Source organism: Thamnophis elegans, chromosome 8 (assembly GCF_009769535.1).
Source record: "Thamnophis elegans isolate rThaEle1 chromosome 8, rThaEle1.pri, whole genome shotgun sequence".
Classification (NCBI taxonomy): domain Eukaryota; kingdom Metazoa; phylum Chordata; class Lepidosauria; order Squamata; family Colubridae; genus Thamnophis; species Thamnophis elegans.
The window spans coordinates 48,956,127-49,080,657 of record NC_045548.1 but is presented as its reverse complement, the minus strand read 5'-3'; the positions used below and the strand labels follow the sequence as shown (position 1 = coordinate 49,080,657).

Here is a 124,531-nt window from a genome sequence, read left to right as displayed (position 1 = left end):
AACACATCCAAAACACGAACACTTCCTGAGATATGGATTGGACTTTTTAAAACGAGTAGAACTACAGCTTTATTTCAAATCTAGGAGAATATAGCAGCAGGGGAAGAGTACATCTCTGAACAACATTTAATAATTGCTGCAGAGTAAAGGTTTTATTCTCCTTATATCAGTGAGAGTTTTTCTGGCCAAGAAATGCATTGGATTAGAGCTGATAATATTCTTTCAATCCAATAGAACGTAGAAAAGTAATTATATGAATGGGCTCTGGATTCTGTCTTTCAGCAGGAGAGCTCCTAGAAAATTGAACAGAGCCGGAACCAGGTGTGGCAACTAAGCCAAAGAAATGTTTGAAAAGTTTGTATTTGAAATGTTTGAAAAGTTTGTGTTGAGCCAGCTCCAGCACAGCAATGTAGAGAAAAACATTCCTTTTCACTGTCCTCTCCCTTTCCTTTTTTATTTAGAGGATCAAGTTATGGTGTGTATCATTTATTATTCTAATTATACACTTTATTATGATTTTGCTCACTTGACTGTTTGCTATTGTTAATCCCAGTGGTTAATATCAGGCAATGAAGCAGAAAACAATACCCTAATCAAGGAACTACCCAGGAGAAAACTACCCCATCAACACTGGCAGGACACATTATTGATAGCAACAGGAAGCAAACCTCACACTCACTAGCACTTATGATGTTGCCTTTTGTAGTCAGGTCATTAAATGTCTGCAAGCCAACAACTAAGCTCAGAGTGTACCAAGGACATTTTATCATTTATCAATATAAAACCACACAAACCAAGTTTGTGTTGCTGAGAAACCTCTGGTTTCTTTGTAAGGTAAAGATAAAGGTTCCCCTTGCACATGCGTGGTAGTCGTTCCCAACTCTAGGGGGCGGTGCTCATCTCCATTTCAAAGCTGAAGAGCCAGCGCTGCCTGAAGACGTCTCTGTGGTCATGTGGCCAGCATGATTAAACGCCGAAGGTGCATGGAACACTTCCCACCAAGATGGTCCCTATTTTTCTACTTGCATTTTACATGCTTTCTAACTGCTAGGTTGGCAGAAGCTGGAACAAGTAACGGGAGCTTACTCCGTTACACCGCACTAGGGATTCGAACTGCCAAACCGCCAACCTTTTTGATTGGTTCTCTTGTAGACAGAGATTAAGGCATAGCTGTTTCTAGCAGTGTCCATTTTCAGCTGAGGCCCTCTGCAGCAAACCTGAGACATAGCCAGAAGAGCAGCAGTTTGGAACAGACACAGGAGCTTCACCCAATTCATGTCACCAAGAATTGGGGACATAAAACATGGCAGGTTGCAAATAAATAAATAAAATCTCTCTGGAGGTCATTCTCTAGAGTAGACCTGAGGCTGGAAGGTAGGGGAGTGGAGGAGAGGAACAGAAGTCTCATAACAAATGTAGGATTTTGTCTACTATTCTTATTAGAATTTCTTTACAAACATTGAATCAAACTGTCTTATGCCTCACAAGCTGCTAAGAGACCCTGAATCGTACTACAGCATTGTGCTGAAACCAGCAGGAATACTTCAGGTATAAATCTGAATGAAATATCTGGTTTCTTTGCAACTTGCCCTTTAAATTAAAAGGCAGTGCAAATGCAGAGGGACGTGGAAGTGGCTATGGCAACAACTCTCTTGAGCTATCAAATTAGACACGGAAGAGAATGAACACTAGCCATGTATGTGGGATTTTTCTGCCCAGCCTTATTTCTAAGTACTGTGGATGTGTAAATATTAAATATTTATTGTACTTTTAAGCAGGGAAATAAATGAAATCTGATGTACTTGTACATTATGCATCATAATTTTATGAGCAACTTTTTGATGTGAAAAGAATAAGTAGACGGATTTATCTACAGATTAAGAACATCATTTCCTGACCTTATTTTTTTAACCTCTTACAATTAACCTCTTCTCAGGGGTCCATCTAACAACACAAACTTGATTTAACTGAACTAACCCTATATTGCAACTTAAGCAGAATTATTTAAAGAGCCGAAACAGATTAAGTAGTGACAAGAGAAAATTAAGAGCAGTAAATAAAAATAAATTTAAATAAATTATGTAAATACTGCTTCCCATTCTGTTTACGCAGAAAACTTGTTTCCACAGATCATATCAATTCGGTTCCACCACAAAACCGCGGATGACAAAATCGCGCTCGACGAAAGCGCGTACGTGACGTCATCACAGCGCGACGAAAACATCGCGCTGTGATCGATAAATGTAAAAATAAAGCGAAAACCTTACCCTAACCCCCCCAAACCTAACCCTAAACCTAACCCTAAACCTAACCCTTAACCTAACGCTAAACCTAACGCTAACCCTTAACCTAACACTAAACGTAACCCTAACGCTCTAAACCTAACCCTAACCCTTAACCTAACCCTAACCCTAACCCTAACCCTAACCCTAACCCTTACCTTTATGTGAATCGGCTTGCTTTAATTTTAATTTTATTTCAATTTTTAATTTTTTTCGTCACGCTGTGATGACGTCAAATGCGCGCTTTCGTCGAGCGTGCTTTTGTGGACCGCAGTTTTGACGGGTCACGATCAATTCATATATTATCTTTTAAACTTCTCCAATCCTTCAGAATCTCATCAACTCCATCCAATGACAATTAATCATTTCCCACACAATCCACTCTTTTCGTCTACATATTCATTTTGCAATTCAGCCTTCATTCATTCTTTATACACGGAGAGATTATTCAATGTATTCTTCCATTTATTCTTTAGAGATATCCCAGAATTTTTTTAGCTTTCTAGCAGAGTGGATTTGATTTAAATCAAGTCAATTTAAATCATAATTTTTAAAAAGCAACTGTTGTCTTTGTTCCATAGCGGCTCCTCGGACCCGCTGTTGACTCACCAACAGTCCCAATATTGCAGAATTCTACTCATGCTACACAACTAAGCTCCATTTTATTCTGAATAAACTAAATTATTAATGTATCTTAAACAGAAAACTATCTTTAGATAGAATTTTACTCCCAAAACATTCTATTAAAATACATTTTATAAAAATAAAAAAAATCTGATTTAAAATTTAAAAATCCATTTTTTTATTTTTTTAAAAAATAATAATCGATTTTTATCCACCCTGTTTTGTAGTCCAGAGAAGCAAAGAGGTAATCTAACTCTAGTGACTCAAGGGACATTGTCACTTAAGGGAACATTGAATGGATTGTATCAGTGAAACTGTTAAATAAAAATACACAGTTGCATTTGAATTTCTGCTGGCATAAAAGGAATGTACTTATATATATGTACTTTTGGGTCTTGCTGATTTTATTTTATTGCTTCAACTTCATGCTTGGATGAAAGCGCAAAGAGCTACTATAGAAAGTGTCAGGGGAAGGGAGTGGGAATGATGAAACCATCCATGCATCAGAAAAGAACTTCTATTTATAGAAACAGATTTTTGCATCCAAGCTTTTAAAACCTTCTAGAAGTGTTTAAATCCAGAAAATGTAGAGCAAACTACTAAGATATATCAGGGGAAAACTTGAACCCTTCAGATCTTTACCTTTAAATATTGTAGCTAAAGCTTCAAAATCTGTCTTAGATTTGACCACCCAAAAAACACCAAATTAATTCTTGTAATGCATTTGTATACGTTTACATTTCTTCAGATGAAGTTCAAAGGTTTTCCTGGCTTGTCATTAACAGAGAGAATAAAAACAAAAAGATCAAATCACAAACAAACATGAAATAAGACTGAATAAGTTAAGAAGTCATATTAGATGGTATTGATCTGCATACCATCAAGTTTAAAGACAATGAAATTATAAAATGGTACTGTATTTTGATGGGCGGGAAGGAAAGATGGATCACAAAGACAGCAAGACAAGAATCAATGAACAGGTTAGTGTCCTCTAGATTTAGATGTTCACTCTCTCTCAATCCAACTCACCACACAGAGTTGTTGTGGGGAAAATAGGAGGAGGAAGGACGACTACTGTATTAGGTATGTTTGCCACCTTGAGTTATTCATAAAAATAATAAAGCTCGGATACAAATAAATAAATAGAGGGAAAGACACAGGCTTTCTGGGTGTATCTATTTGTAATGGAGGAAAAAAAGCTGTGTATCACCTTTAAACAGCTCAAGACCCCAGTTAACATTATGCAGGAGCATGCAGGTGTGATAGGATTAAATCATGCAGATAGGTGGCTTGATTTTTGTTTTTCATACGTTTTTGTGAGAACATGCTTGCTTTAGATGTTATATGTTTACCATTTTTTCCATCTTAAAATGTTTTTAGAATGATACTGATTTTCATTGGATGGGTACTGGGACTGCAAAAAGCAGGTTTGGGAGTCAAATAAGGCCTCAGACTGCCTAGAGCTGAATCACTCTAAATTCCACTCTAATGGAGTCCTGGAGATACAGTAGACTTAACGCAGATCCAGAGTTTGTAGTCTAAAACTCATTGGAGAAATGAATTATGAAATTTAATACTGTAAAGAGGTAGATTGGATGTAAACAGTTCTACTTATAATTCAGAGTAATTTAAAACAGTGGAACAAATCCTTCTGAGCAAGTCTTTTTATGCATGCATTACAAATGTATATAAATGTAGGCTGAAAATATCATTCTTTTTCACTTTGGGTTCATTTTGGTCCTTTCCAATCGATCTTGACTCTTGGCAGCTGTCTGGACAAGTCTCTAGAGTTGGTTGGAAATATCCAGCAGCTACTTTCTAAACTAAAGCAGTGATGCCTAGATTCAGTTTACGCTGGAACTCTTCTTAGCTCCAATCATGGATAAGTAGGAAGCAACGTTTTGCACTGAAAAGTAGTTTCACACGTTCATTTTTTCCAAGCACCTTTACTTCTAGTATTGTTGATAGGGGCGGAGTCCTTGCACCCGCTGCCTTTCGCCACTTTTAATTGCTCCTGCTAGGGCAAGCCCTGTTAGGAGTCAGGCCCTCTCAAAGCGGATGTCAACAATGCCCGCGGCCTATTTTTCCCTTAGACTCTAACCTGGGCTCTCCCGCTTCCTCACCTGCCGCTGCGCACACCTTCCCACCGTGGGCTCAGGCGGGGCTGGTAGGTGGCTCTTCCGCCTCCCCGGCTGACGTGGACGCCAACGGGAATCCGCCCTATAACAGGCGCGGGCGGTTCGCGCGCGGCGAAGCGAAAGGCGAGAGCGGCGCGGCGCTGTGGGGCGTGTTGGCGGGCGGCTCCCAGGGTGGAAGGCTGCAGTTGGTGCCTCGACGTCGCCGCTCTCCGTTTTGGGCGCCACCGGAGGGAGGAAGAGTCCGCGAGAGGCCGACGGGGGGGATGGCCGCGGAGACGAATGCCGGCTGCCAGCAAGGTAAGGGGAACGGGGTATTTTTTTCCCCCTGGTCGCCGTTCCTTTCCGTTCAAACCCGCCTGCTCTTGTCTTTGGGCTCCCGCAGAGGGTCTTTCGTGGGGAAACCACCGTGCGCATTGGAAAGGTTTGGGTAGCCACTCCGCGTTACACTTGGGGAAGGGTTTGCCTCGGCGAGAGGAAACTCAGCTCCCACCATGCAGCTCGGAAAGCCGCCGCCGCCTGCTCTTCCCCACCCTGCGACCCCGGCCTTGGGCTCTCAACAGCCTTTCTGAGCGAGAGGCGTGGCGCGTGTTGGGTGCCTCTTTCGCCCGAGGCCCTTAAGCTGGTCCGCCCTTGGGGCGAAGCCGTTGTGACTGAAGCCCGAGGAACAGCTCGGCACAAGGCAGCAGTTACGGGACTGCGAGTTTTGGCGACCCACCCAGAGAGACCAGCAGCGGTGTGTTTGCTTTGCGAGCTCTCCGTGCCTTGGTTCGCTCCCGCACCTCCTCTTCCTCTTGCTTGTTGCATCCAGGAAGTGGGAACTGCCCGGTTTTTACGAGGTGCTACCAGAACGTGGTCTCCCGGGTGTTAAGTAGGCGGAAAGCGGTGTCCAAAACTTAGAGACGCTCCCTTCAAAAAAGAAAAAAGGGAAAAAAACACCACCCGAATTTAGAAATTGCACCTTGGAAAGCTTTAGGCTCCAGGGGCAGAACAGGAACAGCTGTCTTCCTTCTTACTACAGGGTGAGGACATTGCCAGAGGTGTGGCCACAGCCCTACAACCGCCAGGACTTAGTACAATAGACCTTTTCCTACTATTTATTATCAGGGTATCTTTTTTGAGGCTACCTCAGCTTTTGGTACACACAGCATATGGTAATAACACTGAAGCCTTCCATTTTTGTATACCGTTTCTTCCACCCTTTGTGTCTTGTGTCACACATACAGTATTGTTTTCTGAAAGTGCAAAGATAGGTAAAACCTACCCTGATATGTGGGGTTGGTCTTACCATTGCTTCTGCCAAATTTCAGATTGCAGCAAACTTGAGTCTTTTGGTAGTGGGCCCAAAGACCAGCATGAACATCTTTGCAAGAAGCTGAGATTACTATTGCTTCTGTCCCTTTCTCTCATCTGAACTGATCTTGGAAAACTTGCCAGTCAGCTGATTAATAAGGTGACTTAGACTGGATTTAGCTGGGGAAACCCACAGTCCTTTTTCTCCCAAAGAGAATCTTGCCTGTATGAATGAAAAATGAATAAAATTAGGCAGCTGGACTTATTGCTACTAAAGCAGCTCCAGGAGCAGTTTACTAAATGAAAAGAAATATTAATGCTTTTACTCTGTAGGATTTTTTTAAGAGGAAGAGAACCCAGGAATACTTAGAATTAGGACACCATATGAGTTGCTTCTTCCACCTGGCACATTATTAGGTGTATGGGTGTGCATTTCTGCATATACAGTGAACCTTTAATCCATCTTTTAGTATTAACCAAAACATATATTTGGGGAAAAAATCCAAAGGACCACACATTAAATTAATTGTCATGATTTAGTGAATTCTGATTGTTCTCAATCATAAACTAAGCATATTGAATGAAATTGTGCAATAGTCCTGATAACCCTCCGGAAGATTATAGAAATTGTAAGGTAACATATCTGAAAAGCAACAGTAATATGTAAATGTTACATTCAGATCTAGTGGTTGCTGTGGATTTGATTGCCATATAAAGTTACCAAGTGAGATAGGCAGCCATATAAATGTTAAGTAAATAAAGTATCTTACCTTTTTCAGATATAGTGCAGAAAACTGATAAAGGTTCACTTTGTATGGGTAAGACAGACTGCCATGCTCACTTTCTCTATGTGGATAAATTGAAATAAAGGATTATCCATCCTTTAATACCAGTATTCTATAGAATCATTTCTGTTTCAGAGCCTCGGAAGCTCTGTATGAAAGTGCAGCTGAAAATACAGCTGATTTGCTAGGTCCTTGACGTCTGAAAGGAAATAATGGTTTATTGTTTAAGACTTGGAATAACCCACAGTTCGCATGATGATCTAACTGCACATATTGGATTTGCACAGCAGGTTAACCTCAAATGTGGTTGCTTGCTTTATGGCTCTGTGTGTTGTGGAAATCGATAGTGGTTGGTTCTTAATGTTAATACATGAACTTTTTTAACAGCATGTGTGGTAGCTGTTTTGATGACTAATTTATTATTAGATTTCTATGTGCCATCAAGTTAGTTTTTTACTCAATGGCAACTCCATGGACTAGTCTCTGTGGTTTTCTTGGCAAAGATTTTTAGTAGTGATTTCCCTTGCTTCCTTCCTTGGAGCTGAAAGACACCCCCCCCCCCACACACACACATACTGAAAATAGTTATGACTTGGTCCTGATGGGGGGCTCATGGTCACATTACTGCATTTCAGGTACTTGATATCCACCTCACATTTATGGCCATTTGCAGCAATCTGTGGCCACATGATCACGATTTACAATGTTTTTGCCAAAAACCTGGGTTCTCAAAGTCACCTAATGATCATGGTGATTTGCTAAATGACCACTGCCTAAAAATTGGTTGGTTATGTGATGACTCACTTTATGACTATTATGACATGATCATAATGGGCAGGTTCTATTACAGTCACAAGTTGAGGACCATCTGTATAGCATCTCAGATCTGTAGCTTGAAGAAATTGGTTTGGTTTAATGAGATAATAATAAATATTGATTGGCAAATCTTTTATGTTTTGTTGCCAAGAAAACTGCACATGCCAACTTGGAATTTTTACTTTAGTAATAATTTAGCTGATCTGCAACTTCTCATAATATGTACTATACTAATAACCTGAAGGCTATTATTATTAACAGAATCCTCAGCATAGAATGCTTCCTGAAGTCTTTGTCTTCTATGCTGTTTTAATACCATATTTACCTCAAAGGAAATTGACCCTACATTAATGATGACACAGAGGAAGAGTAGACTAGAAGAGAAAAAGAAACATGGAAAAAGGTCTTGTGTAAATGTGTAATGTCCATTACACAATGGGGCTGAATAGTAACCACTGTGCTCAAGATTGAGTCATTTCAATATTTGTGCAATCTACAAACACCAACTTTTTAAAATTACCCTTTTTCAGTATTTTTCATGCAAAGAGGAAAGCAGTTCCTTCCATTCCTTTTTCATCTAAAATAATGTGTTTTTAATGTTTGCTTTTTTACTTTTTTTGTTATTAAGCCCTATTAAATATTTTAACTAGTTTTAAATGGTGAACATGCAATTTAAACTAGTTTCTTAATTCGAATGATCATTCTTTACAACAATGTTATGAAGAGGATTGGAAGATGTGCTTACAGGCTGGACGTGTTAAATGCTGTTTGTGAATTTAACTATGATTAAGGTTAAACAAGGTTCCAAGCTGGGCTTGTGTAAAAACAACAGGATTTGGGTTTTTCTTTCTAAACCTTACTTTTTAGTAGGTTGTTTAAAGAGAAAGGGATAACAATCACAGTAAACTACTATAAATGCTTATTTTAATTTCAAAGAGAATGAATTTCTCTTGTACCACTGCATTATTCTGACAGAATATGCTCCTAAAATGTACTATAGTTTTTCCAAATTTACAATAGAGCAAATCTTATCATTCAAAATAGTCTTTCAGAAGCTTATCTTTTCCAAAAAATTATATAAAGTACTGAGAATAGTATAAGTGGTGGCACAGCGGTTAGAATGCAATATTGCAGGCTACTTCTGTTGACTGAAGGCTGCCAGCAGTTCAGCAGTTCGAGTCTCACTGGCTCAAGGTTGACTCAGCCTTCCATCCCTCCGAGATGGATAAAATGAGGACCCAGATTGTTGGTGGCAATATGCTGACTCTGTAAACTGCTTAGATAGATAGATGTGAAGACTAAGACTAAGACTAAGTGCTATTGCTATAAGTGGGAAACTTTCTAGGGAATATTTGAACAAGTTTTGCTAGACAATGAACACTTAGTTTATGGGCATTTTTTAGGGAACAGACTTTAGCAATATATGAGACAAGTCACATTTCATTAGCTTGCTTAACAGCCCAGATTAAAACTTCCTGTTACAATTGTACAGCTAAGAATGGTTATTGCAGGACACTTCCCACTTATACTTGCACTGAATTTTTGTTTGCTTATGGATGGGACCACAAGTATACACAAAAGTAGCTTCCATAAAATTTTTGACTATAACTTGAGATGTTTATTAGCCATGCTTGTGGGGCAAATAGTCAAAGTCCAAGAATAGGTGAATGGCACAGAAGAGTTGTATTGCCTCATTTATGAAACTATATGGACATCCTATATGGACATAGCATTTTGAGTAAACAGGAAATGCCTGATGCTAAGGTCTATCATCTTATCAAACATTCCCTCCAGATTTGTTGGGAGCATTAATAGAAATTATAGCCAGCATGGATGGATTTGGTCTTAATACACCTAAAGGAGAAGGCCTGAATTGGTGCCGGTCATGGTTTCTTGGAGGTTTGACTTTTTAAACTCTTTTTAAGGATTCTAAGATAATGGATACAACTACCATATGTTTTATTTCTGATATCTGTTTTGCAGTGCATAATGATTTGAGAGAATATACTTATACAGGTAGTCATCCACTTACAACACTTTGTTTAGTGACTGTTTGAAGTTACAACAACACTGAAAAAATGATTTATGACCATTTTTCACACTTATGACCGTTGCAGCATTCCCCATGATCATGTGATCAAAATTCAGATGCTTGACAACCGTCATGTATTTATTTATACAGCTACAATGTCCTGGGGTTATATGATTACCTTTTGCGACCTTCTAACAAGTAAAGTCAATGGGGAAGCTAGATTCATTTAACAACCATATTGCCAAACGACTGTAGTGATTAACAACTGTGACAAGAAAGGGGCAAAATTCACTTACTATCTCACTTAGCAACAGAACCTTTGGGCCCAATTATGGTTATAAGTCGAGGACTACCTGTATTATGATGTAAATATGTACTCTAAAATAATTTACAGAAAGGAGTTCCATTCTTTTTCTATCCCAAGCAAAGAAATATATTGAAGTAGGTAACAATAAAAAAAATTTATTAAGACATTGATAATTTATTATTTATTTTCAATGAAGAACTTTAAAAATGACCATATTGTGTGAAAGTCTTTTTCTCCAGGTATCGTGAATGAGAAGCTGGCAATATAAAATTTCCAAAATAAATAAATAAAACTGAACCTTCCTACTGAATTAAGTTAAATAGCATATTTAACATAGCATTCCTATTGTGTATGCATCTTTTAGCCTTCATGATCAAGAAATCCAGAAATTGTTATGTTCTGGTAGCTTCAAAATACTAGGGATATAGCCAATGCCCACATTTCTAATAGATGTGTTCAAATCCAGTCCTCCACGCTTGTTGAACTTAATAATTAGGATGAGATTTCAAGTCTAATATATGTTGAGGACATCACATTGGGCTCTAAACTTTTGGCTATCTCTCTTCCTAGTAAAAATTAACTCCCTAATTCAATATATTCATTTTGAGCCAAAATGATGATCTACAGTTGTCACTAAAAATTGGAAAAATTTCAGAAAGATTGTGTTCATTTTGAACAATGCCATAATGAATACTTGCAAGCAGAATTAAATATTTTCTCCGGCTATGCCAACTCTACAAATAAAATTGCACAAATTTTTATATGAAGACACTTGAGGAAAATCATATAACACTTTTAGCATTAATATTTCAGAAATGTTGCATCATTCTTTGGGTGCACTTTTCTTGTCTCTTTGTGTGCTAACTTTTAGATTAATGTAGTGGTATGTGGAAATGATTTTGGGAGAAAGGGCAACGAGAACCGATAAAAGTAGGCAGCTTAGCCCACAATAGTAATATGGATAAGGCAAACAAGTGACTTCCTCTCCATGCCTCTGCTCTATTTTCACATATTGAAAACTTTTAAATTCTGGTTTCTGGCACGCATGTGTGGAACAAGACCAGCTGCCCAGTGCTCATGTGCATGCCGGAAATTGGAAGATCATCTTCCTGACATGTGCATGCACACTGGGTGGCTGCTCTTCCAGTTTCCACGTGGACTCTCCCATTTCGGCACTCGGTACCGAAAAAGTTCACCAACACTGTCATAGCATGTAGCTTCCTGATTAGTTCTCCTTTTGATAAGCTTATATTTCTAGCACACTCTTAATTGACCATCAGTCAATATCTGAAAATGTTTACATGCTGTGTATATACCATTATCCCATCAAACAACAATATCTGTCTATCTCAGTTTCTTGGGAAGCACTTGATAGGTGGCTATCAAGAGACCGCCTACTGCCAATCACCTCCACACGACCTATTAGATCTCATCGATTAGGCCTCCTCCGAGTTCCATCCGCTGGTCAATGCCGACTGGCAACCACGCGGAGGAGAGCCTTCTCGGTGGTAGCTCCGACCCAATGGAACGATCTCCCCGTGGAGATTCGTACCCTCACCACCCTCCAGACCTTCCGCACAGCCCTCAGAATCTGGCTATCCCGTCAGGCCTGGGGCTAAAGATTGTAACCCGCCCGAATGGTATGAATGTTGTGTTTTAATTATGTATTGTCTTATATGTAAAAGTCTGTTTTCCCCCCTTCCTTTGGATTTTGAGCCGCCCTGAGTCCCCCCCAGGGAAAAGGGCGGCATATAAATAAACCTTCTAATCTAATCTAATCTAATCTAAAATGCCGCCAGTCTAAACATCCGCTGATTATGCATCCATAATAACAATAAAAGACATTGTTGCAGGTGTACAAATTGGGAGAAGTGTAAAGTGGTTGTGGTTATAAAGAGTGAGCATCTGCATTGACAGCTCCTCTCAATGACAGTGTGTTCTGATTTTCTCAAATCTTCATTCCCATGTGATCACCTTTTGCAATCTTCTGACAAGCAAAATCAATAGGGAAACCACATTCATTTAACAACCATGTTACTAACTTTAACAACTGCAGTGATATGCTTAACTTTGCTAAGAAATATCATAAAACGGGACAAAACTCACTTAACAGCTATCTTGCTTAACAATGGAAATTTTGAGCCCAATTGGGGTCTTAAGTCAAGGACTACCTATAGTCAAAACAGAAGTTGCAGAGTAGTAGTTGATAGAGCAGCCATGGAGGTTTTGGAAAATATATTCAGATACTGTAATGTGTCTATAGCGAACCAATTTGATCTAGTGACTAAGGCACCAGGCTAGAAACAGGAGACTATGAGTTCGAATTCTCTTTTAATCCTCTTTGCTGCCATCTAGCAGATGCCTGGATTTTAGAAGACTAGATTTGATATCCTTATATTTCGATTGTAGGAAATAATATCTAATGAACCCAAGTTGCCACTTGTGGCTAATAACATTTGACTCAATATGTAAGTACAATAATTGACTTTAATAAAATAAAATAATAAAAATACTCAAGATTGAACAGCCAAGAAGCAGATGTAGAAAGAGATAAAGATCTTAGAGAGGAATATGGGAGACAAGTCAAAAAGAAAAAAAGCATAGCAATTAAAGTATTGAAGCGGACAAGAGATTATGAACAGATAATTATTCATTTTTGGTGTTGTTTTGATTTGCTTGTCTTTTCCTCTCTCTTTCCTTTCTTCTTTTGTGTAGGTAAGTGATGTGATTAGAAGTTAGGTAGGATAGAAAGAAAATGTTTTTTAACAAAGGATAACATGATTAAAAGTTAGAATAAAAGATAGAAATAAGAGAAAAGGGGAATATTAGTGTATACACTTTTATATAATAAAATAAGAGCAATAATAAGAGAAAATATGGAATAATTGAATAATGATAGATCACAACTTTATATAAATATGTATTGCTATTAGAAATATATGTTGGCTGAAAGTAATAACTATGATTAATGCTATTAGTTTTATTTGTATTAGAATGTATGACACCCAAGTGCCACACTTTTCACACATTGATATGTTTGTAAAAACAAAAACCTTAAAAACATTTTATAAAAACCAACAAAAAAAGACTAATAATATTGAAAAGAAAATCCATCTAGTTCAGTTCCAAGCTGGGAGAAAGACAATGGAAACAACATGGAGGCTGATTGGAAAGAAAGTTTATTGAACAGAACCACATCGATAGTGTGCAGTTCTGGGTCAGCTGAACAACTGGTTGAATGAATGGATGGATCTTTATTGGTTTCTGTGACTTTGAAGTTTGAATTGTTTTGGGGGTTGTTCAAGGAAGGGGCTTGTGTTCTGAAAGGGTATTGGGCAATTCCTATTGTGTCTAATGGCTTTCATCCTGTGTTGGATCTTGGGTGAGGGGCTGATTCCTAATCCCACCATTCTGCCTTTTTTTAATATTTCCCAAAATATTTCATTCTTCTGGGGGTAGGGTGGGGGCTTCCCACAGTAACTTCAAGTAAAGGGAACCAAATCAACTTTTATTAGTTATGAATCTTGAAAAGGATTATTAATTTTTTTAACTGCCCTCCCCCGCGAAGATGATATTTTTTCCATAACTCCTGACTTCAACAAGTAAGACTTGCATAATAGCAACAGGTTTTAGTGATAAAATAGTCTCTCTTTAAACAGTTCTCTATCCAAAGAACTGGAATTACAAACTTGAGAAGAAACTACTCTGATTCCCAGTAACAAGGAAGAATTACTGTTTTCAGAAAAAGCCCTTATAAAAGGGCTTGAATGAATCTGGGGAAGTAACAGCATTCATAAGATACCCAGGATGACAGACAGACAGACAAACAGATAAAACAAATTGATCAAGCATTCAACTGAAAAACAGAACAGGATTTTGAAGCAAATCCTATTCTTCTGATTTGAGAAACAAGCTAGATTTGTAAGCAGAAGTTTACTCATTCATGCTTGCACATATATTTAACATTCAATAATTCATTACTTTACCTTAGAATTTAAATGAGAATCTTACATCGATGCATAGATGCCATTTGCCAGGTCTTGGATGAAGTCTTCAGATTTTGTAGCCAAACTGTAATTTTTAGGATAATACATTATTGAAGCTGAGATAACACATTGGATAGTTTCATCTGAGGCCTTGGATCTTTTTCATCTCAGTCTATTTATTAAAACTTAGAATACGTAACAGCTTCATATCCAGTTAATGCTGGAAGTTGTAAGGGTGTGAATTAAGAAAGGCATTTTCTTTATTTTGTTCTAAGAAACAAATACTTTTCAAAGCTTATATGAGATACTAGGAAACAGAATGCAGTTCTTTTTTGTATAACTGCTAAATATGCATTCCTACAATGCAAGAAATAGATGTAACTTTTATTTTTTTGCAAGGATAATGGCTGCAAAACATGGCTAGTATTTTTGGGAGAAAAAAATTCTATTCCATTAATCAAGCATGAAGTCTTACACAGATGGCTGATAGAATAGATTATGTCTAGTAATCCTTTTGTGTCCTAGAAGATTAAGGATATTCTGGTGCAACAGCAGTCAGCTGACATTTAAAAAAAAAAAACCTAAAAATTCTTGGTATAATCCAGCAAGGGCTAAGGCTTTCCAGGATCATATGTATTTAATGTCTAAAGACCATTCTTGTCTATTGAGGGGGGCGTAAATCAGATATTTCTGGTTTGCTGCCCACATTAGTCCATGCAATAAAGAAGTATTTCTGCATTGACATTTCAATCTGGCAGCCTAAATCTTATGATCAGATCAGCTTCAGACATACTTCAGGGCAAAGGCACAGTGGTGCAAAGCGAGTAAGAAAGATGGATGTGTCACTAGGTACAGGAAAGAACGAGTGCTCATGCATTCGAAGAACCCTGTGATGGACTGGCGAGATATGGATCTCTGTGAAGATTACAAATCTCCTTTTGATTTTGACACTGGAGTTAATAAAAACTACCTTTATTTACTGCCCAGCATGACTTTCTCTCCTCCTGAATCTCCTGTACTGAAGAATTCTGGTAACTCTCTTGTGTTTTAATATCTGTAATGTTCTGAAAATGAGTACTATTGTAAGAGGAGATAACAGCTCAGCTTGCTTTTAGCATTTAATAAGGTTCTGAAAACACTCATACTGTAAAAAGATTCTCAATATTTAGAAACAAGCCTTTTTTGTACTGTAATCTTAGTGTGTACAGGAATATTACTGCTTAGATAGAAACTATTGAAAGCCTAGTTTAGAACATGAATAAATGAAATGGAATCTTGATATTTGATATTGTCACGCAACTTCTAAACCTGCCTTGAGTCTCTTAGGATTGTAGAACAGTTGGTTTCTGATTTATGGGAAATAGAAATGACTGTATACCCAAAATGTAATTATTGAAAACTAGCATTCCAAATGTATTAGATTTGAGTTCTCTTTTAGGGATTAAATAAAACTCATCTTAGATGATGGATGCAGCTGTTCAGGAAATTCATAACATACTATTTAGATAGCAAATTCATAATATACTATTTAGATAACAAATAACAAGTTGCACCATTATTTTAGAATTTTTTGTTAATAAAAGTGTTCAGGTATCATTCATTGTATTTTCCAATTTTTGCCTCTATATTTGATTAACAAGCAATAGTACTCTTCTAAGTGATTTTGAGGCCTTCTGATAGGTATATAATTTGATTTTCCTGTCTGTTTACAACAACTTCAAAGTAGTTGACAGCCTAGAGGTATAATTTGACTTCAGAGCAGGAAGTCGTAGATTTGATAGTTCATGACAAAATTCACAGTTTATTTCATCTGCCTCCTGCCCCTAAATCTTTACAATGATGTGAATTGTGCTTTAGATATTTCAAAGTATTATACAATAGGAGCATTTATAAACAGTGTTAAATAAACATTAATTAGCATTCATTTCTAAACCAGGAGCAAACATTCTAATGTTGCCCAGTGACAGTGCTTAAATAGTCTAAGACAATGGGGTCCATGGTGCAGAATGCTCAGAGCAGTAATTCAGCAACCCCTGGAGCACTCCACATTTTATATATCCTTACTACTTGTAGGCATTTTAATTTCTAAATGGATTGAGTGAAACTTTTGTAAATTTTAAATATTGGAAAATACTCATTATGAATTTGCAGGAGTTTGCTAATATTGCAGTAATGTTGTAAGCGGCCCAGAGTTGCCTGGCAATGAGATGGGCAGCAAACAAATTTAGTAAATCAATACTAATTATAAAAAGCATATTCCAGACAACTTGCAGTAAATTAGCATGTCAGGTTTGATAATATTTTGTCTTCCTACTCTTCTTCATGGTGAGAGGAAAAGGAATTTATGATTGGAAAATTCTACTACAACTTTTTTCAGCTACATATGATAAAGAATTTGCATATTATTCTTAATAAATAGTACCCCATTATTTTTAGTTACTGAAAAAATCTATATACTTTCTATTGCAACTTAAATTTTCCATGTTTGCACTAAGTGAATGATGTCAGATTTAAGTTTTCTGTAATTAATATAACATATAAAGTGTCTTAGAACTCAGTCTTTCTATCCATAAGCAGGATAAAATTTCAAAATCAATACCACATGATATCACAGGATAAAATTAAATTTGAAAATGAGGTAAATCTAGCCAAAAACTGCAAAGAGAAATATTTTGGTAAAAAATAATAATAATCGCTTAATACATCCCTGGAATAGCCTGTGAATTTCAACTTGGAATGTTGTAAAATTATATTCTAATACACCTTTCTGTTTCTGATGACATGACTTAATAGCAAACACATGTGGCTCATCTTTTGTTTCTCAGTGTACACATTCAAAGACATAGCATATTACTTTACTAAGAGTAATGTTGCCTCCTATGATTAATGCTTGTAAAGGAACTAGAGAGAATTCCAGAAGTCACTCAGTGTATGCTTTCAGTTTGCTGTAGCATCCCCAGAATATTGTCTCATATCTGTCTGCTATGTAGTGAAAAGATTTTTTTAAGATTTCATAGGGAATCCTGCACATGCAGACCTCTAACTTACAAAACGACCTGATGTTTTTAATCCCTTGTATATCACCTTTAGACATTTTGACTAGGTATCCCTATAAAGGAATAAATAGTATGCTATTTTTGTGGTGTTATCTTTATGATCTTTTCATAGCTCCTTCAGGCATGGAAGAACAGATTTTCTGGATCAGTCACCTGCTTAATCCGTACCTAGAAAAACTTTAAATTGCTATTGTTGGAATGTTCTGTCGTGTCCGACCATTGCGACCCCATGGACAATGTTCCTTCAGGCCTTCCTGCTCCTACCATTCTCTGGAGTCCATTTAAGCTCACATCGACTACTTTGGTGACTCCATCCATACACTCTATTGTCCCCTTCTTCTTTTGCCCTCAATCTTTCCCAGCATTACACTCTTCTGAGCTACAGAAGCCCCTTTGCCACAATGGCAGTAATCCATGAAGGGGTCTGTATGAATTACGGTGTCTTAATGTTGTTTTTATGCTCTTTGTTAATATTTAAGTATTTTCTTCAATAGTTTCAGATGATTCCAGGGAATTCTTGGATGTCCAGTCTTAAAAAAGACTCCAATTGTAGATCACTTTCTGCAAAAGCATCTTTTCTCATACCCTGTAATTCTTTCATTTTTGTTTGTTTGTTTGTTTGTGTCATTCATTCATTCATTCATTCAATGTAACTATACTCTAGGATTCAGTTTGGTCATAAACTCAATCCTACTGCAAATGGGTGGCATGCCATGCAGGTAATTTCTGACACTTTTCAAAAGACAGGGACTCTAATAAAATGGCCATGGTATTAATTTACTCAGGTCTGGAAACAAATAGCTTGGTGTGTCACTTCTTCATTGCTTTGTTACATTAAATGCCATTCCGGTAAAATGAGAACAGTAGAAAGAAATTTCTGTGACAAGAGTATGTTATGGGGAGAAGAGGAGGATGGGCATACTCTTTGCAGTATCTTGTGTCTGGAGATAAGTAAGTATGTACTCATTGTTGACAGTTACTGCAATACGCTGTGTCATGAATCTCTCCAAGTTCTGCTTCTTAAGTTCAGTGCTACTTTTAAGGCCAAAGGGGCTAGCTTTTTTTGAAAGTCTGAAATGAGAAATCTTCGGAGGACAATAAGACTGGAGAGTGAAGCCCACACAGTAGAACCAAAATCTAAATAACACAAGTCACTTAATTATTTTTCTCTTAAACAAAGCAGGTCACTATCAGGAATGTTTATTAAACTCTTTTTAAGCAGGGCACCTTGGTTTTTCATCTGAAGCAATTATCCCCGACAGGAATTCATACTTTTGGTGCTTCACCTCCCCTCCCCCCACTTCCTATAAATAAATACATTTGCTAGCAGTGAATGGAGATTATATGCTGTAATGCATGTAGGACTTTGCCATCTCATCTGCAGCTCTACAGCACCCCAAGACTGAGTTGTCAAATTTCTATGGAGTGACTATAAGATCAAAAATAACTGAGAATGGAAAATGGGCATTGGCATCCACTCAAAATATGATCAGGTTACTGGGGTGAGAGGGGTGACAGCTGCTCCAGCCTACTGGCAAATCAGGACATCATGAGTCATAGTTAGACCAATAGGAGAGTTGCTTATCATTGACCTAAAAGAAACGGGTTGTGTTTGGAGCTATTGCTGTTGTAATTGCTTTGCAATATAATAATCGGTAATATTCTTAGTTATAAAATAACTGGTTCAGGTTCATTTATAGCATTGGCTCCTGGATATAGGGAGCCCTCAGTGAAGCATAAACTTGTGGTCCAATACTTTGTTTACAGATCATAATCAAAAATTATAGCAGTGGGGCTAGGAAGTTCTGTCCAGCCATACTTTCAATTTTCACTTTAAATGAGAACAGGGCATTGACGTCATGTGGATCAGAAAGTGTGGCTAAGTAAAATTGCTTGGTACAGCTTACTATTAAAGAGGGGGTGGGGGTGGGAGCAAGCATCAATAGTGTGTTCTAGTCCTCACAGCTATTTATGATGAGAAATATGCTATTGAAACCTAAGTTTTCTGTCTGGGTTTTTATTGGAATTGATTCTTGACTTGGCACTTAAATTAGAAAAAAAAACCTTGTTTCTTTGCCCCCTGACTTATACTTTTTTTATAATTTCCCTAAATTGAGCTTTAGTCAGTTGAACTTCACATTTGATACTTAGCTTTTTTCACATCTTGCAGTACATCAGTCCTTTTTTCATACCTAGCCTGTCCTATTGGCTTCCATTCTACCTCACTGTGGAACATCTTTGTAATGTGATGCCAGGTTGACAATTTTGATCGGCTTTTTAAAGGTCTGCTGAAAAATGAAGCCATTCCTGAAGGAGAAGATGCAGTTGCTGGAATTAATATAGAAGCTCTGTCTGAAGAAGAACAAGAAGAGCTTAGAAGAGAGCTTGCTAAGGTAAATTTAATTTGGGATGATAACTTTTTGTGCAATCTTTAACACTAATTAGGAACATTTACTTATACACCTATATTTGGCAAGGATAAAATGATTGAGTTAACAGATTGTGCAAAGCTATGTTGTATTTAACTATGATTTAAGAAATCATAGTTAAATACAACCACACTTCTACTTTCTGTCCTTCTGAAGGGCTGCAAGGATTATGCCTAGAGATGTCATTAGAATGGGAGGATCTAAAATTTAACCCCAGGTTTAGTTTAGTTTACTTTATTGTCATTGCACCTTGTACAATGAAATTAAATGTGATCTTCAGTGTACAATGACAATTCAGGTTATGGTTGTTAAGGAATCATGTGCAGGCAGGTTGGAATGAAATGGGAGGCTTAAAGGTATCTATTTCAACTTTCTTAATTAACAGAAATTTACAAGTTAAGCTGATTTCTTATTTGATGGAGCAAGAAAGCAAATGAATGCCGTAAACCCCTGCTTGGTTCAAGGCACCCATTTCATCTCTTCAAAATATTCTAAGTCGTCACCTAACACTTCCCTATGAATTTAAAAAAATCCATGTGTAATGATGACCTCCCAAGCTATACAGACTGCTCTTCTGTAAAAAAACAACAACTCTCATACAGTATTTAAAGGTCATTTTGGGATCTCTATCTAAATAGTTAGGGGTTACATTAGAGACCATCTCTTGCCTACTTGTGTCTACCCATCCAATCTGGGCCAACAGGATGGGGGCATGCTTTGGATCCTATTGGTTAAGAAATGCCCATGGGTGGATCTTAAATATGTGCTTTTTCTGCTATTATGCTGATCTTGTGGAAAAGTCTCCTACTGGAGATTAGGATGGCCCAAAGCCTCCTAGCCTTTTGTGAGGCCTTAAAGACCTGTCCCGGGCCTCGATCCTTGACTGTGAAAGGACCCACCTCCTTGCTCTGTTAAGTTGCTGATTATGTTTTCCTCAGCTGCTATGCGTTTTAATTTTTGTATTTGTGGTGCAGTTACTTTTTTACTTGAAACTGTTCTCTGCCCCCAGCCACTTGTTGGCATAGAAGTTATATAAATTAATTAATAAATATACAGTATTGTAGTAGATTCTTAGTAAAGTTGAGATTTGATAAAGCACAAAGTTTATGATACGTAATGGGTTTTTTTGGCTTAAATTTATGAAACGTAGTGTAGATACTGCCTGTGAAATAGAATACAGAGGTTGAATACCAGATACTTCTTGAACTGGCCTAATGTATTTGATTCCATTCTATCTAGTGTGTATGTTGAAATCTGTGGTAAAATATACACACAAATTTTCTGAAAGAAATGCTAGTAATTGTGTGAAATAGAGCATTGTCCTTATTAGTAACATTCTTTTTGTTGCTTTGCTTTGTGGATTCTGTCTCCTAGGTAGAAGAAGAAATCCAGACTTTGTCACAGGTATTAGCTGCCAAAGAGAAGCATCTAGCTGAAATAAAGAGGAAACTAGGCATCACTTCACTGCAGGAACTGAAACAAAATATTTCCAAAGGGTGGCAAGATGTAACTTCAACAAATGCGTATGTTTATCTTGCTATTTGAGAGTGATGTGAAAGTACTCTAATTTGTTGAGTTCTTTGGATATTGTCCAGAAAAAATCTATAATTTAAGTTCTAAGGAGGGAGGTAGGTTTTTTTTTTAAAAGGGATCTACTCGAGTGGGAAGTTGAATTTTCTGCATGGATATCTGATTATTGCTTTTTTCTAGTATACAAACATGGTTATTAAGCACGCCATTATAGTCTAATTTGGACAATGTTAGATCATAGACCATGCTTTATAACTGTAAAACCAGGGTTCACACATTACAGGTAGACAAAACACATGATGGTTTAGCAGGATGTGTGAATATAGTTGTTTGTGGGTTTTTCTTCTATTAGGAGAGCTTTCACATGTTTAATATGTATGTACTATCTATGCCATGCCAATTTTATTAGTTAAAGTAGAATGGCAGATGATTTTGAGGCAGGTAATATTTAGAATTCTCCTAATAAGTATATCAACATCCTTGCCCAATTTACTAGTACTACTACTAAAGAAAGACTTCAGTTTTTAAAAATGTTGGTAGCTGAAGGCCAATCATTGTCTAAGACGAAAGAGATGTGACTTTTCTTTTACGTAGTTTCCTTTTTAAAAATCAAATACAATAGCAAACCCTGGCAACAGATCAGCAACCTTAATTTATCTTAATAAATGAAAGGAAAGCTTCATTTAGAATTCAATCTAAAGCTGATATTCACTTGGAAATTCTAGTTCATTAAAGAACTTTATTATGCTTTTCATGGGGGTGGGGGGTGGGGTACAGTGCATCTTAATTTTAAACATCCTGAAAGGGAAATAGTTGAATATTTACATCCTGAACCTTTAAGTTCGGGGGGGGGGGTAGAAAAACTGTGATAACATAAATTGACTGACTTTCCAATCTAGGTATAAGAAGACATCAGAAACATTGACTCAGGCTGGACAGAAAGCGTCTGCTGCTTTCTCAACAGTAGGTTCAGCCATCACAAAGAAGCTGGAAGATGTGAAGTATGATTTATTTCTACCAGTTTCCCCAGTTATTTTTGTTGTAATGGAGCTTAATTGTACCATTTTTTTTAAAGGCTAATACAGTCTGTGCTGCAGAATCTCTTTAGATTGTAGAAGAATACAAACACTTTCTTTCTCAGCTGTCATTTTGAAATGTTTCAGCAGACTGTCACCAACAGTCAGGCAACAGAGCTCTACTGGTGACATCAGTATAATGGCTTTTCTTTGCTTTTCCTGTGTTATTTACTTGCAATTAAACAACTGATTAAGATTTTACTGATGTAATACATTCAAAATAATTTTAGTGGCCGTATAGATGTGAAGCATAATAAAAACAACAATAACGATTGAAGGACAGTAAAAGGCCTTAGGAATTTTGTTTTTATTGTGTATATAATGTTGATTCAAGTAATTTTGATTGCTATAGATTTAATTTTGATTCTAATACAAAACACCATCAAATACTTTTGGTTTTTTATTAGAACTTTTTTCATACCTGATTGATTGGGAATTTTGCAATTTACACTGAGATGGCTAGCAGAGACTTGAGAAAAATATATTTGCATGGACTCTCTACTTCAAGCTTTTCTTAAAGCACAAATTAACAAAAAGGAAATAATCTGAAATTTGAATTAGGCAATCCAGGCTATAAAAATAGAAGGTTTTCTCAGAATTAGTATGTTACGTTATGACCTCCCCTGCATGGATTTTGAAAACTCCCAATCACCCTCACTTAGAATTAAATTGTTATATGATTTTGAATTATTGTACAGTTGATGAGGATTTGCAGAAAAATGCTTTTGCACCGGAGTGCAAGATTTTTATGTCTCCTGACAAACTGATATTATATAGACTATAGCTCTGAATTCCATTCCCTAACATTAGGTTATATATTTGCAGGTTGAAAGTAGGACAGTTATTAATAAAACTTGAATATAACAGAATATTTAGATAAAGCGAAATGTATATGTCAAATTAAAGGTGGAATCTTCCAGTTGATTTCCCGGCACAAATAAAAAAAACCACTCTATTTTATTTCAATGCAGGGAATAATCTGTTCTGACGCTATTTTCTTGAAATCTTCGGATATCTATAAATATTTACAATACTTTGAAAAAAGTATTTATATAGTATATGCTATACTTTTATATAGAATCATATTCTTAGTGCAGGCATTTATTCTTTCAAATGAGATGTTTAAAAGGTTTGGAAAAAGTATGAGTCATATAAAGGCACCTGAAACTCCTGTATTCTTTTACAAATTCTACCATTATGGTTCTATCAAAAAATATCTGTTCTCTTCTGGAACATGGTAATCGGTCTTTATAACAAATTTTCCTTTCTTTTAATGCTGCCATTTAGTATACGCTGTCTACAGCATTCAATTAGTATGCCTGCTATGAGGTAAAGTATATGTTATTTGCTAGAGTGCCCAAACTTGCTATATGTGAATATAAATATCTCTCATTTTGGTTGCTACAGCTACACCAGGATATTAAATATATATAAAGTATCAGATTTATATATATATGCTGCTTGGCCACTCATCTGTATTTAAAGTAAGAAATACACTGAAAATGTAATCAATAGTTTGTTTAGCAGGGGAAAACCTATTTGTAAAGGTACAGCTTTGAACTTAATTCATAGTAAAATTCATGTAACTATAGAATTCAGTAAACAAATCTAGAATGAGGGTGATAACCCTTTTAAAAATTAGTACAATCCTCACCGCTAATCAGGTTGTGATGAAGAAGAAGGGTGCTTACTAAATTTAAAGTATCAGAGATTATATCTTCAATACTATGCAATACTACTTATTTTTGTTTGTAGGCTCCCCCTATTTTGACTGAGATTGCATGTATATTTCTAACTTGAAAATCATTTTTTTTCTTTTTTAAATTAGAAATTCTCCAACATTCAAGTCATTTGAAGAAAAAGTGGAAAACTTAAAGGTAACATTTAACAATAAAATGTGTTGTTAAAGGAGAAGGAATTGGTTACCAAGGAATTGATTTACCAAGATACTGGTAGTTTAACACTTATATTTGTCTCAACCATGGAATGAATTTTATATTTAACACTATTGCAACTTGAATAGAGAAGAGTTTAGTTTAGTTTAGTTTAGTTTTGCCTTTATTTGTATGCCGCCCTTTTCCCTGGGGGGGGACTCAGGGCGGCTCACAATTCAAAAGAGGGAGGGGGAGAAGACAAACAATAGACAATACAGCATGTTAAAAAAAACACAACAATCGCACAATTCGAGTGGGGCTTTTCTTCTTCAAAGTAGAACAAAGTAGATTCAACATGAATACTTTTGGAAATATTGTACTGTAGTAGAAAGTGCTTTTATTCCACTTTGTGACATTTTAGCTTTATTAGTACATAATATGATGTCAGGATTCTGGAAATTATAAACCCACACAATAAGTACTAAATACTTTTACCCATAAAACCAACTAAAGACATGTTGCTAGGAATTCTGAGTGATGTAGTTGTAGCAGATTTGAAGAACTGGATTTTTTTTTTTTTTTAGAATTGCTTTTGGGTAAAAAAGTTCTGAGGCTCCCTAGGTGCACATTTAAGAATTGTGCAAATAACATAAAATGGGGCGTAAATATATTCCAATGGAAAAATTGCCCTCTTCAGTATTAAACGTCTTATTTTTAGTCGTCCAGTGTCACAAATTACCACTGTTAAAATGCCATATTTCCCAGAAAATGCTAAAAGGGTATTTTGGATAGGAGGGTTTTTATAGTTTTATGGAAACTCTTCTTAAGTCGATGTTCTACTTTAAATTGGTAAATGACTGTTAAATATATATAGTCATCTACATGCTGGCTAAGGAATTCTGGGAATTGATGTTGCAGTAGCTAAAGATGAAAAAGTCTGGTATAAAACATAAATTATTTACAGTATCCAGAGATTATCCTCATAAAAGTTTCAAATTGCCCTTCTAGTACAAGGTTGGGGGAAATAAGCCTGCTGGAGCTGACTTTGGAGATGTCTTGAATTCTGCTGCCAACGCCAGTGCCACAGAAGTTACTCCAAAGCAGACTGAAGAGGAGGAAACTCAATGATTGCCTCACCTTTGTACTGTCCACTGCCAGATGCTGCAAGCAAATGCTGAAGTGCATCACCTCTGCTGTTGACTCCTCCAGTATGTTCTTCTGTTTAGCACTTAGCTTTCCAAATATTTAATAGTTTCTTGAGGTTCAGAGTATTTTTGAAATAGGAAAATACACTTGCCTTTGTTAATCTGCAGGACAGGAATTTTTATGTATTTTGAGGATTAGGCTTAATTCCAGTCTAGGTAATCACTAAGTTACTGCATTACAAAAAATTATAAACAGAGCTGGAACATTAAGCACATGTGGCATTTACATTATAAGCCATCACCTCATGTCTGCTTTCACAGACAAACCTTGAAAGTCTTTGTCTAGCCATTAAGTGGATACTCCTAACTTGTTACTCGTTCACTAATATTCTTTGGCCAAATAAATTGGTTTGGGTTTTGCAATGGCTACTGTATCACTTTTTTTTAACTTTTCAAAGCTGAAGAAGAGTAGCTTCCAAGCATGTCATCTGTCATTTATTGAAGTTCTCCCAAAAATATTTCTTTTGACAGATCCCAGCCAGAGACACAATTTTTCCTTGGAGGTTACAGTTTTCAGTTTTACTTTGTTTACTGAAAGTTGCAGAAGTAAAATGAGCTTATAGGCATGAAGCAGATGATAAATGTAAACGCCTAATACAGCACAGTGCTTTCAAATCATTCCATGATATTAAAAGCGTTATGTTCATTCCTCCCTCGTGAATTTAAATCATGGGACAGTATATTCCATCCTCCTCTCAATTATAATTGGTTGAAGCTGTGGACAATTTTTACACTTATGTACGTGGATTCTAGGAGTTTGCATCTGTAAGAAAAGGCCTTCAATGAAATAGGAGCCTATCTAAATTGAAAACCCATGTTGAAGCTTGAGAATATATTTAAATATTGCAATCATAGGTCAATTTCATATATAAAACATTAATTAAATTTGTTCTAAAAAGATTTGATTTCACAGAAGCAAATTGTACTCCATCTTTATATGTTTATTTTTGGCACCTTATAAAATACACGTTTTGCATATGTTTTTGCTACTTTTAATCACCAAGCTTAAACTGAACTAGAACTCATCCTTAAGATACACTGTAACTTGGGCTTTGTCTTTATAGCTGCACCAAAAAGGTTACACATCATATAAGTCAAGTTATGCTGTATTTGACAGCTTTCTGTAGCATTTCAGATTTAATCTGAATACTTGATTACGTATACAAATAAAATGCATTGTATTGTCAAACACAAAAGGCTACTTGAATGTTTTCAACATGGTTCTATATTTCATACAGTTCAGTTGTATGCATATTTACTTTGAATTCAGTTGCACATTAGTTACCTTTAAAATATAATACAATACAATAGCAGAGTTGGAAGGACCTTGGAGGTCTTCTAGTCCAACCCCCTGCCTAGGCAGGAAACCCTAGACTGTTTCACACAAATGGCTCTCCAACATCTTCTTAAAGACTTCCAGTGTTGGGGCATTCACAACTTCTGGAGGCAAGGTGTTCCACTAATTAATTGTTCTAACTGTCAGGAAATTTCTCCTCAGTTCTAAGTTGCTTCTCTCCTTGATTAGTTTCCACCCATTGCTTCTTGTTCTACCCTCAGGTGCTTTGGAGAATAGTTTGACTCCCTCTTCTTTGTAACAACCCCTGAGATATTAGAACACTGCTAGCATGTCTCCACTAGTCCTTCTTTTCATTAAACTAGACATACCCAGCTCCTGCAACCGTTCTTCATATGTTTTAGTCTCCAGTCCCCTAATCATCTTTGTTGCTCTTCTCTGCCCTCTTTCTAGTCTCTCTACATCTTTTCTACATCATGGTGACCAAAACTGAATGATGTATTCCAGGTGTGGCCTTACCAAGGCATTATAAAGTGGTATTAACACTTCACGTGATCTTGATTCTATCCCTCTGTTTATGCAGCCTAAAAGCCTGTGTTGGCTTTTGTGACAGCTGCTGCATACTGCTGGCTCATATTTAAATGGTTGTCCACTAGGACTCCAAGATCCCTCTCACAGTTACTACTGTTGAGCAAGGTACCACCTATACTGTACCTGTGCATTTCGTTTTTCTTGCTTAAATGTAGAACCTTACTCTTTTCACCATTGAATTTCATTTTATTAGATGGTGCCCAATGTTCAAGTTTGTCAAGATCCTTCTGTATCTTAAGCCTATCTTCTGGAGTATTGGCTATTCCTGCCAGTTTGGTGTCATCTGCAAATCTGATGAGTTCCCCATTTATTCCCTCATCTAAATCATTTATGAAGATGTTGAAGAGCACTGGGCCTAAAACAGAGCCTTGGGGTACTCCACTGCATACTTCCCTCCATGTAGATGCAGTTCCATTGAGGACTACACATTGAGTGCGGTTGGTCACCCAGTTATGAATCTATCTGGTGGTGATGCTGTCTAACCCACATTCTTCTACTTTATCTAGTAGTAGGTTATGGTCTACCTTATCAAATGCCTTACTGAAGTCCAAGTAAACTATTTCGATGGCATTCCTCTGGTCCACTAATTTTGTCACTTTGTCAAAGAATGGCATGATCTGTTTTTGACAAACCCATGTTGGTCTTTGGCTATTACTTTGTTTACTTCTAGGTGTTCTCTAATTTGTTGCTTGATTATCTTTTCCAGAATCTTTCCTGGTACTGAGGTCAAGCTAATAGGTCTGTAGTTTCCTGGATCTATTTTTTTTCCCTTTTTTGAAGATGGGAGTCACATCAGCTCTTTTCCAGTTCTCTGGCAGTTCCCCAGCTCCAGGATCTCTGAAAGATATAGTTCAGTGGTTCTGAGATCTCGTCTGTCAGTTCCTTCAGAACCCTGGGGTGTAATCCAACTGGTCCTGGTGATTTGAACTCGTCTAGGGTAGCCAGGTGCTCACTTACCATTTTCTTCCCTATTTCAACTTGTGTTCCTAATCTGATTTTTGTGGTGCTGTTTTTGATAGTTGGATTGTTTTATCCCTTTGTGTAAAGACAGATGCAAAAAATGAGTTAAATAGTTCTGCTTTCTCCCTGTTGCTTGTCACCTTCTTGCCACTTTCTCCCAGCAATGGACCAATTGTTTCCTTAACGTTTTTCTTGTTTTTAACATGTTGGAAGAAGTTTTTATTTTGTTATTTTTTACTTCTGTGTGAGCCTTTTGTTATTTTTTACTTCATTGTGAGCCTTAGCTTTCCTCACTTCATCTTTACAGGCTCTGGCTATTTGCTGATATTCTGCCTTAGTTATGTCCCCCTAACTAAAATACTTAGTTATAATTCTTAACACACAGTGTATTGCTTGTTGTCATGATGTCAACTTGTTTTAGAGTTAAGTTGGCAGTTTTCTGATTTTTCATATATCAGCTCAAAGCTTTTGTTTCTTGTACATGTAGCTTTTAGGGACCTTGCTTTTCTATTGGTCTCTCTCTTGCTTCACCTTATCTCCTATTCTACTGTCCTTTCCTCAGCTCCGTCAGTACTAAGTTGTGCTGGGTATAAGTCTTTTTAACAAGAGAATCCTTTCTTAACTGTTCCAGTCAGTTTCATATAGTACGATTTTGTTTTTGTTTACAACAAGCTTGTTCAGTTGAATTTTTCCGTAGTTATATGTACTGAATTCTTGCTGTGCTTTGGACTCATATGCTGTTCCACACACATACAAATTCTGCACTGCAATTGCAGTTAGAACTTTTGTAAAATAAATATTGGCTTCCAACTGGTATGTTAGAGACCAGATAGTGGAAAACAAGATGAAAACTGCCATGTAAAAATACCCTAAAGAAGCAAAATAGGATTATAAAATTGTAAAATCTTTTATAATCTTCGGCTTTATGTCTGCATGTGGTCATAACCACAGGTGAGTCTCCAAAGCAGCATAATAAAATTTTGGATTATAAAGCACAAGTGATAAATAACTCTTATTACAGATAAAATTTAGTTTTCCGTACATATGGAGATACATTTTGATGCAGCCTAATACTGAAACATCATAAGGTACAACATACAATATATGAGAATAAATGAAAGTATATTTGTTTTAGGATAGGTGTACAAGCCTTCAGTTATACCCAATAATTAATATAGATAACACAAAACACTTGATATTCCAAGAATGGATTTGCAAATAAATATTACATTTTGTCCTTTTGCCAATTTATTGATGGCTTGAATGGTTTTAGGTGATAAAGGTGATAAATCCAGGATCTCCCCTTTGAAAAGCTTATTTCTCCTCCACATACTTTAGGTACTAACAGTCACTAGTGTACTACTATAACCTGCTTAACCATGTTTAATTAAGATTTACCCCACCCAATTCATTGAATTTCCCAACGCACAATAAAAGCTGGATTTGTGAACCCACTAGACCAGTTTGTGGTTCGATTTGTCAGGAATAAAACAATTATTTTAGATTTTTGAAAAAACAATTCTTGCTATAAATAACTTCCAAGTAAAAACCACAAGGCGGCAGTAGTTGAACAAAAATGAAAACTGAATTTGATATAACAGAATATCTTTAAAAACTTTGATAAGTTACACAATTGATTTGGTTACTTTGAATTATCAAGCAACAGAATGTTGATTACATGTGCAGTATTTTGAGCTTTCAGTTTTACAGCATAGTTATCAACCATATCTTTGTTCTGGATATTTCTGAGAAAACTTCATGAACATGTTAAAAAGTTGAGTGGAAGACTGACATTTACTGATATTTATTTGAGAAATGATGGAACAGATGGAGCCAGAAGGCAGGGAATTTGGAGAAAAAAATCAAATTCACTTATAATGTCCTAAGTGGTCCAATGATGATGAAATAAATATTGATTTATTAGACCACTTACTATTGAAGTGACACTTTCAAGATCATGAATAGCCTAGTGATTAAGGCACAAAAGCTAGAAAGTGAGTTCATGTCCTGCCTTAATCATGAAAGCCGGTTGGATGGTTTTGAGCCAGTCACATTCGCTCAGCCCAATCCGCCTCGCGAATTGCTATGTGGAAAATAGTAAGGAAGGTTTGCCGGATATGTTCACAGCCTTGGAAAATGTATACAAATAAAAAAAAAGATTTGAGAATTATCTGTCCCAGCTGAGATTCCCACTCTCCCTCCTAATTCCTGGGTTTGCTGAGAAGGAGCACCTGCTATATCATCCTAGATTTTAACTGAGTTCCCAAACGTGCATCTCGTAACCACACTCGGCGAGAGCACGGCAACTACGGTACTACTAGACCATGAAGAAAGAAGCCGAATGTCAAAAGCACCGCACCGCAGCGGAACGAAGGAGTCGGATTTTGTTCAACCCGAGAGTTTCCCCCTAGGACATTTGGTGAATTTCCGCTCTATTCCAGACACAGCCTAAGCCTCTTACTCGGAATCTTTATGATTGTTGTGTTGAGGCGGGTTGGAGAATTACCGCTTCCGGTGTGGGCGGAGCTTGGCCAACCGCGGTCGGCTTCAGTCATGGTAGTCGCCGGTCTCTTTGCTGCGGCTGCTGTTGGGCGAACCCTGTATCGGGGAGCTGCTTCGGGAGGAAGACGCGTCTCCCGCGGTAGTCCTGGGGTGACGCTCGCCTGTCGCCGGGAGGCTTCTTCAAAAGAAGGGGAAGTTGGCAGCGATAGCGGAAGCAAGGTGCGGGCTCCGTGCATCCTCTCTTACTCTTCCCCCGGTTTTCTTTTCGCGGGTCCACTTTCTTCCGGAACTGGAGAAGTGCCGCCTTAACAGGTCTTTTAACGGTCTCAAGCCTCTCTGCCTAAATGCTTTGTCCGGGGACGGCCTGAGGCTGACCCTGAATTAATTCGGTATCTGAAACCTGTACCGGGAAACGTTTTTCGCCTTGTCTAGTCTCGAAGACAACTTCATAATCTCTCTAATGGGGGGGGGGTCTGCTGTGGGTTGGGGAAGCAGTTGACCTTGAAGCTGCACGCCAATGAGGAATAGGCGCATTTAATTAATCAAAGAAGGAAGCAACATGGAATTAGGGAGAAATTTCCTAACAGTGAGGATAATTAACCAGTGCAATACCTTGCCTTCAGAAATTGTGGGTGCTCCATCACTGGAGGTTTTCAAGAAGAGACACTGGACAGTCACTTGTCTGAGATGGTATAGGTTCTCCTGCTTGAGCAGGGGGCTTGTCTAGAATACCTCGAAGGTCCCTTCCAGCTCTATTATAATGCTGGGCACTCTTTACAACATTTCTGTCCTTTTCCTGGCTTTAACTATTGTGATCTTTGTTATCATAAGAACAGCCTCCTCTCATTATTTTATATAAGTGTGCCGTATTTTTTTCCCCTTAGTACCCATCTTCTGCTTGAACGGGGTGGGACTAGAAGACCTCCAAAGTCCCTTCTAGCTCATTCATTCTATTTTATCTCTTTACCTCTCTAACACACTGTCCATCTATCCTTAAACTCAGAACTGTTTTCTTGATTGTCAATGAAATGGGTGGTGTCTTTACAAGGCACATGGCTTGACATGGTGACATATTCTTAATCTAGAACAGATGTTTCACTTGACATTTTTACTTCTAAGTCTTTCTTTTGGTTTCCTAATTGGTCATTTTAGAGGTTCATAAAAAGTAATTAGCTATTATGGCATACTCATTAGTCCAATATATACATATTTAATTTTCTGTCATAATCTAGACAATCAGAGGCTTTTCTGTAAGCAATTACCCAAAAGGAAACTTTGTTTTAAAAATATATTGCTCACTCTCCATTATTTATTCAGTGTTAACTATCTGGTTTTATGGCTTTTAACCTTTCCAAAATTTGTCTGTTCGTTTGATATATCTATATCAACATATGGCACTATTCTTTTTAATAAACAAAATCTTCTTCTATATAATTTGTACAATAATGTGTGTGTTCTTTTGCTTTTCTTTTGTTTGTCTTCTAATTTTTAGGCCCAGAGAGATTTGTTCCACATGTGTTAACATAGAGATATTTCGCAAAGATTCTCAAATCTACCTTCTGAAATTGTTTTTGTAGTTGGATCATACGCTTCTGCAACAATTTAATAGAAAATGACAGGGTGGATGTGTTTTAAATCAAGTTGATTTAAATCCTAATTTTTAAAGCGCAACTGTCATCTCTGTCCCGCAGCAGCTCCTCCTCTGACCTGCTGTTGACTCACCAACAGTCCCGATATTGCAAAATATACAACCTCATGCTACATAACTAAGCTTCATGCTGATTAAACTAAATTATTAATATATCTTAAATACAAAACTATCTTTAGATAGATTTTTATTCCAAAAGCATGTTATTAAAATTGATAAAAATAAAAAATGATTTAAATTTTAAAAATCCATTTTTAATTTTTTTTTTTAAAAAAAATCATTGATTTTTATCCTCCCTGCCAAAATGATCTGTTATTTATTGTGTAGTAACTGAGCATATAATTAGTAGTGCATTTTTAGTGTTATTGCCATTTCATTCCATTTGGGTCTCAGACCCTAGATCACGGGTGTGAAACTCGCCGCATCACATTGCCAATCGGTGATGTTTTGCCATGTTTTTCCCATTCATGCAGCAAGGATGAGCGTAGCCTGCACGTGACACATCTGGCCCACATTCTGACAGTTTGACACCCCTGGCCCTAGATAGCATATTGTATAATTTAAAATTGTCTGTGCTGCACATCCTAATTTATCTTATTCCTAAAATATCCAGTCAATTTGTTTTTTAATGTTTTATGATTACTGCGTTATTTCATGCATCTGAGGTTGAATGTTGGCAGTTAAAATAAGAGCCTTACAGCCTGATCATCTCTGGCAGTCCTTCAGCATTTAGTGAAGTGAATACTTTTGGCATACCAGATTACAGATTTAGGCCGCAGATTTACATTAGTTTGTCTGACTCTTTAAGAACTGTATAGTTTAGGTTCCAAGACAAGCATTTGAGGCTATTTATTTTTACTTGAAAGTAAATTCCAATATATACAGCAGGGCATTCTAAATTTAGAAGGGAATATTTGTAGTTCAGGGTTGAACGATGGGGCTCCTTGGTGTTTTCTAAGTTTGATTGTTTTCTTGCAGACATTTCATTACCAAACTAGGTAAGTCTGATGATATTATCTAATTTGGTAATGAAATGTTTGCAAGAAACAGTTAAGTTCAGAGTGCACCAAGGACCCCGCTATTGTAAATTTATTTTTCAAAGTAGAAACCACTCTTGCAATTATTTAAACAATGATTAAAATGCACAGAATATAACTATTAATACTATAAAAGAAAGGCCATGTGAAGCTCTGGGCAGATTTTTTTTTTTAAAAAAAAAAACCTGTTGTTTCTTTGTAGGACTAGGCAAATCTTCACTAGAAATGTTTAAAATGCAGAAGTGATATAAAGTACTTTTTAATTTTTTTTAAAGCAGCCTTTTTTTAAGGTTGCATGTCCACTATGTAAAATGCCCTTGTGTGTACATGCTCCCACAACAGGCACAAAACTAGTATGATATCACCTTGCCTAGTAGCCTTTAAGGTGTTCCATAGCAGTATTTTACACTGCCTGCTGTTTTTTAACTATTATGAAATGGAACATACTGTGTTACATGTTATCTTGAGCACATAAGGGAAATATATATTATAAGTATATATTTCAAAAAATAATGATTACAATCAAGTGTGCATGATCCTGAGAGCAGATAGGTTACAATAGTCAATCATCCTTAAGCTAGGAAAAACATTCTTAGCCACTTCAATTTCCGTGCAGAACTCTTTATCTAGGAGTAAATAAATGTAACACTACCCACATCTCCATCAAGATCAACGGTCTATGAATGAATGTTTAAGGTTATTCATATGATTCCTGCTACTGTTTCTTGATACCCTTAATTTCTTTATAAAATAAAAATTTCTCTGTAAAAACTACATTGAAAGTTAATAAATCAAATCTGATAATTTCCTAAATTAAAATGACTGCTTTCTCTAGGTGCCTTCCAAGAATGTGGAATCCTTTGCATCAATGTTGAGGTTCTGTCCTTTAATTCAGATGGGACCGGCCAAAGACAAAATTGTCACAGGAAAAATATTTTACATATTAGAAGATGATCTGTACATTGATTTTGGTGGAAAATTTCATTGTGTTTGCAAGCGACCAGCAGATGGCAAGTAAGTATAGTCATACTATAGATATTTAGTATGCACAAATCTAAATAGTAAGTGTTATAGTGAACTATTTGTATGATGTTATTGTTGAATATCTCTTCAAATTTCCTAAATATTTCCTTTAAAAAAAATATTGACTGAGCAATTTCCTTACAAAGAATAATGAGCTTAAGAGATCATGCATGCGCAACGCCTCAATGGCAAAAAGGATCTTTTATGTCTTTCTACCTCTTAAATATGGCAACATTTATACAGAATATCATTTTCCTGATGAATTGACATCCAGAAGAACAGAACATCAAATTGATACTCAAGATTGCTGCATTTAGTTTTTGCATTTTGCCTAACCCAGGCCAAATTTTGCATTTTAAAGGGAGAGAAAGGTATGAGGCAGGTCTCCAGAAAGAGGCACAGGAGACAGAAAATAATGGCTGAGAAGATCAAGTGTGGGAGAAGAAGAAAAAAATATTTTGCAGGGGAAGGGGAGAAAAGGATTCCAGAGCTATCTTTAAGGAAGCAGAAGGAAATAGAAATAAAACTTAATATAGCGCTTCATAGTACTTTATAGCCCTCTCTAAGCGATTTACAGAGTCAGCATATTGCCCCCAACAATCTGGGTCCTCATTTTACCGACGGAAGGATGGAAGGCTGAGTCAACCTTGAGCCTGGTGAGATTTGAACTGCCAAATTGCAGGTAGCCAGCAATTGGCAGAAGTAGCCTGCACTACTGCACTCTAACCACTGCATCACCGCAGCAGAGCAGAAACTTGAGGAGGAAGAATCCATAAATAAGAGCCATTTATTAGTTCCTTGTTCAAGTTTGAATCTAGCAAGATGACTATGGTTTGTCTCCCAAGTGAAAAGACTGCCAAAATTTGATGATATTACTCTTCTCCTTTGTGATAGACCAGGTTAGGAAACCTACTTTATTCACTGGAACTCTTATTTAGCTAGCCTACAAGAACAGAGTCTTTAAAGCCTTAGGATTTTTCCCCTTTTCCAGAGGAAGGGAGTGGTCACGTGTGGGTATTCTCAAAGCCTGATTGGTTTAAAGACTGAGAGCAAACTCTTAAATACTGGTGCCTTCCAATCCTAGCCCAGTTTCCTCTCAGTCTACTTGGTCCAAGAACTGTTAAGAATATTCCATGGTAGGATTCTATTTATTCCAATCTGATCTCATTTGGTTTACTTGGACATTTTAAAAAGTTTTCTAAATTCCTAAATTTTGCAGCTGCAGCCCCAAGGGACAGTTCTCTTCCTCGGGTGGTTGGGGAAGGCCCTCTGGGGCATTCTGCCTCCCCCCCGCGTGCCCAGAGCCTCAGCCCTATCCCCGGAATTGGGGGGGTTCCAGCTGGAGCGGCAGCTTTGTTGATTTAAACAGACAGGAGAAGTGGCAGCGGTGCCACGAGGCATACACGAGCCGCTTGTGGAGCCGCCGCTTGATTTGGACGGCTGCCGCATTCCTCTTTAAATTCTGCTGCGAGTGTTCCTGGGGGAGGGAGTGTGTGCCTGGGGGCCGCGTGGCCTCCCCTGACCTTGGCTGTATCGGCGCAGGCTTTTGGACGCCCGGCAGAGCCGCTGGAGTTCAGATCGGCCTCCGCTTCGCAAGGAAAGTTCTGGCGGCCATTTTGGTTTGGCTGCCACGTGCGCGAGGATTGCGCTCTGGCCTACGACCATTGAGGCCGGTGCGGGGGCTCTACCTTAGCTTAGCAGACGACTGGAACCAGCAGGCCCAGGTCCCGGTGGGGCCTATAGCGGCTTGAAATCCTCCATCCCTTCCTGTTGGACGCGTGAGTAGGGTAATGGAGGAGGGCTCGGAGATCCCCCATGGCCAGGTGGCAGGCCTGGTGAGGGGTGAGGAAGGGCCAGTGCAGGGGGTGGAGTCGGGTGTTCCCCCTCCAAGATCTTCCTCTGCCCAATGCCCATCTTGATCCTCCATGAGGGAGGAGGCCAGAAGGTACAAGGCCATCGAAAAAATGTTTGCCAGGACAGAGAAACAGGCTAAGTCAGTTGAGTCTACTTCCAGGGACAGGTCCCAGTCTCTCCTCAGGCCCCTTTCGACCTCTCTTCTCCTAGGGAATTTAGTCCTTCTTCGTCCTCGGCCTCCCCGGACAGGTTTAACTCCTATTCCGGAAGGAGGGGTTCCCCCTCTCCCTCCCACTCAGGGGATCCTTTGGAGAGTACTCCTAGGGGATCTCCCCAGGGGCCTAGTTCTGCCTATGGTGATATAGAGGATTTGGATCAGCTCGCCGATGGTCTTTAAAGGCTTATTTCTGCTGCCATTTCATGGGCCATTGCCCAATGTGATAGGAGCTCCTTCTCTTCCAGGCATGGAGGTCTGGGCCGCGCCCAGTATCGGGCTACTTCCCCTTCCATGGTTAGTGAAGTTTCGGTCATGGGGGAGGAGAATCTCCAGGACATGGGTTTCTCGGAGGACGAGGGTGTGGCCCAATTGGATGAGTCCGCTTCTTCAGGCCTCTTTGCCCCAGCCATGTTCACCTCGTTCCGGGGACTATCCGGAAGGTGATAGCAGAGAAGGCTCTGGTCATTGTGGTGGCCCCTTATTCTCCCAGGAGGCCTTGGTTCGCAGACCTAGTCCAGATGTCGGTGGCCCCTGCGTGGAGGATTCCGCGGGAGGAGGTGGTCTTGCAGCAGGGGTCCTGCTTCACTCGGAGCCCCAGTGGCTCCATCTGACCACCTGGCTCTTGAATGGCGGCTACTGTGGGGGGCTAACCTGTCCTCTGCGGTCATTCGTACATCGAGGCATCTCTGCGTCCTTCAACGACCCGCGTCTACAATTCCACCTGGGCGGCTTTTGTCCGGTGGTGTTCTCCTCTTGGCATTTCTCCTGATGGGGCCACTATTCCCAATGTATTGGACTTCCTGCAGAAGGGCCTTGACGACCGGCTTTCATAGAATACATTGCGCGGCCAAGTGGCGGCTTTGTCTTCAGTCCTGGGGGGTGTGGGGTCTTCTTTCCTCTCCCATGTTCCCCTGATCAAGCATTTGCTGAAGGGGGCGGCTAATCTTAGGCCTCCCCCCATCCATAGGTTCCCCACGTGGGATCTTCCCCTGGTTCTCAGGTCTTTGACGGGGACCCCGTTCGAACCTCTCCGGTCTGTTCATCTACGGCTCTTGTCTCTGAAAGTGGCTTTCCTGGTGGCGGTTACCTCCTCCCGACGTATTTCAGAACTGGGTGCCCTGTCTTCCATGGACGACCTTTGCCATTTTCACCAGGACAGAGTGGTGCTTCGCCTTGATCCTACCTTCATCCCGAAGGTGAACACTCCCTTTCATAGAGCTCAGGAGATTGTCCTGCCTGACTTTTGCCCGGGCCCGTCCAATGATAGGGAGAGGCTCTGGCATCGGTTAGACGTGCGCCGCGCTCTGCGGATCTACCTCCGAGGGGGTCCGTAGATCGGAGGCCTTGTTTGTTTCGTTCCAGCCAGGAACATTAGGTTCTAGGGTGTCCTCGGCCACCATTGGCCGTTGGCTGCATCAGGCCATTGCGGAGGCCTATGGAGCAGCTGGTCGTCTGGCCGAATTGGGCATCATGGCCCATTCTACTAGGAGTGCCGCGACCACGGCAGCGTGGGCCATGAGGGCCCCATTTGAAGGCATTTGTCCTGCGGTCACTTGGGCTTCTCCGACACCTTTCATCTGACATTATCGTCTGGATGCCTTCGCTTCGGCGGACGCGTCCTTGGTCGGAGGGTCTTGCAGAGGGTGGCGGCTGATGCTCCCCTTGGGCCTTAGTGGTTTCTTGTTCCGTGACCCGTCAAAAGCGCGGAGGACAAAATCGCGCTCGACGAAAGCGTGCATGTGACGTCATCACAGCGCGACGAAAAAAATTAAAAATTAAAATTAAATTAAAATTAAAGCAAGCCGATTCACATAAAGGTAAGGGTTAGGTTTAGGGTTAGGGTTAGGTTAAGGGTTAGGGTTAGGTTTAGAGCGTTAGCGTTAGGTTTAGCGTTAGGTTAAGTGTTAGTGTTAGGTTTAGCGTTACGTTAACGGTTAGGTTTAGGGTTAGATTTAGGGTTAGGTTAAGGGTTAGGTTTAGAGTTAGGTTTAGGGTTAGGTTTGGGGGGGTTAGGGTAAGGTTTTAGCTTTATTTTTACATTTTTCGATCATAGCGCGATGTTTTCGTCGCGCTGTGATGACGTCAAATGCACGCTTTCGGCGAGCGCGATTTTGTCCTCCGCGATTTTGTGGTGGAACCTCTTGTTCTCCCTCCCTGGGACTAAACCTTGGGTAATCCCACATGTGACCACTCCCTCCCTTCCTCTGGAAAAGGAACGTTGGTCTTACCTGAATGTGTCTTTTAAGAGGAAGGGAGGGAGTGGTCACGACCTGCCCTGGGGTTTTCCTTTGGGGTAAAGGGGAGGGCCCAGGTGGTTCCCGGGGGGTTGGTTGTTGTTGTTTTTGTTGTTTCAGTTCTATCGTTCACCTTCAAGGAAACTGGGCTAGGATTGGAAGGCACCAGTTTTTAAGAGTTTGCTCTCAGTCTTTGGACCAATCAGGCTTTGAGAATACCCACACGTGATCACTCCCTCCCTTCCTCTTAAAAGACCCGTTCAGGTAAGACCAACGTTCTTTTCCCTCCTTTTTATATCTGGCACTGTGTTCTTAATTTTAGCAACTTGAAGATGTATGAAGTTCAACTCCAACATCCTGGAGGTTAAGGGCCACACTTCTTCAAGTTGCCAAGGTTGACAAACACTACTCCAGAGCGTTAAGGCAGAGCCAGTTTGAAGGTTTCCCCCTATAATGTTTTAAATGCTGTAATGCTTAAATGCCTTTCCCAGGCTTATATATTTTGTAACTGTTGCTGCATAGTTTCCCCAAGGTCATTTCTTTGGCTCTCCACAATTGCTCCCTCCTAAATAATTTTGTTCTTACTCTTACTGTGAATTTCAGTTATCATAATAGCCTTAGCTGTATTGATAGCTGTGTGGAGAAGATGCAAAGATAAGAGCTCCTCATGGTACTAATACATTTTGGGGCAGTATCTTCTAACTGAATTGGAATAAGTGGGCCCTTTTTCACAACACCCAATGTGGGTATAAACTTTTACAGCTTCGTAGCTACTATGCAGACAACAGAAATTCAAAGAAAAAATAAATTGGGGAAAACTAAAAGGAAGAGAGAAGGTGGAAAAGAAATTCCACTTTTGTGATTTATACTAGATTAAAGTCTTTGAAGGGCATTAGACCTATACCTATGTGGACTAACCTAAATGGCACCAGCAATTTGATCTGTACATAATAGCTTGTTTCAAAAGCCATCTCCCTTGGAATGTTATCTCAATAGCTTTTCCCTCAAATCTGTATCTAAATTTGTGGTATAAGGTTTTCATGATTCCTGAATCTTCTGTTATTTTTTTTTCACATGTTGTATATTCATTTAAAAGTAGTTATAATTATCAGTAGTGGCCATCTTTAAATGGTCATATTCTAGCTCTGTAAGTTAGGTGTGTGTGTGCACTATGTGTTTTATTTATTTGCCAGACCAATGATATGTCTCTGAGTGATGTATAATCATGTAAAAACAATAAAATAAACTCAGCCTAGAAAAATATGTAAAAATGCACATCCAAAAGCATTATACAGGAATCACTAGAGAGAAGGTTGCTGCTTCTAGTCTTTGAACTTCACAAGAGGGATTCTCTAATGATAATGAAAAGTCAACTTTGACAAGGCAAAGCTTCATGTAGCCCAGTATTGTGACCTAAAGGAATCTTTAAGAAGAAACTGGTACTTTGAATTGGACCTCAGAATTGCAGCAATCTCAAAAGTGGTACTTTTTTGCTGTGGAGATGGTTTTACTAGTCTGGCTATTGCATTCTGGACAAATCCCCAAAGATTGTCTCATGTATAAAATGCTACATAAGCCAGTGGGGTGATCAGGATGTAAGTTTAGGTGAGTGAAGAAATCTAGATTTATTTGTTATAAATGTTGCTATTAGCTGCCTTATAATAACATATTACAAAATAAATAAAACAAATAAAATATAAAAATTGGTATAAGCTATCTACGGCCACAAAATGAGAATGGGAAAAATGAATAAGATCCAAAAGCAATACAAGATTAAATACATGTTAAAGACATTATATTACACAACAATTAATGTAATATAAACTACGAAAGAATAAGACAAATATGTCAAGATGAAGCTCCCTCCTGAATTTGTTGTTTCCTAATTTCCTATATTTCAAGATATGATGGGTATTTATTTGTTTCACTGGCAACAAGAGCAAAGAGGCCATGTAAATACATGTAGTTCATATTTTCTTATAGTAGCATTTTATCATCAAATGAGGTCAGTATCAATTAGAAGATTCACAAATATGTGAAAAATGTAATTTTCTCTGAAATAGGTATTTCACATAGGTGACACCGCCCTTTCTGAGGGTGGGGGGGAAGACTGGCCAAGCCAGGGGGTAAAATGGAGAATTAGTCTGGAATCCCTATGTGGGCACCAGAGGGCGAAGTCAGCCCCTTCTTGAATGCACTTGAACCTTATCTAATCACACTCAGGTGCAAACTGTCATTCTGAGAATATTTCTATGCATATGCTAGACTAGAGCAATAAAACAGCTAATTGAAATCTTCACCTGTGGGTCTCCTTGTTTGCTCCTGACACTTTCAATTTATAAATGATTACAAGAATGTTTTTTCTAGATTTTCCTTTAACGCACCTCTCCCCTTTAAAAATAAAAAGATAAACAGCATGGCATTGACTTTTGTTAGTTGTGATTTTCAGTTGTGTCAGAGCTGCCGCCACTTAAACCTCTAAGTAGAAACCATCCTTGGCTCCATTTGTTGAGAAGGGCATCATTTTACTAGAAGTCAAGTTGCAGTAGTGCAGTACACTTTTCTAATATACACTATATTGCCAAAAGTATTCGCTCATCCATCCAAATAATCAGAATCAGGTGTTCCAATCACTTCCAAGGCCACAGGTGTATAAAATCAAGTACCTAGGCATGCAGACAGTTTTTACAAACATTTGTGAAAGATGCCACTTGTGCAACAAATCCAGTCGTGAAATTTCCTCACTCCTAAATATTCCACTGTCAGCTGTATTGTAAGAATGTGGAAGTGTTTGGGAACGACAGCAACTCAGCCACAAAGTGGTAGGCCACGTAAACTCATCCAACATTAGTGTGTGACCTCACAAATGCGCTTCTGGAAGAATGGTTAAAAATTCCCATAAGCACACACTTGAATCTTGTGGACAGCCTTCCCAGAAGAGTTGAAGCTGTTATAGCTGCAAAGGGTGGACCGACATCATATTGAACCCTATGGATTAGGAATGGGATGTCACTTACAGTAAGTTCATATGTGAGTAAAGGCAGGTGAGCGAATACTTTTGGCAATATAGTGTATATTTTTCTCAGCAAATGGAGCCAAGGATCATTTCTACTTAGAGGTTTAAGTGGTGGCAGGTCTAACACAGAGACTTTTAGTAATTGTTGTTGACTAATAAAAATGGTTTGTTTTATTTGTTCTTAGTCATAGTCCACTAAAGTCTCAGATCTTTGGTAAGATTGTTCTCCTTGTGCTATTTTCACGGATTACAGAAATGGAATGAAGAAATAGTAACTATTTATGTTTAGAGAAGGTTAGATTCAAGAAGGTGGCTTTTAAAAAGCTGCTTTTACAGGGTTATTCACAGTAACTCTTTGCCCAAACAATGCTTGTGGTGCCTCTATGTCTACTGTCAAACACTAGAGTGCATTTTTTACAGACTAGTTATGTGATTGCAGACTGAATCTATGCGTTTTTCAGCAAATAACTCCCAGGATTATTTATAGTAATGTATACTTAGGAAATTATAACTTTTTATCTCTTGTGGACTTCATCTTATTTGTTTAAATGCCTTACAGTGCACTTTTTGCTTGCCACCCACTACGTTGTTCTGCAGTTAGTTATTTTCAGCCTCAAATTGAGGTGCTGCTTTTTGTGGTTCAGTATTTCACAAAGATGGTGTTGCTGAAATGGGTGAAACCATAAATCTGTAAATATTTCTGGACTATTTTTTTTAGTAGTGTAGACAACTAGCAGAATTCACACCCGGAGACAAAATGCAAGTCATTACTAATCACCATCTTCAGAATAGTCATTGTAATTAATAAATAATTCAGTTTTCCTTAAATAGTACAATTACATACAACGGGATAGCATAAAGGGGTAGCAAATACATTAAAAAGACTTTAGCACTGTTTTGTTGCATCAGATGTAGATTTAAACATCTAAAAAAATCTATGATGTAGATGTATCTTTTGTTTACAAGTGTGCTTCTTGCAACAAATTGCACAACTATGAAATTCTACTCAACTTTTAACCAGTCGTTATAAATGGTACATTAACATAAAAGTAAATTCTAATTTGATGCTGCAAAGTTAATCACTCTTGAAACTAAAAAGTAATGTGTTATCAAGATATATAGTCAATTGGAACATTTAAAAAACAAAAATGTGCTTGGGTTTATGAAATTTTAGCCATTTAAGAAAAATAAAATTTATGCCAAAGCTTCATATTAATAGAATAGTGTCATTTAAAAAGAAACTTTTTCTAGGTTAGGAAAAGCATGCAGAAGATGCCTTCTGGAATGCTTTACAATAATTTTTGTTCTGGATCATGTGACTAAGGAAGAAGGAGAGGGCTTAGAATGGAAATGCTGGCAGGGCGTCAAGCCACAGCCCAATCATCTATCCAATAGGGTTGCATTGGCAGATTATTTTTTTCTAGGATGTTTTACTCTACAACCTCTGGTGTACCTCTGGCTGAATCTTACCCAATTTCAAACTTGATTTTTTTCTTTTGCAGACTTCTGTCCCATCTCTTACCTCACCTTTCACCCAATTTGCTTCTTATTATAGAGGTTTCAGAGTTACTTTTCTGACATGCAGAGAGACAGAGTCCTGAGCCTACCTCTACAATATTTCTTTGCAATATTATTTTGGATTAGGAATAAAGATGGCAATTCAGGGAGATGAAATGGAGCAACATGGGGGAATGAGGCATGGTTAGTTAGCAAGTTCAGTTAAGGTAGTTTATACACCACATTGTGTTGCAAATCACATACACACATTTTAAGGTAATAAAAAATGTAAAATGCAAGTTTGTTTTTGTAAAAATTTTAGTACTGATAAGTTGATATCAAAAGCCGAGGTGGCGCAGTGGTTAAATGCAGCACTGCAGCCTACTGCTAGATCAGCAGTTCAGCGGTTCAAATCTCACCGGCTCAGGGTTGACTCAGCCTTCCATCCTTCCGAGGTGGGTAAAATGAGGACCCAGATTGTTGGGGGCAATATGCTGACTCTCTGTAAACCGCTTAGAGAGGGCTGAAAGCCCTATGAAGCGGTATATAAGTCTACTGCTATTGCTATCAAAAAAAAAAAAGCATTTTACACTAAAAGGATTATTGTTGTCCACAGAGGATAAGAATGAGATTTTGGAAGTATGTACAGTATATGTCAATACTAGAGAATTGTGAATGATCCAACTATTGATGGAATATGCAGAAAGTTAATCTGGAAGATTGAACTGCTTGGGCTGAAAAGCCTCCGGTAGCCTTGTTTTAAGAATTCTGGACAAAGTAGAGATGCTTCATATAATAGATATTGAGAAGTTAGAAAATAATCCATTTTTTTCCTTGTTTAGCATTACCATACACTTTTCTCCCCCACAACCCACTTTGAGTTTGTATGTTAAAACTTAAAGAAAGTACAGGAAGAGTGTTCTTTGTGCTTCTCTTTCTAACTTCCCCCCTCCCTTCCTCCCTCTCTTCAAAACTGTAACCATATCAGTGAAATGAAAAAAATATACTCAGATTTGATATAAGCAGCCATCTTGGATCCTGGTCCTTTTTGATGAGAAATCATATCAGAGAGAAAATCTTTCCCTCCTTCCTTATTCAGGTAGCTATGTAATCTGGGAGCTCTGAAGAAGGCTAGTGTTAGAGTTGCCCAATGTTTTGAACAAGAACACTACTGTTATAAAGTGGGGCTATTCAGCAATGTCAGGTCTGTACCTGCAATTGATATAATAAGCAGGTGGCATAGCTACTAAAGAAGAAAATTGTGGAATAGGAGAGACCAATATATTTGGAATAGCGGTATTTTTAGATATGACTACTTGTTTTCTTTATTAATTACATACCTATTATGTATTATAATTCTTGCACACCTTCATTTTGTTCTTGTGCTCAACAAAAACGATTATAGAGCAGTTTTTCCACTGATTATACTTACTGAAAATTTGTGGGGGATTTAAGCTGAATGTGCAATATTGGGTCTAAAACCTTTGGTGAACATAGTTTAGAGTCCACTTAATCCCAATTCAATATTTTATTGTGGAAGTTAGGCAATATTTTTCAATGTAAGCATGTTGTTTTCTTGAAATTGTTAAGGGTGTATTCTATTGTTCTTGGTCAAATAAAATATAGTTTATCCAGCACATAGACCATGATGGCGAACCTATGGCACAGGTGGCACGTGGAGCCTTATTTGCCAGGATGGCAGCCCTCGGTAGCCCTAAGCTCCAGCGTGCATGTGTGTGCTGGACAGCTGATTTTTGGCCTTCTGGGGGGTCAGGGGAGGCTGTTTTAGCCCTTCCCAGGCTTCAGGAAAGCCTCCAGAGCCTAGGGAGGGCAAAAAACGCCCAACGGGCAAACCGGCATTTCGTTCCTGAACTTCTGGTTGGGCCATTTTTCGCCCTCCCTAGGCTTCAGGAAAGCCTCCGGAGCCTAGAAAGGGTGAAAATCTCCCTCCCCCACATGGGGGGGGTCGCATAGGGGGTTGCTTGTGCAGGTGGTTGGGTACTTACGCATGCATGATAGCACATGCACACAGAGTTTTGGCACACTTTTAGAAAAAGGTTAGTCATCACTGACACAGACCATCTGAATGTCCATAGGACACTAACAAAGAGAGGGGAGGATAGCCATCTTGCCCTCTTTGCTCTAATTTCTACTAATTCAAGAAACTCTTAAGAATGCCTTTCTTAACTGCAACAGCTAATAACTCAGATACATTGTGAGTGTTCCTTTTTTTTTCAAAGTACCATACTTGCCAGTTGTTTGTGTACTAAGCTGCCTGTAGCTAATTCATTTCCCCTTGTTTTCTACTGACAGTTCTTTAAATATGTGCTCAGAATTCTGGTGCCCTTCTCTTATTTTCAATTCTCAGACGTCCCAATGATGCAGTCATTTAGTGATGTACCAGAACTAACAGCAGAAACATTTTCAAGGGGAAAGGAACCTCAAGCTAATATTCTAATAGGCAAATTTGTTCTGAGTAGTACAGCTGGAGCTTCAATATAAGTCCAGAGGTACTGTGGGAGTAATTAAGGTGGGAGAGAGTCAACTGGTGACTTTAGGCTTTTCATTGACCTTGTCATGTGCATATGGATATTCTGTTGGCTGCAGGAAAGAGTGCAGAGCTATTCTTCCTCCTTCATTTCCTAGGCTCTTTAGCCCGCATTGAGCCAGGAACAGTGGCTGAGGACAAAAGCTGTATACACTGTACAAACAGTGCACCAAAGCAGCAGTACACTGAGTCATTCTTCGCTCTGTGTGAGAACTGAGGGGGACTCTATTCACTTCCTTTGTGCTGGTGTCTGTCAACAGCGCTGTTTGAGGCAAGGCCTATTGTGCTGGCCAATGTTTCTTATTGACCCAAGTCTGTGCCTGCAATGTTCCCAGGGTCGAAGTTGCGAGTGAGAGAATGTTTGAAAAGGGGTAATCATAGGGTAAATGCATTTTGCTGCATTGTCATCTGACCTATTAAATCTAAACTGTGGTCTATGTTAATGCAAACAGGTAATTATGTAGTCACAGCTGCAGCTATTGACATCTGGTTACCTCCCAAAGGGGGGAAAATATGTGGTTTTCTCTGCCATGTCTAGGCTCTTAAAGTTTGACTTTAATGATATTAAATATAAAGAGAGGATGGATTAACATGATAGGACAGGTCAACAAGGTAGATACTTTTACATATGTAAGAAAGGATAGCAGTGTTCATGTTACCTTACTGTTGTTTTTAGTGATTTTTATTTAATAAAAATTAAGAAATTATTAACTATTATGAGTTGAATTGGGGAAGTAAGTGTTATAACCTACTCTCCCACCTCTTTTCATATTTTAATACTATTGTGATTTCTACTCACATAACTGACATACTGCTGTGGCCCACATATGTGTTATACCATCCCTCTATATTAAGTTCCTCGGAGCTGAATACTTAAAGCAATATTATGTGTAGCCTTCAGTCCTTTAAGAAAGAAGCAAGTGTGCTGGGATAGTAATAACATTTTTGGCAATAAATTATATGATTGCTTGCCTTTCAGGGTAATGTAAGGCTGACACCCGTTGGACCAATTGAAAATCCTGCTCTGATACAAAGTTGTATTTCCTGCCTATTCTTAGGAAACAAAGACAGCTATTTTAAAAAGCAACATTTTTTCATTAGGGCCTAATAATACAATATAAAGAATTTGAGGATGAAGGATACTTTCATTTGGAAAATAAGGCTACAGATGTTTAGGCTTACAAAGCACGTTTAATAATGGTCTAAATCAGTGGTACCACCCCTAGGGGGCGTTGGGATGACTTAGGGGGGGCGCTAAGAGGCAAGAGGGGGAGCAGGGGGGGGCTCTAGGAGGGCGAGGAAAAAAAGATCGTGTATTGTGTTGGCTGAAGAAGGTGTCACCCCTAGGTTGGTAGGTTCCCCTTAGCTAATTCTCAGATGGAAAGGAAAAACTTGCCGAGCAGAAGATGGACTATTTAAAGCCCATTGGCACTGGCAGAAGGATGAAATTACCCAAACAAACCTGGAAATAGCTAGGGGTTTCCCTTTAAGCAACATCACCACCCTTCCCTCCAATCACCGCCTTCCTCCCAGGAGAGGGGCGCGCACCCACCCCCCAACACCGCCGGCATCTTAACCGACCTGCATGGCTTGTGAAAAGGTTTTTTTCTTTTAAATGGTCGGTGGGCGGGGAGATCGTGCACGGTGTTGTTAGGGGGAGGGAAAACCCACCAATCGAATTCTAGTTGAGCTTGCGAAAGAGCTCTTTTCCACTGGTTTAAAAAACGGTCACATATTTTGTGCCATCCTTTTCCTTTACATGGAGACGCTGCTGGGTAAAAACTGGGGGGAGGGTGTGATGAGTGGAAGTGTGGTCGCTCCCTTTTGGTAGTGTGAATTTTGGTTAGGGAGGTTTGGATTACCAGCCGGAGGGAGCTTGCATTGCAATCTTCCTTTTCTAGCCTTGGAAATAAGAGTGTTGTTAAACTCACTGCAGCTTTCTTTGATATAGGTATAGTATACTATATATATATGCTACTATAGTATAGGTCTGGAGTCCCCAAACCTGGCAACTTTAAGACTTGTGGACTTCAAGTCCCATAATTCTCCAGCCAGCATAGCTGGGAGTTGAAGTCCATAGCTGCCTGGAGAATTCTGGGAGTTGAAGTCCACAAGTCTTAAAGTTGCCAAGTTTAAAGACCTCTGGTATAGGTTCTCCTGCTTGAGCAAGGGGCTGGACCAGAAGACCTCCAATGTCCCTTCCAGCTCATTTATTCTAAAGCTTATAAAAACTCCACTCAATGCTGGTCACGGGTGGATTTTCTTTTAGGATATGTGTTTAGTTTTTGAAATATCCCCATTCCCATCCTCTCTCCTTGCGGAATTACTGGTTTTGAATAGTTGGTTCGGCGAGCAGAAATTTAGCCATTGAAACCACGTAAGCATTTAAAGGCAGAATGTCTGTGTTGTGCAAAATAATTGGCAATCTGAAGGAGATAAGATTATATTGTATGCCTTTGTATGTGTGGATATATGCACACATACATTTTGCAGCAGGGTTAACAATGAGCATAGCACCTCTTGGTTAGCATAGCCAATAAGAAACTTGGCCAATAATATTAAGGCAAGTATGAGCAATTATCTGTCCATGCTGTCTTTAAAAAAATGACACCAGAGTTTCTTGCCATTTTTGGATGGGAACTGGATGAAAATAGTAATACAAATCTTAAAATTGAGATTATTTTTTTTAAAAAAAAGGAAAAATAGATTGTACTTCAGTTTTGCTTAGATGTGTGATGTGAGTCAACCATTTTTGATATTTAGACCACCAAATCTTAAAGACTATGCAGATAGTTTGGAAGGGGTTAGTAACAAAGCTAGTGTTGATATTGTGGAAATTAATGAAACTTAAAATTACAATGATGTTATTGCAGGGATGTGACTATCCAGCTAAAGTTGTTTCTCTGACATTCTAAGACTTAGATGTCTGGGTGATATCAGGATCTTTTTTTGATGGAAATTCCAGATTGTCGGCTGTGACAGGGGGGGCTTTGCCCAGGTTCGCCTGGTGCACCAATTGCGACCCTACCTGGACCAGGAGGCCCTTCGAATAGTCACTCACGCCCTCGTGACCTCAAGACTGGACTACTGTAACACGCTCTACATGGGGCTGCCCTTGAAGAGTATTCGGAGACTTCAGCTTGTCCAGAATGCAGCCGCGCGAGCGATTGTGGGTGCACCTCGGTACACCCACGTCACACCTATCCTCCGCGAGCTGCACTGGCTGCCCATTGGTCTCCGGACACGCTTCAAGGTGCTAATCGTTACTTTTAAAGCCCTACATGGTATCGGACCTGGGTACTTGAGAGACCACCTCCTGCCAATTACCTCCCAAAGACCAATCAGATCCCACAGACTAGGCCTCCTCTGAATTCCATCTGCCGGCCAGTGTCGACTGGCAACTCCCTGGGGGAGGGCCTTCTCTGTGGCTGCTCCGGCCCTCTGGAACGATCTCCCCGTTGAGATCTGAACCCTCACCACCCTTCCGGCTTTCTGCAAAGCAGTTAAGACCTGGCTGTTCCGGCAGGCCTGGGGCTGTTGAATTTTCCAGCCCCATCCGAGGTTATGACTGTTGTTGTTTTTTAAATGTGTTTGTCTTTTTATTTTTATTCTGTACCCCCCTCCCTTTTTGATTGTTAGCCGCCCTGAGTCTCTCAGGAATAGGGCAGCATACAAACTGAATAAATCAAATCAAATCAATCAATACAGCTAATTCAGTACCGTGTCCTTCAAATATTTAACTCCAGCACTGAAGCTCTTTGATTGTTATTAATTGATTTAGTATATTTGTTAACCACTCCATTCATCTAGTGTTTGCAAGCAAATTTTTCATGGTTTGGAATTCTCCATGTTGACCTTGAAGTGGAGATTAGGATGTAATACTTGTTAATTCATCTATTTCTTTGGTACATTTATATCCCAACTTTTCTCAAAGAGCATATACACTACTCTCAGGGACGTGCAGTCACTAGAGGCAAGGGAGGCGGAGCCTCCCCAGTCTCCTGAGAGAAAGGAAAGAGTTTTAAATATTTTTTTTAATGAATTAAAGCCAGGATAGTTGCTACCAGATTTCAAGTCACAGTGGCTTGGTGTCTGCTCTCAGTGTTAACTAGGAGGAGGCCAGAGAATTCGGGGCCTCTTTTGCTTAAGGAATTTTTCGCCTTTTAAAAGTTAAGGCGGAGTTTAAAAGCAAAAGATTTAATATGCAAAAGAGGCACTGATTCTCCCGCCTCCTGATCTGGGAGCAGCGAATCATGTCTTGCACTTGAGCGACTGCGCAAGTGCAAGGGTGATTCTGGAGAGGTTTTTCTTTCACCAGCCACCATTTCTTCTGCAGCCAGCCCAGCACCGGGAGGACGAGGAGGAGAAGAGTGGTGAGCCCTTGTGGCTGGCTGGGGAGGGACTCACCGCTCTTCTCCTCCCAGCCAGCCAGCCACCCACCCCCACCCAACCTGCTCCCTGCCTGGCCGGCCAGCCGGCACAAAGACAAACCGCTCTTCTCCTCCCAGCCAGCCAGCCACCCACCCCCACCCGACCTGCTCCCTGCCTGGCCGGCCAGCCGGCACAAAGACAAACCGCTCTTCTCCTCCCAGCCAGCCAGCCAGCCACCCCCACCCGACCTGCTCCCTGCCTGGCCGGCCAGCCGGCACAAAGACAAACCGCTCTTCTCCTCCCAGCCAGCCAGCCAGCCACCCCCACCCGACCTGCTCCCTGCCTGGCCGGCCAGCCAGCACAAAGACAAACCGCTCTTCTCCTCCCAGCCAGCCAGCCACCTGACCTGCTCCCAAGAATGTCAGCGGGGACGGAGGAGACGGGAGGCGAGGCGGCAGAGCGCGGCAGCGGCGAGAAGCAATACCCCTGCCGCTGTGTCCGACAGGCATCTCGCGTTTATGTCCATCATAAACGAGAGACGCCTGGGGGACACAGCGGCGGGGACGTTGCTTCTCGCCGCTGCCGCGCTCTTGCCTCACCAACGGTATCCCTCACCGCACGTCACTGACTACTCTCTGCTCCAGTTCTTCTCACAGCAGGATTCCTGTGGAGTAGGTTCAACTAAGACGGGTATGAAACTTGTAGCCTGCAGGCCAGATGTGTCACGTGTAGGTCATGCCCATCTCAGCTCCACGAATGGGAAAAACGTCGCAAAATATCATGTGTTGACAATGCGATGCCATGAGTTTAATACCTGTGGGCTAAGAGAATAATTTATCCCAAGTCATCCTTGGGCTTGCAACATACTTAACAATTGCATCAAACTGGTAAAAATATTTCTAGTAAGGTCAGAATGCTTTAAAGTCAGGATATTTCAACCATAAAATATTTTTTTATCTTGGTCTTTTTGATGAGACTGCCATTTAATGGTAGCAGGAATTTGTTTCATGCTCTTGGGAAGCCTCGGTCAGAACAAGGGGTTGGTTTTGCTTTGATAGTTTAACATAGTTTCATTAAAATCACATATTATTTGGTGATCCATTGCCATACTTTGGAATCAAGGCAACATGTTTGAAATGCTTGTTGCTAGGAAACAACCATAGAAAAGACTCTATTTATGAGCTCCTGGAAAATGCTTATGATTGGTCACTGCTGGACACAAAATGCAGAAGTAGAAAGGCATTGATCCGTAAAGCTTTCCATATTTTATTAGGCCCAAGATGGTCTATATAAAAACTGCATGTTACTTAATGAACAAACTTTTACATAGTAATGTATATGAAAAGCAGTGAGGATACAGGTAGAATCTTAATTAATCCAATCTCATGGATATTAGATCACTTTTTAAACCAGATTCCTTGATTAAAAAGAAAGAAACAAAATAAATGTTTGCCATGAAGAAAGTACCATTCACAAAACGGAGAACTTCATTAGGAATGGATGAATGCAATTTTTATTGATTTGAACCAAATATTGAACCAAAATAAATACTAATAGAATGACGAGATGCTTGATGACATCTGCTCTTCGATATTCACTAGTGTATGCCAGTGTGCTATTAAGCATGAGATGCAATATTGCATACAGCAATATTGAAAACAAAGGAAAAACTAATATAACAAAACTAACATAACCTATGCAGCTGTTCCTTGATATCTTGCACTGTGAGAGCACCTTTCTGACAGATTCTCAGGCTCCACTGTGAGGTCAGAGCAACCTTAGAGCTATAACTAGGTTGTCTATGCTGGCAGCTGCATGATTCAGTCACTGCAGTCTGATACCAAGTTTATGGTTTCTAATTAAATTGAATGTGATTAATTACTTTGTCCACAAGCAAGAAAAGTTTATATATAGCCAAAATTTAGACCTGTTGAAATCTAACAAGATAGAAGATCTAGTGTAATTTTGAAAAAGCAATGTGAGTACCAATTATATGATGATATCTTCTCTGTAGTCTTATGAATCATTCCCAGATGAGGAAACACAAAAATGGGTGTACAGTGGCCAGGTAGTTAGAAGCTAGTGAGAAGCAGAATTGAGTTCCTGAATCAGGAACTTTATCATTGATCCAGATTTTGACCCATGGCAATGTTGCTGCCTTTGTGTCAGAGGCTGGGAAGATGGGTGAAAGCTCTGAAGTATGGGAACAAGGTCTGGTATAAAATGGTCCGTTTGGGAATCAGTTGGTGTATTGAATAACTTGCTTCTGAAAATTGTAATCAGTGTCAGTTGTACTGGGTATGGAGGATTAGGGCTTCCTATATTTACTCTTCTCAGTGCAATGTGATGTTAATTCTCAGTGGCAAATTATTATTTATGCTTTGTGCTTTTTTCAAAGCTATACAAATCTCAACTTGTGCCTGCTATAGATAATACTGTCCATGAAAGTTAACTACTGGTAGGAATTTTATTGCATATTAACATGAAGTAAGACTATAGGTTTAGTTGATTGGATGTGGATGGCAGTTTTAGTGTCTTGAGTATTCAAGAAAGATGGCAAACATTGCACAGAATCTCAAAGTATTCTGTTGCCTCTTAAGTGTATTGTGACTAATTGCTTACATATGGGCAAAATGGAGTAATATTAAAATTAGGACATACTTGATTCTTCTGCAGAATCATAAATGATGCTGGGTATGAAAAAAACTCAAGAGTATTTGTATTTTGTATAATTGTAAATATTAATTATTAAAAACTCTTTAAAAGGAGACTTATTTGAAAGTTGCCTCTGGATGACTCAAATCAAATCAAGTCCATCCATCCATCCATCCATCCACCCATCCATCCATCCATCCACCCAGGGCATAAGTCTAGGGATTTTAAAAATTAAATACAGTTAAAACCTCTGAAAATTGACCATCCAAGGGACTGAACGAAAGTGGTCAACATACAGAGGTGGTCAACATACGGAACAACTCTGCTGATATGTACACGTGCCTCATTTTATTGTACAGCTTTTATTAGACAATGTCATACACATAGTGAAAACACAGGAAAGTCATTCATACTATACCGTATGATACAATATCAATACATTTACATATGTATTGTTTTCTCATGGCTTGGTCATTTTTTCTGAAAAAAAGCGGAGAAAGTACTCTTACCAGTGGCTATACTGTTCAGCATACCTGGGCACTTTCCCCCGGCAAATGACTTTAACTGCATTACCAAATGACTGACATCCTCTTCTTTCGGAATATCTGCAATTTCTGTGTTCTCACTTAATTCTTCTGCCTCATCAGTTGCTTCCAGCACGTTTCCTCTGGGTTGTACCTCAGTCAATATTGATTGGAAAATTGCTTCTGGTTCAGGGTTAGGATTAGGATTTTGTTTCTACAGGCAGACCATAGGTTTGCATTTTAGCAATTACCCACTGCAGAAGCTGGGCTTTGAAGTGCATTTTGAATGTTTTGATTATGCCTTGGTCAAGAGGTTGAAGTTTTGATTGTAGTGATTGTAAGATGATTCACTTGGAGATGGCTAGGGTAATTGTCCACTACAAGGAGAATAGACCGTTTCTTCCTCTTCATTTCTCAGTCAATACCTCTTATCCACTCCTCAAATAGGGCACCAGTCATCCATGCAGTTTTGTTAGATTTCCAGGTGACAGGAAGGTCTTTGGGCTGTAGGTTCTTGAATGAGTATGGCTTTGCTGATTTATCAGTCACCAAAAGTTTTAGCTTCTCTCTGGTTAAACTAGCACACAACAGAGCTGTGAAATGTTCTTTAGAAAGTTTTAGACTCTTACATTAGTCACCCCTCATAATGAGGCTCCTGTCAGGCATCACCTTGAAAAAGGGTCCACACTTGTCAGTACTGAATCAAAGTAAAAAATACTGTATTCTTTGATATTCTTCATGAAAGAAATTCATTGCTACCAATTCTTGCCCTTGGTCCAGACTGGACTTAACTTTATATAACAGGGGTGTTACACTCACATTGTCAAACATCATTACGCAATTTATCATGACTTTTCTCTCTTTGCTAAACTGCGTGTGGGTGTGGCCAGCGTGTGATACATCCGGCCTGCGGGCCATGAGTTTGACAGCCCTGTTATAGAGGGTAAATTAATGCCGTGTGTCAAGATCCAGGTGGCCAAGATACAACTTACAGAGGCGGCCAATATAGAGGTAGTTAGCTTGGCTTTTTGTTATGTACATACTGTATAGGATATATCCGGTCTATGAAAATTAGGTCAACTTAGGGAGATGGTCAATACAGGGAGGTGGTCAACTATGGAGGTTTTATTGTACTTGTTTTGTGATCTCACCAACAGTTTATAATTAGAATATACAGTTAATTAAAATAAAATAAAAACTATTTTGATGTTATTGATATGGCTGCTTTAAGGAGTTGCAAACAGATGCTATGAAGTTCTTTCAAAGGAATGCTGTTCCTGTGTCTGCCAAATTTCCCTATCCATATCTGATTGCAGAACACTAGTTCAAGCCATGTATTTATTTACTTACGTTGACTGTTGGAATCTGAGAATTAATTCATAGATAATAAATACTTCCAATAGTTAATAGAACGCTAAAGATTTTTATGGCTTGCAGCTTTTGACAGTTCTGTATGCATGTCACAGTTAACTGTTTTGTGTAATGATTATTGGACTTAACTAAGTTTGAAAGTGGTACTTCTCCATTTGTTTTGACCATTTGTTTGCTTACTCTTGGTTAAATGAAAAATCTTCTTTCAATATTTGAACTGACCATCAGCTCCCAATATGTGGACAGCTTGGTCTTTTTGCTACTTCCTGTCAAATTCTCAAGTAACATAAGGTTTGGAATGAAAAAGAAGAGGGATTAACGAAAAACCTTAAAATACAATGTGTAACATAAAGCGATGCTGTCAGTGGTAATTGGTCAAAGCTTACCACTAAGCCTCTTTAGACTTTGTTACTTCATTCAGCTTTTTCTGAGAAATACTGCAGAGAACTCCAGAGTTTGTCTTCAAAACAGAGAATCTGGAGAGAGGCCAAGAACATAACAGGATATTTAATATACTATTGTATTCATTTTTCCCCTAATATGATAATACTGCTCGTTGTTCAGATGAGGCTTCAGTGACAGAATGCATTATACTTCTGAGCTTCTTGTAGATTTTAATAGTTCCGGGGTAAATATTATTTTGAAATGTAAGTAGTAAAACATGAAAAGGTCTTGGTATCATGAAAAATGCCTTGTTTTAGAAGAGGAAATCTTTACCTCTTAATGCTTTTTCTCTAGGATCTTCAAAAAGTCCTTTAAAAAGATGAATGTTGCAATTAATGTTTTGGAATAAACACCTAAAGATACTCTATTTTTCACATTATCAATTTAAATGTTTTTACTTTGATTACAGTATAAATAACCTATTGTCTTATAAATGAATATTTCTCTTCAGTAGAAGAAAATATTGTTGAATATTTTCCTGAAGTTGTTAAACAATTATGGATCAGTTCCTAGTCTAACTGTTCTTAATAGAAGCTTTAAAATCAAACTTTAATAAATACCACATTTAAGTAAAATATACTCCATGTCGTTTCATGCTTTACATGAGAAGAATACATTACAATATAGTGACTGTTGGGCTCTTCCGTATCTGATGGCAGAGATGATAGAAGCTGTTACTTATAGTTTAAATTGACTGCAGTGTATTATCTGAATTTAGCAAATTATTTTAAACCTAAATATGGTTCATTAAAAATGAGCTTTGTACAAATAGTGGAACGTGAAGCAATGAATATGAGTGAGGGGATTTAATCAGTATATAGCTAGTCCTTAATTTACAATCATTTGTTTAGCGACCATTTAAAATTACAAAGGCACTGAAAAAAGTGACTTCTGACTGGTCAACACACTTACAGCTATTGCACAATCCCATAATGAAGTGATAAAAATTGGCCACTTGTCAAGTAGCATGTACAGCATACATATCCCAGCATCATGTGATTGACATTTTTAACCTTCCCAGCTGGCTTCCAACAAGCAAAATCAATAGGGGAAGATAGGTTCACATAATGGTTGTGTGTTTCACTTAACAATCGCAGTGATTCGCTTAAATCACTAGTAAAAAAAAGTCAGAAAATCAGATGTGTCTCACTTAACAACTGTCTTGCTCAGCAATGGTACTTCTGGTCCCAAAAAGTCTGTAGAAACTGTAGGACTATCTGTATGAAACTGCATTGAAACTGGAAGTACTAAACATTTACAAAGTATGTAAAGAAAAAACAACACCAATGTACTCTTGACTCAAATTATGTGTGTTTAATATCAATAAAGGTAAAGGTTCCCATTGCACATATCTGACTCTAGGGGGCGGTGGTCATCTCCGTTTCATAGCCGAAGAGCCAGCGCTGTCCAAAGACGTCTCTGTGGTCATGTGGCCTGCATGTCTAAATGCCAAAGGTGCATGGAACGCTGTTACCTTCCCACCAAAGTGATCCCTATTTTCCTACTTGCATTTTTACATGTTTTCGAACTAGGTAGGTTGGCAGAAGCTGGGACAAGTAATGGGAGCTCACTCCGTTATGTGCTGCTAGGGATTTGAACTGCTGACCTTTCTGATCGACAAGCTCAGCGTCTTAATATCCGTACACAGCCACAAATCTAGGGTTAGGATTAAGGTTTGAAAAACTAAAATATTGGATTATAAATTACTCTCTGCTTATTTTCTTCTAATTATGTCAATAGTTTCTAGTGCTAGTTTGTTTTTCAAAAATAAAACCAACAAATTTATATCTGTGGCTCAGTGATGTGATATTGAAAATCTATTTTATAACCTTGCACCAATTTAATGTATTGGGGTAAATCATCATAATGCTGTTTTATTACAATTCTAGAAAGCGTCTGATAAGGTTGGCTCAAACAGTTTTGATCAATTATCATCCAAGTTCTAAATGAACTTAAATGATTTAAAATATGATTTTAAAATACAAGTGGATATGAGTCAGAAGGAACTCTTCCTTAAAATTGTGTAAAAATATCAACTGCCTAAATGTTTGCAATATATAGGAAAGTAAGAAAAGAAGGCCTAACAGGTTATAAGAAAAACTACAAATGATAAAATGGGGTCTTTATACGGAAAGTTGTGCATTGCATCCGTCAGTGATAAATGTTGATGTCCAGTGTCAATTTGGATACATGAAATGGGGACTTTTGGTGTGTTTGTGTGTGTGTTTGTGTATGTGTTTGTGTGTGTGTTTGTGTGTGTGTATCAGCTTGTATGTAGAGATTAAAAATGCTTGTAAGATTACAGCTTGCACAAGCAATGCTATTATACATTTCACATCATAGTTACTGCCTATTCTCATGATTAAGTCTAAGTCAATCATTGCTTCATTTCCAAATCAGGCATCTTCTTCATCAGAGAGCCTGTTTTAATATTATTTAGTTGCCTAGAGGTAAAGAAGTAAGAGATTGGATGCCTCCAATGTACAAGTGGATAAAATCACTTTATGTGACTACTTTTTTCCTCTTTTGTTAGAGTGTGAGAAAATAATTCTGTAGCCCAAGGGTATTTCTAGATTGCTGGTACCACTAATACGTGCCTCAAATCTTTTGTGAAGGAGTAAAGCCTCTCTGTTCTTTTTATTGAGAAGTGTGCTAGAATTTCACCTGCCACTTAAATGTAGATAAATGCTTTTGTTTAAAAAAGTTTGTTTGAAAAAGTAGTTGAAAGTGAAATGAATTATCTCTTAGGTGTTTGGTGTGTACACAGACGCAATTCGATATTGTGGGAAAGCTGAAAGCAGTTCTGGGATGTCAAATAAAAGAGCTACTGAGATGCAATTAATCTTGCTCGCACTTAGATTTAGCTATTATTGTGTGCTTTGTTCTTGCAGTGATAGTCTCTAAACATGATAAGAAAATAGTTAAATCAAACATTTGAAATGACATAATCTTTTAAATTCATTAAGTGGTTTTTAAAAGACTGACCCTTCTTTCAGTGATAGTTTACTATGTGTTCCAGGAAGACACTGAATATTGAAATTTAATCTGCTTTGAACGTTTTCTGTGAATCATTTTTTAAATAATTATAATCTGCTTCTTAAAAAACATCAGGAAAAGATTCTGGAGGGTTGGAGAACCTTCAAGAAAACAGGTGCAATAGCATTAGGCCTGCAAAGAGGAAGAGAAAAGGGCAAACTGTATTGCCCCTTCAATTGCAAGCAAAAGAGGCTTTATTGTATTCCAAATCCAACTACCAAGTTGTTCATTAGCAAAATAACCAGTTCTTAATTGTATCAAACATTGAAATATAATATTGATTGAATGTGTCAATAATGCTCAATAAACCAAACCAGCAGTGTAAGCTACAAATAATTTGCCAAGCACAAAACTTCAGTTTTGCTCAATGCATATTATTTTTTAAGGAGTTTGCAAAACCCACAATTATATTACTTACTATAATTATGAATAGTTTATATTAATTCTCATTAAAATTTTCACCAATAGTGCTGGATGGATCTCTTGTGTTTAGATTTCAAAAATCTATATTTAACAATATATTACAGAGCAAAAATCCTAATTTAACCAGTTGGGGCCTATAGGTGGTGCTGTAATAAATGGAATGCACAATAATATACAAGGAATTTATGGATACAGTGCTACATACTTGATTTAAATCAGGATATTAATTTATTTTATAAATATATGCCAAATTAATTGTATGACTATGATTGCCCAATAAAAATAATGTTATGCCCTGCTCTATTTATTGTGATAGTCCCCTATTTTCTAGACTTCTATATTACATGATTGAGAAGCGTCGGTCTAGCCTGTACGGTAGTATAATTTGTAACTAAGCTCTAAAATATAACAAATATTTCTCAATGACAGTCATATATAACTGAAGGACTTTATAATGGGAGCTCATTAATTTTTAAATCACCTGGTGCAGTGAAAAGTCAGAGTTGAAATTAAGGGAAGACCTATACAATTTAGGATAATAATAGATCACTACTTTTAGGTGTTGATAGTTGTATATAAAATTAGCTGAACACATATAATATTTGGCATATATAATATTTTTCAAATTTTAAATTATAAAAATACATGTTTGCTATGTTTTTAAAGGGAATACACAAAAACCAGTTTTGATTTACTTTCAGTTGACCAGCCAAACATCATGGTATTTAACAAAATAGTTCAAACATTAAACAATAAAAATTTTCTTTTTTGAAATAAGATTAAAGTAATATCTTGTGCAGGCAATCCTCAATTTATGAAAGGTTGCTTAAAAGGTTGACTGCCACAAAAAGTTGTAAATTAGTAAAATTGGTCACATGACCGCCCACTTTTACAAAGTCATGAGTTACAACCATGATAAGGATGACTACACTGTGGTCATAACTCAAGGACTACCTGTATTGAAAACAGCACCAGGGTTTTCTCTCAGCTGTTTATAATACATCTTTGCATTTAAACAGCGCATCACTTTTGTTTACTTTTATTATATTTAAAAGCTAGGTTCTTTTAAATATTTTTCTTCCATTCAGTCACTTTGGTTGCTTTAATAGAAATCGATATGTTTGCTGAAATCTTAATAGTGTGGCCTAAGTTATTTTGAGCTGAAAGGAAATTAATCATATATATTTAATACACTTGAAATGAAATATATAACACAAGTATTGCATATCGAGGCTGAAAAATGTGGCAAAGAATAATCTCATAACAAAGCCCTAGGCCAGAAAAATTCTGAGCCTAAATAGCTGAAATCAATAAACTTTCTTTGAATAACTGTATATTCTTTTCTTTCCAGGACCAGTTTGTCTTCATCTTTCTTTTTTACTCTAAGGAGCTTATTCTGAGTAAGCTTATTTGATGCCATTTATCAGTACAGAATTTATTGTTCTCTTTTTGCTAGAAGACTGATCTTTTTGCAAGCAAAGGCAATTTGTAATTAACTGATAATGATAATTTAACAGCCTTAACCAATTGCCCGTGATCTGCAATTTAAGGCTGGCTATTCCTTTTGCATCCTTGACCTCAGGAGTTTATTATTTACTTGAACAATTGCCAGGAGCTCAATAGCAAGGTTTCTGAATGAGCTAGCTAATCTTGGAAGTTCTAATATATATTTCAACTTAATTTCATTACAGCCTGTAGCTGGCAAATAAAGACAAAGATCAACAAATTAAAGAGAGATGCAGTCTGTTAAAATGTGAGGTACTAAATGATAACTGCCTTTTTCCTGATATTTTTAGCTCTTTCCAACCAGACTATGGATCCTCAAAATTGGAATACAGCTTTCAGAATCTTTGTCAGAACTGGACTGTTAAAACTTCCCCGGTCTTAATCCCTCCCCTTTCTTTCCTTCTTGCTTTCCTGCTTTGTTGCTTTCTTTGTTTCTTTCTGTGTTTCTTTCTTTCTTTCTTTCTTTCTTTCTTTCTTTCTTTCTTTCTTTCTTTCTTTCTTTCTTTCTTTCTTTCTTCTTTCTTCCTTCCTTCCTTTCTTTCTTCCTTTCTTCCTTCCTTTCTTTCTTCCTTTCTTTCTTTCTTTCTCTTTCTCTCTCTAGCTTGCTTCCTTCATTCCCTTCCTTCCTTCCTTCTTTTTTTTTCTTTCTCTCTAGCTCTTTCTTTCTCCTAAATTCTACACAGCTTACAGTATTACAAACTGTACACTGCCATCAGAACATACATATTTATACAACAGTAGTGCTTCAAAAACCCATTCTATACAATACATAATAAAATAGTTTTGTACTTTCTCTTTATAGGTTACATTATTTATAAATTAGTGCTCAAGTCCTATAAAATCAGGATAATCTGAATGTATATTTTGGTTGGCTTTTCCCATTAAACTTGTTTAAATTGTTGGGTGTGCCCTCTGTTTTCAAAATATATTTTATCATTAGAATTAGACTATACTTTTTCCATCTTGATACTTCTAATATTTATAAATGAGTTTTCTTAATTTCTCTTGCAATTGTTTAACAAAAAAATAATACAGATTAATTCAATGTAATAATAATTTCAGATTAACAATAGCAGTAGAAATTAAATTTAATATAAACTATTAAATTGATAAATGAATAATATGAAGAAATATATTAGAAGCAATGGTGGCACAGTGGTTAGAATGCAGTATTGGAGGCTAACTCTGCCCACAGCCAGTAATTCGATCCTAACCTGCTCAAGGTTGACTCAGCCTTCCATCCTTCCAGAGTCAGTAAAATGAGGACCCAGATTGGTGGGAGCAATATACTGACTCTGTAAACCGCTTAGAAGGGGCTGTAAAGCACTATGGAGCAGTATATACTATTGCTATAAAGAAATATGAATGCATGCGGTTGAATGCTAGGCGTTGAAATTTTAAAATACATGTCAGTGAATAAGAAAGGAATGAAGGAATTCTTTCTCATCAGGCTTTTTGATGGACTATTGTGCATGAGAGGACTTTAAAAAGTTGGGCTGCTATGGTTTTGAACACACAGATGTTGCTTTTGGCATTCATACAGTACTAGTCTGTATAGGGATTTTACAGGCATAGAATGTGAGCTTCTTTGTTAAAGACAAAGTGTTGCCTGTGGTGGGAACTGTTACACTGATGGGAATGTAGTATAATGTATTGTTTTAGTTTTATGTCCCTTCTCCCTCCCCCATTCCATTCCTTGTAGACAGTAGATTTGCTTTGTGGGCAGTGAATTGTTTCACCCAAGCCTGGCTAATAACATAACCTTCAAGCACATAGGAGAGGTACTTCACATGGTAGATAGTCACATGGCTTGTTTCAGGTCTGCGTGTGAATGTAGATTTTTAAGCTCAGGATTTAACAACTTGGAAAGTGAAATTAAATATGTTCTTGAAAAATACTGTAACATATATTTAGGGAAATATTTTCTTTTCCAGGAGAAAGAGCCTACCAAAATACAAATTAAAAAGATTAAATCAACAACAATAGCACACATCAAAAAAAGCTAAAGGCAGTCTTAAATAGCAATAGCACTTAGATTTATATACCGCTTCACAATGCTTTTCAACACTCTGAGTGGTTTACAGAGTCAGCATATTGCCCCCAACGATCTGGGTCCTTGTTTGTTTGTTTGTTTGTTTGTTATTTATAGGCCGCCCTTTTCCCTGAGGGGACTCAGGGCGGCTCACAATTTATGGGGAGGGGAATACAAAACGAGACATGAGACAGTACATAAGTAAAAGTAGAACACAACATTCATTCATCATTCGGGTGGGGACGGATTAGAATCTTTATCCCCAGGCCTGACGGGATAGCCAGGTCTTGAGGGCTGTGCGGAAGCTCTGGACGGTGGTGAGGGTGCGAATCTCCACGGGGAGATCGTTCCAAAGGGTCGGAGCTACTACTGAAAAGGCTCTCCTCCGCGTAGTTGCCAGTCAACACTGACTGGCGGATGGAACTCGGAGGAGGCCTAATCTGTGCGATCTAATAGGTCGTAGGGAGGTAATTGGCAGGAGGCGGTCTCTCAAGTACTCAGATCCACTACCATGGAGGGCTTTATGGGTGGTAAGTAGCACCTTGAAGCGCACCCGGAGATCAACAGGTAGCCAAGATAGGAGGATAGGTGTTATGTGGGCGAACCGCGGTGCGCCCACAATCACTCGCGCGGCCGCATTCTGGACTAGCTGAAGCCGCCGGATGCTCTTCAAGGGCAGCCCCATGTAGAGCACGTTGCAGTATTCCAGCCTAGAGGTCACAAGGGCCCAAGTGACCGTTGTGAGAGCTTCCCGGTTCAGGTAGGGTCGCAACTGGCGCACCAGGCGAACCTGGGCAAATGCCCCCCTGGTCACAGCCGACAGGTGGTGGTCAAAGGTCAGCTGTGGTCAAAGGTCAAAGGTCAGCTGTGGTCAAAGGTCAGCTGTGGGTCCAGGTGGTCAAAGGTCAAAGGTCAGCTGTGGGTCCAGGAGGACTCCCAAGTTGCGAACCCTGTCTGAGGGGTGTAAAATTTGGCCCCCCAGCCTGAGTGATGGAACACTAGCCAAATTATTGGGAGGGAAACACAACAGCCACTCGGTCTTGTCCGGGTTGAGTACCAGTTTGTTAGCTCTCATCCAGTCCCTAACGGCTTCAAGACCCCGGTTCATCACGTCCACCACTTCATTGAGCGGTCAGCGGTTTACTGACCTCGGAAGGATAGAAGGCTGAGTCAACTTTGAGCAAGTCAGGATCGAACTGCTGGCAGTCAGCAGTTACCCTGCATACTACACCACCTCACAGCACTGACCATAATGTGTGCTCTGGGTCATGGGTGTCAAACTTGATTTCATTGAGGGCCGCATCAGGGTTTATTTTATTTATAAAATTTATTTATTTATAAAATTTATATGCCACCCAATCCCAAAGGACTCCGGGCGGCTTACAACAAAGAGGAAAAAAAAGGAAAAAAAAGAAAACGGTTTAAAATCGCAACACCACATACATTCATTCTAATCGGGGCTGGACCTCAACAGTGAGGTCAACAGCCCCAGGCCTGCCGGAACAGCCATGTTTTTACAGCTTTCCTGAAGGCCATGAGAGTGGGTATGGTTTGGATCTCTGGGGGTAGCTGATTCCAAAGAGTCGGAGCAGCCACAGAGAAGGCTCTCCTCCGGGGGCCCGCCAGCTGACACTGTCTGGCTGACGGCATCTGAAGGAGGCCCAATCTGTGGGATCTTACTGGCCGCTGGGAGGTATGTGGCAGTAGGCGGTCTCGAAGGTACACTGGCCCTAAGCCATGTAGGGCTTTAAAGGTAATAACCAACACCTTGAATTGCATCCGGAGACCAGCTGGTAGCCAGTGCAGCTCGTGGAGGACAGGTGTAACGTGGGTGTACCTCGGTGCACCCAATATCGCTCGTGTGGCCGCATTCTGGACTAACTGCAGTCTCCGAACGCTTTCCAAGGGTAGCCCCATGTAGAGCGCGTTGCAATAATCCAGCCTTGAGGTGACAAGGGCGTGAATAACTGTTTGAAGTGCCTCCCAATCCAAATAGGGCCGTAATTGGTGCACCAGACAAACCTGGGCAAAGGCCCCCCTGGTCACAGCCGATAGATGATGTTCCAGTTTCAGCTGCGAATTCAGGAGGACCCCCAAATTGCGGACCCTTTCTGAGGGGCGTAAATTTTCACCCCCCAGGGTTAAGGATGGACTGTCTAAGCTGTCCTTCGGGGGCAGCATCCAAAGCCACTCAGTCTTATCAGGATTGAGCACAAGTTTGTTCACCCCCATCCAGATCCTAACAGCCTCCAGGCATCAGCACATCACGCCCGCCGCTACACTGAGCTGGCACGGGGCAGAAAGATACAGTTGAGTATCATCTGCATATTGATGATACTTCACCCCGTGCTGTCGCATGATCTCACCCAGCAGCTTCATGTAGATGTTAAATAGGAGGGGGGACAAGACCGAACCCTGTGGCACAGCACATTTGAGGGGCCAAGGGGTCGACCTTTGCCTCCCGACCAATATCGACTGCGACCTGTCAGAGAGGTAAGAGGAGAACCACCGTAAAACGGTGCCTCTCACTCACCTCCCCTAGGCATCGCAGAAGGATGCCATGGTTGATGGTATTGAAGGCCGCTGAGGTCAAGAAGCACCAGGATAGAGGAATGTCCTCTATCCCTGGCCCGCCAGAGATCATCGGTCAGGGCGACCAAAGCGGTTTCCGTGCTGTACCCAGGCCTGAAACTGGACTGAAAGGAGTCTAGATAATCCGTTTCATTCAAGGTCTGTCAGAGTTGAAGCGCCACCACCTTCTCAACAACCTTCCCCAAAAAAGGAAGGTTGGAGACAGGATGATAGTTTTTCAAAATAGCTGGGTCCAGGGAAGGCTTCTTCAGGAGGGGTCTTACCACTGCTTCCTTTAATGGTTGCGGGAAAGACCCCTCCTGCAAAGATGCGTTAGTAATCGCCTGGAGCCAGCCTCGTGTCACCTCTCTGCTGGTCGAAACCAGCCAGAAGGGGCACAGGTCCAATAAACAGGTGGAGGCACTCATCGCTCCCATGGCCTTGTCCACTTCCTCAGGGGTGACAAATTTGAACTCATCCCAGAAAATCTGATTAAGACTAACCCTCAGCATCTCGGCTGGTACTGCCCAAGCGGAGTCCAGGTCTGTCCGAATCTGAGTGATTTTATCTGACAGAAACTGAACGAACTCCTCAGCTCTTCCCTATTTATTTTTGACAAGAGGGGAGAGGGGACAGGAAGGGCAGGGCCAGCTCGACATCACTGCCTGTGGCAGCCTGAGTCCTCTGCCAGCAAAAATGGGCTCCTGAGCTCCATTTTTGGGTGCAACTGACTCCTGCAACCCTCTGCCAATTAAAACGTTTTCGCTGATATCGGCACCACAGGCCGGTCCTTTGCTGTTTCCAGGGCGGCCCTGCAGGCTAGATCTAAGCACCACAGGTCGGATCCAGTCCCTGGGCCTTGAGTTTGATATCCTTGCTCTAGGTGATCTTTTCTGGGAAAGACATTCTAAAGGAACCTTTCTCTTATAGCCTCTTGCCAAATCTTGGAAGTGTTTGTGTGGGTGGGTGGGGTTGGGAGAGCATATTGGCACATAATCTTAATCTGAGACTATAATTGCAGTTTCTATGCACATAGATCTGAAGGGGTAATCTGATCTTTTGAAAGGAATTATCTCCTTTGAATTGATTGTATAGTCTCTTTAAAGAGAAAAAAGATAGTTGCAAAGAAATTACTCAGAAAACATAAATGGTTAGGATTAAAAGTGACAATAAATGCATAATTTTGGTGGAAATAATAATGGTTGTAGGATGAAAAGTATTAAACGAGCTTCCTGCAGAGTGGATTGATAATGCACATGATGAAGTCATTAGGGATAAAAGTTAAGAAAAAGAATGCTGGAGGGAGTGTTTTTTTTTTAAACAGAGACTATCTGTGATAATCTGAAGAGTGGAATTCAAATGAATTCTATAAATAGTAGCCCCTCAAAAATATGGATGTAAAGGAAGCCATAAATATGAATTGTTGAAAATGGTTAAGGCTACAGGCAGAGATGATATAAAAGAAATGTTAAAATGTAGATGTGATTTGCTTATAAAGTAGTTGTGCAATTAATTGAATCTGTGAAGAGGGTGATTCATGTGTGCAAGTTGTAAAATTGCTGTTACATAAAGAGTAATGTAGGAAGAGCGCAAAAAACTACAAGTAAATAAAGGTAAGCAAGCATGCCCCTGAGGGTTTTTTTTTAGCAGAAAAGTGATTATAAAGCACTAAAGAAAATAATGAATAAAATGTATGAATCTGAGAAAGAACACTCTCATATCTTGACTGTATCTTCCCAAGGTATGATAAAGTGAATGGCTTGAATTATGGAACGTTTTGTGTCAATATGGAAGGTAAAGTTCGTTTTTGAATGCAGTAAGAATGATGTATAATGGAAGTAAAAATGTGTCAGAATATATAGAAAGCTTGGTAAATGGGTCTAGTAGAGCACGATCGTGTGAATTCCCCTCACTTGTTCCATCTGTTTATGGATAAATGTACAAAATGTATTGTGATCTGTTGCAAGTAATTCATCTTCATCAAAATATATGAAAACAGATGAATATAAGTGTGCTTCTGCCCATTTTGTTACATGGAAGTGAGGTTGGATACATCAGGAGAAAAGTTAGTTGAAAAATGGAAATGTTTTGTTTAAGAAATGTTCATTTGTCTTCTTAAAAAAGATGGATACAAAATAGGACTTAGGAAGTTCTGCCTTCTTTCAATCATCTATTAATAATTCATCACTTTCTCCTTGCTATAGAGCAATGTTGGCAAACCTTTTTGCCACCGAGTGCTGAAACAGGAGCATGTGGATTCACGTAGGGAGCACCAGAAACTGGAAGAGCAACCGGGCTGGTGTCCCCAGAGAGCTGTGCTTCCGGTTTCCAGTGTACACATATGTGCTGGACACCTGGTCTTCTGGTTTCTGGCGCTCCCTTGCATGTGAAGATCAGCTGGCACGCCAGAACCCAAAAGAGCAACAGGCAACAACTGGCGTGCCTGGAGAGATGGCTCTGCGTGCCACTTCCAAAACGCATGTCATAGGTTCGCCAACACAGCTATAGAGCAATGCTGCCTTTAGTTCACCTTAATCCTATTTGTTGTGGTTGCGTTTAATGTATCTCACTGGCATCTGCTCATTTTCAGCTTTATTCTTTTCTGCTGTCTTATATCCTTCTTTGTTATGTACCTCTGTTTTCATTTCCTGTAAACGTCCCTTTTTTCTTCAGCATATTAGAGGCATGTTTTTCACACTGGCTTCCAGATTTTTCCTATTTTTCTTTCTTTACAATGAATTATTGTTGGTTGACTACAAAACAAATGATTTCATGTGATGGATATGTTTCTCCATGTATAATTTTTGAGTTGAATATCACATACTTCTGTGTAGATTTATTGGGAATTGTATGGATGTGATTTGCCATTGCTTCTTTCTGTGGTGTATTTCAAATTCTTAGTTAAACCTGTATCCATTATATTCTTGGTTATCTTCCATCTATATACTTACAAACCCAATCTTGCCTTTAAAAACCAGACAAAAATTAGCCTCAACTCCCAAAAGTCATTTATGAATCACAATACACTTTAAAATCCCTCTTATAACCCCCCCCCCATATTCTGAAATATTGGAAATACCACCCTGCTGTCTTCATTGTGATCTCTGAAAAATGGGTAATCAATGAAGGCTTCATGTGGCACTTTGTGGATGTTTTCCTATTTCTTACTTGTGGGACATCCAGCAATAAATGTCCTTCTCTGAAAGTCACCTTCTGTGTTTGAGTCTCAGCAAAGTGGAAGCAATGTGAGTAAAAAACAGATTCTTGATTCAAACCTAGGAGACAACAAAAATAAAAATGCTGAAATACCATTATGTACTTCCAGTATCTGGAAAGTATTTCTGACTTCTCTTGCAAACTGAGCCTTTAAGAGCATGAATATGGCTCTAAACCTGAATGACTAAAGGAAATTGAGCTGTATCTTTCATAGAACTGCTTGTCATCATCATGTTCCCTTGTGTGAGACCTGATTCTGTTGAATTTCAAGTGCAAAGGAAGCTTACGAACAAATCCATTCATTAACTGAAATTTCAGCTTTACAAGAAGCCTTAAAGTGCAGTGGAAGTATTGACTTCTTTTGTCACTTCTGAAAATAACAGCATATTATCCTCCCACCCCCCACCCGCACCCAGTGAGAACCACGTCATTGGTGTGGTTGGGGTTTGTTGTTTTTTGATGCTTCTTCAGAATGCCTATTATCAGGTAAGTTATCGAATAGGCTAATTGAAGTATTAGTTAATTGAAAAGAAAATTATGAGATTAGTCTTGGAAGGGCATCCTAACCACTTAGGTTAATGCTTTATTACATATTAAATATCATAAATAAATTGATTATTGTCAGCAGCTTTTGAATTAAATAGATGCCATTAAATATAAATGCTTTTGTCTGGTATGGGATTTCCGTCATTCCTGATCATTAAAATTGCTGAGTGTAACTGACGAAGCTCAAATCTAACTATATAAAATCTTTCCACTATCTGTTCTTTCTACAATTCTGATCGTAAGTCGACTACCTGTACAGCAATATGAACTGCTTATAATGGCAGGTAAATGAAATGATGTGTGTTTCCTAACTGTTTTTATTGTAACAGATACTCCCCCAAATTGAGCCCAACATTTATTTTGCTAAGCAAAGCTGTTGTTCAGTAGGTCATGCCTCATTTTATGACCTTTTTCAATAGTTGTTAAATAGATCTCTGCTGTTGTTAAGTGAATAATGTGGTTGTTAAATGAATCTGGCTTCCCCCATTGATTTTACTTCTCAGAGGGCAGCTGGGAAGGTCACAAATGGTGATCAAATCTCCCCAAGATGCTGCAACCATGTAAATACACAGGTGGCAAAACACCCAAATTTTGATCATTTTGTGTGGATGCTACAACAGTTATAAGCTTGAGAACAGGTCATAAGTCATATTTTTCAGGGCTGTTATCACTTCAGTCTCTAAATGAATGATTGTAAATCCAGGACTACTTGTAGCAAGAATATGCATGTCATTTAAATGAAATAAGATTTGCTATATTACGTAACAATAGATAAAATCTTTTAACGGTACAATAATATATACATTTAAAGTGAGAATAATTCAGTAAGATCCAGGAATGGTAGTAAATTTTGCTAGGTCTCAGGGATTCAGAGATCCAAGGAGAATGCTACAGTCTCCTTGTAATACAGGGCGGGGCATAACCTTTTCCTAGGGGGTCACAGCAACACTTGTAATAACAACACAAATAATTCATACACCATTCGAAAGCCCATCAAAAACTGAGTTTATTGACACGATTTAATAGTCAGTATGACCACCATTAGCCCTTCGAACAGCATTCAAACGAGGTGGATAAGAACACAACAAATCTTCAAACAGTTCCGTTCGATTTTCCAGATTTTTCAACACAGTTTCCAAATTCATTCTCAAAGTTTCAACCGAATATCGATTTTGACCTTGCTCCTGAATCATCAGAGCTTCCACTTCATCCTTAATTATGGCCCCAATGTTCTCTGCCGGATTGAGATCTGGCGAATTTCCCGGCCAGACGTCATTGCCCCAAAATTCGAGCCTCTCGAAAGGCAATGCATTTTATTCTGTCAATGATCCTTTGTTCTTCCGAATCGAATTTTCCAGCCATTCTTAAAGCAAATTTAACATTTAATAGCTCATTCAATTCAGTTTTTTATGGGCTTTAAAATGAGGTGTCGCGGAAGTTGTAAACTGCTGTCGATCTTGCTGTGACCCCCTAGGAAAAGGTTATGCCCCGCCCTGTAATTTTTAAAAAGCTAAATTGTATACAGTTAATATATTAATGTTTAAATATATTTACTGACATGTTTTTCTGTGTATCTCTGCAGCTACTGTATATCCAGATCTCATAAAATTTTCTGTTTCAAATGAAATAACATTAGAACAGAATAAGCAACTTTCCATAAGTGTTCCTGGTGGTAGATTTTCCAGTGTTAGGGTTAAAGTAGCTAATCCTAGGGACTGTGGGAAATTGTGCTGCTGATAGAATCTGGAATCTCAATACCGTATTTTTTGGAGTATAAGATGCACCTTTTTCCTTCAAAAAAGAGGCTGAAAATATAGGTCCATCTTATACACTGAATACAGCATTTTCTGCCTCCTAAAACCCTGCCCCCTTCACCAAAATGGCTGTGCATAGCTTTTAGAAGGTTTTCAGAGAGCTCCTGGGGGCTGGGGAGGGCAGAAATGAGCAAAAAAACGGGCCATGTTTTGGTTCAATTTTGCCCCTCCCCCAGTCTCCAGGAGCACTCTACAAGCCTCCTAAAGGCTATTCATGCTCTTTTCTTGGGAAAAAACAAACCTGGCCCATTTTTGCAAAAAACGGGCCATTTGGGGGAGGTTTATAGAGTGCAAAAACTTTTTTTAAAAAATTTGCTTCTTCAAAACCTTGGTGCGTCTTATGCTCCGGTGCATCTTATACTCTGAAAAATACAGTATATATTTCTAGTTTTATATAGTTCCTTTGGCTATACAATATTACAGTGTAAAATGTTAGCAGAATAAAGCTCTAGAGTAACTTGATCTAATTTATGAAATGTTGGAAGATAGTTTAATACATTAGGATGCTCATACCTTGTGATGCAGGGCTGCCTAAAGTGACACATGAATTCTGCGAACCCTGAATAGATTGAACTAAATAATAAATAATAAGGAGCAGGTAATAAATAAAACTGTTGTGGATGGCAGGTGGTTTTTAACAGATGGCTTAACCTGCAGGTTTAGCCATCTGTCAAAACTACTTCTGGGCTTTGCTCTCACCCCACCCACCCCCTTTGTCACAGGTTTAGCTGTCTTGGAAGTCCCTGAGATTGTGCTGCCCATGTTGTCTGGACAAGTCAACTGCTAACTTGCCGAAACAAGTGGGGGGAAAGCAGGATTCATTCTGAGAGTTCTCTGGCTTCACCTGTGCAGCTCTTCAGTGTTCCTGTTTCATGTTTCCCTAAATGTGTTCTCAAAGATTAGTTACTTTTTTTGTAAAGTAATGACTCTTCCCAAATACTTTACTACTAGTGCCAACTGTAAAATGGCCTCTGGTAGCTGTGGTCCTGCAAAAAGTGTCGCCTTTCCCACTTAACTCCACCGGTATTATCGGTCTTCATATACAGTAGTATGCTGCTGTAATACTGCCATTGGGCAGTAACTATTGTAGCAAATTCACTTTTTAAAAATGTGGAAGGTCTTTTCTGTTCTTTAGTTGCCTAGATAATGCAGAATGATTGGTGGCTCTGCTCCATTAGGAAAAAAAGCATCTCCAGAGGAAGCAGGTGAAGGGCTTAAGGACCCCACTGCAAGAGAGAGGTCTAAGCTTATCTAATCAGCTTTCAATTCACACATCTCCCTTTGCTTTTGACTGTTTCACTATTAGTTCTCAATTTTCCTGAGGGGTCACTTCAGTTGCTGGCTGAAACAGTACAAACTAAGGGCACAGCACATATAAAGCCCAGAACCTTAGCAGTGAAATACTGCACATATAGAACCCAGAACCTTAAAACATTCAGTTTCTATTTGGCCACATGTTTGGCACTGCAGTGAACCAATGATTCTGTTCCTACACCTACAGGTTGTGTGCAGACAATTTCCAGTTGGTGGTGGCATTGAGCAAGGATGCCCTAGGGCACAGCAGTTTCGAAGGCAACCCTCCCTCATTTGGCAAAAGTCTAGATGGTGATAAAGGAATGAAAGTCTCATGAATAGGACAGGTGGCAGGGCTGCTGCAATTCTATTCTCCAGTGCCGCCCCTGTCTCTTAAGGTTCATCTTGCAGTGCTCACAGCATTACCATTACTGTTGCCTTCTGACAAGAGACTAGGCCACCTGTCCTCCCAGTGTGCTCCAAATTGGCATTTTGCTGCCCTCCTCAACAATAGCTCAGTTGCCGAAGCACTGCTATGCTCCCTTTCTAAAACATGGAAGAAATGCTGCTGTTAAAACTTGCTCTGAATTTTACTGCCTCCTTTCCTTGAACTAGCTTCCTTGGTTAGGCAAAGGCAAGCCAATTGGTTAGCGCTCTAGTTGTGTACATGAGACCTCCTTCTCCTAGGTGCTGCTTGGAGTGCCTTGCTGCCCAGGGACTGAGTTCAAAGTTTGTGTAGCCATGCCTCCTGCTCCCTTTTAGAGGCTCAGTTTAAAAAACTCAGTCGCCCTAAAAGGACACAGTTGGGGAGCTCCAGTTCTTGGACAGCAACTTGGACTCTCCAAACAGTCTAGTGTAACCTCTTTTCTTATTTTTGTGTTTAGAGTGTAGGTTAGGAAGAATTGGGTTTTGTTAGATTCTTCTTTCAATTGAAAACTTCCTTCCTATAGCCTTCTGATGTGCGGAACAGGCAGCTTGGAGCGCGGCTGCCTTCCGTGACCACTGCGGTTGAGGCACCACCGGGAGGCTTGTCAACGGCCACTGGCAAGCTCTGGGGGCAGGTAGGAAGGTTAGGGATCCCACAAAAGCTGTCGGGGGACTGTGTTTAGCCCCGGAGGCTCTGCTGAGCTCTCCAGATTGCCGACAGCTCCCCGGTGTGTTCCAAAGCTTGTGGCAGCCATTTTGAAAAGAAAAAAAGTGGTGCGCTTTATTTTCAAGCCGTTTGAATTGCCGCTGGCTCCACAGCAGATCACTGCTGGGAGTGCTTCTTAACTTTGGATCTTGCTCTGGGCCTCCAGGCAGGTCTCCCCCTCCCCAAGAAGATTATTAGGAGCGTCTGCAGGGAGTTTGGCTTCGCTGTGGCCATTCCCTGCTTTATTCTAGCGCGGATCTGCAGTGCCCTAGGACTCTCTCCAATTTGGCACCAAAAAAATTGCTCGTCATTATTGATCCCTGACCGGCCCCATTTTTCTCAGGACTTGGACTAAATTAAACGGCCCATCATCCATTCTCTATCACGTACAGGGATTAATTACAACCAAGCGGTGATAGGGCTGGAAGTGGACCATGGTCAGCAATGGTATGGCTAAAGTCAGGGATCAAAGTGGGCCTATCTCTAACAAGCGCAGCAGGCCCAACCCTGCTGCTAAACGGGACAGTGCAGGGTGCCCTGCAAAGGGGAAACAGTCCAAAGCCAAGAAGGTCTCCAAGGCTGCAGAAAGGTTGGCTGAGAGGAGACAGAAAGTCCTGGAGAAACAGTTTCAAAGGGCAGTAAATGTCCAGGCACCAAATGTTTGAGACAGGGAACCACCACCAGCTCAGGTTCCTGCAGACCTTCCCATAGTGGATAATCAATGGGAGGGATTTCCATCTCTGGCAGAAGAAGGGGACTTTGGCTTTTCACCCAATCCTTCCAGGGCATCTCCCAGGTCTCCTGATTCATCCCTGGAAGAGGTGGATATGGAGGAGGGCTGTTCTCTAATGGGGGAGGATCTTTCCCCTTCTGGACCTATTCCCGGGACCACTCATGAGTTATCTCAAGCAATGCAGCAGGTGGTCGCATGGGCAATATCGCAGGGGATTTCAAATGGCATCCAACAACTGGGTCTCACCTTGCCTCTCCAGAGCAGGGCCAGAGCTAACGTGCAGGCCACAGGGGCTCACACTCAATCTACTGGAGCCTCCCCTTCTGCTTCCTCAGCTGTCAGCGAGGTGTCTAGGATGAGGAGGCTGGAAAGGACGCCCCTGATCTGTCGGAGGACGAAATTCTGGTTCCCGACGCCCCCGCCTTATCGGGCTTATTCAAGCCTTCAATGTTTAAGGCCATTCTGAGCAAGGCTAGGGCTTCGTCCATTCAAATGGGACTATCCGCCCAATACGACAAGAATGCCACTGAACAGGGTAGCAAGGAAACGGTTGGATCAGGGGATCCAGGTGCAGGTCTCTTTAAGGAGGCCACCCCCCCCTCAGGAGCTGGTCCCGGCACTGCAGCTGTTCCTGGATGTCATCCAGCGACAATGGGCCCAGCCTGCCTCGATGGCTAATCCCAGTGGGGTGGATAAAAAGCTCTACTCTATGGAGAGTGGCATGGAGGAGCTCCTAAAGCTTCCTCAAGTAGATGACCTTATAGTGACACTAACCCGACTGAGTCCTTCCAGCCAATCTGCTGGAGGGACTCAAGGCGGAAGACAAGAGGGTGGAGAAGGCCTGTCATAAGACTCATATGGCCACCGCATGGGCCATGAAAGCCGCCTCCTCCTCTTCCTACTTCAGTAGGGCAGCCCTATTTTGGCTCCGTAAGCTATTAGCCAACCTCCCAGCCGGCGACACTCGATCGCAACAGGATGTCAACAAAATTATTGCAGCGGTCGAATATTCAGCCGACGTCTCCCTTAATGCCACCAAATTTTCCTCTAGCGCTCTGGCATCTAATGTGACCTCACGCCGTCTGCTGTGGCTCTGCCACTGGCAGGCGGACATGAAGCTGAAATGGAAGTTGACCTTGCCCCTTTCAAGGTTGGTAAGCTTTTTGGTGAGGCCTTGGACTCAGTCTTAATTGAATTCAAGGACAAACCCAAAATCTTACCAGCGGTCAGGAAATCAGACTGTAAGGGTCATTCCTTTTTTCGTAGGCAGCCCTTTTGGAATGCAGACCACCCCATCCACCTCTGGGGGATTTACCAACCCTTATTCCCAAACGCAAGACCTCTCCCAGGATAGGACATCATTCAGGGACAAACCCAGGCAACAGGGTAACCGCAGGTCCTTTTGAAGAACCAAATGATGTCGGAGGCAGAGGCCATAGGACGATGGGTGGAGCGTCATCTCGAGTCTTTGAGAGCGGACCACATCTTGGGGGAGGACAACGTGACAGCGGACTGGCTAAGGAGAACAACCATCAGCAACTCGGAATGGTGAGTTCACCCGTCTCTGTTTTACCAACTGACCCAGAGATTCGGTCTTCCGACAATAGACCTGTTCACCAGTCCTGAGAATACACACCTCCCCCAGTTCTTTTCAAGATTCCAATGCTCTGGCAGGGAAGGGACGGACGCTCTTCAATGCTGCTGGCCTCCTGGCCTGTTATACGTGTTTCCGCCCCTCCCACTGATACAACAGGTGATCAGGAAGATCTTATTGGAGGGCGCCGAAGTCCTGCTAGTCGCCCCGCACTGGCCAAGGAGGTCCTGGTTCACCGACCTTGTCAGCCTGTCAGTGACTAAGCACTGTCACATACCTCAGGAGCAAATTTCCCTCAATCAAGGGGCCATACCACACCTGGACCCTCAATGGCTTCAGTTAGCCGTTTGGCACTTGAGGGGGACCTCCTCAGGCAGGACAGCTTCTCTGACAAGGTCATCCACACCATCCAGGTGTCCAGACGACCTTCCACCGTGTGGATCTTGGGCTATCTTCTCTTGGTGTCAGTCCCGTCACATCGAGGACCCAGCAGCAACAATTCCACAAATCCTGGACTTCCTCCAGGAGGGGTTGGACAAGGGCCTTGTCCTCAGCACCCTTCGGAAGCAGATGGCAGCCCTAGCCACCATCTTGTCCAGAGACTATTCTCAACCGTTCAGCAGACACCCAAGGGTTCGCAGTTTCCTAAAGGGGGCTACAAACCTACACCCTCCGACGATTCACTGTTACCCAACTTGGGACTTATCGATTGTCTTGCATACCTTAACATCAGCACCATTCAAACCAATTTGCTCTGTTAGCCTACGACATTTGTCGTTCAAAACCGCCTTTCTCGTAGCCATCACTTCAGCGCACAGAATTTCAGAGCTAGCCGCCCTCTCCGTTAGGGAGGACCTTTGTATTATGCATTCGGACAGAGTCATTCTGTGATTGGATCCAGCATTTCTACCAAAAATTAACAGCTTATTCCACAGAACGCAGGAGGTCATCCTCTCTCACTTCTACCCACACCCCAGTCATCCCAGGGAGCGTGTCTGGCACAAATTGGATGTGCGCCGCACTGTGCAGATATACAAAAAGAGGACAGCTTTCTTTCACAAGTCAGAATCATTCTTCATATCATTCCAGCCCACCTCCATGGGCAGAAAGATATCGTCTTCCACATAGGACGTTGGCTGCATGCTTGCACTAAGCCGGCTTACGAGCAACAACCCAGACCTGTTCCTCGTATAACAGCACACACTCCACAAGGAGCGCCGCGACTACAGCACTTGGGCCACTCAAGTGCCTATTGATGAGATCTGCAGGGCAGCTACCTGGTCCTCACTGTCACTGTTCATTCGGAATTACAGACTGGACTCCTTTGCCTCTGCAGAGGCTTCATTTGGAAGGAGAATCTTACAGCGGGTCCTCGCGGCTCCTACTAACCTGGACATTCCTTCTTCCCACCCTGGGACTACATAGCTTGGGTATGTCCCATGCTTGGACACTCCAAGCAGCGCCTAGGATAATGAGAGTTGGCTTACCTGAATGGTCATTCTCTAAGCGCTGCAGAAGTGTCCAACCCTGCCCTGGGGTCGCCTGTGGGTGCATGACTTATCATCTCCATGGCATAGACTTTTCTCCACACAGCATGCTTCTGGGTCTCATACCTTCGTTTTTTAAACTGAGCCTCTAAAGGGAGCAGGAGGCGTGGCTACAAAAACTTTGAACTCAGTCCTTGGGCAGAAAACTGAAGTTAACCCATGCTTGGATACTCCCGCAGCGCCTAGAGAACGACCATTCAGGTAAGCCAACTATCATTCTCCCCATTTGCAAACCAATCAAAATGACCATCTGTAGTCCCCTCCAGAGTGGAGAGAGTTGCAACCTCTGTTTGAGAACCTCTATCTTAGAAGACAAAATTATAGAAGAGGTCCATAAGCATGATAGATACTTTCATATATTAAATAAAAATATTGCCCTAAATAAATATGTTTGGGGAATGGCATGTTTAGAAGTATAGAAAATGTCATCTAAGAATTTATGTAAAAGCTTATTTCATGAACTTGGAATGGGTATACATGTGGGAAGGGTTTATTTTACCAATTTGAATTGGGACTTCGTAATGGATTTTGTGATTGACAATGTATCAATGTATGTTTCAGGGACCCTTGATTATTTGGAAGGATTGCGTTGTTCAGTGTGATACCCCACAAGGACATCTTCATTTCATTGTGCTTTGTATTTATTGTGTCAAAGACATGAATTCTTCTTTTTGGGGATGAGAGCAGTTACTGGAGTGAATTGGCACATGCTAAGGAATTCTTGGGGCAGGGGGAAATGTCAAGAAACCTGTCCAAAGGAAAAGCTTTTAAATTACCTCTTCATGCAGAAATGCAAAATCAAATTTAATTGCTCTCTTCCTGTCCTGTTCAGACAAGCAGGCTCCTTTTGGTACATAGTAAAAAAGAGCCATAATGGTAAGAGCTGGGATTTGTTTAGCTCTAGTAATCAGGGGAAAAAATAGAAATAAGTATGAAAGAACAAAAAACGCAGCTGGGATGGGAGGTGGGGACTGAACTTTTAACATTCTGGCATGGGCATGTGTGATATCTGCCAAATCAGGTTTAAAGATGAAATATCACATTCTTTGGTAACTATTTGGGAATTTCTGGGTTCCAAATAGTGACAGTGACCAAACCAAGGATTTTAATACCAGAATTATTTCTACTGTAGATTGCCTCAGCTTTGGTTAAAATTAGAATTTGTCTTTTAATTTTGATCATTTGTGTCATCTTCTCTTTCCCTTTCCATTAATTAGACAGATAAAAATTGCTCACAAAATTCCCTTCCATGTGTATTTTGCCCCTAGAAAGGGACTTGGCCATCACTTCAAGAATTTCCCCACTCTTATTCAAGCAAAAGAAGCCATTACAACTGAATTCATTTCAGTATTTGTTGTTAAAAGAAACAATTCTATGTGAGATACAGAGTGTTTTCTTTTAACTCTGATGATAGGAAGCAAATAAATCTTAAAATGGAGCATTAGACTACTTCAGTGAATTCATACTTTTTTACAGATACCCCCACCTACATTGCCTTTGGTGAGAAAAATCAATTGCATAGAAAATATAATCTGCAAATATTTGTTTAAAATTTCTCTTACAAAGGAAGAATAGTATTTCTGAAAATAACACTATGGCTTCTGGGTAGGTACATTATTATAACAGGCAGCTCAATGTACATATATATGCATTGATAAAAAAATATACTGTACATAACATTTATTTTTTTCAGCAGTTTATTCCATATGCATCAAAATCTCATTTGCTAGGAAAGTGCTGAAAGTAATGTTCATGTTTCCCCGAGTGGAAGCTGGACTACTGCCAGAATTTAGCCTGCCAAGGGAAGCATAAGAATTACCATCATCCCTGCTCTGGAAGCATCTGTACTTCTGTTGCCCATTTGCCAGCCCTCTGGCATTATCTAATCCCACAGACTGATTGTTATCTGCTGCCTTTATTTTCTCTCCCACTGGCTTCCCTCCATCTTCCCTAGCTAAAGGAAGGGGGAGGAGGGGAACAGCAGGGTAAACAAGGTAAAACCAGCATCACCAGGGCCTCTTTACCCTCCACAGGTGTTTGTAAGTGCATAAGAGAGCGACCATTTTGGGAAAAGTGGGCAAGGATGGGCAGCAACAGTATCTCTCAGCAAACCCTAACAAACTTGCCTGGGGAGTGGGGGGGGGAGTTGTTGAAATTTTTACTGTGAAGATAGCCCTTGTCTGGATGCCTGAAAGAAAGATCCACTTTTAGTGCAGTCTTTACCATCCATGCAACTATGACATTCATGGCCAGTATGGGGCCAAGTGAATACATTGTTATATTTTCCATAGAACTCTCTGCTAGGGCTCTTCCTTGCTGGTCATATGTGAGTATGCCCTGATTGATGCATGTGGAGCATCACTTGGCCTGTTTCCTTCCTTGATCTAAGTTACCTCCCCTGCTCATGCTCAAGGAGATGGTCCCAGTTCCAGTCCCAGATAGGCTACTTTCATATCATGGTGGCAGAAGATGAAGTTGAGCCAGGGTCCCTATGTGACTTACGATTGTGCAAGAATTTTACACCAGCCTCTCATTGCTGCCATGTTGCTGGAGGGATCAGAACCTAGATCAGGTGAAAGGTTTTTTCTTTCTACATCTGGTGACAGATGCAACTGTATTGTCTGTCTTTTCTTGTCTTCTAACACAGCCAGGGGGAAGGAAGGTCCTTCAGTGTTTAGAGACTTCTAGCTACAGAAGGCACATTGCCAATGCTCCAGATAGTACAGAGTCAATTTGGCACTTGGTTCTCTATGGTATATTGTTTTAAGAAGTACCCTGGTTCATCATCTGGGATGAGTTGGCAAGTTTACTTTCAGGTGCACCGACATCCATGGTTGAGCATTAAGGTATCTAGGCCTTTTAGGGGGAGAAAGATTATCTTAGTTAGAAACAGTATGGAGAACAGTTTTCTGCCCTCCGTTTTATTCAAAGAATCACTGATTGCAGACAAGGGTTAAAAACAGAGCAGGATAGCTGGAATTCTGCTTTTAAGAATTTGAACTAGAGAAGTCCAGTAGGACAATTTATGCGAATGAGTATGATTCCAATTACTGTATTCATTTCAATAACTGCAGTCTGCACATGTGTGTGGGCTGTTACTTAGTATGAGGACAGGAGAACTGTAAAATTCAATTTTTTGAGCAGTTACTTGAAAAACATATACGTTTGACATTGTCAATCATACTTCAAGTGGATGATTTTAAATCCAGAAAATTCCAGTTTATAACTTTGCCTAAACTTGATTCATTTGCTTTTAGTGCTGCCTGAGCCTACCTATTATGGTCTACTTTATGTGCAAATCAGGCTGTTGTGGATTGTTTGGCAAATCATGGTTTTTTACTCTTCAGATTTAGTATAACTCAGGGGTGTCAAATGTGCAAAGTCACGGCGTCGTCACATGACGTATCACAACTTTTTTCCTTCGCTAAACCAGGTGTGGGCATGGCCAGTGCGTGATGCATCCGAGCCGCGAGTTTGACAGCCCTGGTGTAACTCATTGTTTTTGACAGCTCTTGAAATAAGGCTAGTTTTGCCAAACCACTTTAGACTAAACAAAATTATCTTTACATGGTGAGAGGAAAATGGCTTATTATTTAAAGTATCTTGTTGAAGATTACAAAGTATATATATGATGAATGGAATTTTGCAGCATAGACTCACAACAATCAAGTTTAAAATGCCACTTCAAAATATATGTTTATATGTCATTACACGTTTTTCTTTTTTCACCAGGAAATATGAAAATGGATCCAAAGTTCGCTTGAAACTTATTGACCTTGAACTCTCCTCCAGATTCTTGGGAGGAACAAATGATACAATGTTATTGGAAGCTGATGCTGTGCTTTTGGGACTAATGGAAGGAAAAGAAAATAAAAATAAATAGTAAATGTTTGTTTGTTTGTTTGTTTGTTTTAAAATCTCTTGTCATTAAATACTTATTTGTACAGAATATTCCATTTGAATTAAAATATTGAAATCATTCAATAACCATTATTTTGTGGTTAAAATAAATTTAAATGTAAAGATAAACCTTTGTAGAATATTTATTATTGGCAATAAAATTTATTGTTCCTTCAATTTTACATTCATACTAAAAATGAGAAATTTGATAGATTTTTCTAGATTTCATTATCTTAACAATTTATATCAAATTTTGGCAGGTAAAATATACCAGATGACTATGGTCAACGTTTATTGAAATTGTGATTTTCTAACTCAAGTGAGAGTAAATCTTGGAGATGAACAAAATCATGCTGACCTTTTTTTACTTAACCCTACTTCATAATCATTCCTTTTTTAGTTTCTCTCTCTCTCTCTCTCTCTCTCTCTCTCTCTCTCTCTCTCACTCACTCACTCACTCACTCTCTCACTCTCTCACTCTCTGTCTCTGTCTCTTTGTTGGTTGGTTAGCAGATTGGCATATGGAAACCACAAATATGCCTAATTAAGCCTCAGGTACAAACAGTAAGCCTTTATTGGACCTTTATTATAGTTAAATAAATTTGTCCAACCCGGCCCTCCACATTTATGACTAGTGATTTAATTGTGGTTAGGATTAGGCAGAAATGGATCACTTTTAAAAATTGTACATTTAAATATCAAACAAAACATTAATAGAATATTAACAGGTTTATATTTAAACAAATAGTAAAATTTGAAACTTGTTTTAATGGAGGGATGAGCTTGCTTACTTTTATATAATTCCTTTAATCTTCTTCAAGTATGCTGGCATAATCCATTTATTTTGCTTGTTTAGCCTCTTTTATTCACTTCCAAGACAATGTTTTATTTCGGTCAACATCATTCTGCATTTTCCATGCCTCTTTAACTATTCCTTGTTCTGTTTGAAAACATTTTTCACAACTATTTTTCTCCTTCCCTCACTCTCCCTCTTGGTCTCCCTTTCTCTCTATATATATAGATCATGGTGTCAGACTTGCAATGTTACGTTGCCGTCATGTGATGTATCGTGACTTTTTTCCTCTTTGCTAAACCAGGGATGGGCTTGGCCAGCATATGACACGCATTCGGCCCACAAGCCATGAGTTTGACATCCTTGCTATAGACAGACAGACAGACAGATAATTTACTCCTATAGTACTCTAATAATGATCTTGTTATTCTAGTCTAAGCAGCTTTCACATCCTTTTCTTATATCCACTTTCTATTTATTCTGTTGGGAAATTATCTTCAGAATATGTTTTCATAGGACTTGTTTTTCACTCCACTTTCTCTATCTTTCCAGTTTTTTATTTCACTCCAATTTCTCTATCTTTCATTCCTTTTTTTCTTGTCCATTTCCTCCCAATCCAGTCTTGACACCCCCAAAATAGATTGCTGTCCTCTAACAATGTCTTTTCTAAAATGCAGTGCCTAGAACTGGACTTAATATTTGAGGTACTTTCTGATCTACACAGGACAGAGAGAAACAAGAATTATCTCGAAATTCATCCTGTACTTTTGTTGATACAGTTTAGGGCTGCATTTGCATTTTTAGTTTAGTTTATAATCCAAGATACCTAGATCCATCTCATATGTTCTGCTGGCCTATATTCTTCTCAATCGCATACTTACGCATTTGAGTCTCCTACCCAAAAACCAAAATTGTATTTCTTCCTCTTAGTGTTCATATTTTTAGTTTTCCTAACTTGTCAATATACTCCTGAATCTTGATAACGTCCCATTTGCTTTCCCTATTATTTTTGTGTCAATCACACATTTAATAATTGCCACCAATGTATGATAGAAGCTCCACAGCTTCTAAAATACATGTTTAAAAAGGGCTATGATCCAGTGATTATGCCCACATCTTTACTTTTTATCCTCCCTTGAGAATATCTCTGTGTTGAAGAAAATATGGCCTAGAGTTGTGCAGCATGCCACTCACAACAACAACAACAACAACCAGAAAGTCCAGTAGCCTCTTTAAAAAGCACCTTTGGGACATTCATAAACATTGACATACACTTGTTGGGGTATAGTTGCTCATCTACCTCTGTTTTCCTCTTCTGCAAGTTCATTCAAACTCTTAGGGATTCCAAGCGTGGAAACTTATCCATGTGATTCATGGAGATGCTAATATATATATACACACACACTCATACCTACATAAATACATACATACATGTAAATGTAAATAAATTAATATGTGTTTATTGTTTATTTTGCATATCTCTCTCCTCTACCTTGTTTCCATGGTAAGAAAACCTAGCAGCGGAAAAAAAATAAGCCTGAGCAGCCCTATCTACTTTTGAGTGGGAAGTTTGTGCCTCTCCATCTTGTGCCAGACAAAGAAGCTGCCTGCTTTGGGGCAAAGGAAACAGGAGCTGTGAAAGAGCAACGGCTGCCTGGAATCGCTTTCTGCTGTGCCCTTTGGCCTTTGGTCTGCAGCTTCCCTGCACACGTTGGATCACAGGGGAGCTGAAGTTTCTTTTATCGACTGAGCAACTTTGAAAAAAAAAAAAAGCCCTGTTCCCAATTAGTGTTGCAAGTTGCCCAGATCAATGATGGGTTAAACTGAGCTGCCCACTCAAGTGGGGGGCGTAGCGTGCAATGAAAGGAGAGGAAAGAGCTGGTGTGTGTGCGTGCATGTGCATGGGTGGGGGGGGATGCGTGCATCTCTTTCAAGAGCACTGGATTCTTTCAAGCGAGCTGCATTCTTGTGTGAAAAACAACTGCCACAATACTTAAGTTGTAACCTTCTCACCCCTGACGGCATGGGAAAGTGTACTCTTCAGCTGTTAGTGGGAAGAGAGGCCGCCGTAGTCATGAGAAATTTGGATAAAAAATACAGCTTCGAACTTGCCCTCCTCTTTTGCACATGTCATCTTGCCTATCAAACAGCTTAATTGGAAATTTAGTTGTGCTTTTCATTAAGAGCCTTGAAAATTCAAGGGCCAATAATTTCTCTGGGGGCTTTTATTTGGAAGTGGGGGCATTGCTGTATTTGTTAGGAACTTATTTATAGTAGGATGCAGAAGAATGCAACAGACAAACATAGGAAGCTGGGTGCATTGACCACTGATTTATTCTTATTCTGTTTTCAGTTGCAAGGCTTAATTCATTTTCAATAATTGATTTTTTTTAGCTTATGTTTCACTTAATGATAATTGAAAATGTATTTAACAACTAATAATTAGGAAAAAAATCCATAAAATTATAATATTGTGTAAAATACTAGATATAAAATAGGGTTTTTCTTGCAACACTTTTGCAAATTACCTTTAGAAAATAAAGTATTCATTCCTTTTTCAGGGTTAGGGGGCAGGGGGGAGAGTGCTGGCTGGCTCACAAAAAAAAAAAGCTTGATGAAATTATTCAAACGTAAAAATGCTGCGACACAACACTGGAGCTTTACTTTTTAATTTCAATCCATTCTATATTGAATATACATGGAAAGGATGAGGGTGGGACATTAAAGCTACTATCCCAATCATTTCCAAGGGCAAAAGCTTCCAGGAAGGCTTCTGGCTTAGCCCTGCACCTGTTTCCAGCTCATTATTCTTAGGACTTTTCTAGATCAAGGGTCTACAGCTGTTGCCGGCGTGTTGAGCTCTCCCCTCTGCTGCTTCATTGCCCTGTTAGAGAGGGACATGGAACTTTAAACCATCATGAAAAGAACTCCTGTTCCACCATCTTGGGATCCTTCTCGTGTGAATCTAACAGCTCACATGGAAGTTATTCTAAATTTTACAAATAGCACATATGGGTGGGTCAGTAGGGAGGATGCTGAAATAGTACCTATCCCAGGCAGTTGTATTTCTCAGCATTTTAATGTAAAATAGAAACTGAAGACTGATCGGGGTATCTGCAGATATAGGATCTGTATACGGCCAGTTCCAATTTATTACTTTGAAGTGATAAATCAGTGAACAATAGCCATAATTATAGAACAGCTGTGGAAATACTGATTAGACAAAAGTGGATAACCCTGGCAGTGCTGTAAATCCCATGGCTATGTAATTGTGGTGTGAGTTACATATTGAATTTCCCTGGAAGGGAAATTAGTGCCCCATCTACTCATCCATCCAAATTTACCTTTAGACAGTTGTTTTAAGATTTGCTGAAAGTGGGTTGATGAAGTGGGTAATGGGAGTTGATGAGGTTCTTTTTTCTATTAATTCAGGTCCATATTTTTTTTAATCTATGTTTATTAGATAATAAGGATATGCAGTGATCCTGGTTTGAAAGGGAAACAACTCGGACTTGTCAGTATCTTCCTTTCATCAAATGCATCTTTTCATAAGACCTTTGACTGCTGGGTACAACAAAAAGGAAATGACCTCTATTGAAGGGCTGCTTGGAGGGATGGCATGCAAACCAGATGTGATCCAAATCATTTTTTTCCCTTTTGAATCCAGATTGCTCCACAGTCCTAGAAGGCAGTAATTAAGAATCATCCTGTTAAGTTTCATCAATACCTAACCAATGCTGAATAGTGAACCAGTTATTTACTAGTGGTTTGATTAATAATGAAGATGTCTCAAAGCATTTCTGTAAATTCAGAGCTTTTATAGCATAATATATATAGATTTATTTATGAGAAGTAAATCCTAGTGCATTCGGTGATCCATTTCACTGTTACAGAACAATAGCTCGCTTTTATTCAGAACTAGGTGTGGGTGTGGGTATGTACACACACATACACATACAGTGTACCTTGGTACTCGACTGATTCAAATTTCATGGTTCTTGATTCATTTTGACACAAAAATGTCCTGGTACTCATGGTTTGTTTGGTACTCAACGCATTGCGATAGGAAGGAAGAAACGGTCATGGAGAATGGACAGAAAGTCAGCCATGATGCTCACTCCCACTTGAAAGGTTGAGGGTTAAATCCTAGGTAGTGGCAGATGTTTCCCTCAGGGTGTAAAGAAAAAAATATCTGCAAACTCCAGGTATGCATCAGAATTGGCATCCATCCAATAAATGCTCAGCTCCATGCAGTCACCTCAAATAGGGACCACAGAGGAAGTTTTTTAGTCTAATATAATATATACACACATTAATACTGTGATCTGTGAGAAATCCTCTGCATGTTTTTACATGCTAAAAGTCATTAAATATATATTTAAGATTATATATAAAAGCCAATATATAAAGTAGTAAACTTAGACATGGCCTTACATTCCAGTTGAACTTTTAATCCAGAACACATACAAATCATGACTACAATTTAAGGTCCTTGGATTTCTGATAGGAAATATTTCAGCAAGCCTTCCAACATAGCCTTGTACACAGTATATTTCCATTTCTTCCAGGAAAGAAACTTATTGTTACAGATCAGTTTGGTATTGTATTTATGAGACCCCACTTGGTATACCAGTAATGGTTAAAAGATCAGGCTTAAAACTGGGAAACTGATTTCTAGAGTTGCCTTAGACACAAAGCCAGTTGGGTGATCTTGGGCTATACATTTTTCTCAACCCTAGGAAGCAGACAGTGGAAAACACTTCTGAAATCTATCCTAGAAAACTGCAGGGACTTGTCTAGCCAGTCACCAGTAGTCAACGCTAACTTGAATGCATTAAATAGTAATTATAGTATTTCTTATAGTTACCATAGAAGAGAATATTTGGAGTTCAAGGTTGAACTGTGGAACCCATTCAACTAGATAACATCATCTGTGCACTGATGATGTTACCTAGTTGAATAATGAAATATCTGTAAGCCAATAACCAACCTCAGAACACCAAGAGCTCCACTACTTGTTCTTGTTTAAAGAAAAATTACCTGACAATATTAAAGAATTAGATGAATTTCACCAAATGGGAGCACATCATACTTTGTTAAAGTATCTTAAAGTGATGCCAAACTTACAACTAGGCACAAAAACAGTTATTTTTTTTCATTCTTAATTAGGGCTACCTGCAATGCAAGAGTCAATAACATTAGGTGGCGAGTGGAAAGGGTGGGGGGTGGGAATCAAAGCTTCCCTTACCAAGCATTATTTTGATAACTAAAAACTTTACCACTTCCATGGATCTGCAGTGAAACTATGGTAGTCATAGTCCTAATTCATCTGTAGGGCAGAAGATTGAGAGAGATTAAAATAAATAGTTATGTTGCACAAGTCCAAGAAAGGAAACTTGAACAGACACTTCCCTCTGTAATGTGTTCATTGTCACGGAAGAAACAAGCCTAAAGAAATCCCGCCAGTAACCTATTGGCCTGAATATTATTTGTTCTAGCTAAACTGATGAGTTGCAGGACCCATCTATCTAGCAATAATTTGATGGTGCTGCAATGCAGCCAAGTTAAGACGAATAGCTTCCTCTACCTCATTACTCATCATCAACAAGTGCAGATATACCATACACATTCTGTGTACATAGATGAACATACCTATCATTATAGGATGCTGTCAGATAGAAGGAAATTTACACATAGGTCTGGGAAGCAGCTCTGTTGACCTGCAGGAAATTTGTTGGTGGCTTGATCTGGAATGGCAAAGCTTTGACTCATTCTGCCTCCATCTCTCATTTCTGGAGCACTGCTCATTTGCACATTTGTTTTCTTGCTCAAGGACAATCTTCATACTGGGAGGCCAATATCCTGCCATTCCCAAACCCACAGATAAAGAAGAGCCTCACATAAGACTGATGCATTGACTAGCAAGCTACATTCACCCTCTTTGGGGATGTTTTACATCTTCACTTGGTTATGCTAAGGCTCATTGATTCTCACCATCTCATCTCCTGCCTTGGACTCATGTTCCAGGCAATTAACACAAAAATGACTTAGTTTGCATATACCTCCTTTTTAGTTGAAATGAATATGGGAAACAGCTTCCTTCAGTTTTCCCACCCTGATGGTAGATGTTCTACCACGAGGGACTTAAGACCTTTGTTCCTGGACTTCTTGGCTTAATATTTTTTTTTCAGAATGAAAAACAACTGTAAAAATAAAAAGTAATTGGTACACTTCCTCACACCAACAACAAGGGATAAGAGGGAAGTTTGCATAGCGGCCTACCTTTTCTGTAATACGTATATTTGTGGCACATGATTATGTATTTTCTTCCTCCCAATGCCCCCTTAGGTGAGAAGACAGATCTGGACACTGATTTGAACACTAGCCCACAAAGCCATCATTTCCCACTGAAATTATATAAGCAGATGGGGAGTTGTCTGTACCACTTATAGAAGGTCCAGTGGGCACACCTTAAATTAGCCATGTGGTGAGTCTTTAACCACATGCACACCAATTCTCATCTGAACAGCTGACACAATCCTGAATAATTTATTGTGTGCAAATGGTAAAACTTGTCTTTGACATCTGAACCAGATTCCAAATGCTACTTGATAGTTATGATAATTGCTAGCTTGTGCTGGCAGGAGTAGAACCAGCAATTCTACCAAGAGCAAATAATTAAGAAATTATGTCCATGTTATCATTTTTCCTTCAAAGATGTTACTTTTCTCTTTGGTAAAGAAAATGTTTAAAATGAATACAAAGAACTAAACCTGAAAGTTTTCAAGTCAGAGCTATAAACACATGAAAAGGTTTTTGTCAATCTCACAAATTGAATCAGATTTATGATCTAAAAATTAAGTGTAGCAGATTGCCAACTAGGACAAAAAGATATGTTTTTTGAAGGTTTGTGTATTCCTGCTTCCTCCCTTTGATGTTCAAGAACCTAGAAGTTGCAAAATTTAACTAGGCTAGGCAACATAATGATTTTTCTATAGTTTCACATAGGAACTAAACATTTGTATTGAGTTTTTCTTAGCTTTTAGGACTTTATTGCCTCATTTTAGCAACATTTTTCCACTGCTTTCTTTCTTCAACCTGCTAGCTTGAAACTTCCTAAAAATTCAAACAAAAGTTCATTGCAATATTTTAAAGCCAATGGCAGATTAATGAACTTATTGTGTATGTCTATATGTATTTTGCATGAATAATGTATATTCATTAATCTTTCTAACAGGAAAATGGTTATTATCGTTTACATATAATTGAATAGGGAGTGAAAGTGAATCATGCTGAAGCATTTAATATTTTTGTAGGCTGCAGAAGTACAGATCCAAAGTGGTAGGTTGTTATATACAATTTGTTCTTTTATAATTGTGTGTGTGTGTGTGTGTGTGTGTGTGTGTGTGTGTGTGTGTACATGCTCATGGGGAGTATATGTAGGCAAATTTCTGCCTGGAGGTAGGAGAAGAAAGCAAACTTGGAAATTAAAAAGATTAATTTAGAGCCAGCTGTGCAGCATTTGATGAATTGATTTATAAAACACAGTTTAGAAGGCATGATTATGAGCACATAAAAATGTGGCAGGACATTTTTACCTTGTATTTACCTGATGAAAAGGGTAATGCTATGAAATCTGTCAGCTTAATTGACTAACAAATTAGAAGTAGAAGCTGCCATTTAAAAAAATTTAAAAAAATATTATTGGATGGTGGGGTGTGTGTGCATTTATTCAAGTTCCCGCTAAGTGCCAGTAGAACAGTATTTTGTCCTTGGGAAGAAAAGCAATATCTTGAAATAAGAAATGTTCTGTACCTATATCTATATGTATCCATTCATTTATTTATTCCCCTTTTATTCCAGTTTGCCATTGTCTGCATAATATCAAGCTGCATTTTAAAAGGTTAAAAACATATGTTCAAAAGCAAGACCATTAAATTTATACTCATCTGTAAAAACACTAAAATATATTTTCTCATTAATATTCCTATCAACAAAGCAATCTACAGGGAACACCTGAGGCCCACCAAACTTTTGATGGAGAACAACTGTACCCAAAACTAGACCACTCTCATATTTGAAAGACCAAACATACAAGAGGTACCTGGAAGATGGGGAAAAGGAGGATAGATAACATCAGTTACATAGCTGATAATCTGGGTTTTTTTTTTGTAAACCACTCATTTAAAATGATAAATACCTTTCTGTCACTCAGTAAACTGTATTGTCTGGGTCTTTTTGCATATAAACAACAACAACAGTAGTAGTAATAATAATAATATCAATACTCTTTACTTCTACAAAATAATACTCTTCCCACTTCTAATTTCTACTTTTGTTATCTAACCATACCATTGATAAAACAAATCCCACGTTAAAAATATTGTGTCTTCTTCATACATTCTTAAGAATAGAGTGTACCCTGGTAACTAGGACAGGCATCCATCACATACAGTATATGCTTAGTGCATTAGCAGATAGAATTTCTCCTGCCAGGAACTTAATCTGCACTGTTTCTTTAAATAGGATTATTGCTTTTTCAAGAGTTTTCACTTACTGCCATTTGTTTCAGTCAATGGCTGTAGACATGATCTATCAAGACAGCAAGACAGTTATCAGGAAAAGCTAACAATACTTGTAGAGCTACCAATTAATATCTAAATTACAGAGCATCAAGTTCAAGTACACTTAACTAACAAACAACAGACTAAATAACATTGCAGCAAAAGGTTAATGGGACAAATGTAATGGGAATATTCCTGCATTTTTTTTGTTGGCAACAGTTCATAAATGTTTTGATCTTGGGGGGTTGTTTCTTGTTATTTTCCAAATTAATCTATAGTTTGGAAAATAACAATAACAGCTAGAGTTCTTTGGTAGCTTTCGGTCCAAATATCAACTAGACTTGATTGCTTCTAATCTGATTGCAGGCAAGATCATCCTGGAGCTGCCACTGCTAAGACTATGTGCTGGGTAAACCTAGCTACTATGGCTGATCTAATGAACCATTGTTGAAAACAAATCAAGTCTCAGTGGTATGTGTGCATTTTGCCAATCTTAGTTGTGGATAATATAAATCCTTTTGATTTCAGTCAGGTTTAAGTTTTTCCTAATCAGCTATGGCTCTCATGTGTTACCAAAGATACATCTGATGATGGGGAGTTGCTTTCTTTCCTCATATCTCTCCACTTAAATTTTCCACTAGAAAATGATCTTATATGACAAGAAAGAAACTCAGACTTGGATTCATTTAAAAGAAAGTAGAATCTATGAAGAATTCTTAAAGAAGAATCCAAGTGGATGCTAATGACAATTAAACCATAGGTAGCTCAAAGGATATGTCATCTGGTAGTGTTATACCTCATTGGAATTACTGCAAAAACTAGATGAGCAATGATTTCATTTGTAACAAAATGCATACACTCATCCAAATCTTACATTGGGTTACAGAACTGCACATAGGGAATTGGATCAATGTCTAATTGGTTGGCTAACATAAACTGAGATTCTCCTTATAATGCTGCAGAATTGTTGGAAAGTTCATCCATTTAAATTCACCTTTCAATAAAAGTTGATTTATCTGTCTTTCTCCATGATACTGTTCTGAATTTTAAAAAGTGGTTACCTTTTTTTGATGACCCGCGTGAGAGGTTTAGGCAAGCACTCTTAGTTTAAGCTTTAGGGTGGGCCTTAATATCACTGTCCCTAATGGTAAGTGACATAGAGGTCTGTTGGTTTGTCAACTCTCGGACTCCTTCCTGCTCTAAAGTAAGACCAGCAGTGAAAGCGGAGAAAGAAAAAAAGGAGGGGCAGAATACCCCTTGATAAATAACCTTTCCATATTAAATGCCCATCAATCTGACATAAACAATTAGCTGTCAGGTGCTTGGCTTTGCAAGCAGAGGCCAATTTTCAGATTAGTGCTAATTGCAGGGAGGGCTGACACACCAACTCTGAGAGCCAGTAGCTTACAGTGCCCATAGAAGCAGACTTCAATAGCAAGAGCAAGGGAGGGCCAAGGCTGCCTGTCTCCAGATTGCTGGCAGTTTGACTGTAGACTAAAGTAATGGAGCTGGCAGGGTGGAATCAATTACTGGCCAATGAAGATTTTCCCACAGGTCGGGGCTTGGGAAAAAAAAGGACGTTCCTGCTGCCTAGACAGCTGGCATGGACTGTCCAGTGGGAAAGGAGCCGGCAGAAAGAGAAAAAGAGGGACAGTTTTCTGTGATAAAAACAATGACAGACTATAAATTATGAAAAGGGTACTTGGCAAAAAAAAAAGAAAAAGAAAAGTGGAAGTTTGCTGCCTCTGCCTTTTCTCTCTGCTGTACCCAGAACGATTTGAAGACTTTTGCACTGACTTTAGATGGGAAATGTGTCAGTAGACAAATCCCAATTTAGCTCTTGCATTTGGGTTTTTAATAAGGTACCCATGTGTGCTTCTTTGCAGATCTTTCGGAGAGTAGTTTGTGTGGCAAGTTTGATTTGACTGATGTTTGATATATTACGTTCAAGTACTAAGTAAAGCATATATGTCTCCCCCCCCATTTCCAGTCTATCTTGTTTCTGAAGAATTTAAGGGACGTACGTGAGAATCTTCCTTCTTTTACTTAGAGTTGCCATATCAGATTTTGTCTGCAAAAATCTAGATTACTACTAAATAGCAGCCAAGAGATACTGGAAACTTTTAACTCTTGGCTGCTATTTAGTGAGCATCTGAATTGTTGCAGGCTGGATTGGAATGAGTATCAGTAATCACCCCAAGTCAACTAGTGACCTTTTATAGGTAAGTGGGAAGTTGAACTTGATTTTTCCTGGTCCAGCTGCCCACGTTTTCTTCATTGTCCCTGTGTATGTACGAGTTGAAATGCTTAAAATGTTCTAGCTGTAACCTTAAAGTACATTTAGTGGCATGCACTAAGTTAGGTTTCCCCAAAAGTTTTGACCTCTAGATATAGTTGGACAGAAGTTCATACAACTGGCCTTCCTAGCAGAGAATACTGGTAGTTTGGTGCACCATCTCTAGAGCACATAATAAGCAATATCTAACAAAACAAAACATATACCCTTGGAATTGTAGTATTTTTGCAACTATTGTTCTTTTCATTCTGAAAACCTGATTAAAATTGAAAAATAAATGCATTTCTAATATTTGAACACTTTTTTTTTGAAAAAATGAATATCAGAATACTGTAGAGGTAGTCCTCAAGTTACAACCACAATTGAACCCAATGTAACCCTCTGTTAAGTGAGACAGCTTTAAAGTGAATTTTGTCCCATTTTATGACCTTTCTTGCCAAATCATTAAGTGAATCACTGTAGCAGTTGTTAAGTTAGCAATACAGTTGTTAAGTGAATGTGGCTTCCCCATTGTCTTTGCTTGTCAGGAGGTCTCAAAAGGTGATCACATCCCACTGGGACACTGCAGCCGTCATAAATATGAATCAGTTGCCAAGCATCTGAATGTTGATCACATGACCATGGGGATGCTGCAATGGTCGTAAGTGTGAAAAACAGTCATAAGTCTCTTTTTCAGTGCCGTTGTGACTTTGTACAATCACTAAATGAACTGTTGTAAGTTAAGGATCATATGTACTTCTAAGACTGCTCCCCTTTTTAAACCGTTGCCCAACAGTGCCCACTGATCTGAAGTTAGAATAATTATTTCACTAGCAAAGACTTCTTGGAAGTGTTTCCTCTAACTTACATTTTTATAGGTAGAAGGTTTCACCTTCTGCTGGGAAAAGAATTTCTGAGGATCAATAAAATGCAAGTCTAGAGGCATGCAGTTAAAATGAGAAGAGAGCCGCTTTCTGATTTCCACCTGTAAGAGAAAAGCAAAAGAGAAGATGTAAAAGAGCAACTCCTAGGAAAGCTGAAAAGCTTCATACCGGTATTTCTGAGCATTGTGTAAAAATCTCTATGGAGATTCTCAGGTCATGGTTGCCCCAAAGGTGCTTTTTTTCAAGAAGTATGAACTTTCTGGGTTTTTTTTTTTTCTTTGAAGACGTTTCACTTCTCATCCAAGAAGCTTCTTCAGCTCTGGATGGTTTCATCCTTCCATTCCTCACCATCCAGTCAGAGCTGAAGAAGCTTCTTGGATGAGAAGCAAAATGACTTCAAAGAAAAAAACCAAAGGAAGTCCAGTTGCCTCTTGAAAAAAACATCTTTGGGACAATGTGTAGACATCCTAACAGCCTTCTTTCTCTCTCAAGAAACATTTAAGCAACACACAACCAACCCTTGCTTGGCTCCTGTGACTCTCGCAAGTCTAACCAGGGATGGGTGGGACGAGACAACAGCAACAATGAGTTGCTTAACAGGACATGTTTTCTCAAGGACATGAATTATTCGAGGATAATGCTTAGGAAACAATGGAAAGCTTGCTGGCAGAGGGAAACAATTCTGAGAATGAGAAACGGTATGAGTTAAATGGGAACTTCCTGATCTCAGCTTTCCGAAAGGTGCTCTTCTGAAATGGTGTCACCCATCTCAGAACTACCGTACCACCATTGTTGCTAGCACGGCTGCTGTTTAACTGACACAATGGCAGGACTTGTGCATAGGACCCAAACAGCTGCTGCTCATAGATCTGTGCTGGGTTCCTTCAAATGGTGGATGTAAGCCATGGAGAATATCTGCCAAGGAACCTCACCCACCCAATAAAATAATTCTATTAAGAAGCTGGTTTCAGTTTCGCATGATGCATTAAAATGAATGGAGTTTCAATGTCATCATTGTGGCTGCCATCTTGACTTTTTCAATCATGTCCTGAGGACCTGTCTGATTTAATGAAATGTTATGAGTATGTGTGCTGACTCATATAGTTTGAGAAGACTTTATTTTTTTAAAAAAGGCGTATAAGTTCAATAAAACCCAGTTTAGCATTTCTAAATAGCCCATTTTATTTTATTTTCCTTTACCTTTGCTTTTTACAAATTAATTAATAATAAACAATCTCTTTAAGTCAAGCTTGATTACTGGAATTTACACAGACATTTTAAAAGTAGTTTTCTTGCCAAGAATATGGAAGTGGTTTGCTTTTATCTGCTTCCTATCCTATCCTATCCTATCCTATCCTATCCAGCTGGTCTTCAGGTTTCCAGCATTCCGGTGCTCTGGTGTGGGTACGCGCACACCAGGGGTGGGTTCCTGCTAGTTCTAACCTCTTCTATAGAAGAGGTTCCACAAATCTATAGTGCCGTTTAGAACCTGTTCGAGCTCCCTCTCCCCACCCATCCGCACATCATCAAGATGAAGAGCGAGAGGAGGAATTCTGGAAGCTGAAGTCCACAAGTCTTAAAGCTATCAAGTTTGAACACCCCTGGGGTTTCTTTTTCTAAAGGGTTAGGGGTGCAAGGGTCTTGTAACTTGACACCTTTAAGACTTGCGTACTTCAAATGCCAGAGTTTCTGAGCCAACATTTTGGTTGCTAAGCAATAGCTTTGTTAAGTGAGTTTCACCACATTTTACAAGTTGCCCACGCCCACCCAGTCGCATGGCTGGCAAGCCACTCCCATCCAGTCACATGGCTGGCAGGCCACTCCAAGCCGACCACATGGCCAGCAAGCCACTCTCACAAAGCAGGCCACAACTACAGAAGAGGTTCTAAAAAATTTGGAAACCCACCACTGGGGCACACACACACACATGCACGCACGTTCCAGTTTGGACACATTGCCGAAAAGGTCCGCCATCATTGCTGTAGCTTCATTACTGATTTCATTGGAAAGAGATGAACATATTCTCAGTTCTCAAATATAAACCATAAGGACTTAAAGGAAGTTGGCCTAGATTGGATAGTAGTGAGCAGTCATGCAGAACTGGAAGTAGCTGTCCCTTCAGACACTTCCCATTTTTAATGATAGAAAGAGGAACATGAATCAATACAAGGTAATCATACTAAATTTATTAATTCATTATAGTGATATGTGCATTTAAATTAAATTAAGGTTAATTGCCTCGGTTTTCTTACTTCTTTTGTTGGTCTCACAGATATTTGGGGAATCCAAATGATCTTCATCTAGGAAAGCTGGGCAACCCCATCCTGCACATTTTATGTTGTTGAAGAACTTTTTTGCTTACTTGATATTTCATTAATTTACTTACTAAGGCATATATGTAATATTTGTTTCTGCAGCATCAGTTTTTGTACTAGAAATAAAGTATGATTATAAAGCAGCCTATCTGATTTATATGTTTAAAAAGAACTTGACAGAACAGTTTCTTGTAACCATTGGGGTTTTTTGGGGAGGGGGGAAGTAGCAGGAAGAATGAAGTTAAATGGGACGTGAGCAAGAAAGGATGCTATTACTAGAATCACCTTCCTTATTCTGAAGCATTCAATGTTTCAACACTTTCAATGTTTTGAATTTCAGTTCCCACAGTCTAGATCTAGCATGGAATTCTGGTGTGGGAATGAAATAAAAGACATGCAAGAAGGTACCAGGTCCATCAAAGTGTCCTAAAACTTGACATTTTTCTTAATATACTCTCTTAACTGTGTGCATTCAAGGATGATAAAGCCATGGCTTTGTCCATCTGTGCCTATGAGGGAGGAGTCTCAGGTCAGCTGCTGTCCACATGCAATGCAATATTTTGTAGAAGTAATCCCATGAAAAGCTCACGGTCACCATATGTTTCTTATTCTGTGCTATACAAAATAAATTCAAATCTGGATTCTGCAATTAAGACAAGGGGGTCTTATTATTAAGAGTTGTGTTATCTCACACTTATATTCAGCTTTATCTCACAATTATTATATTCATACTTTATTATCTCACACTTATTATATTCAGCTTTGTGGAAGAGGGGAATCATTCAGAAAACTTCTGTTCCAGTCCTCTCACACATTACAGCTTGAACATTGAAGAACAAAAATAAAAATTATTTGGAATTCTGAATTCTCCCATAGTTCATAAACCAAGAGGACCTATTAAAGATTAGCACAGGCTTTAGCCTCTAAAGCTGAATAAGTATACTCATGGTGTTTCAAAAGGAAGGTAATTGTCATAAGAATGTAGGAAGAGTTCTGCTGATTTAGAATTCTATGTCCAATTAGATGCCTCCAGGAACACCACACATAAGGACAGAATTGGGTCATATTTGTCTCACCCCCAGCAACTGATACATTAAAATTAAGTTGGTTATTTCTTATTTTTCTTCACAAAAACCCAACTGCAGGACAGTACTTGAGGTATTTGCAGTCCTGGAACATGAAAAGTCTTGTTTGGTGGTATGTTGAATGCTTCTCTCTTCCCTTCCCTCCCTTCCAATTTCAGTTCAAAAAGGAATCCTAAACAACTTCAGGCTCACTCTAAGGGAGCTAGATAGTTCTTGTTCTGGCAGAAACTTTTGTGAAATGTCACAACAGATTACAGGACATTTGTTAGTGGTTATGGGTATTGTGCTTAGTATCTTTCCAGGAAACTTGTATTCTGTGAATTTGTCAAGGTTCCCTAAAAGCTGTCTATTCTAGCAGCTAATTCCAGAATTTAATTGTCTTTTATGGGCAGAAGGCCAATGGTTAATGCTGAGCTCTTAAAGCTCAACCTTTGATATAGAGGTTTAATATAAACCATCTTGGATTCTTTTTCATTTACAGTACAAAATGGTACATTAAAAACATACTTTAATCTCTTAACAGAGAAACTGTAAAAAAATATAATCTTCCTTTCATTACCATCTCAGTCTATCTTCTCATGCTAAAATGACAGTTAAGATCTAGATTTTAACATTATGTCTCAAATATGTCTCAAATTTAACCTATTAGTAGTAGCAACAATAAAACTATCCCAACATTAATTTTAGCTATTTATCAAGATTAAAATGTAAAGGTAAAGGTTCCCCTCGCACATATGTGCTAGTCGTTCCTGACTCTAGGGGACGGTACTCATCTCCGTTTCAAAGCCGAAGAGCCAGCACTGTCCAAAGATGTCTCTGTGGTTATGTGACTGGCATGACTAAATGCCAAAGGCACAAGGAACGCTGTTACCTTCCCACCAAATATGGTTTCTATTTTTCTACTTGCATTTTTACATGCTTTTGAACTACTAGGTTGGCAGAAATGGGGACAAGTAACGTGAGCTCACTCTGTTATGTGAAGCTAGGGATTCAAATTGCCAACCTTCTGATTGACGAGCTCAGTGTCTTAGCCACTGAGCCACCATGCTATTATTATTCTTAGCCAAATACAACCCTGATTCTTTCAGGTTCTATTAAGAGTCACTTTGAAATCACTTCAAAGGAGATCCGTTTGTAGAACTTCTTTCAATGCAGTGCAACCCTTGACATTCTCATTGTTTAACCCTTTAAACCATTAATGCTTATGACCAAATAAATAGGGGTGGGATGCATTTTTCCTCCTGTTCTGCTGATCCTCTAGCTTAAGCAAAGGCACTTGAGCAGCATTTTGCGAATCATTTGATCAGTCCAGAAGCATCTGTTGCATTTCCTTGGCCATTGTGGACGGAAATAAAAGCCATTCAAATAATCCCCAAGCAACTTCATTCCTCTATGGCCCTTCAAAGACTTAAGATTTCTTCAACAGCAATGCAGGGTTTGGAGACATTTCATCAAGAGGTCTTGGCTACCCTTCCCAGGTTTTGGAGCAAAAGGACAAATCTTCCATGCTGAAAAATGGTGCTTAATTAGCACAGTATCTTTTGAAAAATGATGGTTCCAGTGGAAATATAATATTTGAGAGTTGAAAATAAAAATGCCTGGCGTTCCTTTTCTAGTTTGTAGGTAGAAATGTTAATGTGGAAGACTGGAGTTTATTATTATATCATCATTATATCAATGATGATATAAATATTTTTTTAAAAAAACACAGAAAGACATGTTCCTCTGTCGTGATGATGATAATGCTGATAGCTGTCATTAAATTTGTCCAAGGAGGCTGTAAAATAATTTTACAAGGGTATGTATGTACCCTTGTTAAAGGGCTTTTCTTGGATCTAATGGTGGTGAGGGTGGTAAAAGACCAAGCACAGAGCTTCCTAAATGATTATCTCAATCCTTCTCAGTCATGTTTTAGGCTGGGCATCGAAGGGAGAGAACCTTTGCTGTACTAGTAGATTTGGTTGGAATTGTATGGGAATCTGAATACAATACTGCACTTATCCTGGTCCTATTAGACCTTTGGTAGTATTAATTATGGTATCCAGTTAGACCAGGGGTTGGGGACTGATGCCACTGTTTTGCAGGGTTTCTGCCTTTGTTCAATGGATGCTTCTAGACAGTAGTGAGAAGTTGGGTTAGCCTTGTGGAGTGCCCCAAGGCTTAGTCCCCTCCCCCTGTTTAATATCCATGTAAATCCACTGAGAGAAGTCATATATCAGTTTGAGGTTCTTTACTGATGAAACTCAATTTTACATCTCCACCCTAATTCATGGAATTGAAACATGTGAGATTTTATCCTGTTCTCTGGAAGCTGTGAGATTCTAGATGTGATAGAACTGGCTAAACCTGAAGCAAGGAAAAGTTCTTGTGAGATCCTTGTGTTGCTGCCGTGGTGCTCTAATACTCCCAAAGGAATATGTTTATGATTTGGGGGTCCTTCTGGATTTGTACCTCTTGCTTGAACATCAAGTTGAATCATGGCCAGTGAGAGCACCTTGTAGCAGTCACTCAAGACCTGGTCATTACTTGGTTAGATTACTGCAAAGCATTCTACATGGGTCTGTCTTTAAAGGTCACTTGGAAGCTTTACTTGGCCCAAAATGCAGTGCCCATGTATTAGTCAGAAGTGGACAGTAAACACACATTGCACCAATGCTGCGTACTTGAGAGACCGCCTCCTGCCAATTACCTCCTTGCGACCGATTAGATCGCATAGATTGGGCCTCCTCCGAATTCCATCTGCCAGTCAGTGTCGACTGGCAACTACACGGTGGAGAGCCTTTTCAGTTGCAGCTCCGACCCTTTGGAACGATCTCCCCGTGGAGATTCGTACCCTCACCACCGTCCAGGCCTTCCGCACAGCCCTTAAGACCTGGCTAGCTCGTCAGGCCTGGGGATAAGATCACAACCTGCCCCCTCCCGAATATTGAATGAATGTTGTATACTATTTTATTCATGTATTGTTTTATGTTTATTGTTTCGTATTTCCCCCTCCCTTATTTTATGTAAGCCGCCCTGAGTCCCCTCAGGGAAAAGGGCGGCCTATAAGTATTAATAAAATACTAAAAAAAAAAAATACTAAAAAAATACTAAATGCTGTGGGCCCTGCACTGGCTTCTTACATACTTTGAAGTATAATTTAAACTGCTGTTGTTAATCTATAAAGCTCTTTATAGCTTGGCACCTTCAGAACTACATATTTACAGTACCTGTTAGAATCAGCCAATTACTTAATTTTGCTAGGAAAAGCAACTGCTGGATCCTCAATATTGAGAGGTAGGTGTGTGGGAGGAAAGGCTCAGGGCTACTGTTTTTCTGTATCAGTACTGATCCCCTAGAATAGTCTCTTGTTAGATTCTAAGGTATCTTTGAGTTCTTCTGTGAGCAGCTAAAAGCAGAGCTCTTGCAAAAGCTCTTTGGACTTTGATTACTGCATTTTTGTGATTTTGGATCGTTTGTCTTTGAACATTTTTAAGTTTTCAATCAGAATAGAGCTGGAAGGGACATTGGAGATCTTCTAGTCCAACCTTGCTATCAAGCAGGAGGCCCTATACCATTTGACATAAGTGATTGTCCAGTCTCTGCTTAAAAACCTCCAGTGATGGAGCACCTACAATGTCTGATGGCAAGCTGTTCCACTGGTTAATTGTCTTCACTGTTACAAAGTTTCTTCTTAATTCCAGGTTGCTTCTCTCCTTATAAGTTTCCATCCATTGTTTCTTGTCCTGCCTACAGATGCTTTGGTAAATAAGTTAACCCCCACCTCTTTATGGCAACTTCTCAAATACTGGAATACTGCTATCATGTCACCCCTAGTCCTTCTTTTCTCTAGACTAGCCAAACCCAACTCCTGCAACTGTTCTTCAAATATTTTAGTCTCCAGTCCTTTAATCATCTTAGCACTTTTTCCAAAGTCTCAACATCTTTATTGTAATGTGATAACAAAAAGTGTGTTCCAGGTGTGGCCATACTAAGGATTAATATTTTTTTGTATTTTGTTTTGTTTTTTGGTTTTGTATTGTTTAAACAGAATGTAGGAATCTTAGTAGTTTATGTATTCGTAAGAGACCTATGAGATTGCAGTGGCATATAAATGTAATTAATAAAAGCAGACTGAGTCTCCAAAGCCTTCTCTCTGTGAAATTTTCCCCCTGAAGGGAGTGACATGTAGTTTTGATATTTGGACCATACTCTTATAATCATAATGGAGTACAAAATTTCTGTTATATGTTGTGACGGTCAAAAATTGGGGCACCCATGTGACTGACCCAATTTTACAACATTTTTTACTAATTCTTAAGCAAATGTGGCAGTCGTTCAGTGAACCTATGGCCACAATGGACATTTTTGCTGGAATTGAATTATCTCCCCAAATTATATAGTTGGGGGGCGATTAAATTGGATGGGACATTTGTATAAGAGGTTTCATGGGCAAACTAGATCAGATTTCTTTTATATCTGTTTCAGATTCTAAGAACTGCCTAGTTCAGCTGCTTTTAGCTTTTGTAACTGAGCACAGAATCCACTAAATAAGTTAATATTTCAAGTTGTTGAATTCCAAATATTGGGTACTTAAATTGGGGGAGCAAACGATGAATCAGAATGAACCACTAGATCTTAGATGTCGACCTACAAATATCTCCAACTCACTGTTAGTCTGTAATATTGATGGATACTTCTCCAAAATAAGTTTGAACTAAAGAGCCATGGTGGTGTAGTAGTTAGAATGCAGTATTACTGGCTAACTCTGCCAACTGCCGGGAGTTCGATCTTCATCAGATCACGGTTGGCTCAGCCTTCTATCCTTCCGAAGTCAGTAAAATAAGGACCCAGAGTGTTGAGGCCAATATGCTGATACTGTAAAGCACTACCACTACTACTTAAAGAGGACTATGAAGCAGTATATAAGTCGAAGCACTATGTGAATGCTAAGTGCTATTGCTATTGCTTCAAACCAACTCTGGAGCTGAATCCAATTTAGCGGACTGGAGGGAAGTATCCAAGCCATGTTATGTCTGCAGGGTATAGAGACAAAAGGTTAAGATTGTGGCACAAAGGTGTGACAGAAGGTCTACCCTTGAAGAACATAAACTTTTTTTCTTTTTTTCACAATCACACCATTGTGGCTGTCATCTTAACGGTTTTTACCATTTCCTGCCCTGGGAGGATGACCAATTCTTCTATGGCAATCTTTCTTTTAGTACCGAGAAATTATAAGGGATGGTAACAATCACACAACTGGCTTCTAACAGTTTGGGCCCGTGGAATGAGAAAGAAAAATTAACATCATATGGAAGTACTCAGGGCTTGGATCTACATTGCTAGATTTTTAGATCTATAGGAATCTGAAAGTTGATTTATATTTCTTAGGCAAGCGCGAATTGGAGCTGATCATTCTTGAATTTTTTTTCCTGGAATGAATTTTTCCAAGACTTCAAAAATAATTCCTAAATCTCCAGTAACATCTTATGAATCACATTCAGAATGTGCAGGCCAGCCCATTCCTGGAAAGAAAGAATATTCAAGGGCAAACTGCTCTGTTTTGCATATTTTTGCATGCAGGTTACCTATGAAATTTAGCAGGTAAAAAGTTCTGTCTCCTGAACCTATTTTCATGGATTTGGCTCCCAGTAATATTTTTCAAGTGTGTGCTGCTTAAGCCCAAAGCTGATCATGCAAGAGAAATCCCATCAGTACAGGGAATACTACAGAATACAAAAATGAACTTGAAAAGGCATGTTGGCCTTCAATACCCAGAATCCTTTGATACACTGTCTGGGGATTCTGGGAATTGAAAGTTGACATGTCTGGAAGGGATCAGATTGGAGAAGTCTGTGATATTGTCAGCACAAGATTTGGGGAAGAAGGGTGCTACCTTGCCTGATTGATGGTGTAAATCTATAGAGAGAGGTTGTTTGAGGGGAGTCTGTCAGATTGACAGTGCAAATGTCTAATACACACAGCCTGTGAGAGAGGAGTCTGCCGACGGGTGGGAGAACGCTGGCTGAGTGTTGGTCACACGGAGATTGAATTACAGTTGAATTAGATCAGAGCTGTGGGAAACATCACCTCCTAAACACACACAGTCTCCGGGGAGGGAGGCGCGGAGGGGGGGGGAGACAGAGGCGGGCAGCTGGGGTGAAGGACTGAGAGCAGCTCGCTGAAGCCAGGAACTAACTTAATTACTACAGACCTGGTTGCATCATAGTTGCCCACCTTGGGAGACTTTGCTCCCTGCAACTGAAAGGCTCTGTGGTGGCAGGCTAAAGACAGGGCAGGGCACACTTCATATAAAACCTTTGTTTCCAAACTGGGGGAGAGGGAAGAGGGAGAGAGACAGAGAGAAACGTCTGGGCGGGAGTGAAAACACTAGGAACAGCAGGGAAAAGATCTGCTCAGGCTTTTCAGCCAGGCAGCTGTAAAGGTCAGACTCCAAAGGGGATTTTGTGGCTAGTGCTACCTTTGAAGATTCGGTATTTTAGAGTGGCTTAGATTTCTGAAGGAAAAAACAAAATCTTCATGCTCACCCTGGCTTCCCCTTCTCTCTCCGGACTCAACCCACCCGCCTGTTCTTCTCTTTCGGCCTCTTGTTTTGCGGTGACACACCGCAAAGCTGGGACAATGCACCAGCAACTCAGGGCTGGGATCGCAGCGTGCGGAAAGATGTGAAGGGGGAGGCCGGAGGAGAGGACAGAAGAAAGCTGGAACTTTTTAAGCTCGATTAGGGGAGGGCAAAAAGTCACTTGGCGCTGAAATGAGTTCACCCAGCAGGGATGAGAGCGGGACTTCCAGGAGACAGCAGGGCAGCATTTGTTTCCTTGTCTGGCACAGAAAACGCTGGCTTAGGATGAAGTATAAAATGCATGGCATTCTCTCGTGCAATCGCACCTCAGGCGCCTTAAAAGCAACCCCTTTTCTCTCTCAGCGTCATTCTGCAAGAGCTTGGCAGGGGGGTGGGGAGGAAACAGTCTCCCTCCTGTTCATTTTCCCGTCCTCTTAATCTCCTGGGTTTGCACATGTCTTTGTGGGCAGGGATGAGAACCTGACCTCTAAACCCTTGTTAATAGAATATTGGGTTTGTTTTTATTATGCAACCCACTTTCAGGACAATCCTCCTTTATTTGACTTCCAATTGCCTTGGCTTGGCTTGACAAAACCTCTTTTCCCCACCCCACTTTTCTTGCCTTCTATTTGAAAATAAGTCACTGCTATCAAATGTGATTTTGAGTTAAAGTTAGCGCACCATTTTAAGAAACTTAAACATTGCTCAAAACAATCAAAATAGGCACAAGCTTATGTGCTCTCCTTTTTTTAATGCTTTTATTCTTGATTAATAATGATGGTGAAGGAAACTCCAGTGTTATATATTCACACTGTTGCCTTTATTCCTTTACACTTGCAAGGTTGTTCTTGGATTCAGCTGATCCCAGAATGTCCTGTCTCAAATTGTCCCAATTTACAAATATTACCAGGATGATTCACAGCATATCTCTTGTAGTTTCACCCTATCAGGAATACATTCAAGAAATGCAGCTTGAGAAGTGACTATAGAGTGCAAAGGTAGACATTTCTGCTCTTTCTGTGAAGAATGAACTAGGAGGAGTATATTTAATAAAGCTCAGAGTAGCACAAAGGTTTTTGCAGGTTGCATACTTAGTAGTAAACTCCACCAACACATCTCGGTGTCAGACTATTCACAGATAAAATGGTATGTGGGAATGACCTTGGGAGACAAGGCAAAGAGATGAAGCCAAGTGAAGTCAGATAAAAGGCAGTTTGGCCCACAGCAGGAATGTGGGCAGGGCAAGATGCTCAGAAGGGACCTCCCCTAGTTTTTTGAGTGTAAGGGAATAGGGGTTGGGGGAAGAAATGTATTTTCAGACTTGCAGGATTTTGTTAATATAACCTTAGAGTACAGTAGAATTAGTTCATTTGGCCGTGTTTTCTGTCTGGTTTACCTCACAAGGCTGACATAATACAGCTAGATATAAGATTTAAACTGGTAACTTGAAAGGGTTAGACCAGGGGTGTCAAACTCATGGTGTCACGGCTTCATCGTGTGACTTATCAGGACTTCCCGCCCTTTGCTAAACCGGACATGGGTGTGGCCAGTATGTGACGCATCTGGCCCACAGGCTGAGAGTTTGACAGCCCTGGGTTAGACAGAGTCTGAAAAATTAATGATACATGAAACATATTTATAAATTTAAGATTTAAAATGCATGAATGAACTTTAGATAGAGTTAAATATTTTAGAAGTGATTGGTTTGATTTAAATTGCATGTTTCATTTGATAAGTAGTCTACCATTATAAAAATGGACTGGATATTTGCTGGTTTTTCAAACAAATAATAGTTTGGAACTGTATATCGAATTTTTAGAAAAACTATGGGAAACAACAACAGATTTATTTATTCTTGCATGTAAATTACAAAGTCTCTTTTTTCTTTTGTTAACTGTTCATTCTGGACTAATACAAAATATATTCTTGTGCCATTTACTTTCCACAGTTGGAGAAAGAAATTCTTGAAAAAGAAAGTACTTTTTAAAATTTGACTGTTAGCAAAACTAGTGTTGTGTTTAAAATTTTTGACAGAGATTATTGGAAATTTAAGTTCAAATCCTGCTCAATTAAATTAGTGTGTACCTTTGAACATTACTTTCCAGGACTGTTGTGAGATATAAATGTGGAAGGAATAGGTGTACTGTGTATATATACTTTAAATTCCAAGAAAAAAATGGGATGTGAATGAAGCAACATATAAGTATTTATCTAAACTCCCACTAAAACCTTTTAAAGATATTTGTGCCTCAATTAATCAAACTTTACAGGAACATATAACTTATTCCCACACAGAATAAATAATGGGAGGACATTTTAATCTATATAGGACATGTAGGTCAGAGGGATAAAGTGGCCCAGAGTTTAGAACATAGCAATGTGTAAATCAAGTAGGGAATTCAAGTCTTTGATGTGAGGGGCAACTGAAGAGTTTGAAATCAGCATGTGAGTGAGAGAGATTAACATCTCCATATTATAATGTAGCAAAGTCAGTTATTTGTTTGTTCCACAAGCAGAAAAAGATACTCCTGAAATGAAGCTGCATGCTTTGCCCTTAGTCAGTTTGTGCACACTTGTCCATCAAAGCTGGAGGCTTATGACATTGGGAAACCATGAGTGTCCTTCAGCTGCTTGACTGACTCCAGATCATGTATCTTTTGCAAAAAAAAAACCAGGCCAGGTGTTGCAAGGAGAGTGATGAAAAGAGTTTCTTTAACCACCCACTGGGAATAACCGTTTGGTAAAAAACTAGAGGGACTAAGCAAGCATGCATTGTGTGGGTGCCTATTAGGATGGGAAAAAGTGACTCTGCTTGACCAATAGAACTAGGATTTGTGGAACATTTTATTCATCTTGTATTCTCCAATACATTTTCCATTGGTTGTACAATGGAATTTCCTATAATCTTATGAGTTACCATATTTCCCTGAAAATAAGACCTCCCCAGATAATAAGCCCAATCAGGCTTTTGAGCAAATGTGCTAAAATAAGCCCCTCCTGAAAATAAGCCCTCCCAAAAATATTGCAACACAGCAGCAGCTATGAGGTGACCACGCTCGCCGCCTCCTACACCTCATAAATAATAAGACCTCCCTGAAAATAAGGTCAAGTGCTTATTTCGGGAGTCGACAAAAAATAAGATTCTGTCTTGTGTTTTTTAACTGTTACGTGGGGACTGCTTGGGTGAATGGATGTGTATGTATGAAAGGACTGGGAGTACAGCCTGGTGCCTCCTCCACTGAGCGCTATTGCAGAAGTGGTAGGGGGCCCAGGCCTACCTCCCGTCCTAGAATGATTGATATAAATGGCCTGCTGGAGAGAACGGAGGCTACGGGAGGGGGAATGGGGTCTACAGGTACAGGGGTGGGCCGGAGCATTACGGTCATTACAGGGAGGAGCAGGTTCGGTGGGAACTTCAGGGCTAGCCATTACCGGGGAAGGAGGGTTCGCTACGTCACAACAATCCCTCCTTCAGGCCCTACTAGTTCCACTCCAGGACCAGATGGCGAGAGTTGTCAGGGCCCTGGTCTCAGGCTGTTGTTGCTAAATGCCAGGTCTGTGGTTCACAAGGCTCCCCTCGTCCGGGACCTAATATTAGACGAGGGGGCAGACCTGGCATGTATTACTGAAACCTGGCTGGGCCCAGAGGGAGGAGTCCCCCTCACTGAAATGTGCCCAGAAGGGTTTCAGGTGCTTCATCAGCCACGACCCCAGGGAAGGGGTGGGGGAGTGGCTATCATCATCCGCGGGTCATTAGTTCCTCGTAGGATCCCTGCTCCGGAGCTTGTCGGGTGTGAGTCCTTGTTGGTGAAGTTAGACCTTGAGGGTCAAGCGGGCCTGTGCTAACGTACCTTCCTCCCAACAGTGTTGCAACAGCCCACCCCTCGCTCCTCGAGTCAGTAGCTGAGCTGGCGGTAGAGTTCCCCAGGCTTATGGTGCTGGGGACTTCAACCTGCCTTCTCTCAGTGGACACTCTGATGGGGCGCAGGAGTTCATGGCTTCCATGACAGCCATGGACTTGACCCAAGTAATCCAGGGTCCGACTCACTCAGCAGGGCACACACTTGACCTCGTATTCCTCTCGGAGCAGGGGAGACGTGATCTAGATTTGAGGGGCATTAAGATCTTGCCCTTGTCATGGTCTGATCACTTCCTACTGAGGCTTGACTTTCAGAGACCAATCCCCCATTGTAGGGAGGAGGAACCAATTAGGTGGTTCCGCCCCAGGCGCCTGATGGGCCCTATGGGATTTCAGACAGCACTTGGAGAAATACCTGACACTCTCGTCCACAATCCGACGGCAGCGGGGGCTCCGGATTGCGCCTTTACGGCCTCTCCGAGGTAGTGGATCCAGGAGAGCTCCTTGGTTCACCGAGGAACTCCGGGAGATGAAGCACCAAAAGAGACGCCTAGAGCGCTGCTGGAGGGTCACTAACTCTGAGTCAGACCGAGCACTGATGAGAGCCTTTATCAGGACCTATCTCATGGCAATACGGGCGGCGAAATGTGTGCATTTTGCCGTTGTTATTGCATCCGCCGAATCGCGGCCAGTCGCCTTGTTTAGAATAGCCCACTCCCTCTTGAAAGGGAGGGATGCGGACGCCCCTTTACAAGGTAGAGCTGAGGAATTTGTTCAGTTTCTAACGGATAAAGTCGCTCGGATTCGGACAGATCTGGACTCCAATTGCACGGTACCAGCCGAGGTACCGGGGGAAGGTCTTGAGCGAATTTTATGGAGCGAGTTTCAACTTGTTGCTCCTGAGGAAGTGGACAAGGCCATGGGAGCGGTGAGTGCCTCCACCTGTATACTGGACCCGTGTCCCTCCTGGCTGGTCTCAACCAGCAGGGAGGTGACACGTGACTGGATCCAGATGATAGTTAACACCTCTCTCCTGGAGGGGTCCTTCCCGCACCTCCTAAAGGATGCGGTGGTGAGATCCCTCCTGAAGAAACCTTCTCTGGATCCAGCCATTTTGAGTAACTATCATCCAGTCTCCAACCTCCCCTTTGTTGGGAAGGTTGTTGAGAAAATGGTGGCCGTTCAACTGCGACGGTCCTTGGATGAAACCGATTATCTGGATTCCTTTCAGTCCGGTTTCAGGCCTGGCTACAGCATGGAAACTGCTTTGGTTGTGCTGATCGATGATCTCTGGCAAGCCAGGGATAGGGGTCACTCCTCTATCCTTGTGCTTCTTGACCTCTCAGCGGCCTTTGATACCATCAACCATGGTATCCTTCTGCGACGGTTACGGGAGGTGGGAGTGGGAGGCACCATCCTTCGGTGGTTCTCCTACCTCTCGGACAGGTCGCAGTTGGTGTTGGTTGGAGGACAGAGGTCGACCCCTAGGCTCCTCAAATATGGGGTGCCGCAGGGTTCGGTCCTGTCCCCCCCTCCTATTTAACATCTACATGAAGCTGCTGGGTGAGATCATATGCTGGCACGGGATTAAATATCATCAATATGCAGACGATACACAATTGTATCTGTCCGCCCCGTGCCAACTCAGTGAAGCGGTAGAAGTGATGTCCCAGTGCCTGGAGGCTGTCAGGGTCTGGATGGGAACGAACAAGCTTGCGCTCAATCCCGACAAGACAGAGTGGCTATTGATGCTCCCTCCCAAAGATGGTCCAGCTATTCCATCTCTCAGCCTGGGGGGTGAAATTATACGCCCCTCAGAGAGGGTCCGCAATTTGGGAGTCCTCCTGGATCCGCAGCTGACTCTAGAACACCATTTGTCGGCTGTGACCAGGGGGACCTTTGCCCAGGTTCGCCTGGTGCACCAATTGCGACCCTACCTGGATCGGGAGGCCCTTCGGACAGTCACTCATGCCCTTGTGACCTCAAGACTGGATTACTGTAACGCGCTCTACATGGGGCTGCCCTTAAAGAGTGTTCGAAGACTTCAGTTAGTCCAGAATGCAGCCGCATGAGCGATTATGGGTGCACCTCGGTACAACCATGTTACACCTATCCTCCGCGAGCTGCACTGGCTGCCCATTGGTCTCCAGACTCGCTTCAAGGTGCTAGTCGTTACTTTTAAAGCCCTACATGGTATCGGACCTGGTTACTTGAGAGACCGCCTCCTGCCAGTCACCTCCAAAGACCTATTAGATCCCACAGACTAGGCCTCCTCCGAATTCCATCTGCCGGCCAATGTTGGCTGATGACTCCCTGGGGGAGGGCCTTCTCTGTGGCTGCTCCGGCCCTCTGGAACAATCTCCCCGTTGAGATCCGGACCCTTACCACCTTTCCGGCTTTCCGCAAAGCAACTAAGACCTGGGTGTTCCGGCAGGCCTGGGGCTGTTGAACTATCCAGCCCCCTCCGTGGTTATGACTGTTGTTGTATTTTAAATTTGTTTTCTATTTTTATTTTTGTACCCCCTCCCCTTCTGATTGTTAGCCGCCCTGAGTCTTCCGGGAATAGGGTGGCATACAAGCCAAATCAATCAATCAATAAATCAATCAATCTTATTTCAGGGAAACATGGAATGACCCAAAAGCTTGTATGTATACCGGGGTGGATTCCATCTTCTGTTACTGCTGGTTCGCTCAGGGATGTGCTTTGGGCTCGCATGCGCAGTAGTAAAAAAATTGCTTCTGCACATGTGCAGAAGCAAAAAACAAAATGGTGCTGCCTGTGGGACCACCAATACAACAGTTTCAGGGGTGTGGCCGGCCGACTTACTACCTACTCGGCTGAACCAGTCTGAACCAGTGGGAACCCACCTCAGATGTATACCATATTCCTCTAAATATTTATTCTAATTTAAATGCTACAGCTTCTCTAAAGAATGCTATGTAATTAGGTTTGGCAACTGTATTAAGAATTTTTTTTTGTCTTCTTTATAGGTTTCACAGGAAAAAGTGAATATCTGTTAAACCAGATATGCTAGGAAATTCTAGCCGTGTTTACACAGAAATCAAGTTTTGCTATGGTCATTAGGGCTAACTTAAGTGTGCTTAACGTAACAGCCCAAATCTGTTATTTACATACATTTTTGTATTCTCATATGGGTTGAGTCACATAATTGTTCTGCTTCTGAAGCTTCCTGCTTGATGCTACCTGACTTGCTTGCAATCAGAAACTATCGGTTTTGCATTATATATGAATTTGCCTTGGTGTGCATTGACAAACTCTGGAGAATAAACAGTTTTTGCTTTATGCAAGAGTAAGATAACCTGATCATTCTTAATCATACTCACAAAAGACATTACTGTCAGAAAGACTTTAGGAATCTTCCCATGTGTTAGACACAAAATTAAGTTGATAATTTCATCAGCTATGGCTGGTTTTGCAAAGCTGGAGACACTGAAGTAGTATAGTACTGCAAAATCCTCACAGGTACCATCTGCACAGCAGTTCAATTTCCCCTTTCTAGGAGAAATGTTAGTTTCTTAGACAAAATGCCTAATCATATGTTAAATGAAAGATATATGGGATGCAAAGCTGTATCATGAGACGAAGTAAATTTAAGGCAAAATTATGGCTTCTATATATAAAATGGAAGTCCATACCTCATCATAATCATCATTTCATTTTGCCTGAATAAGCATAATGGGTTAGGAGAGCCTTGGTATCCTGTGCATTTCAAACATTTAATCCAATTAAAACAATTTGTAAGAATAGCATCACTTTATACAGCACTGATCACATAGATGACAATGATGCTTTTCATAAACAAAAAATGTTGAAGTAATAGATGTTTATTATACGTTATATCTCAGGATCACCTCGACTATTCCTACTCAAGATATTATGATATAAAAGGAATTTATAGAATTGATGGCTGAGACCCAAGCAGTGACTGACAACCAGTCAGAGATGAGACTTTGTGCCCATACTGTTTCCCTGAAAATAAGACCTCCACGGATAATAAGTCCAATTGGGCTTTTGAGCGCATGCGCTAAAATAAGCCTTCCCCAAAAATATTGCAACACAGCAGCAACCATGGAGTGACCATGCTCGCTGCCTCCTACACCTCAAAAATAATAAGCCCTCCCTGAAAATAAGGTCAAGTGCTTATTTCAGAGGTCAAAAGAAAATAAGATTCTGTCTTATTTCAGGGAAACATAGAATGACCCAAAAGCTTGTATGTATACCAGGGGTGGATTCCATCTTCTGTTACTGCTGGTTCGCTCAGGGATGTGCTTTGGGCCCGCATGCGCAGTAGTAAAAAAATTTCTTCTGCGCATGAGCAGAAGCAAAAAACAAAATGGCGCTGCCTGTGGCACCACCAATACAACAGTTTCAGGGGTGTGGCCGGCTGACTTACTACCTACTTGGCCGAACCAGTAGGAACCCAACTCTGATGTCTACCGTATACCTCTAAATATTTATTCTCATTTAAATGCTACAGCTTCTCTAAAGAATGTTATGTAATTAGGTTTGGCAACTGTATTAAGAATTTTTTTTGTCTTCTTTACAGGTTTCACAGGAAAAAGTGAATATCTGTTAAACCAGATATGCTAGGAAATTCTAGCCGTGTTTACACAGAAATCAAGTTTTGCTATGGTCATTAGGGCTAACCTACCTGTGCTTAACGTAACAGCCCAAATCTGTTATTTACATACATTTTTGTATTCTCATATGGGTTGAGTCACATAATTGCTCTGCTGCTGAAGCTTCCTGCTTGATGCTACCTGACTTGCTTGCAATCAGAAACCCATACTGTTTTGTCTGGTGGTTGTGTAGTTTGCTGTCTATCCTGTCCTTCTTGTGGTCTTTCTCTAGGTCCAGATGGTGCAGGGTGTCCGGCCTTCAATATATTATAATAAAAATCTCGGGCTTTCCATACAGAGTTGAGGCGGTACCTTTGCTTATCAAATGTAAATATGATGCCAAATGGTGCATCCCATCTATACTGTATCTGACGATTTCTGAGTTCTTCGACCAAAAAAGCGTAGTCTCTCCTGGCTCTTAACATTTGAGGTGGTATCTCTTTCAAAACAGCCAGGTCTTGACCGCCAATTTGAAGCTTAGTGTTATAAGACGCTTGCAGTACCATATTTCTAAGCTCTCTTGTAGTAAAATATATAACGATGTCTCGAGGAAGCTGCTTCTGCTTTGCCAGCCAGGAGTTAACGCGGTAAGCTTTGTCAATTTGCCAGTCTTGGTTGGTCCCTGGTCTTCCCATCAGGTGGTCAAAAGCTTCCGATAGGATCTGTTTCAGGTTCTCCTGTTTCTCCTCACGCAGCCCCCTTACTCTTAATGCGAACTCCATTTGTCGGTACTGTATCATAATAATTTCTTTTTCAGCATTTTCCACTTTTTGTTCCACCACCTCTGTTTTCAAAGTCAAGTTAGCATTGGCATCATTAAGAACCTCTAGAGTATCTTCCACTCCAGAAATATGTTCTGTTAATACAGTTACAAGACTCAGCATGTCGTCTCTAATTTTATCAACCTTAGCCTCAAATTTCTCATACAGCTCCTGTTTAAGTCCTTTTATTTCACTTTTAATTTCTTCTTTCATTTCTTTTATTTCCTCTTTTCTCTCCTCTCTATTATCTCTAAATTTATCTTCCATTTTAATTGTCTGTGCATTAAGAGCCTCGCTTAGATTACTCAGGAAAAATTCTTTCGTTAACACATCCCCAGCAGGGGGCGTAGGAAGCGGAGGCTGCAGCTTTGTGCCAGGCACTGAGGATGTGCCCCTGGAAGTAGAGGGTGACGACTTCAAGTTAATATTTGGTTTTGAGGCCATTTCAAAATTTATCTGCCTGCAGTTAATAAAACTATATTGCCTGAATATGCAGCTTTAAGTAAAGAGGCTTTTATTTTGAAGTTTAAGGCTTGGCAAAACTTTCAGTGAGTAAACATTGTAACAAGACCGTTCAGCAGATTCATCACCATTTAACTTCCAGATAAGCAAGGTTAATGAAGGAGTAAAATTCTTCTATTGTGAAACCAAAACATATGATAAGCAATCTCTTTTGTTTTGAATTCTTGTGAGGATTAGCAAAAAGTGTTCGTTATTACCGGAGAAACCAGCCTGCTCGGCGCCATTTTAAAAGCCTCTAAGTAAATAATTTTTCGGAGGAAAAAAAGAAAAGAAGCTAAAATGTTGATAAACAATTATTGTCCACGCAGTAAACGGATTCAGCTCGTGATAAGATTAAATCAAACAAAACTTTGAGCAGAGTGGGGGAGACCTACTTTGTCCTGCACAAGGCAGTTTGAAGTTCCCAGCACGGACAGCCGTTCTGCCTTGGGCTAGCCCCCCTTTCCTTGCAAGCACAAAGCTGCAAAAATCGAAGAGCATTTGCCAACAAAACAGTTTCTTCTTTCCTTCTTGCCTGAAGGATAAGAAAACCTGATAAGACGTCAGATGGAAGATCCTCTAAACAGGTACGTAGCCAGGAATTCGGAGGCAGCTGATTTTTTGCTGCCACCACCAGCAGGCTCCTCCCAGGAAGCTCCAGGCTCCTCTCTTCTCTAGAAGTGCAAGGTGCTATGGAACCAAGACCTAGCCGCATGACTACTAGACGTATGGAGAAACAAGCTAAAAAGCAACAGCATCAACAATCATCGGCCATCGATCAAGGAACTACAATAACAAATCTGGAAGCAGTGGGAGGAGCTAGACTTAAGGTTAAACAGGCCGTGCAGGAAGCTCTAAAAATGCTTCAACCAACCAAAGATGACAACTAAGATTTTAACATGGAATGTCAATGGACTGAACTCTCCACAGAAGAGGAAGAAAATATTTCATTATCTCAAACAGTTTAAGAACGATGTAATTTGTTTGCAAGAAACTCATATCAAGTCAACTGATCAAAAATATTTGATCAACTCAAAACTTGGTCAACATTTTGCAGCTTCTGCTATGGAAAAGAAGAATGGTATAGTTGTATACTTAAGAAAAGATATGAAAGCTGAATTAATAGAAGCAGATCCCTTCGGAAGATATATTGCTTTAGACTTAATCTTAGAAGGGAAAAAGACATTACTTTTGGGAATTTATGCTCCAAATCAACAGCAAGATAGATTCTATAGAAATCTTCATGCTAAATTAGTACAGTGGGACTATAGTTCCTGTATACTATTGGGTGACTGGAATGGAGTGATAGACACTAAGAGAGATAAGAAGATTTCCCGCCTAAATACCAAGATGCGAGCAAAGTTACCCAAATCTTTCTTTGACATTATGGATGATTTTGAATTGAGAGATATTTGGCGAGAAAGAAATGCAGAGGAATATGACTTCACTTTCTTCTCGGACAGGCATCAATCCCTCTCTAGGATTGATTTTATTCTAACCACTAATGATTTGCTTTCTAGGGTCAAGAAAACAAAGATTGCAGCTAGGGTCCTTTCGGACCATAACCCAGTTTGGATGGAGTTGGGAAGGGTAGTGCAGGCAAGAAGGTCTTGGAGATTGAATGAAAACTTATTTAGATATGAAAAGTATATTAATGATTGTAAAAAATTACTATCTGAATATTTTGTTTTGAATATGAATAAGGGTACATCTATGGAATTTGTATGGGACGCAAGCAAAGCGTATATGAGAGGAGTTTTGATGAATATAAATAAAACACATAGAAATAAGCAAGGGTTAAAACGAACAGAACTGGAAGAGGAAATTAAGAGAAAAGAGCTGGAGTTAACAATGAACCCAGACGATACAAAGGTTAAGGAAGCTATTAACAAATTAAAATCTCAATTTGACATGTTGATCTCTGACCAGGTAGCTACTAATTTATTATATGCAAAACACAATACTTTTTGTAATGCAAACAAACCTGGCAGATGGTTAGCTTATCAGATTAGGAAAAAAAGGAAAACTCGAAATATATCTAAACTGATTTATAGAGGGAAGGAGGTGTTTCAACAGGAAGAGATTCAAAAGGCTTTCTGGGAATTTTTTACAGAACTGTATAAAGGGGATAAAATTAATGGTTTAGACATAGACAAATATTTAGACAAAGAGAAAATACCTTCAGTTAGAGAAGAACACAGGCAAAAATTGAATCAACCAATAACCTCGGGGGAAATCCTGCAGGTAATTAAGCAATTAAAGTCAGGGAAAGCACCAGGTACAGATGGCTTGACAGCGGTTTACTATAAAAACTTACAGTTAGAAATGGTAGAACCTCTTAGAGAATTATTTAATATGATTCAAACGGAAGGTAAAGTCCCTCCATCTTGGAAGACAGCGTTTATATCTTTGATACCCAAAGAAGATCAAGATACTACTCAACTCAAAAATTATAGACCTATTTCATTACTGAATGTAGATTATAAAATTTTTACTAAAATATTAGCAAATAGGTTAATGTTGGTCATTCAACAATTGATACATACGGACCAAATAGGTTTTATACAAGGGAGACAGATGAAAAGTAATGTTAGATTAATTATTAATGCATTAGAATATTTGGGAAAGAACAACCAGATCCCTGCTGCGTTTATATTTTTGGATGCTGAGAAGGCCTTTGATCGAGTTAACTGGCAATTTCTGCTGAAGATACTGCAAAAAATGCAGATAGGAGATAATTTTTTACAGTCAATTAAAGCAATATACCAACAGCAAACAGCACAAATCATAGTCAATGGAAGTTTAACAGACTCTTTTCAAATTGGAAAAGGTACAAGACAGGGCTGTCCTTTGTCCCCATTATTGTTTATTATAACTTTGGAAGTATTGTTGAATAAAATACGGGGCTTGGATGGTTTAAAAGGGATCAAGATTAGGCAGCAAGAATATAGAGTCCGCGCTTTTGCGGATGATTTGGTCATAATATTGGAACAACCGCAGGAATCCAGTATGGTTTTAATGAATACGATTAATCAATATGGTCAAGTGTCGGGCTTTAAAATAAACTTAGGAAAAACCAAAATATTAGCTATAAATATGAATATTAAACAAAAGGAAGAATTAGGAGTGATGCTAGGATGTGAGGTAGTTAAAAAAGTCAAATATCTTGGAGTTAACATTTTAACTTCAAATGGGAAATTATATAAGCATAATTATGAACCACTTTGGCATAGCATACAGACAGAGATGAAAAAATGGGAGAAATTGCACTTATCTTTGCTGGGTAGGATAGCGGCAGTGAAAATGAACATTTTACCAAAATTTTTATTTCTTTTCCAAATGTTACCTATACTTAAAAAAGATGCGAACCTTTTAGAATGGCAGAAGGGTATCAACAAATTTGTGTGGGCAGGAAAGAAGCCGAGGGTAAAGATGAAAATAATGCAAGATGTACGTGAGAGAGGAGGATTGAAACTACCTAATTTAAAACTATATTATGATGCAGTGGCATTATCTGTAATTAGTGATTGGACTCATTTAACCAATGATAGAATATTGAATATTGAGGGACACGATCTGGTATTTGGTTGGCATGCTTACCTGTTATTCAACAAAAAATTGGATAAGAATTTTAAAAGTCATATTTTAAGAAATGCTTTATTGCGGGTTTGGAAGAAATACCAATATAAATTAAATGACAAGATACCCATGTGGGCAATTCCTAGACACGCAATTGAAAATATGAATACAGCACAAAAACAGGACAGAATTACTTACAGACAGCTTCTTACCTCGGAAAGGGGGGTATTACAATTAAAATCTTTAGAGGTATTAAAAGAGGAGAAGGTAGTTCAAATATGGTTCCAGTATGGGCAATTACAGGCTAGGTGGAAAATAGACCAAAAAATTGGTTTTATCCAAGTTGAGGATAATCTGTTTAAACAAATAAGAGATCAAAGCTTAATGCATATAAAGAGGATATATAATGTATTAATACAGATGGATTCGGAAACAGAATTAGTTAAAGATTGTATGATAAAATGGGCTCAAAATATTGAGGAAGCAATAATGTTGGATACATGGGAAAGAATCTGGGTAAGAAATGTGAAATTTACACAAGCTCAAAATCTGAGAGAAAATTTTTACAAGATGTTCTATAGATGGCATTTAGATCCTAAAAAGTTGGCTTCTATGTATCCGAATGTACAGCCTAAATGTTGGAGGTTTGGTTCTCTCGACGCTACATATTATCATATATGGTGGACCTGCCAAAAGGTTAAGGCATTTTGGATAAAAATATGGTGGGTCATGCAAAATGTTTTTAAAAGAAGGATAAAGTTTATTCCTCAGTTATTTTTACTAGGTATATGTACTGACTTTACAGTGGTAGAGACCAATTTGATTCTGCACCTGATAACTGCAGCAAGACTGTTGGTGGCGCAATATTGGAAGAAGGAAGACTTGCCTACAATCCAAGAATGGACATTGAAAGTAACAAACTTAGCCGAAATGGCTAAAATATCGGCATATCTCAAAGATCATTCAAATGAGATATATAAACGAGACTGGAAAAAATGGATTGACTATATACAAAATAAATACGGGACTAAGAAATTCCAGTTAGCCTATGCTTAAGATCAGAAATGATTTAAACTGTTAAAAGTCAGTTCAGTAAGAAGAAGCTAAGGTCAATCTAGAATGTCATTAATTTCTTTATTTCTTTTTTCTCAATAGATTTTAGACTGTGTTAGTTAAAAATCCATACCGTGTACGGGTTCTGGGAAGTCGGGGGGGGGGGAAGGAGGAGGGGGGTGGGGGGGTGGAGGGAGGGAGGGGTACACACAACAAAAAAAAATTGTATTTCAATGTCTTAATGATTGACAAATGATGACATATTTGTGGTTTTTTTTTAAAAGAAAAATAAAAAAGTTCTGTTTAAAAAGAAACCCATACTGTTTCTCTGAAAATAAGACCTCCACGGATAATAAGCCCAATTGGGCTTTTGAGCACATGCACTAAATTAAGCCCTCCCCAAAAATATTGCAACACAGCAGCAACCATGAAGTGACCACGCTTGCTGCCTCGTGCACCTCATAAATAATAAGACCTCCCTGAAAATAAGACCAAGCGCTTATTTCGGGGATCAAAAGAAAATAAGACCCTGCCTTATTTTCGGGGAAACATGGTATATACAGCATTAGAAAAGATCTGAATCCATCACACAGACATTCTTCTCACCGGATCCCATGTCAATGCAGCTATTATTTATAGTTTTTGAATGCTTCCTTGACTGGACAGTTCTTATTTAGCTAATCATCTTAAATGCTGAACAATACTTGATTACCTCTGTGGGTTAAGACCTGGGGCAGTTGCCCTATTATCCCCTCCCCACATTTAAAGAAAGGATTTGTTGTCGTTGTTGGTTTTTTGCTGTATGCACATTTTACTGGAACTAATTTTCAAAGCAATATGATTGTGGTGGGGAAGGGAAGGAAGGACTTTTCAGTAGAGCAATGAATTAATCATCTTGCTCTAGCAGGTTGCTAAAGAACAAGTAGTGACAGCTGCAAGAAGCCACTCAAAAGTTTGGAATGCTAAAAGCTGACCCAGCTGGGGCAGATTAGTAAAATGTGGGAAGGTGAGGCAGTCAAAGATGCACCATAAATTATTTTTATTACATGCAGGGTAGCATGGCAACTTATTGTATTCTTCTTTCTGGCAGATAAGGAGCGAGAAGACTAAGGACTCTTCCTCCTTAAGTGTTTAATTGAAGAATGCCATTTTTTTCTACCTCTGCTCACCCAAAGCAGATTCTTCTATCTTGAATTCTTGTCTGACAAACTGGGGTTTTTTCTTTTCAGACACCTGCACGCTGAGAAAAGTTTTGTTCTGTTTTGGCTTGTCAGGCAGCTGTTCAAGGCCAAGCAGAATTCAATATGGGCAATTTTAATTTGACCTAATGAAATATGGTACAAGGAGTCAAGCTGTATTAAAAAAGTATAACTTATTTTTTTAACCTAATAACATGCTTGGCAACTGCTTATCAGCCCAACAAGAAAGGAATGAATAGAGAAACGAGGCTGTGTTTATTTAGCAGTTAACAGATATTTCTGCCTATGTATGCATTAATGTTTAGAACAAGCTTTAGATGACCAAAAGTGACAAAAAAATTGACTTGATTTGAAGTGGTTTCACATAACATTTTTCTTACTGAAAAATAATAGAATTTCAATGCATTTAATTGCTGAAGGTGTATGGTATGAATTGATTATACAATTATACAATACTTTCCGTACTCCCAGTTGCTGCCAGTAATAATATGTTGTATTTCCCCAAAAAGGGATGAACAGAGATAGCGGTAGAAAACAAGAACTCGCTGTATTGGCCACTACAATGAAACCTTTAGGTTTTTTCCTTCTAAAACTACACAGGGGAGAGGAGCAGACAAAACTAAAAACAAAGTAAATCCTTGGATTATGAAAGGGCAGAAATCAATGCATGAGGAAATCCCATAGGACTACAACAGAGAACACTTTCCCTTGTGAATACAGGAAATACCTGGTAACCCCCCACCTTTTTAAATAATCTTTTTTTTAAATCCTTTTTTTCTTAAAGATATTACCACTGATCCATCCAGACTACTAAGCAGAGGGGGAGTAGGAAAGCTTTGTTAAATTCACTTTCAATTTCCTGCCATCTTAGACATACACTACACAACTGGCCTAAAACACACTATATTTTAAGAACTCTTGCTATGATGCTCAGAAAAAAGCTATCATCTATCTATCTATCTATCTATCTATCTATCTATCTATCATCCATCCATCCATCCATCCATCCATCCATCCATCCATCCATCCATCCATCCATCTATCTATCTATCTATCTATCTATCTATCTATCTATCTATCTATCTCAGATCACTCTTATTCACAATGCAACTCTATCCTGCTATGTAAAAATAAACAGTAAATATCATTTGGGGATACTGATAGTTTATTTACTCCTGAAATACCAAGCATCGAACTTAACAGATATAATGTAGAAAGTAGATAGAGTCTTGCTAATCTCCTTTAATCTTAAAAGGGGCAGCAGGAATTCAAGGGAAGTCCAAAAGGAGAGGTAGTTAAAAAATCATGATGGAAGCCATGACAGTATGATTGAAGCACCTCACCTTTTTATGTGCCAGCAGGATTTGGACCACATAGTTGCTGCTTCTGCTATTGTGAATTTTTTTGATCTCTGGATCAAATATCCCTGGAAATATCCCTGATGAATTTATAAGGGAAATTGAGAAAGACAAATATATGTAATCAATTATGTGTGTCTCTTGCATAAACCTTGAATGTTCCTTTCAGAATTTTACAAGTATGTATAGGAATTTGTATATTTATTGCAGGCAGGGCTATCACAAATCTGTAATTTGTGGAAGAAACTGGGAAATTTGTTCTGAACTCCAATGAAGCTAAGGGTCTTCATTTGGGACTCTGGCTTGAGGTGGCATTCAGCCAGTTCTGACAGGTTCTGGAGAATTGGTAGCGGAAATTCCGAGTACTTTGGAGAACCGGCAAATAGGCTGGCCCCGCCCCTACTACCTCCCAGCCAATCTTCCTTTATTGCCCTGAACAGAAGAACGGAGCTGGAAAAGTGGTTAGTGGGGTGGGAAGGGAATGGGGATTTTGCAGTACCCTTCCCCTGCCACGTTCACAAAGCCATGGCCACAGAACCTGCAATGATTTTTTTAAAATCCCACCACTGACTCTGGCCCTACGTTGTTGAGCACTGGTATCCATATACTCCTGTCCAAACACCTTGAATCCTTCAGGTAGCCTTGCTGGAAGGCAAAACACCCCCTCAATCAAACAGCACAGTGATAGTTTCACAAGTCGTCAGAAAACCTGAAGCCCTATAATCATGTTTAAAATTTCCAAATGGGTTTCACAGCTCAATAATTGTGTGTTATCTGATGATGTCACTTATCTGAAATTAAAACTATATTCATAAATAAAAGTCCCTCAGATTCACATTAGCTCATAGGGCAAAAGTAGTTCCTTCTGGTGACATTGAAGCAATTATACAAGTTGCTACTAGTTTTAGTTTGTTCAGTTCATAGCAGATCCATACCTATATGTACAACATATTAGGCTAGTACTAGTTGTAATTATTTCTAAAATAATGTAAATGTTTCAAATATAAAAAAGCTTGACAATAATGAGCTATTTTTAGAAAAGGAGGATATCAGAATCAAGAAGAGCCTTCATTTTTTCATTTGTGGTTTAAAAACTGTTAGCTTTTTGATATCACAAAATCCTCTGCTTTTAAGAAATGGTGGTGATCTGTTTTAACATGCATGCCCTGACTTGGCCCTTTTTGAAAATAACCGGCTATAAGGCTTATATTCAGCAAGCGTTATAACTTTATGTCTGTTCAAATCCTGATTTTATTGTAGAGGAATGTTTACCATAATTTGCTTGACATGCGGTTTCTACCCTAATTCTGCCTATTTGATTTTACAGTCTACAATATTTTATGACACGAAGTTATGCCTGTTTATGACTCTTTAGATGCAAAAATTACTTCTTCTGAAAAATGTCAATAACTATAGCTTTCAGGGATTCTATGGGAGAGGGGAAGGGCTTTTCAATAGTCAGAATACCAGCTTTGAAACCATCCCCCCTTTTTAGGTGTATTTATGATACACCTACAAAGGGACACAATTCAGCCACAGATGCCATCTTATTTGAAGATGTCCTGATAGCAGAGGTGGGTTGTTTCTGGTTCAGCCTGGATCTGGAGAACTGGTAGTGGCATCGGCAGCAAGCACCACCCACCCACCTGGACACTTCTGCGCATGCGCAGAAGCGTTGCACGCACGGGAGCACAAATGAACTGGTAGCGCCGGCATTTGCAACCCAACTGTGCCTGATAGCCATGGTCAGTTAGACAAACTGACCAACTAAAGTTGGACAACTTTATAGTACCCTTTTATCTGGGCTAGTATTCTACACCCTTCACTAGCAGTTTTACAATTTTTAAAAATGTGCTTTAGTTTGTTTTAAAATATGTCTACCTGCTTATCAATAAAGGATCAATATTTCTTTATAAAGTTTTTCCCTTCCACTTTTGGATATACTTGCTTGTTTTAGATCAAAAAGTACTTTTCAGCTTCTTTGAAACCTTGAAATTCAGGACAGTAAGACACATGAAGAAATCAAACAACAAGAAGAATAAAAAATGATACACGGGAAATTCTTTAATGAATATGTTTCATATATTTCTGCATGCAAATAGCAATAAAAAACTACACTTCATAATGAAACTGTCTCCAAGGGAATTAAGGACGATTACAAAGAGTAAAGTATGTTGAACATAGAAGGGAATAAGTTCTATGAAAAATTTCAAATATGCATGTAGAGAAATGCAACAAAAAATATGGTTTATGCTTTGTTTTTAAACGGTTATTTATTTCAGAAGAGGGTGTGATGGCTCAGAGATTAAAGATCCTGAACTTGACAACTGGAAAGTCAAGAACCCGGGTTCATGACCCGGATGCTGTGTGACAGGGAGAGCTCCCATGACTTGCCCCAACTGCTGCCAACCTAGCAATTCAAAAGCATGCAAATGTGAGTAGATAAATAGGTACCACTTTGGGGGAAGATAACAGCATTCTGTGCACCTCGGTATATAGTCATGCTGGCCACATGACCACAAAAGTGTCTCTGGATAATGCTGGCTCCCTCAGCTAAAAAACATTGAACACCACCCTCTAGAGCTGGACATGACTGGACAGGGGAAACCTTTACTTTTATTTATTTAACTAATTTATATGGCTGTCCAACTCAAATATGGCAACTCTGTTGGCCTACATTAAAAATCAGTGTTAAAACTCATAAACTCCCCACTCACTCCTGTAGTGGAGACCATACATTCCCAGCAGCCACTCTATTAGCTCTGTATCAACCAGAGGGCCTTAGGCCTGCTGATAAAATTACATCTTCGGGGCCCTCTGGAAAAGTAGCAAAATGGAGCCAAATTCTCTCTTTGGGAAAGGTTCTTCAAAGGGAAGGAGCCACCACTGAGAAGGGCTTTTTCCTTGGTCCCACTAGATGTACCTCTCTAATAGATGGGACCCACAACACACCTTACCTTCTTGCTCTGATGGGGTGGGTAGATGTAACTGTGGAGACAGTCCTCAAATAACCTGGCCCAAAGCTATATTAGGCTTTAAAGGTGATAACCAGGACCTTAAATTATATTCGGAAGCAGATCAGTAACCAATGCAGCTTCTGCAAGAGGTGACACATGCACAAATCTTGACTTGCACAGAACTATTGCATTTTGAACCAACAAAAGCTTCCAGATACTTTTCAAGGGCAGTCCCATATAGAATGCATTACAGTAGTCCAAACAGGAAGTGACATGGGTATAGGTGACTGTGAGGAGGGTGTGTTGGCTCCGGAATGGGTGTAATTGGTACATAGCTTGTATTTGTGCATAGGCCCTCTTTTGTGAGCTCCAAAAGAACCTCCAGATTATACACCAGGTCTATCTGGGGCAATCCAACCCTGTCCACAACTAACAATGGCAATTCTGAGAAGCAAGGAGCACTGAACCCAAGGCCATTCTGCCAGGGTTCAGTTTTAGCTTATTGCTCCTCATCCAAACCTCAGAAGCCTCCAGGAACTGTGAAAGGGTGGTTGTGGCACCACTTAACTCACCACAGACAGAGATATACAATATGGTTGCTGATCTCTCTCACCCATGGAAATTCATGGGTATTTCAAGTAGATGTTAAACCAGAGTGGAAAAAGCACTGACCCCTGAAGAACCTAAATTATCACCTTCAGGTCCTGCAGTCGCAGGATCTACCTTTGTGGGCTTTGCAACTGACTCGTCAGAAGCAAAGTTAATTGAGAAGTCAGAAATAACATCGTAAGTCACACTCACTGTCACATGTCTCTTAGCAACCAAGTTGCTGTTCCAATTGTGGTTGCTAAGTGAGGGCTAGTATAGTTCCATGGGAAGCATCCTGAAGGTAGTAAAGATAGAAGCAAAGAGCTGACTTATTAGTTTGATTTCTGATAAATTAAGAGTTTTGTGTTTTGTCACATCTGACATATTAGCCATTTTATAAACAGCAATTCCCTTTCCTATGCAGTATTTTCAAAAATGCCCATAATATAGTTTCAAAACTTCAAATGAGCAACCCCCATCCCCAAAGACCCCCAACCTATCTGTCATTAATTAAAGATCACATAGTTGCCTATCCAAAGGTCATCTATCCAAAGCACGGATAGTATTTAGTAAGAACATTCCAACTAATCAATATCTCGTTTGCCTTTCTTCCTGCCTCAGTTTTAGCTTCAGAAGTACTGGTATACTCTTTTATTTTCTTTTTAAAAAATCAGAACATGGAGCTTTTACTCTAAGCATTATAGCCAAACAAATCTGAAAATGTACCTGCACATTTAAATAGGTTAACCACAAAGGGTATTTTTCTCTTCTGGATCTTAGTCTTTGCTTGCAAGGGAAAGAAGGGGCTGGATCAGTTTTCTTACAGCCATCTAGGAAGTGATCTTTCAGCTGTTGCTGTAACCACACATCTCCCCAGAAAGGCAGTGGCTCCAGCTAATTAGCACACGTGATGGGAATAGGAAACAAAAGCCCAAACAATAGTAGCGTGGGAACACAGCATGAACAACAATTACACCACTTCTAAAATAAATAAATAC

General features: G+C 39.6%; 2 protein-coding genes and 1 long non-coding RNA gene across 3 annotated transcripts; 2 read left to right on the top strand and 1 right to left on the bottom strand.

Moving 5' to 3' along the window:
- Positions 1 to 5,155: 5,155 nt before the first annotated feature.
- On the top strand, positions 5,156 to 26,621 carry TPD52 (tumor protein D52). Its single transcript, XM_032222469.1, has 6 exons — positions 5,156 to 5,341; positions 19,600 to 19,709; positions 21,120 to 21,268; positions 22,175 to 22,276; positions 24,180 to 24,228; positions 25,234 to 26,621. The coding sequence occupies exons 1-6, from the start codon at positions 5,308 to 5,310 to the stop codon at positions 25,351 to 25,353; spliced, it is 564 nt and encodes a 187-aa protein (XP_032078360.1). The 5' UTR covers positions 5,156 to 5,307; the 3' UTR covers positions 25,354 to 26,621.
- A 4,148-nt stretch (positions 26,622 to 30,769) lies between these two features.
- Positions 30,770 to 80,550, top strand: MRPS28 (mitochondrial ribosomal protein S28). The gene is made up of 3 exons (XM_032222468.1): positions 30,770 to 30,996; positions 34,298 to 34,476; positions 80,392 to 80,550. The coding sequence occupies exons 1-3, from the start codon at positions 30,829 to 30,831 to the stop codon at positions 80,540 to 80,542; spliced, it is 498 nt and encodes a 165-aa protein (XP_032078359.1). The 5' UTR covers positions 30,770 to 30,828; the 3' UTR covers positions 80,543 to 80,550.
- Positions 80,551 to 84,012: 3,462 nt separating this feature from the next.
- On the bottom strand, positions 84,013 to 103,163 carry LOC116512157. Its single transcript, XR_004255830.1, has 5 exons — positions 103,003 to 103,163; positions 93,060 to 93,176; positions 86,601 to 86,681; positions 84,942 to 85,033; positions 84,013 to 84,236 (listed from the first exon to the last, which is right to left on the bottom strand). It is a non-coding gene; the product is annotated as an uncharacterized LOC116512157 (long non-coding RNA).
- Between the last annotated feature and the right edge of the window lie 21,368 nt (positions 103,164 to 124,531).

What these genes read in the sequence shown, in the direction of transcription:
- TPD52 (XM_032222469.1), top strand. Translation starts at nt 5,308, where the DNA reads ATGGCCGCGGAGACGAATGCCGGCTGCCAGCAAG. An exon ending in TTAGAAGAGAGCTTGCTAAG is followed by an intron (nt 19,710 to 21,119) that starts GTAAATTTAATT and finishes TCTGTCTCCTAG; the next exon opens with GTAGAAGAAGAAATCCAGAC. An exon ending in AAAAAGTGGAAAACTTAAAG is followed by an intron (nt 24,229 to 25,233) that starts GTAACATTTAAC and finishes TTGCCCTTCTAG; the next exon opens with TACAAGGTTGGGGGAAATAA.
- MRPS28 (XM_032222468.1), top strand. Translation starts at nt 30,829, where the DNA reads ATGGTAGTCGCCGGTCTCTTTGCTGCGGCTGCTGTTGGGCGAACCCTG. An exon ending in GCAGCGATAGCGGAAGCAAG is followed by an intron (nt 30,997 to 34,297) that starts GTGCGGGCTCCG and finishes TGCTTTCTCTAG; the next exon opens with GTGCCTTCCAAGAATGTGGA. An exon ending in AAGCGACCAGCAGATGGCAA is followed by an intron (nt 34,477 to 80,391) that starts GTAAGTATAGTC and finishes TTTTTTCACCAG; the next exon opens with GAAATATGAAAATGGATCCA.